Raw genomic sequence first — 144,179 nt, forward strand, 5'->3', positions numbered from 1 at the left:
CTCCGAGTAGCTGGGACTACAGGCGCCCGCCACCTCGCCCGGCTAATTTTTTGTATTTTTAGTAGAGACGGGGTTTCACCATGTTAGCCAGGATGGTTTCGATCTCCTGACCTGGTGATCCACCCGCCTCGGCCTCCCAAAGTGCTGGCATTACAGGCTTGAGCCACCGCGCCCGGGCTTCTCTTTCTTTTCTTAGGAAAAATAGTAGTAAGGGCAATGATTTGTTGCCATCTTAGCCACCATATGCAGGCCTTTGCCTAAGAATGAAGCTGAGATAAGCAGAGCCAAGAGTTTAAGAGAAAGATTTGAACTCCTAATGAAATCACTTGAACCCTTTGATTCACTACCTTGAACTTTCCAATCACATGAGTCTCCTTGGAGAAAGGGCTTATTCCAGGGCTGGAGTTACAAGATGAGCATAGGTGCCAGAGAGTGAGGAAGTATTCAAAAAATAATGGAGGTGTGTCCAAGGGACACAGGAATTAACTTGAAGGATCTCCCATGGTCAAATCTGGAACAAGTTTAGTAAAAAATATATAACGATAATAATGGATTATAGTACACAGAATAAATATGTGAGTCCATAGTGATATAGACAAATAATTTGAACAAATCAGAGAGATAGGACAGCTCTTCCTTACAGTAAAATTCCAGTAAATACATGTAGGATGCATGGTGGAAATAGAAACTCACCATTTGCTAAACACCACAGTAATAATTATCGCAGGCAATAATTATTGATAGATGCTATAATTAGTGGGTGGAAGTATGATGAGAAATAGCATATCTGCATGGTTTCAACATATCACCCCACAAAATACTGTTTACAAAGGAAAAGTAATTCTTCAGCGGAGAAACCTTGTAAACCAAGTGATCAAAGCTAACGTCCCAAGCAATGAGACATATGGACATGTGTCTATTGATATAACACACTGAGGATGCAACATAACTTCTGTGGTATTCTTACTAAAAATGGATAATCTCAATCTCTATCATGAGAAAATATCAGACAAACTCAAATTGAGATACTTCTACACAGTAGCTGGTTAGTATTCTTCAAACGTTTCAAGGTTAAGAAACACAAAGACTGAGGAACTGTTCCAGATTGAAAAAGACTAAAGAGATACTAAGCCTAAATGCAATGTAGAATTCTTGACTAGAAAAAAAGACGTTGTTGGCTGGGCACAGTGGCTCATGCCTATAATCCCAGCACTTTGGGAGGCTGCGGCAGGCAGATCGCTTGAGTCTGGGAGTTCAAGACCAGCCTGGGCAATATGGTAAAAACCCCATCTCTACAAAAAATACAAACATTAGCCAAGCATGGTGGCACATGTCTGTAGTCCCAGCTACTTGGGAGGCTGAGGCGGGAGGATCGTTTGAACCCGGGATGTGGGGCTTGCAGTGAGCTGAGATTGTATCATTGCACTCCAGCCTGGGCAAAAGAGCGAGACCCTGTCTCAAAAAAATAAAAAATAAAGAAAAGAAAAGTAAAAAGACATTACTAGGACAATTGCCAAAATCTGAATTAGGTCTGAAGATTAAGAGTATTTTATCAATGTTAATTCCTTGGTTTTAATCATTTTATGATAGTTACCAAGTTGATTATATTTGGGAAATCTGGATGAAGGGTTTTTAAAATTCTGTATGATATTTTTACAGTTTTTCTGAGATCTAAAATTTTTCCAAATAAAAAATTATTTCCCTGTCTTGTCATTTTTAGTTATTTTAGGTTGGATTTCTCTCATCTGAAACAAAAAAAAAGCCCTAATTTAATAAACACACTTACCTTGTTATTTTACAACAATGCTATAGTGTCAGGCATGAAACTAAGTCTTAGGTAGCTTAAATAAGTTTTCCAAGATCACACAATGAATAATAGAGCAAGGATTTGAACAAATACCTGCATGACTTCAAAATCTTTTTTTTTTTTTTTTTTTTTTGAGACGGAGTCTGGCTCTGTGGCCCAGGCTGGAGTGCAGTGGCCAGATCTCAGCTCACTGCAAGCTCCGCCTCCCGGGTTTACGCCATTCTCCTGCCTCAGCCTCCCAAGTAGCTGGGACTACAGGCGCCGCCACCTTGCCCGGCTAGTTTTTTTGTATTTTTTAGTAGAGACGGGGTTTCACCATGTTCGCCAGGATGGTCTCGATCTCCTGACCTCGTGATCCGCCCGTCTCGGCCTCCCAAAGTGCTGGGATTACAGGCTTGAGCCACCACGCCCGGCCAACTTCAAAATCTTAAGCATATTGTAAAAATAGTCAAACAACCAGATAAGTAATCCTTCTTATTTTAAAATTTACCGTATTTTCAAATCTCTACCTTGTTCTGGAGAAGACTTGAGGCAGAATACTTGAAAGCTGGGTCCAGGCTAGGAGAAATAATGGCACAATATTAGTAAATGTTTCAGTATTTGTGTTTTATAAGCATACAAGTAGAATTCAGTAATTATATGGTACAGCAGGGCATGCCAATCAGCCTCAATATGCACTTCCTGTAAAAATAATTAACATTTGACAGACAGTATGGTCAAATAAACCAGATAACAGAGGCATTCTTCCAATGGGATATATACTTGGTTTAAATCTTTGATGAACTGTTTTTCTATATTGAAGTAGTTTAAATTTAAGGAAAAGCAAACAGTAGGGCATGTTAAAACATCCATTAACTAAACATCATGAAAGGGTATAAAATGCCTCCAGCTGCCAAAAAACAATTAGGCTGCAAATATGCCTTTGGTTACCTAACCGCACATTCCCTAAACATTTAGTTCTAATTAATTTTCTTCATTACACAACAATGCCTCTCCTAATTACACTAGAGAAATTCTATAAACCTACTAGCTATTCGAAGCCTTTATTGCACAAATTATTCTGGCAGGTCCCTATTCTAAGCAAATCCTCACTCTCTAATTTATACGTACCTCATCTAGGAGACATGGTCTGCTTAGTAAACCCTTGACAGCCAGGCAAACTAATCCTGTATGTGACCATATTTCAAATTAGTAATTTTAGTGAGATGTACCATCAGTGATGAATAATTGAAAACATACCAAGGTAAAGGTGAAAAGTACAAGCTCAGAAACCATGTAGCATCTGAATTCATACACATGTCGTCAAGGCTTGTGATCCCCGGACTTGCAATTGAGGCTGATTCAAAGAAACAAAATGGTTCTTTTACTGAACTCACAAAGGGTACGTAGTCTTAAGGCACCAGAAGCAATACAGCAAATATAATAATGGAAAGGACTGAATAGACCCATAGAGATTTAGGGATAGGCACAAACCATCACTCAATAAATAAGGAAATCAAACCCAGTGAACTGATACGATGTGACATGCTCAAGGTTTGACATTCCAGTTGGCAGAGCTGTGAGTACAAGTAGGACTCCCTAGTTCCCGACCAGAGCTGTCTACACAAGACAGTGTCACTTTAGAGACAATTTAGTTCAATTTATCAGAGCCTTTTAGCTGGCTGGTAACAATGTTTCTAAGTTGGGCAAAAGACAGAGTTCGATCGCTGCTAAGCCATTTTTTATTTCCTTTCCCAGCCACATAAAAGTTTGTGGTCTTAGTTATCAGAGTTTTGGAGGATGGCACGTGAGACCATCAGTACAAATGCATCCTCAGTATTCAAAGCTCAAAGCCAACGGCTGGTATTTTAGCAGCTTCACTTTCTATGCCTAGAGCATGCTGAGTAGTCAACTATTTTGGCCCAAGACTGCGGATTGGCTTCATTGTCTTCTTTTTTTGAAAAATATGAATATTTGCTCATAGCATTAGGTAAAAAATAACCTAGAGTTTTGCTACTGAAGGTGTGGTCTGTGAATCAGCAGCATCAATATCACCTGGGAGATATTTGCTCCCAAACCTGTAGGAACAGAATTTGCATTTAAACAAGATCCCCAGGTAATTCATACGTGCACAGAAGTTTGAGCAGCATGGGTCTCAAGCAGTGGTCCTCAAATTTTAGTATGCGTGCTTGGATTCATCTGGCGGGTACCTCATCCCCAGAGTTTCTGGTTCTGTAGGTCTGAGCTGAGGCTGAGAATTTGCATGTCTGATAAGTGTCTCCAGAGGCTTCTGAGACAAACTCTTCAACGCTTCTGGCATTGACTCTGCTTTATCTAACATTTTGGGGGTATTGTAAATTGAATTGCTGGAAGTTTTGGGAGCTAAGGACTCTACCAGAGTTGTTGTTCACAGAGTGTGGACTTGTGCAGTTTCTAAAGATGATTCTGGAAATTCTGCATATTTGAGAATAGCAATAAGTCAGTAGTTCCTCATTTTAGAGAGAGGTTGTTAACAGTACAGATTCCTAGTCTCTGTCACCACTGAAAAAGAGAGAAAGAAAGAAAAGGAAGGAAGGAAGGAAGGAAGGAGGGAAGGAAGGAAGGAAAAAGAAAGAAAGAGAGAGAAAGAAAGGGAGAGAGAAAGAGAGAGAGAAAAGAAAAAGGGATCACACCAACTTGAGGTTAGTGGGTCCTGAATGAGGTCCAGAAATCTGCATTTTTAATAAACATCCAGACGATTCTGAGACAGGTGGTCAATAGACAGTCCACTCTGAGAAACTTGATTCAGGTGATGGACATCATAGGCAAAGAGCAGGATCTGAGCCCTCTCAGCAGCTGAGTGCCAACCTTCTCCCAATGCTGTGGCAAGTGGTTTTCATAATTTAGCAATTGAAGCAGTTCTAAGAAATCAGTCGACTGGGCCTGTTCCTCACTGATGTCCCAATAGAACTTGTTCACTCTCCTTTCTTAATTATGTCTGGCCAGCAGTGGAGCACTCCGGCTGCCTGCTCTTTAATCTGTTTATCCATCTTAGAACTTCAATTAACCAGGTGCAGCCATCCATCTGGTTAATATGAGGACAAGCTGTTAATTTGTGAATGAAAAAGGAGATATGCAGACATCAAGCAAACTAGCAAGGGCCTCTGGAAGGTAACATTGACTCTAATCTTTGCAAAGCAAGGTGGGGGAACTTCGAAAATTGTTTTAATGAAAGAAGGAATTGCTCTTTGTTAGAGGGAGGGGATACAGAATTGAGGCAGGTCTCGGTACTCACATGATTTGCCCTAGGTCATCGCAGAATTTAGTAACTTTAGGTGTAAAATCGAAAGATAACAGTACTTAATCTTCATCTCAGGGAAGTTAGGAGATGCCATGACATCAAATGAGACAAAACACCTTGTAAAAGGCAACATACGGCCAGTTGTGGTGGCTCACGCCTGTAATTCCAGCACTTTGGGAGGCCGAGGCAGGCGGATCATTTGAGGTCAGGAGTTCGAGACCAACCTGGCCAACATGGTGAAACCCTGTCTCTATTAAAAATACAAAAATTAGCTGGGCGTGGTGGTGTGTGCTTATAATCCCAGCTATTTGGGCAGCTGAAGCAGAAGAATCGCTTGAACCCGGGAGGTGGAGCTTGCAGTGAACCGAGATCTCACCACTGCACTCCAGCCTGGGCAACAGAGCGAGACTCCATCTCAAAAAAAAAAAAAAAAAGACAAAAAAAGACAACGTACATATTTTTGTTAGTTTTCGTGCAGCATTTCTATTTTATGCGACTATATAGGGGAACTGTTTATGTTTCATGCACACTTGACATTTTACAATAAGTGTTTTCTAGCAAGCAGGTCGGACACTTTACTACTTGATAGTCTTTAAGTATGTTTTGTTTCCAGTTTCTAAAATCCATAATTGAACAGATTCCCTTGTGCCCTCAACCTATTCTTAAACTTTAGCGTGCACTGGAATCACCTGGAACTTGTTAAAACCCATCTGGCTGGCCTCTTCCTCAGAGTTCCTGATGCAATAGGTCCAAGAGAAGCCTGAGAATTTGCATTTTTGACAAGGTGACTTTCTTAATTATGCTGGTTGTGGACCACATGTTGAGAACTACTGCACTAAAACCACACTTCCCCTGATCATAAAATATAAGCTTCCTTATTTGAAAAGTTCATATCCTCCAGCTGAAATTCTTACCCCTGGTGACCAATGTAGGAAGAGTCATATTCTGGGTTTAGAGCTGAGTGAGGCAGTAGAAAATGTGCACCTGTGACCTTGGATGCACTTGTATTAAAAAAACACTGTGCTAAGCACAATTTCTTTCTTTCCATGTGCTTGAAAACATTTTTAAAGCCTTCCAACTACCCCAGGAGTTTATGATCAAGCTGCTGAGACCAAATAGACCCTATAAAACACTTTGTGAATAATTACTAAGCAAAATAAACTATAAATGCAAAACAGCATTGCCTAAAGTTCCCAGGTGAGAACGCAGTCACATTCCTAAAAGAAGAAATCGGAATTTAAATTCCAAATGCTCAGAAAATCTACTTTATCACTTCATCTTTTTTTTTTTTTTTTTCCCAACCAGCTAGAGGCAAACCTCCTGACTTCGGTCCAACCAGAGATGGGGTGAAGCTTAGACCTCAGTGTCTGCACTGTGTAATTAGATCAAGTTTGAAAATAGTATTCTCAGGGTGTGATCTGTGAACCATCTGCAGCAGAATTGCCTTAGAAACCTATTCAATGAGCGTATTAAAAATGACCTATTGAAATAGAATCTTGGGAGCAAGGCCTTGGAAGCTTCTCATTCAATCAGCTCCGCAGATAAATCTTACGTTTGTTTTTTTTTGTTTTTTTTGTTTTTGTTTTTTTTGAGACGGAGTCTCGCTCTGTCTCGCCTAGGCTGGAGTGCAGTGGCCAGATCTCAGCTCACTGCAAGCTCCGCCTCCCAGGTTCACGCCATTCTCCTGCCTCAGCCTCCCGAGTAGCTGGGACTACAGGCGCCCACCACCTCGCCCGGCTAGGTTTTTGTATTTTTTAGTAGAGACGGGGTTTCACCATGTTCGCCAGGATGGTCTCGATCTCCTGACCTCGTGATCCACCCGTCTCGGCCTCCCAAAGTGCTGGGATTACAGGCTTGAGCCACCGCGCCCAGCCAAATCTTAAGTTTGTTTAGTTTGAGAGGACATGCTCCAGAAGCTTCTCCCCAACCCCACCCAGCACATCAAAGTTTGAGATGACCACACTGTCTTTGAGGCAACCCTGTGTATCACGCATTAATAAGTGGCAGCTGTCCAGAGATGTTTAATTTTCAGTTTGAGCCTCAGTTTCTGGGTAGCTCCAGGGTCCTAACAGAGACTTTATCCTACCTGTGCTTAGGAGCCTTCCTTTTGCACCTGCGAGGAGCACAGAGCTCCATGCTGGACAGATGGAAGCCAGGGAAAAAAGACTCTGCTACATGCAAAAGAGGAGAGGAATCCAAAGGGAGAGAAAACAATCAGGGCCTGAGGCTGAACAGCCAGGCTGCTTTTGGTTGGTTCCTGGGGAGCTTGACAGTGAAAGTCAAAGTTAAGAGGTAAACTTGCTTTTTGTTGTGTGTGTGTGTGGGACAGAGTCTCGCTCTGTCGCCCAGGCTGGAGTGCAGTGGCACTATCTCGGCTCACTGCAACTTCCACCTCCCAGGTTCAAGCGATTCTCCTGCCTCAACCTCCCTAGTAGCTGGGATTACAGGCGCCCGTCACCACAACCAGCTAAATTTTGTATTTTTAGTAGAGCCAGAGTTTCACCATGTAGACTAGGTTGGTCTCAAACTCCTGACCTCAAGTGATCCACCCACCTCGGCCTCCCAAAGTGCTGGGATTATAAGTGTAAGCCACCGTGGGGGGGGGGGGGGGGCGGGATGGAGTCTCGGTCTTTCGCCAGGCTGGAGTGCAGTGGTGCCGTCTCGGCTCACTGCAACCTCTGCTTCCCAGGTTCAAGCAATTCTCCTGCCTCAGCCTCCCAAGTAGCTGGAACTACAGGTGTGTGCTACCACGCCCAGCTAATTTTTGTATTTTTAGTAGAGACAGGGTTTCACCATGTTGGCCAGGATGGTCTTGATCTCTTGACCTCGTGATCCACCTGCCTCTGCCTCCCAAAGTGTTGGGATTACAGGTGTGAGCCACTGTGCCCGGCCAGACGTGTTTTTTTAAAGAATCTGTTTTCTAAAAATAATTACTCTTATATTTACCCTTACTCTCTCTAAAGGGTAGGTTACATAAGTATGGGCAGTAAATGTAGTCCTGTGGCCCAATTGTGAGCTTCAGGGTGGGGCAGTCTTTTCTAGAACTTCATCGAGCTCCTTTCTAGTTATGAAATTAATACATATCTAATGCAGACACCTCTAAAATCACTGCTAAGTGCAAAGACATGTAATCACACCAAATTAATCTGATGATAGTTACTGAGTATCTATCAGTGTGGGATTTCAGATTATTAAATAAACAGAACCAAACTCCGCATATTCTACCTGCCGTGTTCTCCTAATATACAGTCACTGTTTTTCTACCTTAAACTATATTCTGTGATCTGATTTTTAAAAATGACTGAATAGCTTCTTATTGTATTGATGTTACAGTTTATATCTGTGGTCATTGATGATAGAATGTAGTATCCTTTGATGGTTTCCAACAAGATTTCTTTATCTTATACCAGATGGCATTTCCTAGCTCTTGCCTGACAATTAAGGGATAATGTTCTGATTATAGTAGTTGTTACATTTTCCTCCCTCCAGACCAATTAAGTTCTCATTTCATCTTTAGGGGCTCGCTGAAAGCAAATGCAGCAATCCCAACCCCTTGTATTCTATTCATTAATTCTTATCTTTGGCAAATATTGAAGAAATAGAGGTGATTGAGACACAAACCTTGTCTTCCATGGGTTTCATTCTGATGGAGCCCATGGGCAATATACAAATAAAAATAAATATGTAATACAATAGCAAATGGAGATAAGAATTAGTTAAATAGGTCTAGACTTATTACTATTAACTGGAAGGATATTTGTTATATTACAAACATTGTTATAACTGTCAGCAAAGTCTGGGTCACAGGCTGAGGTCACACATGGTAGACAAAGGGGAGGAGCTCAAGGTCCCCTCTTCACCTTCAATATCTACACGCTTCTCGATCAATCACTGATGGTCCTTCTGGTTTCCTCTTTTATCTACCACATAAAAAGACTATCTGATTACAAACTTGATGCCTGATAATTTCTAAGTTAGGTGGAGAACATCAGGCTTCCTTTCCAAAGGAGTCATTTTGTTTACAACGGCCCTGCCTTTGACGTGGTGCTGATTGTTTTTGTGGTTTTTCTTTAGTTGTAACCTTATCCTTTTCCTTTCCTTTTTTTTTTTTTTTTTTTTTTTAAATCGATTTAGGGTTTATATTGAGATGGGCAGTGTTGAGTATTTAGTTTCTTTTTTTGAGGTGAGCACAGTGATATTTATTATGTATTTCTGGGATCAAGCAAATCAATAAAGGAGGCCAGCAAAAACCCGCCCTTCAGGAGGCTCAGGCTCACTGAACGTGTGTGGCAAAAGCTGGACCTTTATCTCTTAAGAAAAAGGGATGGATCCCAATGCTACCTGACTGCTCTGTCAGACAACGGACGAAGAGAAACCCCTCCCAAAAGCTGTTATGGTTTCTTATTGGACTTTCAGATGTCTGGTCATAGATGAGCTTCTGATTAACCAGAAATCTGTCTCCCATGAGGTCAATAAACATCTGACACTTTTTCAGAAGTGCATTTTGGAGGGATTTTCTGGTCATTTTAGAGAGCATTGAAACATAAAAGCATTCCGCTTTCCAATGGAAGTTCTTTTCTATTAGTGTCAAAGATGAAATCTCCATGATCCTTTCTATGTTTCTAAGCAGCACAGCTAAACATCTCAAAGAATTTTCTCATTATTTTTCTGTAACTCAAATCTATGCAAGCTTAAAGGGAACAATAATGATATCTAGGATTGGCTTGTGTAGACTCAGATGGCTTTTGCATATTTTCATTACACATTTATTTAGTAATCAGAAGAAGTTATTTTGATTCTTATATAACCAGTTCCTCAGCCAGAGTAAAGTCAGAATAAAGTGAACTATCAAGCATTATGAATACACCCCTATTAGAGGAAAAGATCCTTTCAGCCCTATCTTTATGGAAAAGGAGTTAGGAAGTGCAAGTTCAAAACTTGATAAGTCTGACCACTGTAGAATTTATTTCCTTAGTGTGGCATGTTTAAATTTTGGGGGGTTAAAAAAAAAGGTTGAATCAGTTCTGAAGGATTTTGTGTGCAGTCTTTCTGGAAGAGGTCTTTGCAAGTGTGAAGATCTTTCTAGGTAATGTCCTTGAAATGGGTGAGGAGGGAAATGATAAACTGAGATGAGATCTTTCAGAAGTGCTAACAGAGCCTCAGACCAGACCGTCCATATTAAAACAGGACCTTGGGCTTCGTTTCAGCAGCTTTTGGATACCTTTCAATCTAGATATGTGAGATGTCTGGAGGCTTTCCACAGAATAGTGTGACTGTTTAGGTTCCCAGAAGCTTCCTTTAGCAGGTTAAGCAAGAAGTATATTCTTTAACAACCAAACCTCCTTTTCCTCAGCCTTAATCCCCAGCCACGTTAAACACATGTTTCCGAACTTTGGATTTAATGCATATCTAAAGACCAGTTTTGTCAAGGATTTACTCTGTCTTCCTTGTGCTCTTTGAGAAACTTAGGCAAGTCCACACCTATTTTTTATAACCTGCTTCACTCTTTACTATTGTCAAGCATTTCAGCCTTTCATAAGGGAACAACTGTGCTCTCTCTGGATATAAATGTTACTGCTGTCAGTGAACTCAAGTCTATTTGTTCAATTACAGAATTTTCTCTGAGGCTACTCACACCTGTAATGCCAACACTTTGGGAAGCTGAGGCAGGAGGATCACTTGAGCCCAGGAGTTCGAGATCAGCCTGGCTAATATAAGGAGACTTCGTCTCTACAAAAATTAGAAGAATTAGTTGGGTATGGTGGCAGGAGGATCCCTTAAGCCAAGGAGGTTGAAGCTGCAGTGAGCTATGATTGTTCCACTGTGCTTTAGCCTGGGTGACAGAAACCTTGTCTCAAAAACAGAAAAAAAAAAAAAAAAAAGGAAAAGAATGAACTCTCTCTAGATGCCTACAATTGAATATTGATGTCCGGTCAGTTATTGTTCCTTTAGCTTCCAGGTGAAACTAGTAGGGGCAGGAGATGAAAATTTATGTTTTTCCTGGTAATAATAATAATAATAGTCTCATGGATACTCATGATAGAAAACAGGATAAAAATTAAGAAGGAAATCACTCACACACATATCTCATACACACACGCTCATGATTTTATCATGCAGAAATAGTCATTATTAACATTTTGGCTTACTTTCCTCTGGTCTTTGTTTTAGTAATAATATTGACAGAGCATCTGCCATGTACTGAGTACTTTGCATCCATTGAGAGAGAGGTATTGTTATTCTAAGTTCCTAGAAACCACTATACCACATACAGACTAGAGGGCAATATACATTACGTTCTTGCACATCTGCACACCATAGTCAACAGACACATAGACAAACATGCATGCATATTGTGTTCCTGTGTATGGGTTTCTCTGTACCTTATTGTACTCAACATGCTTTTATAAACATTTAACCATGAAAATAGATAATCTTCGAACATAATTTTTGTTAAGGCATACCATTTCGTGCTGTGGATATATCACAATATACTTAGTCACTTCCCAGTTGTTTGCTTTTTGGATTGTTGCTGTTGTTTTCAGCACACTTGTTTATTCTACCAAATCAGAACCAAAATATCTATTTTCTGAGGCTTGAATGTTTCCAATGAGCATAAAGGCCATTTTTTTTTTGACTGCCTGCAAACTGTCTCTTATATGAGGTTACAAACAGGTTGTAAATAAACAGACTTTGAATATGAACACTTCTAGAAAGAGGAAAGGGGGATTAGAACAACTCTAAAGGGTTGAAAGCCCATCTTGGAATCCAGAGCCAAGTCACACCACAACCCTTTCCCTCTCTTGACACTCTCCATTAATTCCATACACAAATATTTTCAGGTGGGGGTAACTTCATTTTGACAAAATTATAAGCTTTGAAAATACTTGTAGGATATTGCACTGCATTTAGTTGTCATGTATCTTTATTCTTTAATCTGATCAGCTACTTTTCTGTATCTTTCTTGGTATCAACATGAGGAGCATAGGCCACTTATTTTGTAGAATGTCCTTCAGTTTGGGTTTCTCCAGTGCTTCCTCAAAATTAGATTCAGGTTATTCATTTTTGGCAGGAATACCAGTTGGTGTTTGCCCTTTCTGTGTATCGTTTCTGGAGACTCATGCTATCCGTTGGTTCCATTACTGCTGATGTTAACTTTGATTCCTTAAAGTTGAGGGTATGTCTGCCAAGGTTCTCTACTATAAAGTTATTATTTTGCCCTTTGTAATAGATAATTTGTCAGGCAGTGTTTTGAGACTATGTTACTATCCTATTCCTCCTTGACCTTCTGCCCACTAGTTTTAGCATCTCCTATTGCTTGGACAGCTGCAGAATGGTGATTTTCTGACTTCATAATTCATACCCATTTATTAGCTGGCATTCTACTATAAGAAAAAGCTTTTCATTTTCCTTTATTTAACACAATTCTGGCACCAAAGCCCTCATTCCTGGTACCTTCATTTAATCACTCACACATAAACATTTATTAATATCGGTACAGGCTCATGGATTCTTATTTTATTTGCTGGTTTATAAGCCATTACTATCTTTTTTTTTTTTTTTTTTTTGAGATGGAGTCTCGCTGTGCTCCCAGGCTGGAGTGCAGTGGCGTGATCTCGGCTCACTGCAAGCTCCGCCTCCCGGGTTCGCGCCATTCTCCCACCTCAGCCTCCCAAGTAGCTGGGACTACAGGCGCCCGCCACCACGCCCGGCTAGTTTTTTGTATTTTTAGTAGAGACGGGGTTTCACCATGTTAGCCAGGATAGTCTCGATCTCCTGACCTCGTGATCCACCCGCCTCGGCCTCCCAAAGTGCTGGGATTACAGGCTTGAGCCACCGCGCCCGGCCTTTTTTTTTTTTTTTAAATGCACAAATTGTGTCCAGATTTGGCCAGTAGGAATCCACCAGGCTGGCTTCTGTGTTTTCTTGGCAGGCCCCCAACATGTTGTAAGTACTTCTACATGTTGTAAGTTCTTGTGGAGTTTACATTTTGGTAGAAAGTCAGAGAGGCCTTTGGTGTAGTTCTATTTTTATTCATTGTGCTCAGTATTTCATGAACTCTTCCATCTGGAAACTTAAGTCCTTTTGTTCTGAAAAATATTAAAATAATTTTCAGTTTTCACTTGAATGGGCTTTCTAATTTTCTTATCTTCACTTTATTTTCATTTCTTTGTCTTTTTTCTCTGATTTCTGAGAGATTTCCTCAACTCTTTCAATTCTGCTGTTTAGATTTTTATTTCTGCTGTCATGTTCTTAACAGCCTTATCTATTAATTTAAAATTAAAAACGATGTCCTGCTTGTGCTTCATTCCCATTAGCTTGCTGAAGATATTAATGAAACTGTTTCATTTGAAATTTTCATTTTCTATATAGTCTTTTTTCATGTTGCATATGTGTGTGTGCACATTGTGAGTGTGTTTTGTCTGCTTATTTTCTTCTTTCATGTTAGATTTCCTTAAATATCTGGTGATCCTTGATTTTCTGTTCGTTTTAAAAAAATAGATTATTTTTTAGAGCAGTTTCAGGTTCATAGCAAAATGGAGCAGAAAGTACAAAGATATCCACCCCCTCCATCCACACACAGCCTCCTCTACCACTGACAGGCAGCAGGGTGGCACGTTTGTTACAGTTGATGAACTTACATTGAAACATCATTGTCACACAAAGTTTACATTAGGATTCACTCTTGATGTTGTATAATTTTGTGAAATGCGTAATGACGTATATCCACTAGTTTAGTATCATAAAGAATTGCCAGGTGCGGTGGCTCATGCCTGTAATCCCAGCACTTTGGAGGCTGAGGTGGGCAGATCACTTGAGGTCAGGAGTTCAAGAGCAGTCGAGCCAACATGGTGAAACCCCGGCTCTACTAAAAACACAAAAATTAGCTGGGTGTGGTGGTGGGTACCTGTAATCCCAGCAACTCAGGAGGCTTAGGTAGGAGAACGCTTGAACCTGGAAGGCAGAGTTTGCAGTGAGCCAAGATCGCACCATTGCACTCCAGTCCGGGTGACAGAGTGAGACCCCTGTCTCAAAAACAACAGCAAGAAAAAAGAATGGTTTCCCTGCTCCCAAAAACCTCTGTGCATTATCCATTCCTTCCCCCAGTCCCTGGTGACCACTGATCTTTTTACTGTCTCTATGATTTTTGCCTTTTCCAGAATGTTACATGGTTGGAATCATACAAGTCTGCTCATTTTCAAGGACAGGGCATAAAAGATTAGAAACTGAGAAAGAAAGAGTGGGTATTGTCAGCTGTGAACATCACTCCAGGGTGACTTCATCAGCAATCTTATTAGGGTAGCCCAAATATCAGTATCGTTAGGTTTTTCAACTTTGGCTAGTCAGAGAAGTCTTTTGCCATGTTCTGCCCAGAGGATATAATTTGGAGTGTCAACATTCTGGGTTCAGGCAGGGAAGAAAGGCTGGGTATCTCAAGTTTTGGTATGTAAGCTTCCTCTGAATTCCCCTGTTTTTGGTTGAGGATCACTGCCTTGGACTCTATTTTGCCTTCTCTGGCCCTCCATGCAGAGTGGAGGAGGAGATCTGTGTATTGAACTACTTATGAAATAGATGCTATCACTTTTCTAGTTTTCTTTTCTTTCTTTCTTTCTTTTTTTTTTTTTTTGAGACAGGGTCTCGCACTGTTGCCTAGGCTGGAGTGCAGTGGTGCAATCTTGGCTCACTGTAACCTTCGTCTCCTGGTTTGAAATGATTCTCATGTCTCAGCCTCCCTGGTAGCTGGGACTAAAGGTGTGCACCACCACACCTGGCTAATTTACTTTTCTAGTTTTTTAGTCTCATTATTACTCTATGTTCTATGAGGTATCAAATGCCCACAGGGTCCTGTGTACTTTGGGTTCTGATGTGTCAATGCATTTCTTCTTTAATCGCTCTACTGCCAGTTTAGAAAATTCTGTTTTCTAGGTCTGCTAAATCAGTTACCACTTAATCTGTTTTCCAGATCCCAAAATTTTATTTTCATTTTCTCTTCTGTTCTTTTTCCTGATGAGTTTATACCTTTTTCTTTTTCAATTCCTTTACTATTGACATATGAGATTTTAGAAAAGAGAGGAGATAATGTTTGTGTTCTATGTGCTGAATTTTATTGAAAATTTCCTGACACATTTTTAGTGTTATGTGTTTATTCTTGTGATAATGAAGCACATTCTTGACCAAGAATTCATCTTCCTGCATCATTCATACAATTATAGGGTCAGAAGGGAGACAGATTTCTGTTCAAACAACTGCTTAGCCAGTAGTATCTTTGTGAACCTGGTCAAGTCATTTCATTCTTCAAGCTTTAATTTCCTCTCTTGTAAAATGAAGATTAAACTGGTACTTGTCTCTTACGGATGTTTTAAGAATTATCTGAGACAACAGGCGCTAACGTACCATCATGATGGCTGCCATGAAGCAGGTGCTTGGGAAATGGCTGCCCTTTACCTCCTGTTCATCCTCCTGCCAGTTTAAGATGTGGACACAAAATGGTCAAAGAGTTGTGACATTTTCAGGAATTGAGCCTGTTTCTGAAGTGCTGATTTTTGTAAGAGGGAATCTGTAGGTGTCACCTGGAAGCGGCCTTTTGACATTCAAAGTAGAGTGATCCAATCCACAGGTGAGGGGCATGGCAGTCCTGGTGCATTTATTCACTCATTCATTCACTCATGCAGTAATGAGTGCCCATCATATGGGGCATTTTAAAGTAAATATTATATGTCCTGTCAGCGTATCACTAAATACTTCAGGATCTCGAAAAAGGGACTTTCTTTCATAGTAAGACTTTGTAGAATTAACATGTTCTAGCTGGGCGTGGTGGCTCACGCCTGTAATCCCAGCAGTTTGGGAGGCTGAGGTGGGTGGATCACCTGACGTCAGGAGTTTGAGACCAGCCAAGCCAACATGGTGAAACCCCATCTCTACTAAAAATACAAAAAGTTAGCTGGGTGTGGTGGTGGGTGCCTATAATCCCAGCTACTTGGGAGGCTGAGGCAGGAGAATTGCTTGAACCCAGGAGCAGGAGGTTGCAGTGAGCTGAGGTCGTGCCATTGCAATCCAGTCTGGGCAACAAGAACGAGACTCCATCTCAAAAAAAAAAAAAAAAAAAAAAGAAAAAGAAAAAAAAAGACTTAACGTGTTCTTTGTATTATCTAATATTCAATATATACTCCAATAGTTTTCATCATTATGCTTTTTTCCCCCAAATAATTGCTCTGTTTATTGACTTGGTTTCCAGATGTGATCTATTTATTGTTTTTTGATTCTGAAATCTCAATTTTCTTTCAGCTTTTTCCCCCCTGGATCACTCTCTCTTCCTTTTTTCCTCTGTGTATTTGCTTATTGAAGAAGCAAGGTGATTATCCCATAGAAAAGTCCTGCATTCTAAACTTGGTCAATGCTTCCTCAAGGTGAGGATTGACTTCTTCTTTTAGTTCCAGTAGTCTCTGTAAGTAAGAAGGTAGAACTAAAGGCACATTAGTTTCTGCGTAATTTCATTTTTTTGTTTTCGGAGAAAATATATTATAGGATGCCATGTAGTTTATGTTTCATCACATCTTGTAATACGTAATGTTTCACTGTTAAGCTTTTTGTAACAGTAATATCAATCAGGATTCAGGTGGTGATGTTCTTATCCTTTCAGTGTAAAGTTTCCCATCAACAGTTTATTTAATTTTTTTATCATCTCTTGATGACTGGATGATTGTTATGAGTTGAATTGTGTCCCCTCCAAATAGACAGGTTGAAATTCTAAACCCTGGTAACTGAGAATGTAATTTTATATAGAAATAAGATCATTGCAGATAAATCAAGTTAAGATGAGGTCATTATGGTGGGCCTAAATCTAATATAACTGGCATCCTAATAAGAAGAGGGAAACACCACATGGAGATGGAAACATGTGGGGAGAGGATCACATGATGACAGAGGCAGGGCTGGGATGACACAGATAAAAGCCAAGGAATACCAAGGATAGATGGGACCATTGACAGAGGTGAGACAGAGACAAGACAGGATTGTATCTAGAGTCTCAGAAGGAGCACAACCCTGCTGACACCTTGATTTTGGACTTCCAGCCTCCAGAGCTATGACAGAATGCATCTGTGTTGTTTTGAGCCACTCAGTTTGTGTTGGTTTGTTATAGCAGTCCCAGGAAACAAATACAGTGACCATTACCTGTTTTGGTTATTTTATTGAAAGTTGAGAAATAGTGATTTTTGTATTCTATCAGTTTCTTTTCTCCATTTATTACCTGGAACTCCTCTGAATATAAATGTTTTCTATCCTTCACTAAGGTTATTTTCGTTGCCTTGAAGTTTATTTACCTTAGATAGGCATAGTATATGCTGACTGGTTTTTTTTCTTTTTATTAAAAATTTCAAAGTAATAAGTTGGTACTCTAGCAACCTTCAGGGATGTCCACTGAATTTACTTGTTTATCTTGTCTTTCCTTTCTTTCCCTTTTGAATATATTATGGACTTACAAAGGAAATAAGACATTTCCTTATTTAAAGGAAATGTCATTAATAAATTATTCTGGGCCCCTGGGCACAGTTGTAAATGAAATGTAGTGTTCGTATGTCTCCCTTGAGTAACATATATGCTAAGGAAAATCACCTTGTTAGGATGTCTAAGAAAATGCCTTCTGGTGCCCCAGTGAGTGTCTATCTAAGTTCCAATAAGGTCAAAGTTGAGTTTGGTTGAGGTCATTCTCTGAATGCCAGTATAATATTGGGTATAATTATTTTACTATTTGTTCTTCAATTTGATAAATTTTATATCTCTTTGGAACTGTGACCATTATACCTGGAAGAGAATTAAACTTCGATGTATTGTCAGAAATTCTTCTTATCTCAAAACCGTTATGAACTCTGAATAGAATCCTTCTTTTCATGGGGCCAGTGAGCAGCAGGATAAAGAATTGCATAGTAGCAACTGGATGGAGATTTGTGATTATTGTCACTTTGTCTTCAAAAACAAAAACTTGAGTATGAGAATTAGTGTATCTGAGGGAAAAGGACAGATTACTTAAAATTATAACTATCTTGGAAAAGCCAAGTGTATCCTCTTTGCTGTGTTTCATCTCTCCTCACTAAATTCAAGCTCCTCTAGAACAAGATGGTGTCTAACTTATCATTATATCCCCCAAATGCTCAGTTTAATGTTTTCACAGAGTAGGTGCTCAATAAATAAATGAATTTAATTAGAATTCAATGCAATTAAAGTTCCTCAAAAGACTAATATACTTTAGACAAATTTAGAGCAATGAACAACCTCACGTGAGAAGATAGAATGGATCCAATTACGATAAAAAGGATATATTAACTACATTCAAAATTATGTGGAAGTACAATAATAAAGAAGCTTACAATATAAAGAGGTTATGTTATAACATAGCATCCCATTAGATAAAGAAAAATGGTAGGTAATATTTCAATATGAATTTAAAAAGAAGAATATTTGGTGTGAGGGAGTGTGTGTGTGTGTGTGTGTGTGTGATGGGCTTTATCAGTCAGGATGCAATTAAGCAAAAAGAAAGAATATAAAAATTTCAATGTGAGGAATCTAACATGGAGAACTGCTTACAAGGTTAGATTGCTGAAAAAGCTAGAAGGGAATATTGAGGTATCACAGAGACAGTAACTGTGGGACACAGCTACTTCACCTAAGAACGAGAAACAAAAGATGTGGCCAGGAGTCATCAGTGCCTCAGAGGAGGGCTCAGCCCTCTGAGGAGAGAGCATTGCTTAGTTTTGGCTGGTACCTTTCGAAGGAGCTCCGCAGAAATGGTTCTGGGAGTGCTTAAAAAACCTGGAGGCTGGAAGTGAAACTAACTGCACTCTTCAGTACTATTGCTGGGGTGACACTGACACAAACAGCAAGCAAACTGCAGGTGAAATGTTCCTCTCCCTTCCTGTCCTCCAATCTCCCTCTAGTCAGAAATGGGAGGTGTGATGGACACAAAGAGGGGAGCAATAGACACCGGAGCTTACTTGAGGTTGAAGGGTAACAGGAGCGTGAAGACTGAAAAACTATCATCTATCAGGTACTATGCTTACTACCTGGGTGATGAAATCATTTGCACACCAAAGTCTAGCAACACACAATTTACCCATATAATAAACCTGCACATGAACCCCCTGAACCTAAAATAAAAGTTGGGGAAAAAAACCCAAAAAAGAAATGTGAGGTATGAAGTCCCAGTCAAAGCATCACAAAGAATATGGAAGAGAGCTTTGAAGTTGGGAGACAAGAGCTTAAGCATAGTTGTATCAGGGAAGGAGATACAGACACCTGCTCTCACTCTTTATGTACTTCTGCATTGTTTGAACTGGGTCTATGGTGACTAAGCCTTACTTACTTTGTTGAGATATGATTCGCATACCCTTTTAAAGTATGCAATCCTGTGGTTTTTTAGAATAGTCACAAAGTTGTGCAGTTACAACCACTATCTCATTCCAGAATATTTTCCTCAGCCCAAAGAGAAATTCCACGTCCTTTAGTTATCACCTCCTATCCTCCTGCACTGGCTACCCCCTGGCCTTAGGCAATCACTAACCTACTTTCTATATGTGTAGATTTATCAATTTTGGACATTTTACACAAATTGAATCATATAATATGTGGTCTTCTTTTGCTTAAAATATTGTTTTTAAGGTTCATCCATGTTGAGGCATGTGTAGGTACTTTATTACTTTTTTTTTTTGGACAGAGTCTCGCTCTATTGCCTAGGCTGGAGTGCAATGGTGCATGATCTCAGCTACTGCTACCTCCACCTCCTGGGTTCAGGTAGTTCTCCTGTCTCAGCCTCCTGAGTAGCTGGGATTATGGGCACCCACCACCTCGCCTGGCTATTTTTTGTACTTTTAGTAGAGATGAGGTTTTACCATGTTGGCCAGGCTGGTCTTGACCTCAGGTGATCCACCTGCCTTGGCCTCCCAAAGTGCTGGGATTACAGGCATGAGCCATCATGCCTGGCTGGTACTTTATTACTTTTTATGGCTGAATAATATTCCATTATACGGACATACAGCATTTTCTTTATCCATTTACCTGCTGATGGACAGTTGGGTTGTTTCTCCATGTTGGCTATTATGAATAATGCTTTTATAAACTTTTATATACAAAATTTTGTGTGACCACAGGTTTTCAATTCTATTTGTGATGTACTAAGCAGTGGAATTGCTGGGTCATACGGTAGCTCTATGTTTAACATTTTCAGAAACTACTAAACTGTTTTGCACAGCAGCTGCACCCTTTTCCATTCCTAGCAGCAATGTATGAAGGTTCCAATTCTGTGCATCCTCACCAAGACTTCTTTGTGTCTGTCTTTGTGATCATTGCCATCCTCATGCATGTGAAGTGAGAACTCATTAGGATTTCTTTCTAATAAATAAATAAATAAAATGAAATGATACATTATTTGTAACTCTAGCATCTTTTCATGGGTTTATTGACCATTTGTGTATATTATTTGGAGAAATGTGTCTATTCAAGTCTTTTATTCTTTTTTTTTTCTGCAACAGGCCTTTGCTTTGTGGCCCAGGCTGGAGTGCTGTGGTGTAATCATGGCTCACTGCAATTTTGACCTCTCTGACTCAAATGATCCTCCCCACTCAGCCTCCCAAGGAGTTAGGACTACAGGTATGTGCCACTATGCCTGGCTAATTTTAAAATATTTTGTAGAGATGGGATCTCATCATGTTATTATTGCTCCTTTTTTAATTGAGTTGTTTGTCTTTATGTTCTTGAGTTGTAAGAGTTCTTTATGTATTTTAGATACCAGATCTTCCTCAGATATGTGATTTAAAATATATTCTAACATTCTGTAGCTTGTCTTTTCACTTTCTTGATAATGTTCTTTGATGCACAAAAGTTTTAAATTATAATGAAGCCTAATTTATCTGTTTATTTTCTTTTGTTGTTTGTGTGTTTGGTGTCACAGCTCAGAATCCATAGCCTAATCCAAGCATAAAGGTTTATATCTGCTTTCTTGTGTTTCACAATTTTAACTCTCAAATTTAGGACTTTGATACAGTTTGAGTTATTTTTTGCATGTGGATATACAGTTGTTTCAGTATTACTTGTTGAAAAGACTATTCTTTTCCCATTGAATGACCTTGGCACGCTTGTTGAAAGTAAATGGATTTCTGAGCTCTAAATTCTATTCCATTGATATATATCCCTGTCTTTATGCTAGCACCATACAGTCTTGCTTTAGTGTAACTTTGAAGTAAGTTTTAAGATTGAGAAGTCTGAGTGCTACAACTTTGTTCTTTTTCAAAGTGTTTTGGCTATTTGGAGTGCCTTGCATTTCCATATGAATTCTAGGATCAGCTTGTCAATATCTGCAAAAAAAGGCAGCTGAGATTTTGATAGGAGTTGCACTGAATTCCATGCTTTACTTTTAGGAAAAACACGATTTCCATATTGACCAGAAAGTCTATGTTTTTCAAGATGCTAACTCTCTTGGTAATAGACATTTATTGTAAGCTGTATTAAATAAGCTCAGATTAAAATAAAAATTTTTGTGTCTCTTTTTAGAGCATATAACATTGATAACTTTAAATTTATTTGGGTGCAATAAATATTTGTGTAATTTTGTGAAGACAGGAACTATGTCTAGTGCTGGTCACTGTGTACCCAGGCTAAGTACTAAGCCTAGCAGCCTTTACATAGAGTATGCTCAAAGAATTGTCGAGAAATGGGGACATCTTCTCTAACAGGCCAGGGAACAGGAACAGAAGGATATGTGGTCTGATGCTGTCCAAGGTAGCAGGATACATTAAAAAAAGCTCAGTTTGACCAGACACAAACGTACGCATGGTTTATGATTTCATTTATATGAACTGTTCAAAAATCTGGGGGTGGAATACGGAGTGACTGTGATTGGCATGAGGTTTCTTTTTAGTTGATAGAAATATTCTAAAATTAGATTGTGGTGATGATTATTCTCTCTAATTGTACTATAATTCATTCAATTGTACACTTAAAAACAAATTTTATGGTATGTAAATTATATCACAATAAAGCTGTCTGAAGAAGAACTCCAGCTTGAAACTGAGGCCTTAACCAATTTTTAATTTTTATTGAGGAAAAAAATACAGACAAGGCAGGTCAAAGGGGGTGATATTTCACTGGCAAAAAAAAAAAAAAAAAAAAAAAATGTGGAGGTGGAATGATTGAAAGGGAGAGTGGAGCTGTACAAAGCAGTTGGGACTGAAGCTCACAAAAAAGGCGATGAGGGATCAAGGGCCAAGATTCCTGTAGGGAATAGGTCTATAAAAGGGCTTGGAATACAAAGTAGAGAAAGGACATGAGGTTGAAGAGAGACTTGGGACTGGAAGCTTAACCCCTCTGCCCAGTTCTTGACAGTGAAGAAACGAAGAAGGTCATGGTCTTGCTTTCCAGCGGTACTAGGGGGACCACATTTGAAATGCTCCGGGGCAGTGCTGGTCACCCTGGTGTGAAAAGACTGTAGCAACTGCCAGAAAAACGTGGCAGTGTGAAAACCTTCCAGTTAGGAGTCATCACTTCGCCATTCACCCTTGTCAGCCCAGCTGCTGGGATGGCTCAGAAGGAAAAGAAATGATCGATAGTGGCCCCTGACAGGGTACAAGGGAGAAAGTAAATGTTCGACAAATGGCTGCAGGTCATGTGGGTCAGGCTCTCTGACTCCCAGTCCTGCTCTTGAACTTTATGATGGAGAGTGTGCCTCTCTCATAGTCTCTAAGTCTCAATCATTTGCACAGCCTGGCAACATAGGGAGAACATGTCTTTACAAATAATGAAAAAACTAGCCAGAAGTGGCGGCTCGCATCTGTGGTCCCAGCTACTGGGAGGGCTGAGGTAGGAGGATTGCCTGAATGGGGGAGATGGAGTGAGCTGTGATTGTGCCACTGCACTTCAGCCTGCGCAATGGAGTGAGACCTTGTTTCAACGAATAAATAAATAAAAGCAAAATAAATCACAAGTGAAGATCTTCTGCTTTGATACTTTTGTTCCCTTGAAGCTAAAATGGACTTGGCCTTCAAATGTAGTTTTGTTTATTTACAGCGTCAGCTCTCCCAGCGTTCTTTAACATGAGTGATTGCCAGGAACTATGCTAAGATCTTGCCAAGCGTCCTCTCACCACCTTGAAGAGCGAGGGACTGTTAGCCCCACTTTACAGATGAAAGTCTAATCTCAAACACGGATTAACTTGCTGAGATCACACAAGTAATAAGTGGCAGAGGTGGGGGCTTCAACTTGGGTGTGTCTGAAGCCAAGGGCTGTTCTCCAGGACACTTTCCTGTCCCCTCTTTCCAAATATCTACCTATGATGTAAATCTTTACACAGAAAAGTGGACCAGCAATTTTGCCCTCCGCTAACCAGTTGAGTAGTAGGGATTGCCAGTTGATTTTTTGGCAAAGGCTGGCACAGTGCTGGGAGTTGGGGCTGGGCCTTGTCACAGCAGTCTGCAGCGCTCAGATGCTCTGGGTCCAGCTGGTTAGCACCAGCCAGTCAGACAGCATTTTCTAACACTGATTGCAGCTGTGTAGACTTGGCAGCTATGTCAGGCTCCCAAAATAAAAGCTTAAGGGTCTTTTATTTTGTTACCAACTGGCCTAGTTTTGACACTTACTGGGAACAACTAGGCATTCAAGTGCTGGGTTATATGAGCTCAAGTTACCCACTATGCTTTCAGATTATCGCTTAAACAATCACAAGTGTGAAATTTAAATCTAGCTCTTGCACCTCAATTCAAACCAGAATGTTATATTAAAAACCTACAGGCTTTGTTCAATCTTGGAGAGACTTTAATTCCCAAGGGGAAGAAAGAGTCTCAGTGCACCTCAATTCTCCCTAAGGTGATGGTGAGGATTAAATAGATGGCATCATTGCCATTTTACAGATAAGTTGGATCAGAGGGTTTTACATGTGTACATACTCCACTGAAAATCATTGTTTATTGGTTGAGTCACCGTATAGTCAGGAAATGGGAAAAGGAAATAAAGGTATGATTTATGTAGTTTTAGGTGTTCACCATCTCTGGTTCACCATCCTGGGGACGTTTTCCTTTCTACTCTCTGTCCAAGTGTTGAATTCCGCCTACCCTGTGAGAGGATGACTAATCAGAAATGACCTCTGGGGTTATCTTGAACTTGAATGGTGCAGAGGTACCAGCTGATGGTGTGGAGCCTACAAATGAATGTGAGAAGCAACAGGTCTCCCCCGGCCAGTCTCCCTTACAGCAACCCCACAGGAAGGCAGTGAGATGAAAAGCCAGGTATGGACCCTGTAGCAGGGAAGCGTCCAATGTCATCATTAGGTCAGAGAGTTGCACCTCCTTGCTATACAGCTATTTTAATGACATTTTTCCCACTTGATTTCTTCTTCTTTCTATAAGATAATTCAATGTGGAATGAAACTCAGATCGGAATCTGATTTGAACAGAGGTTTTATTATAAGTGGTATTTGTGTTCTTTATTCTCTTTATTTTTATTTGATTGTTTTTAATTTATGTTTACAGTCAGCACAATAAGCCCAATTTTTGTGTTCTTTAAAGTGTAAGTTTTTTTCATATATTGTTCAATGTCATAAATGATTTATAGTTATGAAAACTACATTTTTTAGTCATAACCTTTCAAGCCTCCTTGGGAAAACAGCTGCACTATTTTTTAGACCACACGAGGGCAATGGTGTCACGTGTAAAAGATGCTCGCCCGCTGCTTTCTGAACAGATGGCACATTTGTTAGACTTCATTGGATGTATTTTTCCTTTATTGAAGCACAGGGGAATTTCGCATTTGCAGGTAGAATGGGGAAAGACAGTTAAAATTTTATACCGTATTTTTATCTCTTTGTTTATGCTGATAACAGTAGCAAAGGCAGTTGATTTATTCTCTTTTTTGCTGTTTTGAGGGACTGGTGTGCTAACAAGCTGAGGTCAGCATTCATTACCACAGTGACCCTGGCAGAAGATGCTCTGTTGATTTTGCATTTCACTGAAAATGTCACAAAGATAATACATAAACCTGTCTTTACCCCCAAACCCTCCAATACTCTTTTGATATGATTCTGATTCTGTTGCTCCTATTGGATTATCTTTGTGATTAATGTTTCTCCACGCCTATTAAGCAGGGAGACTACAGCCAGCTTTCTCTGAGGATACCTTGTGTGACCTTACTTACTCCGTGGTCACGGAAACTCTGAAGTGTTCCTTTCACAGATGGGCTTAGTCCTGCTGGGTTCCTAATGTCCCCAGTCTCTTTGGGTTCTGGAGGTCTTCACTCAGAGCTAACCAGCCCACTCTTCCTAAGGTAGAATAATGCAGGGGTTACACCCAAAGGTAGACGCTACTAGCATCTTTTCTATGGGAATATTTGGTTTGCCGTGTTATACTGGCCTGTCCATTTTTTAAAAATTACTTTTCAACACTTAAGTGCAAAGAATTCTCATTAAAGATCTAGGTTTCTTGCTTTTCTTGAAATATCGGACAGCATGGTATTTCTAGCCTGAACAGCCCCTGGTGACAATCAGCAGAGCCACCTTCTTTGTGGCTTTATGCAGTCACTGCACACACAGATCTTCCCTTTTGTTTTCCTGACACTAAGGGAGGTGCCCTTTGTAATCACGTTTGTACTGTTTTCGTTACAATAAAAAGGAAAATGAGAATTTAATACCCATGCCCGTCTCGAAGGAGAAAAAAATAGAAAGGTATAGTAGGAGAGCCACATGTCTCAAGAAAAAAAAAAGATCCTAAATGTAGACCTGCCTGCTGTAGCACTTAGAGAAATTGCCTGGCCTTGCGGGCATTCGATTTTCAGCACCTGGGAGAGCTTCGTCTTTAAAAGTGGGCTGGCCTGGGGTTGTCCTTGGTTAAACCCCAAGGACACTTCAGAGTCCGGTGATCTTTTATCCTGATGGTTCAATGGGGATAACTTCATTTAATCTTACAACAACCTGCGAGGTAGTCACTGTCCTATATGGGTACACTGCTTAGCGCTATACCGGGCAGCATCCAGAGGTCGACCACGCCCTGACTTTTCCTTACCTTTATTTTGGAAGCAGTGGGTTTTAAGGCTGATGCTCCTCGGAGCCTCCTAACCATCCCTCGTTTGGCAAGTTGCAGATACACTGCTTGACTACGCTGGGAGAAAGAGTTAAAGAAGGAGAGCGGGAGGGGAAAACCCTTTGGATCGTGGGCTCTGACCCAGACGCGTCTCCATGCCCACTGTGCAGCCTCGCGGTGGCAGCTGAGCTGCACGTAGCTGGAGGAGGCTGCAGGAACCGACAGGAAATCCATTCTTGTTCTGCAGATACGTCGGCAAAACGCCCAAAGCAAACAGCAGAGGAAGTTTGCTTTAGTGGAGACAAACTCACAACTTTGCTCTTTCAAAGCCTCTGTTTACAAGTCAAAGCCCAGGCTCAGTCGGGCTTTCTTCCCACACTCACCTCCAGAGGTGCTGCCTGCGGGCCTTTCACTACCAGAGACCCGCAGCGCAGCCCGTCCGGGATAAGCTGGGAGCTGCGGCTCCAATGCGGAACCGGTTCTCCAGCCGCTAAGGAGCCAGGGCTGCTCACCCCAGGCCTCCTGAGGTTCAGATTTGGGAAACGCAGAGATGGGGCGCGGGGGAAGCCCTCGGATCTAGTGAGCCCTAGAGCTGAGCATCACGCGCAGAGTGAGGTGACTCAAAAATGAAATTGGCAGGTGCTGGCCTTGGGTAATTTCCCAGTGCCCAAAAGTGCTAAACCACGCTGCTCAAAGAATAGAAGCCACCAAAATATCTCTGAGTGGTGGTGCTGGCTCTGTCACCTGAACTGTGTCCAATGTTATACCTGAATTGGGTGTATCTGTTAGCTTAAAATAAGATAACCACTGTAATAGCTAGAGTCTGGGATAAAAATATGTTACCTAAAGGTGAAGTTTGGTGAATTTTTCAAAACAATAGCGCAGATCTTATGTAACTTTATATTCCAATAAAATCTTTCCTGTGGGGGAAGTGAGTAAGATGGTGCTTTCAGCTGATTAATGGGAAAACAGGCCCAGTGGTACCAGGCAGAGAACATGGAGATTGGGTGAGTGGCTGGCTCTCTTGCCCTTGAGGAGCTGAAAGCAAAAAGATCTCAGATAAGGTAGAACCATGGTCAAAGCCAACGGTTCTGGGGGCAGCTGCATTAGGTTTTGAATCCTGGCTGTGATGCTTTCTAGCTGGGATGTTGAGAAAATCACATACTCTCTTTAAAACTTAGTTTTCCATTGCTGAAAAGGGGATGGAGAGAGAGGTTAAGCACTTCTTCAAGGTTACACAGGGGGCAAATGACAATGCTGACATTCAAACAGAAATGTTTGATTTTAAAGCCTGCACTTTTCACTGCATACACTTCAATTGATTGAAAACTACAGCCCACCTTCCCAACCCTTGGAGCCCACCCTCCTTTAGATTTAATCTCAATGTGGATCTCGAGCTCTTAGATCTAGGGCATTCCATCTTTGCTGCTTATGTTATGATGGCTCAGTTCAGGACCTCCCCTCTTTCTGTCTATTCAGGTTTTCCAATTCCTTTGTAATCTGACCCCAGTGTTTTTCCAATGGAATCTTCACCTCTTCTCCACCATAATTCCTAGTTAATCTTTGTGCTTTTCATGCCTTTTTTTCAGGCCGTCCGCACTTTCTGTGATACCCTTCTTTTTTTCTGCAAAAGTTGGTGTGGTTCTCTGCCCCTGCATTTCTCTAAACTATTTGTTTCTAGAGTGTCCCTTGTGGGGTTCAGTGGTCAAATAAGCTTGGAGAATGGTTGGGTTTTTTAAATGGAGTTTTATGCTAATGTGTATTATAAGTTCCTCAAAAGATGCAATTGCATGCAGGGTTTCTCAAACAGTTTAAACCTAGGAATTTAAAACTCCCTCTTCCTCCCTCCCTCTTCTATTCTTTCTTCCTCCCTTTCTCCTTCTCTTTCTTCCTCCTCCCATCCTTTTTTCTTTCCTTTTAAAATATTTCGTGGGGCTACAATGCCATACTACGTGTTTTGGAGGATACAGCTCTACTATAGTTATGGTTACTGAATTCCTAAGTGATGAGCCTAAGGCCAGACTTGAGGACTAATTCTATTCCTAGGCAGGGTATGATGATGGCATCAATTAGCTCTGATGATACTTCTGATAATTCATAGTTTGCATCTATAACTATGCTCTTTCCGGCTTGCCTAGTAACCAAAAGTCTGTCCTGTAAGGCATTCCAGTAAGTGCATTCCCACTTCGGGCTCCTGTACATTTTCTAATTCCTTTGGCCTGATTTGTCATTCCAAGGTCTGGCATCCTACCCAGACCCCAAACTGGACTGGGTTTTTATTGCTAGTTTCCTTTCATGACATGGCTTACATTGCTACCTGTGATCTCTCAATTTACCTTTCCTGGTGGCCTGTCTCAGTATCCCAATCCTCATTATTGGCTCTATGCCTTTCTGCTCCATCCTAGCTCTTTGTCAAGTATTTGGTCTGGTTTAGTTGTTGAAGAGTTTAGGCCCTTGGGCCAAACAGTTCCAATTCCAGTTCCACCATCTGATAACTGTAAACTCTGGAGTATGTTACTTCACTTTGGACCTCAGCTTTCTCATCTGTTAATAGGGGTAATTCACTCATACAGTCCTTATAAGGATTAAATGACAAAGTGCATGTGATGTGCTTCTAATAACATGTGGTACAGAACAAGAGGGCAATAACTATCAGTTGTTATATTACCTAAGTCTCAAAGGCTTCTTTGATCAGTTTAGCCCACACTGAGCCCTCTGGTCTCTAAATGTTTTGTACTTGGTATTTCATACTTAGCATGTGTTGCTGCATGTGACTTAGTTATAGTGTCCCAAGCTAGATTTGGACTTATTTTTTTTCAAAATTATAGATAATTTCATATATACCCATTAGTAGAGAGCATAGTAGCATGGATCCTCCTGCAGTTGTCATTGAATTGAGATTTTTGTGATAGTTCTTTTTTACTTTGCTGTATTGTTAAATGTATTATTGGTCCTCACACAGGTGACAGGGAATTGGCCCTGACTGAACAAGAGCTACCCACCGTGTGTGAGGCTTCATATAAAGAAGTGTCTGCTCAGCCTCTCTTGGAATATGGGACCACCACAAAGTCTCTGTTTTTTTCTAAAGTATGGGGAGATGGAAAAATGACACCCTTCCATATGGCTTCTGGAGAATCCACTTCACTTTCCAAAACTTTATTCTCCTGTCTCCTCTTGTCAGCACTTCAAGGCTTGAATTGTGTGCAATTCACTTTTTTTTTTTCCAGACAGAGTCTCACTCTGTCGCCCAGGCTGGAGTGCAGTGGCGCAATCTCGGCTTACTGCAAGCTCCGCCTCCCGGGTTCACGCCATTCTCCTTCCTCAGCCTTCCTACAAGCACCTGCCACCGCGCCCAGCTAATTTTTGGTAATTTTAGTAGAGACGGAGTTTCACTGTGTTAGCCAGGATGTTCTCGATCTCCCGACCTCGTGATCCACCCGCCTCGGCCTCCCAAAGTGCTGGGATTACAGGCGTGAGCCACCGCAACCGGCCGCAATTCATTTTTGTATCCCTAGCCCCTAACAGAACTCGGTGCAAAATAATCTTTGAATGATTGTCTTTCCATTTTTGCTAAAGTTTTATTAGAAGTGTTTTCTAGTGTCAGATATGAATCCCAGTTCTAGACCTAGAGGCTTAAGGCTGCAGACTAAAGAAGACAGATCTCAGAGTTAAATCTCTCTTTTCCACTCTCTCTCTTTTGTACTGGGTGATTGACATGTGAGGACACAGCATATTGACTTCTTTTAAGATGTTGAAACAAATAAAAACTGTGCAGGAGGAAACATGATCCTACATTTATTTATGAGGCATCAGACAATGTCTCAGGAAACAGATGTTTTGTGCTGTAATTCCTCTTGATGGCACTGGAGCCTTAAATATCATTGCAAGTCCAGCCTTTCACATTCTAAATCCTATTATCTAGGTTAGCTCATCTGTATTCAAAAGATCAATGTTGCATTATTACAAAGATCCTTTCAAGTGTAAAAAGGATGGCACTTCATTACAGAAAGTAAAAGAAACTAATCAAACTTTCTTGGTGAAATCATTGACTTTTTTAAGTAAAGGGCAAATTTAAGAATTTGAAAGTCCGAGATGCGAGAGAACCCAGTGGTTTAGGCTCACTCTGGCATGTGTCTGGTTGTAGCGTGTGGGTCTTGGATAACCCAAAGAAGAAAGAAGATTTCTTAAAAAAGAGTATCAATGCTCCCAGCTGTTCTCATTTCTTCTGTCACCGCTTGGTTGTGTATCTTGGAAAAACAATGTAGTTCTGGTGGGAAGACTCGAGGAGACAATCTGTGCTGTGTGGTATACTGGCAATATTTGTACTGACCTGGTTAATAGAAATTGTTAAGAAAACATTGGTAAATAGTATTTATTCATGGTGTTAACTATTCTGAAAGAATAGGCAGTTCTTGTTTCTTTTCATTGCAGTTGGCATTCTCTGGGTTGTGTATTCACATACAGGATGTTTACTGGGAAGTGCTTTTGGGATTGGCACCCGTGGAAGGGAGGGGAAGAAAACAGGATGGTGTAGAGGAAGAAGGGGAGTATGGTGCATGCCCAAGGATATATATACACAAGGACGAGGAACTCTGGAGCCAGAATGGCCTTTCGGAACTCTCTTCCCTAAGGGGCAGACAGTGTGCCTGACAGTCATTGTGTTGTAAGAGAACCACCTTGGAAAAGGAGTTTGACGTTAGCAAGGCATTGCTGTTTAGCTGGGGCAATCCCCAAAGGAAGATGGTAGCTAAGGACTATTTGCTAGCAGCACTCCTAGCAGCCTGGGTAAAATTCCTTTTATTTCTCAAAGAAGAATCTGGGAAGCACATCAGTCTCTAGTGCTCTTAATATCTTAAAAGAAAATGCTCATTGATCACTTTCAATGTCGTAGGACTGTGGTAGGTACTGGGGCTTATTGTGGTGAATGAGAAACAGTCCTTGCCTTCAAGGTATTTATCATCAGCCTCTTCTTGCTAAGATTTGTTGATTATTATGATATTCCAGGCACAGTTCCAAAGAGTCTACTTGTATGAACTGTTTAAACCCACTAAGCCATATGAGATACTTAGAGTTCTTATCATCATTTTATAGATGGAGAAACTGAGGCACATGGTGAAGAAGTCTGGGGAAGGCTCTTTTCAGAGTCCTGATAGCCTGCTTCTATATTGCTTCCCAAATGTTGCCATTTCTGTAAGATCAAAGCCATTCTTTGTATTCTCGTCACTTGTATCTGAGTTAACTATAAAATTTGCTTACTGACATATATTTAGCGTGGCTATTATGGTAAAGCTGCCCTGTCCAATAATAGTAGCCAGTAGCCACATAAATCTATAGAGCATTGAAAATGCAAACAGTCCAATCTGAGATGGGCTCGTAAGGGTAAAACACACACAGGATTTCAAAGACGTACTGTGGAAAAAATATGTAAAACATTTTTTTGTATGTAAAAATATAAAAGCTCATCATTTTTTTTTTACTTGATTGCATGTCGAAACAACAATATTTTGGATATATTGAGTTAAATAAAAGTTTATTTTAAAAATTAATTTTAACCTGTTTTTATGTTTTAATGTTGCCCTTTGGAAATTTAAAATTACGTACATGGCTTACATTTGTGGCTTGCATTTTATTTCTATTGGACAACAGTGCTTTAGAGTACCTGAGATTTTTCCAAATGGGATGTATTTTGCTCTTAAATGCAGAGAAAGTCGTTATTTACTTTGGTATTGGGATCAGGTTCTTCTGATATGCCTCATTTAATTTGTATTTATTAATAAGGATTCTATCCATCGGATAGCCACTACTTGCTGGTTGTTTAGTGATTGTTGAAAACTAGTTAGAGGCAGGCTGAGTGAGATGAATTAAAGTTCTATTGTTGCAGGGGAACAAGGTCATCAACTTGAGATTAATCAACGGATTTCAAATCACCAGGAAGGGATATTTTACCCTCAGCTTTACAGTTTCAGCATGTAAATTGCTGTTTAGAGGAGAGCTTGTAAAATCAATCCAGCCTTTCTCCTTTCAGAAATTAAAAGCAATTTATTTTTCTTTTTGGCAAATCCTGGAAAGCCGTCGCACATCCAGCTCCTTCTCCCTGACACCACCTGTGTTGCCTGTTTTTTAGGCCTTTGAATAAGGAGGTGAGAAATTCGGTGCTTTTTGGGTCCCACAAGATTTGGAGGAAACCCCTGTGGTCCCTGTTGGGGAGCCCATCTGTCCCCACCTGGTACATTTTACTTCAAATGAGTCAGAAGCTCCAAAGCTAAACTTGGCCAAAGTAGCACATGTCATGTGGACTCCACCCAGAGCCATATAAATCATCCCCGGATCACACCAAACTTGGCCTCCAAACTGGGCACAGGTTTTCCAATCTGGTCCTAGAGTTTGCCAGAAGGCAGGAGGACCACAGGGATGTGTGGGATGTATCTGGCTTTTATCCCAACTTCTGTGGTTAGTGAAGCTTGTCTGATCTGGGATGGGGTATAAACACAGCCGTGTACTTGAAAGACACCAAACCACCTTGAAGGGTCGTTTCATCCAAAGTCCTGCAGAGAACACCTCTATACATAGCTGTGTAAGCAACTATTCAAGATCGAGAGATGATCTGTAAATATATATATATCTCTCTCTCAGGCATCCCAGTTGATTGCCGTCTCAGTACTTTTTAATATCAATATTTTGATGATAAACCCAAGCTGAATGAACTTTGACTTCTTTTTGAATATATATATAGAGGCTGCCTTATTAGATAAACTGACTCTTGAATAAAACAACATTGTGTTTTGTTTATCTGATTTTTAGGACAGGCTCTTTTCAAAGTTTTGTTGTTGTTTTTAATGGAGAAGAACAATAATGATCAACTTTCTTTATCACATCTTGTTCTCCTTGGGTCAATGCAATTTATTTTCCAGTTTTCAAGGAGGTGCACTCTGCTATATGGCATTTGTCTGATTTGTGAAATAACCTATCTTTGCGGGGAGAAGACTGGGAAGGGTTGTTGGCATTAATTTTTTCTCAAGCTGTACCTGGACCTCCTCCCCGCTCCCCCTACCAAACAAACTGCCACCTCTGCATGAGAGGAACATCACTCTCAATCTATTCTCCTTTCTGCTCTTCATAACACCACAAATTAGTAATTCATCTGAAAATCAAATAAAAGCATTTGTGGAAACTAAGGAACAGAGCTTCCCAGGAGCTTCTTAGTAAAATGAAAATCACTGCTCTGAGTAAGAAGCATTCTTCAGTCTGCCCAGGCAGCAAGGCAACTGTGTAGGGGTTCAGGATTTATTAGCTGTGCCTTTGGGATGGTTACTTAACTTCTCTGTGCCTTGGTTTCTTCATCTGTGAAAAAGGAATAAGACCATATGTTATAGAGTTTTATGAGGCATAAATGAGAGAATACTGTGGAATGATGAGCATCGTTTCTGGACTGTAGTGAGTTATCAAACGTGAGAAAGTAGGCATCAAGGTGGTAGTGAAGGGTCATCTCTACCAGTTTTTTTTTTCCCTCTGGGTTGAATGAATTTAATGAATCTTAATTTTTAAAAATTGATATATAATAGTTGTACATATTTTAGGGGTACATGTGATATTCTGATACCTGATTATAATGTGTAATGATCAATTCAGGGTCACTGAGATATCCAGCACCTCAAACATTTATCTTTTCTGCCTTTAGTCTTAAAGTTTTTCCACAAAGTTATTTGTTTAAGGCTGGGTATGGTGGCTCACACCTGTAATCCCAGCACTTTGGGAGGCCTAGGCAGGTGGATCACCTGAGGTCAGGAGTTCAAGATCAGCCTGGGCAACATGGTGAAACCCCATCTTTACTAAAAATACAAAAATTAGTCAGGTGTGGTGGCAGGCATCTGTACTCCCAGCTATTCGGGAGACTGAGACAGGAGAATCACTTGAACCCACAGCCTGGGTGACAGAGCAAGACTCCGTCTCAAAAAAAAAAAAAAAAAAAAAAAGAATAGCTACAGCCTGGAATAGCTTGAGACAGGCTGGCTATCTGTCTTTCCATGAGGCCTCTGCATGTGCTAGCTTGGCTTTTTCAGTATTCCAAGATGAAAGAAGTGAAGGTCACCAGTATCTCAAAGTCTGGGCCCAGAAACTGTCACAGAGCCAGCTATATCCTATTGATCAGAGCAGTCATAGAGCCTATCAGATGCAAGGGGAAGGGATATAGGGTTTTTTTTTTTTTTTTTTTTTTTAAAGTTTGAATTTTAAATTAGGGCCTTTGTCACCCAGGCTGGAGTGTAGTGGCGTGATCAGAGCTCACTGCAGCTTCAACTTCTTGAGCTCAAAGTTTTCCTTCTGCCTCACCCTCCCAAGTAGCTGGAATTACAGGCACATGCCACCATGCCTGGTTAATTTTTTCTGTTTTATTTATTTATTTATTTTTTTGTGGACACACAGTCTCACTTTGCTGCCTAGGTTGCTCTTGAACTCCTGGGCTCAAGCCATCCTCCTGCCTTGGCCTCCCAAAGTGCTGGGATTATGCAGGCATGAGCCAACGTGCCCAGGGCTGGTTTGCTTTTTTTTTTTTTTTCTTTGTTTCTCTTTCTTTCTTTCTTTCCTTCTTTCTTTCCTTCCTTTCTTCCTTCCTTCCTTCCTTTCTTCCTTCCTTCCTTTCCTTCTTTCTTCCTCCCTTCCCTTCCCTTTTCCTTCCTTCTTCCCTTCCCTTTTCCTTCCTTCCTTCCTTCCTTCCTTCTTTCCCTTCCTTCCTTCCTTCCTTCCTTCCTTCCTTCCTTCCTTCCTTCCTTCCTTCCTTCCTTCTTTCCCTTCCTTCCTTCCTTCCTTCCTTCCTTCCTTCTTTCCCTTCCTTCCTTCCCTTCCTTCCTTCCTTCCTTCCTTCCTTCCTTCCTTCCTTCTTCCCCTTCCTTCCTTCCCTTCCTTCCTTCCTTCCTTCCTTCCTTCCTTCCTTCCTTCCTTCCTTCCTTCCTTCTTTCCCTTCCTTCCTTCCCTTCCTTCCTTCCTTCTTTCCCTTCCTTCCTTCCCTTCCTTCCTTCCTTCCTTCCTCCCTTCCCCCCTTCCTCCCTTCCTCCCTTCCTCCCTTCCTCCCTTCTCTTCCTTCTTTCCTTCCTTTCTTCCTTCCTTTATTTCCTTCTTTCCTTCTTTCTTTCTTCCTTTCTTTCTCTTTTTCCAATCAGCCTACATCATGCTTTGAGGATACAGGTTTTGATGCATAGATGCATCAGGACAATTTATGGCCATCTGTCCCTCCACTATGGGCTCTGCTGATGCTAATGTCTAAAGTCACCTCTTAAAACATGGCTAAAAGTGTTCAAAACAGGAAACAGGAGGCTACAAGGTTATTAGAGAGGCCAGCAGATTTCCTTTTTCTTCTGGTGGTTGTTATTGCAATTTATAATCTCCTAATAGCTTTCCTAGTAGCTGTCACCCACTGCGGGCCCCTCATAAACTTAGCATCCACTGGACTCTTCACATCTTTATTTCATCAATTGTTATTAGACTGCTGTTTCATATTTGTATAAATTCCTTTTTGAGTCGAAAGGCAGAATTTGATTTTTGTTAATAGAATTTTCATCCTGTTGGTTTAAGCTGGTTATTGTTTTGATAGCAGTTGCCTTTAGGATGTTTGAAGAATGTATTCATAGCTCAGATGGAGTTTGTGGCTTTGTTTGCTCTTGCCAATTCACTGCAGCAAGAGTAAACTTCCAAACACTCAAATATGGCTGTTGACCTCTGCATCAAACCCTTCAGAGGTCCAAGGTGTTGTCCTCAGCAAAAAATCTGACTTTTATGCATAAATTATAGCCTCCTGACTATACTGTCATGTTCACTTTTTATTGTGGAGGGAGCAGCAACACGATTCCTTTTATAATTTTCTAATTGTTGATGTAATGTAACACAATAAAAAATTAATCTTATATCGAGCAACCTTTCTAATTCTTTTTCTTTGTTTTAGCTGTTTTTCCACAAAATAGTCTGGAGTTTTTATGGGCACAATGCCATTGCCCATGAGTAATAAGTTATTTTTTTTTCCTATCTAACAGTTTTGCGTTTTATTTTTCATTGAGTTGTTTGCCCTTGAGTTCGATATTGAATAGAAGCAGTGGTTGAACAACCTTGGCTTGTTTCTAATTTGAAAGGAAACACTTCTGACTTTTCATCATTAAGTATTCTGTTTGTTGTAGGTTTTTGTTTGAAGATACTATTTATCAGATTAAAGCAGTGTCTTCCTTTTCCCTAGTTTGTTACTTTAGTTTTAATGCCTGAGTGGATATTGAATTTTAGAAGGTGGTTTATTTTTCCGAATTAATTGAAGATCATAATTCTTTTCTTTCTTTTAATTGGTAATATGGTAAATTGCAGTAATACATTTCTAGAGTTAAATCCACTCTTTATTCCTTTTTGTTCCTGAGTAGTATTCCATTTATAGATTTGTCACAATTTGCTTATCCACTTATTTGTTTATGGACATTTGAATTGTTTGCAGTTTTTGGCTATTAAAAATAAACTGTAGGAATATTTATGGACACATTTTTCTGTGGACATATGTTTTCATTTTTCTTGAGTGAACGCTGAGGAGTAGAATGTCTGGATCATATGGTAGGTGCGTGTTTAATGTGTTAAAAAAAACTGCCGAACTATTTTCTCAAGTGGTTGTACTATTTTGTATTTCTATCATAATACATGATAATTCCAGTTGCTCCACATCCTTGTCTTTCATTGGTATGGTTATCTTTTAAATTTTAGCCAGTCTTTTGTGTAATGATATCTCATTATGATATTAATTCACATTTTCCTAATGACTAATGCTGTTTTCCATCTTTTCATGTGCTTATCGGCTATTCGTATATCTTCTTTTGTAAAGTGTTTATTCAAAGTTTCTGCTCATTTTAAACATTGGATTGTCTTTTTTTTCCCTTAAAATTTTTTTTCTTTTTAAAGACCATCCATTTGGCTCAGAAGGTTATTTGTCTTCTTATTATCAAGTTGTGGCATTCTTTATATACATTCTGGTACAGGCTGCAAGTTCTTTATGTGTTTGGAATTTTTTTTTCTAGTCTGTGACTTGCTTTTTTGTTCCTAAAAATAGTGTCCTGGCTGGGCATGGTGGCTCATGCCTGTAATCCCAGCACTTTGGGAGGCCGAGGCGGGCAGATCATGAGGTCAAGAGATCGAGACCATCCTGGCCAATATGGTGAAACGCTGTCTCTACTGAAAATACAAAAATTAGCTGTGTGTGGTGGTGGGTGCCTATAGTCCCAGCTACTCAGGAGGCCGAGGCAGGAGAATCACTTGAACCCAGGAGGAGGCAGAGGCTGCAGTGAGCTGAGATCGCGCCACTGTACTCAAGCCTGGCAACAGAGTAAGACTCCATCTCAAAAAAAGAGAAGATGTCCTTTAAACCAAAATTGTTTAATTTTGAAGTTCGATTTGTCATTTTTTTTTTTAATGCCTTATGTCTTTTGTGTCTTGCCTATCTAAAAACTTTGATCTATTCCAAGGTTGCTAAGATTGTCTCCTATTTTCTTCTAGAAGTTTTATAATGTAGATCTATGATCCATTTTGAATATTTGTGTATGGTGTGAGATAGCAGGTTAACACTGTTGGATTTAGTTTTTCAATTCTTTGTAAAAAATTATTTTTATACCGATGCTCTCAGATGAGTTGATCTTTTCTCTTTTTCATGCATTCTTTACTTGCTTCTTGGACAAGGTTGTTGTAGCCTAATAAAATGAACTGGATAGTTTGCTGCCCTTTTCAATTCTCTGAAATAGTTTGCATGAGATTAAGATTATTTATTCCGTAACATTTAGAAAAATTTACCCTTTAAACAGCTTTGGCCTGGTGATTCTGTGTCTATATATAACAAGTGATTTAATCTTTTAAATGCTATAATTCTATTTATGTTTCCTATATCTTCTCGAGTCATTTTCAAGATGTAGTTTCGCAGGAAATTGCTCATTTACATCTGTTTTAATAGGTCAGGAGTTCGAGACCAGCCTGGCCAACATGATGAAACCCTGTCTCTATTAAAAATATAAAAAATTAGCTGGGCATAGTGGTGGGTGCCTGTGATTTCAGCTTACAGGCCTCAGGAGGCTGAGGCATGAGAATCGCTTGAACCAAAAGGCAGAGATTGCAGTGAGCCAAGATCACACCCAGGTGACAGAGTGAGACTCCATCTCAAAAAAAAAAAAAAAAAAAAAAAAAAAAAACCATACGAGCAATCTGCTTTAGATTTCTTTTTATTAATATGATGACTGCTACCAGTTGAGAGCTCATTTAGAATTACGACCAAATCTTATTTTTCACTGTAGTTTCTGGACAAACACCAAAACTGAGGTGTCAGATAAATTGGTGAAACTGGAATTCAGTCCAGCGGCACATCTGATCTGCTCTGCCTGCAAGATCTATCCAGGCACTTCTTACTGTCTCCTCTGCTATCCTATGACTCTAGATAATGCTTCATCATCTCTTGTCTGGACTTGTTTGAAGATACTATTTATCAGTTTAAAGCAGTGTCTTTCTTTTTCCTAGTTTGTTACTTTAGTTTTAATGCCTGTGTGGATATTGAATTTTGGACAGTCTCTGGGTGTCCCTGTTGTCACTCTTGCCCACTCCCACCCACCAATTTTTCATCTATTTTTCACAAAACTCTCAGAAAAATCCTTTAAAAGCTTCCAATAGATCATGTCACTCCCCTGCTCAAAACTTTTAAATGCTTTTCCATCATACTTAGAATACATTACAAATGGAGTGGGAAGGTAGAATTGACCAAAGGCGTCTTCTTAATCCCAAAGCTTTCTGTATAGTATGCAGAAACTAACTCTTACAACTTCCCACGTAGGTACCAAAGGTTCCTCCCCTGTACTGTAACTCCATCCCACACCCAAATCCCTCCAGTATATTGGCTGAGAGCTACAGAAGTTAGGGGAAGGTCTTTCTGCTCCTTGATAGAGATAAACATCTCCTTCAAAGGAACTAGTACCATGTGCCAAGACCTCTCAGGGCCACAATGCTAGAGACCTTCCTATCGTGGCTAATTCATTAGTTAAAAGCGAAACCACAATGCCTTTGCTCACATAACTACAAATATATCCAAGTGACTAGAGGGGATTATATTTTCATCTGATAATCTCTTTTTCTTTTCTAGTTATTCGGAAGATTGAATTGGTTATTTCATAGGAGTATTTTACAGTGCCAGTTCGATATGTATTTATGTCTCTTTGGAATTATTTATTTTGCCTGATTTCACAAAGGATTTGGGGCAATTTACAAGATTGTTTACTATCACATGAAAATATGCAAAAAGATATCAAGGCTATAGAAGGTATAAATTATACTTGGAGATAAACCCAATTAGCTCTAACACAATTACTCAAGTTAAAGGAACTTTTGGTTTCTGAGATTCCTAGGAAGCACATTCAAAGAGGAAGTAATGTCAGTTCAATTATTTACATAAATAAACAAACATAGCCGTTCCTTGGGAGAGGGAAATCTTTTGTTGGTACCTAGCATATCTTTTTTCAATTGCATGATTTCCCCTCCCTGTTAGGAAGAGGGTTGGATGATACCAAAACATCCTAAAGCAAAAGAATGGCTTCCTGTTAGGGGTTTTCCCTGCTGGCGGCATTGCTTAATGACAGCAACTCAGTTAAATGACTTTGGAGGCAACCAGGCAAAATGTTGCTTTCTGATGGTCCAGCTTAGTTCCGGGATATAATTTAGAATGTCCAGGATATAATGTAGAATGTCCAGCATAAACTTTGATTTTCCGAAGAATGACATGATTCTTTACAAATAATGGTGGATTCCTAAACTCTATCATACACCTACTGCCTTGAATAGCTGGGGATGAAGTCCATGAGCTGTGCATTTTTTATTTTTTTATTTTTGAAATGGAGTCTCACTCTGTTGCACAGGCTGCAGTGCAGTGGCACAATCTCGGCTCACTGCAACCTCTGCTTCCTGGATTCAAGTGATTCTCCTGCCTCAGCCTCCCAAGTAGCTGGGATGACAGGTGCACACCACCACACCTGGATAATTTTTGTATTTTTAATAGAGACGGGGTTTCATCATATTGGTCAGGCTGGTCTCGAACTCCTGACCTCAGGTGATCCACCCACCTCAGCCTCCCAAAGTGCTGGGATTATAGGTGTGAGCCACTGTGCCCAGCCATGAGCTGTGATTTTAGAATTTTCTTACTTTTAACAGATTTCTTGAGATATAATTTATATTCCATTCAATAATCCATTGAAAGTGTGCATTTCAATGTTCTTTTTTTTTTTTTTTTTTGTAATTTGTACACTTGTCCCATTTTCACTACAATCTAGGGAAAACTGCATTTTTTAAACTTTCATTTTGGGTTCAGGGGTATATGTGCAGGTTTGTTATATAGGTAAACTGCACATCATGAGGGTTTGGTGTATAGATTATTTTGTCACCCAGGTAATAAGCATAGTAACCTGATAGATAGTTTTTGATCCTCTTCCTCCTCTCACCCTCCACCCTCAAGTAGGCCCTGGTATCTGTTGTTCCCCTTTGTGTCCATGTGTTCTCGTTGTGTAGCTACCACTTATAAGTGAGAGCATGTGGTATTTGGTTTTCTGTTCCTGTATTAGTTTGCTTAGGATAATGCCCTCCAGCTCAATCTATGTTGCTGCAGTGGTCAAGGTGTCATTCTTCTTGATGGTTGCATAGTATTCGACGGTGCATATGTACCACATTTTCTTTATCCAATCTACCAGTGATGGCCATTTAGGTTGATTTCATGTATTTGCTATTGTGAATAGTGCTGCAGTGAACATACGTGTGCACGTGTCTTTATAGTAGAGTGATTTTCTTATTATTTTTTTCTGGCCCTAATATCTGTGGGGAGCAGAAAAGACAATGGCTTAAACTAAATTCCAGCCCCATCAACAGTGTGTAAGCATTCCCTTTACTCTGCAACCTTGCCAGCGTCTGTTACTTTTTGACTTTTTAATAGTAGTAGTGAGATAGTAACTCGTTGTGGTTTTGATTTGCATTTCTCAAATGATTAGTGATGTTGGACATTTTTTCATATGAAAGCTGCATTTGTGTGTGTGTGTGAAAGCTGCATTTTTAACAGTGGGCTTTCGGTAGCGTGAGCTGGGCTGTCAAATTGAGAAACCTGGCTAGAAAGGATCAGGTGGATTACACGAGCCTCATCCATTTCAGTTTGAGACTTTAGTGTTGATAAATAGGTCTTTGGAAGTAGAAAGTTCACTCTTGTTTTGTAAAACCTCAGCAATGATATATTTAACATTGTTGCTTTCCATATCCTCAGGTGATGCATGAAGAGTCAATGATGCATGAACATCTACTTTGACTGAGGTACAGATTTGAACTCTGCTCTCTGGGTCACTGGCTGTAAGACTGAGTCCTTCAGCTAGTTTGTGAGTCTTGGCAATTCTCCAGCATCCATATCTCGAAACAGGTTTCTTGTGTTACTTATAAGCACAATAGCTAGTTGTCTTAGAACTGAGGAATTGTGCTCCCAACAAAGCTCTGATTATCATTACTGAAAATGGAGGACCTTATTTCAGTACTGAAAATAGATGTCTTTTATTTCTAGGCAGAAAATAGAAATTTTGGATGCATTTAAAAAGTGTGCATGTTAGGGAGAGATTGTGTGTGTGTAATAAAATGTTAAGGAATCTGCAATAGCAATACAAGGATTCAGGAAATATGAAGCATTAGAAATGACAAGCGATACTTATAAGGGTCTTCTCCAGCATTTCTCAAAATATATAAATCAGCATGTTCCTACATAAAATGTAAAGAATGGGTTTTGTGGTTAGATAACTCACAGACCCCTGAAAGGGTCATCTACCTTATTTCTGCAGGATGTTTCAGGGCCATTGTATGTTATGAATCTCTACTGGGGTCATGGATTTTCTAATGAAATTTACATTTTTTAATGTAGAATGTATTTGCAGGAGTCTGGATCTATTATTATTTTTCAGTCTCAATATCCAATTTATCTTATTTTAGTTGTGTAATATTGAGTAAGTTAAAACTCAGAAAGATAAGTAGTTGCAAATGGTGACAGTGTTTAGAAACAGATTGTTTTGCTATGTCAAGATACTTACCAAACTCAGTAAAGAGGGGCAGTGGGACATTTTTGTTTAAATTGTCTATTTTTCGATCACTGCTGAATATGACCTATATGCTTTTAATTCAATGTTATTATTTTATTTTATTTTTGAGACAGAATTTTGCTCTGTTGCCCAGGCTGGAGTGCAGTGGCTCAATCTCAGCTCACTGTAACCTCTGCCTCCCAGCCTCAAGCTTCAGCCTCCCGAGTAGCTGGGTCTACAGGTGCGCACCACCACACCAGGCTAATTTTTTGTAGAGATGGGGTTTCACCATGTCGCGCAGGTTGGTTGCAAACTCCTGAGCTCAAGCGATTCTCCTGTCTCAGCCTTCCAAAGTGCTGGGATTATAGGCATGAGCCACTGTGCCGGGCTTGGACCTATATGCTTTTCCACCAGTGCTATCTAAAGTATGATCTGTGGACCAGCACTATTTGTTATGGTCTAGGTTAAGAAAAGAACAGAAATCAAGAATTAGTATTTAGAAACTTTTACAGTAATTTGTCAGTGCTGTGACATCCAAGCAAGTGATCAGTGGACTCTTCTTGTTCATTAACCTCTGGTCAGGTTGGGTGATGTCAGTCCACATGGTGGGTTACATGTAGTTCAGCCACTCACTTACTGTTATCATCTGCAATAGAACAGAAGTTAATAAACAAAAAAAGCAGACTTTTTTTCTCTTTTCTCTCTTTTTTCTTCTGTAACCACAGATCATTTAAGAAACACTGCATTGAAGGACAATTAAGCTGTTGGTTATGTGTAATTTTTTATTTTTATTTTTATTTTTCGAGACGGAGTCTTGCGCGCTCTCTCAGGCTGGAGTGCAGTGGTGCGATCTTGGCTCACTGCAAGCTCCACCTCCCGGGTTCACGCCATTCTCCTGCCTCAGCCTCCTGAGTAGCTGGGACTACAGGCGCCTGCCACCTCGCCCGGCTAGTTTTTTGTATTTTTAGTAGAGACGGGGTTTCACCATGTTAGTCAGGATGGTCTCAATCTCCTGGCCTCGTGATCCACCCGCCTCGGCCTCCCAAAATGCTGGGATTACAGGCATGAGCCACTGCACCCGGCCGGTTATGTGTAATTATATTCTCTCTCTCTCTCTCTCTCTCTCTCTATATATATATATATATGAATGAAAGGGATCAAGTTGTTGCTTTAAAATATATATATATTTTAAAGGAAGGGATCAGGTTGTTGCTATATCTATGACATTGTAAATATTACACCTCTGAAAAATCTTCTATACAACTGTTTGAAACTTGTCAATTTTCTAGAATCTTCCACCAGACAAAACCTAATTTTCTGTTCTAGAGAGGGACAGCTTCTTTTTTGCTGGGGATATTCTTCTCCTAGGATATCAGAGACACCATGGAGATTGGTCTACCTGCATTCAATTAGCTATTCACCCTCTCACCATGATTTAATATGGTCCATTGGCATTTTCTTGATTTATAAATTCTGTGAAAATAGAGCTCAATACCCATGGCTGCATAGAAATTCTGGAGCAGCTATGACGTACAGATTTTAGAATTTAGTGCTTTTCTTTTTCTGTCTCTTTCTGGCTGACACTTTCAGAACTAGCACTGTAATGATTCCTAGTAAGAGCTCAGTACATGTTAAAAATTACTAAAATTATTCTGTGGTTCCTGTATGTGAAGAAAGACAATGCAAGCATTTTTATAAGGAGAATGGTGATACTGACTCCTTATGTGGTTATTTTAGAGGACCATCATAGATGATAATCAATTAGGAACTATTTGGTGGCTCAGATCTGATTATTAAAAATATACCTGAATGCTTTTGTGTTTTGCCTTACGCACTGATGCATTTTTGAATTTTAAGAAAACAAAAGCCTTTTACCTTCTTAATTTTCCTCTTTCTTACTCAGAAGCATCCTTTTTCTAACCATTTGTGTGACTGATATAAAACTTTATGCCTTGTGTTCTAATTTTACTTTATTTCTTAATGCTATAGCTTGATCTTTCCATGTACATACAACATAAGTCCGTCTCATTCTTAGATGGCAATTGAGTTTTCTGTTGAATAGATGTACAGTTATGGGTTCTGTCACCCTTGCATTGGTGGACACTTACGTTTACTGGCTGACCTGATCATATACAGACTAGTCAAGTTGTAGAATATTAATGTAGATAAAATGTTTTACATTCACGCGAATTGCCGTGTGCTAAAGGGACTAAAGTAAACCAGTGTGGCCCTAAAGGAAAAAAAAAAAGGCAGCAATTTCAAAGGTGTTTGAACAACACTAAAATAAAATTAATTAACTTCCCTTTAAACAAATTCTTTTAAGTTTTCATGGCAGTTTGTGCTTGTGAAAAATTCTTGGCATGTCGTCCACAGGGAAGACACTTACTCTCTGTGAACCCTAAAGATAGGAGGAAAAAGAGATAACTCCAAGTAGAAAGGAAAGGCTCTGTTAACACTGGACAGAGCAGAAAAATGTTTCAGTTGCATGATTTTCTGCTAAAAGGCCCCTTGAAGCAATCTGAAACTGCAATGTTAATTTCATAGTAAATTTTTTCTCACAGAATATTAACACATAGTCTGGATATGAGACAGTCTCTAGTTGGTTTCCAGTCACATTGCAGGTGCTCAAATATTTGTGGGATGAATGTGGCTGTGAGGTGAATGGATTGGCTGAGGACTTATGGTGAGTTCACCACTGCTTGGACCATCAGCTCCAAGCAGTGATCAGCAGCACACTGAGTCTTCCTGAAGGTCTGAAAAGTCACCCCAAAATTCAAATAAATCTCAAGATCTGGAGTTGGGAAACAAAAATTTTTTCAACCAGGCTCCAATGTCTTTGACAGGGAACACACTTATTCTCTGTAAACCCTAAAGATAGGAGCGTTTTACTAGCCTGGCAGAAGTTGGGAGAGGTTCCTACTGTGGAAGAGCCTTTCTGTGAAGCACACGTAGACACAATATAAGACTCTTACAAAGTTAAAGGATGATTATTAAAAACAAATGATACTCTTATAAATCATGTCAGTCCCCTATAGAGATAATTTAAAAGGTTGCCATGTTGCTTATTTATTTATTGAGACAAAGTCTTACTGTATCACCCAGGCTAGAGTGCAGTCGTGTGATCATGGCTCACTGGAGCCTCAGTCCCCCCAGGCTCAAGCGTTCCTCCCACCTCAGCCTCCCAAGTAGCTGGAACCACAGGCAGGCACTACCGTACCCAGCTAATTTTTAATTTTTTTGTAGAGGTGGGATCTTACTATGTTGTCCAGGCTGGTGTTGAACTCCCAGGCTCAATTGATCCTCCTGCCTTGGCCTCCCAAAGTACTGAGATTACAGGTGTGAGGCACCATGCCCAGCCACCATATGTTTTTAATTGGAGATAATACTTTTAAAGAAATCTGTGGCCATAGAATAGAGCTTCAAAGTTAGACGTACACAGAGAAGAAAACCACAGACCCATAAACTCCCCCCAAAATTTGACTCTACCTCCTTCAAATTGATGTGGAAAGCTATGATTTGGTGTTGTGTGACAGATGATGATTTCCTGGAAACTGAAATTACAGCCATTGGAATAAACTAGTGTGATGCAATGGACCGAGCATTAGAAGATCTGGGTCTGGTTCTTGTTTCTGTTCTTTAATGACTTTTGTATCAAGAAACTTATCCTGACTAGGCTTCATCATCAGAAAGTTTGGAATAAAAATACCAGTTCTGCTTGTTTTGTAAGGTTCTTGCAAGGATGAAATGAAACAAGTGAATATGAAAACATTTTCTAAACTGCTGTTATACAACTACAAAGTCTCATTACTTGCTGAGGATTACAATGTTCTCAAACTTTACCGTGTGGATAAGAATCATTTGTGGTGCTCGCTAAGAATGCAGTTTGGAGAACTTCTATTTCCAGCAATCCATGAGGCAACACAGCCAGAAAAACTCCCCCACTACACAACTCCTAGAAATGCTGGATAAAGTACAGCCAACATCGTTATAAATACGTAACTGAGTTTGTGATCAAGAAAGGAAAATTCCTGAGGTCAGAAACTGAGTTTACGATCAAGAAAGGAAAATTCCTAGGGTCAGAGACTGGAAGGGGGAGCAGTAACCTGAAGGCATAATTAGGTGCTAAAACCGCACTACCCTGAGGGACAATAACCTAGATTCCTGCATCTCAGGATAGAGGGGGACGGAAGAGAAAGTCTGAGGCTCACTCACAGTGGAGAATGGGAATTGTGACCTCCCATTGCCCACTGGGAGTGCTCTTTTTCCTCGTGAAAAAGGCAAGCTAAAAGAAAAATCTACCATTGGCAAAAGGAAGTGACAAGGAGATAACCCTCTTGGCCTGAGTTCCGAGCAGGGGTGGGAATGCACTCTTCCCTCTGGATTATTCCATAGGCTTGCCCTTCTGAGCCTTCATACCACTTGCGCGATCCACAAAAACCTAAACTCTGAAACTAACTCTGAATTCCTGGGTTGGTGGAACCAAGGCAAGGAGGGCAGAAACCAGAGCATTTTTTCCCTGCAGGGATGCTGCCTCTCTGCCCAGGTGGCTCTGGGTTCCAGGTATCAAGCCCAATTTAATATTAGCTCCAGTTCCCAAACCCGTAAGACCCAGCAGAAATATAGATTCTCAAGGACTTAAGCCATTGGATCCAAGATACAGACTGTCAGCATGTTTAAAATGTTTGGAAAGTACAGATTCCTAGGTCCCACCTTAGTCTTAATAAATCAATAGCAGGGGTAGACCCCGGAATCTGCAATGAAAAGAAGCATCCCAAAGGAGTAAGAGGCAGAGAGCTCTCAGAGGACCCACTGGAGAACATAGTTTGCTAATTTCCCAAAATGTATTCAACCGTCTACTTGGAATACTAAAATTATTTATAATTGGTTCCACCTCTCCATCAGTGGGTTAAACAGACACCTACCGATGACAAATTTCCTTTTCTCTCTCTCGACTATTTAGACTTTAATGGTTTTCTCAATTGAGATGAAAATCGGGAAGCCTGAATTTTTCTTTACTGGACTGAAAAACAAGCATGCAGAACAAAACAAAAACAGTCCCCCCACACCACCACCAGAAAACAATGATAACTGAACCAACGCAGAGAATAAATCGAAATAACATCCTTTCCACGCCTTCTGCCATCTGCTTCCCTGGCCTCCCTTGTGCATTGCTGCTGAATCTGGCTAGACTGGAGATTCCCGCCCGTCTTGTTATGACTTATGGAGGTTAAAATGGTGCATAATGGACCATTGAGGCAGATGGTAGCTTTCTTTACTGTTTATGTTCTTTCCATATTGAAAGCCTGTAGTTGCTCCAGATGCGTTTTGCCCCTCAGAGGACGGGTGGGGAAGGGATCGAGGAAGGGTTAGATGAAGGTCTCAAGAGAGCAGCCACCAGGACATTTTAGTCCTGGTTTTCCATCTTCTCGTTCTTTGTTGCCTTTTTATCGATTGAACTCAACATGAGAGGGGTATGCTTTTGAGAGGCCTATGCAGGGAAGAGTTGTTTTTTGTATCTTTGAGCTGTTCAGCCATCTGTCCCAATTTCTTCCTGGTTTCCTGTTATTTTCATTCTGCCTTTTATAAAGATTAACATGCGGTGCAACCACATATTCTATTAAGCTTGTCTCCTCTCTACTTTATCTCATTAACTGCTTGATCACTGTGAATCAAAATAATCTTCCATTAAGTCACAACTTCAAACGTCTCAGAGACTTTAGATCAAGCAAACTTTCAACGGCTTAAAAAAATTGCTTTAAATCCAAGAGGTTCACTTCAAAGGAAAACCTATGGGTGTTCTCAGCCCAACTGACAGGTAAATAGTCATTTGTAACTAAAGATATGCAAGTGAGAAAACACGGCTTACTCTGGAGTTTGTAGTTGCTGTTAACTTCTTCTCTAGTTGGGGCCAATTAGAGCTGACCCTAGGATGGGGCTGGCTTGATCACACAGTGGCCTATATGTGGAGTTGGGGTAGTATCAGTAGGCAAATCTGCAGTTCTCTGTTCTAGTCACAATTTATTTTTCTATTTACAAAGTTAATTTAAAAAATAAAAGGTGTGTAGAATATCACCCCAACCACAGATAGCCACTGTTAACGTTTTGTTAATAGTCCTTAAGTTCTTAAATTTGTGTGTGTGTATAAAACACACATGCGTACATTTATAAAAGTAGCATACAGTTCATATGCTTTTGTAGTCATCTTCATACTTTCTTTGTCAACGTACACAGGTGGTCAAAGGATAAAATAGCTTTTGTGTGTGTTGATCGTTTTACCTAGGCTGCCCTTCTTTTACTCTTAAGAGACTTTTCTGATCTCCCTGATTTGTCTGTTTCCCACTGGAAGCTCTCGTTGCTTAGTGGGTTTCTCCTTCTGCGCACTAATAACAGTTGTAACTTTTTATTTCTGTGTGATTTCTGATTGTCTCTTTCTAGAGACTACCCTGTGAGCTACATATGGATAGGGACTAAGTATTCCCAAGGCCTAGCACAGTGCCTGACACACAGTAGGTTAAACTTTGGTTTGGATGAATGAATGATGAGTTTTCAGATCTACAAGTTATTCCACTGCATGCATAAAAGATTGCTTGTCCAGCTATAGTTTAACTTTGATGTTGCTTATTGGCTGTTATAAATGGGAAATAAGAAACTTTGTGTAAAACAACTTTGCCTACATCCTTAGTTATTTAGAAATATTTCTAGGAGTTGAATTCATAGACTAGAGGGTAGAGCACAGTTTATTGCGTTAGATATGTATTGCTAAGTTGTCTCCCACAAAGGTACTAATTATTAGCAGTCTCTGGTAGTAGTTCAGGGTGCATGTTTCCCTGCATCCTTGCCAAAATGGTCATATTTTAAAATTTTTTTTCTTTCAGTTCATATGTTTTTCTTTCTGCAGATTGGCTATTCCTAATTGTTATTTATTTATTTTTACCTGGACATCTATCTTTTTGTATTTATAACAAATCTGCAAATTAAGATTTTTGGTCATGTAACACATATATTTCTACTGTTCACAGACTTAAAATCTTTTTATGCATTAATTGATATATGGGTGTGTGTTCGCACAGATGCAAAACCCTCCATCTCTTTCCTTTATTGTTTTTTGTCTTTTATACTTGTACAGCTTTTTCCACAGTAAGATTACAGAAATAATAGCTCAGAAAAAAAATCTAAGGGTGTATATGCGAGTATACAGGTAGAAAAGACTGGATTAATCTCTGAGTGATGCTGGTGAATTGATCAGTTTTACAGAGGGGAAAAAGTTATTGTCATCTAACACCTTACATCACAATATGTTCCAGATGGATTTAAAACAAATTTTAAAAAGTATAAAAGAATGGAAAGAAAATCTTGGTGGATATATGGTTTCACTTATCTTTCTTTACTGAATACTCAAATTTCAGAGTCTAAGAATTACTTATTTATTTTTTTTATTTTAGAGGCAAGGTCTTACTTCGTCACCCAGGCTGGAGGGCAGTAGCACTATCATAGCTTACTGCGTTCTGGAACTCCTAGGCTCAATCGAGCCTCCTGCTTCAGTCTGCTGAGTAGCTAGGACTACAGGCCTGCACCATTGCACCTGGCTAATTGTTTTTTTTTACACTTAATTTTTGCAGACATAGTAGTCTCCTTGATCACTGTGAATCAAAATAATCTTCCATTAAGTCACAACTTCAAACGTTGGCCAGGCTGAGCTTGAACTCCTGGTCTCAAGAGATTCTCCAGCCTCAGCCACTCTAGTGGCTAGGATTATAGGTGAGAGCCACTGTGTCTGGCAAGAACTACTTTAGATTAAAAAAAAATTTCTTATTGTAAGAGTCTGGTAGGCCCTGGTGTGGTGCTTCACGCATGTAATCCCAACACTTTGGGAGGCCGAGATAGAGGGATTGCTTGAGCTCAGGAGTTTGAGACTAGCCTGGGGAACGTGGTGAAACTCTGTCTCTACTAAAAGCAAAAAAATTAGCCAGGCATGGTGGTGGGCACCTGTAATCCCAGCTACCTGGGAGGCTGAGGCAGGAGAATCGTTTGAGCCCAGGAAGCAGAGATTGCAGTGAGCCAAGATCACATCACTGCACTCCTGCCTGGGCAACAGAGCAAGACTCTGTCTCAAAAAAAAAAAAAAAAGTTTTTGTTAGAAATTTTGATCAGAAATTTCCCAAGTAGTTCCGTGTTGAGAGGGAGATTTTAACTCCAGAACTCTGAATTTCAAGTTATCTTTTTCTGAACCCCATAATGATGCTTCCCCTACTTAAATTAAGCTGGGGCAAGTAAGTGGTATGGCGAAAGGGAACAGACACAAGACTTGGGAGCTGGAAGATGTAGTGTCTAGTCCAGGCTTCATTGCATTACTCATTACATATTTTCAGTTAGGTCATCTTGGGAAGACTTTCTCTTAGATATTTTCCTTATCTGTAAAATGGACTAACAAAAATCTCTGCATGGTTTACTTCACAGAATTGTTGGAAGACCAAATCAGATAGTTTAAATAAATTGTATTCATTACTGAAGAGTGGTGTGTTCATAAGAATAGCACAATCTTCTTTATATTGTGCTATTTATGTTCCTGTCTATCTCTCCTACAGAACCATTTTTTAAGAGTAGTTTTTTTCTCCCCTGCACTCTGAAAATACTTAGCATAAAGGCTTTGCTGAGTAGGTTATATTTTGCGACAACTAAGAGCTCTGACTCTGAAGTCCTAATGAGTTTTGCTTGAACCCAGATCCTGTCATTCGTGTTGGTGTGACCTTGGGAAAATTGTTTAAGTTTCAGTTTTCCCATCTTTGAAAGAGGAAATAATAGGATCCATCTTGGTAAGTCAGGAAGCTTGGGTTATGTGAATAATCCATATCAAGGCTGTGGAAATAGAAATGATAGTGTAGTAGTTAATGTATCTATATCTGTCTCTATAATCTGTATAAACATACTCTGCAGGAGTGCTTGGTGAAAATATGATCCAGGGACTCAAATTATGATCTTGTTTTCCCCTTTCGATGTGCTTTTCTCTTAGTCTCTATTTTGCAAACAGGATTTGTCCACTTAGTAGAGAAAATGATGTTTCAGCCCTTGCTTGACATATCAAGTTCTCTAACTCAGGATTTAAATGATTTACCAATGTAAAAAAAATTGTGATGAACTAGTCTACTTGATTCTACTTGGTCATATTCTCACCCTGGATCAATTTCATGGTCTGATGAATGAGGTGCTTTTATTATTTAGACCTGGTCTTCTTGCCCACTCTACTGGTGGTGGCCATAGGGTACTAGAACTGGCAGTCCCACCACTATCATATGATTAGAGAGTGGGACGAGGAGTCTTCCAATGGGATGTGGTGGTACTATAGGCTGTGTTAACAGCTGCAAACAGCCAGTCTGCTAATTTTCTTATAGGACTGTTGTGAGAATTCAGTGATAGAACTTTTTTGTATCCTGGTCTGGAATATAGCAATTTCTTACTAATATGATTATTTATTGGAAGGATGTTTTTGTCTAGGCATCTTGCAGAAAGTAGTCTCTTTGCAAATCGTTTAAGCCTCTGAATGAGTTTATTCCAAACATGTAAGAACGAGTTCTAAGAGGTCATATGGTAAGAGACAAAAGGCAAGGGAGCCATCCTTACTCTTCTAGGAATTAGGCTAGAAAAGGACACTGGGGGTTGGAAAAGGAAGTCTATCTTTTCCAACTTGGGATGCCTCATATTAAGTGTTCACTTTTGGCGGCAGTCATAGAAGTATCCAGCCTTGGGTTTTCTGCTGCCATTCCTGACCTCACTTCAGAGTCAGAAGGTCAGTCTGAAACGGGATCAAAGTGACAGAAGACACTGGCTCCTCCCTGTCTTCTTTCCTTCCTTTTGGTCAGGCTAAGACCCCTAGATTTTTGTCCTTTTGTCTCTCCAGGCTTGGATTTTTCTTAGTTTTGACCTTTTCTTGTAGTCTGACTCAGATCGTGTTAAGCTGGAGCCCAACATTAATACTTAATGGAGAAATGTAATTTAGTTCAGCCTCTTTGTATGTGGTGCATTGCTGAGACTAAAAAAACTAAAAAAAAAAAAAAAAAAAAAAAAAAAAAAAAAAAAAAAAAAAGAAAAGAGAAAGAAACCCAGGTTGAACCTTTTGACTTGGAACCATGGAAACACTGTTCTTGTTTAAGCACCATCAACTTAAAGTTGAGACTTCCAACTGGCATCCATCATCACAGCAAGCAGGCAAAGCTATTGAAATAAACCCAATTACTTTTTTCTTAAAGACAGACATCAGGAGACATAAAAAATCATGTGCAACAGGATATATTTTTGTGGTAATTTTCTTTAATTATAAACAACATTTTGATATACTTGTCTCTAAAGCATCTATGAGAAAGAGTACAAGTGAATAAATAGTTTCTGCATTTTATGATGCGATTTTAATCCCTTTACCTTGGCTGCTTAAGGATGACGGCTTAATCTGATATTCCTGAAAATAAGAAATATCTGTATTTCCGTGATCACTGAAAGTTCACATTGGATTCTAAACTCAGATGGAACTGACCTGAGGCTTATCAGAGCTGAAGCAAAGGAAACGCATGGGAACAGAGAAGGTTTAATCAGAAAGAAAATTCTGCTTAAGAAATGGTCTTTGCCCCACCAAAGTCTTTTGAGTTTAGGAGGAAGGAGGACAGGGGATGAGAAACAGAAATAAGGACCATTTCAAATGTTATTTTAAAAATAGCACCCCCTTCACAACTTCTCTTTCCAGTTAGGTTCAATTAAAAAGTAATCCTGTACGTTCCTCGACATCTCCTGTTTACGTTCTCGAAGCAGGTGGACTAATGGAGACATCCTCCTCCACTGGATAATAATGCCCAGCACATAACATTGCATGTTTTATTTACTATGCTTTTTGCAGCTGACTTGCTTTCCCCTGGCTCTGTAACTTAGCTTCTTTATTTATGGATGTAATTTTTATCTCCTCTTTTCCTAATGGGGATGTTTGGAGAACTGAGGGAACAGTTGGGAAAACAACTCTGTAGGGCAAATAACCAAGCCTGTGGCAGTGCAGTGCTATCCTGAACTCACAACCCCATTTTGGAGTTGATGTGCTCCTGGGGCCGAAGGACATGTCCATCACCCTGTTCTGATACTATTCGGGGCAGACAGATGTGGGCACAGAAGCTGTTGCTATTGGAGGATTTTTCTGCTCAAGCAGAATGATGCACTGTAGCTGAAACTTTAATTTTAGCAAGAAAGATGATGGTTACTGCTCTAATGCCTCTGATTAAGGTCAGCAGCAACACTGCTTGGGAACAATTAAGATTGCTTTAAAAAATCAATTTTTTTCTATCTTGAAAGTTGGGGGATGCCAGAAGGAAATGTGTTATGTCTGTACAGATTGTATCAGGTATCTATTGCTGTGTGGCACACCATCCTGAAACATAGTGGCTGAAAACAACAACCGCTTATTTACTCACACTTTAGCAATTTGGGCAGGGCTCACCTGGGAGGCCCATTTCTGCTCCAGGTGGTATGTGTTTGTGGTCAGCTGGCTGGTTCTGGTGGTCTCAGAAATTGGGGCTGTCAGCCAGGATAGCTTAGTTCTTTCCGTCATGGTTCCCCAGCAGGATAGTCTGGGATTCTTAGATGGCATTTGCAGCTCTCCAACTGTGTAAAACTCAACCCCCTTGCCTTGACCATTTTGTGAACTTCCAGGGGATGTGTCACAAATGTGCTCAGATAAGACTCTTCTGTTGAAACTGTGCTTCTCTGCCTGCGGTTGCAATTCCTGCCTGCCCCTGCCTGTCTCCCAGCATGGCAGAGTTGCCACTGCAGCTGTCTCTTGCTCCTGCTGCAACAGAATTGTTGCACGTGTCCCCAAAGCAGTGTGGCTCTCTGGGGCAAGGTGGGAGCATTGCTCCTCTCTCCTTTGGACCGTGCTGTGTTGGAAGGGGGCCCCAGGACTGCTTGCGTCCTCATTTTTTTTTACCTTTCTCCACCCTTTATTGTTCTTCATCCATTTCAGACATGAGTCCTGCAGAGGCTTGGCTGGAATTGAATGGATTTGACAGAAGGCGCCATACTGAACTTAATCCAATGACATTTTATTCAGTTGAGCCCATCATGCCACGTTGTCTCTATTTTTAGGGTGAATTCTCCCAAGAATCCTGATTTGCTAGACAGGCCTAGATATAACTGATCCTCATTTAGCCCTTCAGCCAGGACCCCTCCTTCCCTCATCATCCCTCTCTTGAACCAGCACTGTTATCAAGCAAAGTTTTTCTCATTTCGAAGGTGAAGAAACTAAGTTAAGGAAATGGGAAATTGAACTTCTTGATCTAGGCAGTGGCTGCAGGTTAGTGAGATTCCAGGGCTCTTATTTAGTCCATCCCTCTGTTGGCTAATCCTCCTTATCCTAAGGAATCAAAGATATCCTGTGGGGGTAGCAACGAGAGACTCCATATGGCGTTCTGCTCTTTCTCACCCTTTTTAATTTGGCTCATTGTTCAATCTTAATTTGCAATTGTCACAGCTGCGGTTACATTTCTGACGTTCCACCAACTCCAAAAATCCTTGAATCCGAACCCTTGGCGGTTTTAATTTTATTTTTGTTGAGAAAGGTTATGTTGTCACAATGGATAAAGCTAGCACTTCAGCAAGGGAAAACATTTTTTTTGGGGGGGGGAAATATAATTCTAGTTTAGTATTAAGCCTTAAAATGGGCTGCAACTGTGGAACCTCAAGTGCAGGGGAGTTGACAACTCAGCCATAATCAAGCTAACTGAATTGGACAGAGCAATGTGAGACATAATTAGCAATTCCGTTCAGCGAGCTGTCTCCTGAAAAACTTAAAATACCTTCCCTGCCTCATGCATATTCAGTGCCTCATTTGCTATTGTTTTTATCCAACAGGTTGAAATTCAAAAGGGAAAAATTCTGAGTTGTCTGTCTCACTTTCATCCTCCACATTCTCCTCTCTTTTCAGCAACCCCCTCCCTCAAACCAGTCCCATTTCAGTACAGCAGGTCACTCCAGTGCCAACTGCACATTGGCAAATACAAAATATTCTGAGCACAGTGTTTTTTCTCTTGTTTGTATCTTTTTCAATGCTTCTACTCATTTAGATAAACAGAGCAGGTATGTTTGCCCTGGGGAATTATAGCCACTTGACTGTGTGATCAGGCTTCTGAAGGCCCATTGTTAGAGTCAGGAATCCTTTCCTTCACATGATTGCTGGGTCTTGAGTAGGTTTGTGATGAACTGGAGACTGATTGATGATCCCAGGCTTTTCCTCCTGATCTCTGTTCACCATGATGGGTTTGCTTTCTCTCTTCTTGATGTTCCAGGCAAGTTGGGCGTTTGTCTGTAGATGTGCAGTGACATCTCAGAGGCAATGAGAGGGGAGGAAAAAAAATCAAATACATTACCATGTTTTCATTGCATCCCCTGGTTAGCTGAGCCTAGAAGTTCTACATAAGAAGCCTGTCTGCTCGGTACCCAAAATGTGGTGGGTGTGACCACTCTGGAAGGACTTTCTAGGAATTACTAGTTGTTTGGAGAGGCAGTGCAGTACAGTGAAAGGCAAGAGTGAGTTGGAACTGGTGTCAAATCCTAGTTTTGTGCTTACTAGCTGTGTGATAACTGTCTTAGACTGTTTGAGCTGCTATCATAAATTACTACAGACTGGGTGGCTTAAACAAAAGAAATTTATTTCTTATGGTTCTAGAGGCTGGCAAGTTCCAGATCAAGGTGCAGGTAGATCTGGTGTCTCATGAGGACCGGCTTCCTGGTTTGCAGATGGTCATTTTTTCATTGTGTCCTCATGCGGTACAGAGCAGAGAGAGGGAGCAAGCTCTAGTGTTTCTTCTTCTAAGGGCAATGATCCCATTCATGAGGGTTCTACCCTCACGACCTAATTATCTTCCAAAGTCTCCACCTCCTAATACTATCACATTGAAGGGTAAGAGTTCAACATAGGAATTTTAAGGAGACGTAAACCTTTAGTCTGTAACATTGACCAAATAAAACTTGACCTCCCTGATCATCAAGTCCTTCATCTGTAAAACGGAAATGATAACAACACCATGTGTGGATATTATTGAGGCTTAAATAAGATAATGTATAGGGAAAACCTAGCTGAGTGGCTGGCACGTCATTGGTGCTCTACAATCATACTCTTCCTTTTTAAAATTCCTCAGCTTCCTCATCTTAGCCTTCCTTTTCCTTTTGTTTCTTTTTAAAATTATATTTTGCAATATTATTTTAGGAAATATAAAATATGCTAAAATTTCACAAAATTACTCAGTACTTTCAGTCTCTTTTCCTACAAACCTCCTTTTCAAAAGACACATTCTAGTAATTGGTAAATGCTGATTTAAGTTGTATCCTCCTTCCCTTTTCCTGTTAATGTCTGCTAGAGGCGACTGGCCAAAGGCATAACGTTGAGTTAAATGAGAAATTAAATATTTTTTCTCATCCTAAATTCCTGGAAGCATCACCATATTTCCTCACTTCAAAATAGCCCCTCTCAGATTTTAGCTTTTCCATTTAGGGAGCATTAGGATAAGAAAAAAATTATGTTAAAAATTTCAGTTTGCTGACTTAACTTGGATGCCAAAGGTTTGATTTTTGCATGTTTTTAAAAAATGGAAAGTAAGATGTTAAGGCATACTCAGACTCGTAAATATTTTAGAGGAAGCATATACTCTAAATGAATTCCTGTATCAAATATGATGATAGTTATGCTAGAGACTTTCAAGAGGAAATAATAGAAGGAGAAGGGTCTCTAATATTATACATTAGAGGAGGAGAGTTAGGAACTTGGTCCTTTTCAACGTTGAATTTGCTATAGTACATTGACAACTGAATGAGTTCACAAGACAAGAAACGAGTGCAAGGACTGAATTAAGTAGAAGAATTCCACCCCTGACTCCCTCCTGAAAGTCAATAGATCTTATTATATGTATTATACCATTTGGCAGGTTATTTAGCACTTCATTGATTACCATCACACACTGTGCTCTAATTGTTTCCCAAGTAAAAGTCTTGCTTCTTTCAAAATATTGTAAAATACTTGAAAGAAAAGGTCATATCACATACTTATTTTATGTGGCTTCCCACAGGTCCTAGCCCATCCTACACATGCATTAAGCAAAAAAGAAATTCTTGCAAATTGGAGACAAAATGAGAAAGAATTATCTATGAAACTTCCTTGTATTTACAATTTCCATTCATGTTTATGAATGAGCTAAGACTGTGACCCACCATGCTCACAAATAGAAAGGGATGTACAGGAGGTTAGAAGAGATGAAGGCCAAAAGAAAAGCCTTTGAAATGAATATGTTGAACTCCATCAATGGAAGGAGATGGAGTATGGGGTGACGATGGAGAGATAGGGAAAGGTGGAAGAGAATCGGTGGTTGCTCAGCTTCCATGGAGAGAGTTAAGACTATAATCAAGTTCCAAAACAGTTTCTATTTCCTACGGGTGGGGAACAGGATAGGGAATGTTCTAGAAATCATGACTCCCTTGATGGAACAACCTTAGTTAGGTCTTCTGGATACCCTCCTGCGCCTCTCTTGCAGGAACTTGACCAGCAATTCCTAGTGGAGAATTGAGGAAGCCAGCACTGTGAAGAATGGGGACAAAATAGCATCTGGATGTTTGAAGCTTAGGGCTTGCACACTATTAGCAGTGAAAAATACCATCCTTTGCCTCCTTGCGCAGAAATCCCTAGAGTTTTGAAAGTAATTAATCTGGTGTTTTTACTTTAACCCCAGCAGAAGTCTAAATCCTGAAAAGTCTCTGCAAAAAGTATATTTTGTTGACAGATTATTGTGTAGGGTATAACCTCCCACAAAAATCTTGTCTAAATCCACCAGAATGGCTACAGTGAATGATACTGTATCAAAGTCGTGGCTGTATTTGCTGCATTGCCTTCGATTTTTTTGCTTCCTTCTCTCTCACACTTTTTTTTAAAGCAGCGAGTCTATTGAGAAATCTTATTAAAAATCACAAACTGAACAGCACGCTTTTTTTTTTTTTTTTTTTGGGAGCCAGAAACAGATTTTAAATGACAAAAAAAACTCCTTTAATCTTTTTGTAACATCTTGACAGTTGTGCCAGAAGATGTCTGCTTCTGCCTTCAAAATATAATTGCTTTTGGTCTGAAATAATTCATTTCCCACTCTTTTTCCTCTTCTAGAAAACCTTGCCCTTTCAGCTGGATATTTTTCCTTAATTTTGTGGCTACTTTTTTTGGAGGGCAATGGGAAGGGTTGGGGAGCCAGGAGGCTGAGGATACCAGAATGAATGTCATAGCACACACATCTTGTGAAAGTATAATGTAGAAGAGAGGATCCGTGAGCCAAGGAATGAAAAACTAACACATTTTGTCATAAAAATGAGGTTAACCATCACAGTTTTTGAATATCAGTGTCATCAAAGGTATTTGACCTTTTAAAATCCATCAGAGCATGTTTCTATTTGTTTTGTTTTCAATAACTCAAGTACTCAAGTATGATAGTTGAAACCTTTTTTAGAAGCCAGTATCTTAAAGATCCCAAATCTTGCGTGTTCTCCAAAGAATTATTTTAAAAACATTGGAATAAAAGCTTCATCAGATTTCCATAAAATCTGCATTTGTGGATTCTTTAGCACAGAACACTTCTGATCTATAGTACACCCTTTATGGGAACTAGAAATAGGTGATCTCAGCAATAGGGAGAACTTTGTGCGATAGGGAGTTTAAGCGTTCGAGAGAATCCACAGCTGCAAAGTAGCACGGTACATCCTTCTAACCTCTAGGCTCAAGTCTTGAATCCTGAAGGATAGAAAAGGAAAGATATGACAGGAAAAAAGAGGATGTGAAAGAGAGACAGGTTGATCACGGTGCAATGCATGATGTACAGATCATATGGACTTCTTGTAGTGCAGTGTACATATTCCCCACCTATTTCTGTAATTTTCCCAAACCAGTTCTGTGAAGGTAAGTGTAGTGAACTCTTTTATGATGCAGTTTTATGAATGATTTTGGTTTGTTTGCATCCATCATCATTAGAGCCATAAGAGGACCATGACAATGCATGTTGGTGATGGTGGTGGTGGTCGGATAGGGGGCTGGAGAGGGATGATGGAATGTGCTGGATGTGAATGGAGATTTGTCTAGTAGAACTTCTTCTTTCCTTTTCTAACTGCTTGAGAAAATAGGAAATGCATGAATAGAAAGAGGAAAAAGGGAATCTCAAGCCTCTGTTGCAGTACTTGTTGGAAACTGGATTAGGCACACTGTTGCTAATCTAGTTTTCAACAAGTACTGTGACAGAGGTTTGAGATTCCTACTTTCCCTGGATGCTACTTAGTTATTGAGGCCCAGAATGGAAATAGGGCATTTCTTTGCAGGCAGGAACCTGAGGTGCATTTGGAGAAGCAAGGTTTCTTCTTTTTAAGGGAAAGAGAGGATAAAAATTAATATGCATTGAGTACTTACTATGAGCCAGGCATAGTGCTTGATGCTCCCCGTAGCATGTGGCTGGGCCTCTGTCCCAGTCCTCAGGAAGGCCAGGTCTGGAGAATCAATTATCTTAAGAGCAAATCCAAAGTTTATATTATATATTTTTATGGTGTCTTAGGAGTTTCCCAATGGATGAGAACAAAAATTCAAATTTTGCTGGCTGGGTCTCAGACCGAGAAGTAAAACAAATTTCTTTTTCTTTTGGGTTTTCTTTCCTTAGGTCACATCCTTGATAGGCATCACAACCATTACTCATTGCCTAGGGGTAGACTTTTTGTTTCTCTCTCCTTAATTCGGGACCTGAGATGTCTTTTTCATGTCTTCTAAGTTGTTATTTAATGTTATCTGTCCTTCTTGGAATATGGGGTCTGTTTAGTCTTCATAGTCCCATTTCCAGGACTCTCATGACACTATGTTATTTCTTTTTCTCTTCCTTCCTTCCTTCCTTCCTTCCTTCCTTCCTTCCTTCCTTCCTTCCTTCCTTCCTTCCTTCCTCTTCTTCTTCTTCTTCCTCTTCCTTTTCCTCTTCCTCTTCTTATTTTTTTAATTGAGACAGCATCTTGCTCTGTCACCCAGGCTGCAGTGCAGTGGTGCAATCTGAGCTCACTGCAGCCTCGACCTCCCGGGTTCAAGGCGTCCTGTCGATGTTATTTCTAATTCCATTCTTCCTTCTTAGGAGCATGCCTCAGATCTATTCCAGTCTTCTAGGATTCAAGCAGTTTTGTGAAAAACTAATGATCTTTTATTATTGTTATTAAGAGGTCTGGTGTTCCTGGGGGATCAGTTTCCTCTTAACACCAGAGACCATCTTATTTTATCCTCATAATAGCTTTGTGGCTAGGCACAGCGGCTTATGCATATAATCCCAGCACTTTGGAAGGCCAAGAGGGGAGGATCGCTTGAGGCCAGGATAACAGTGAGAGCCTGGGTAACATAGTGAGACCCTGTCCTACAAAAACAACCTAGTGAGACCCTGTCTCTACAAAAATAAAAAATCAAAAATAGGCTGGGCATGGTGGGGCATGCCTATAGTCCTAGTTACCCAGGTGGCTGAGGTGGGGGGATCATTTGAGCCCAGGAGTTTGAGACGGAAGTGAGCTTTGATAGCACCACTGCATTCCATCCTGAATAACAGAGCAAGATCCTATCTCAAAAAAAAAACAAAAACAAAACAAAACAAAAAAACCAAAAAAAAAAAAAAACGGTTTGCAAGTAGGTAGTCACATCTTTATTTTACAAATGAGGAAACTGAGATCCAGAAAGCTAGATAACTTGCTTAAATCACATCATTCATAAATGGTAGAGCCAGAAGTTAAACGCTGATATGTTCAAGTCTGATAGATATGTCTATGTTTCTGCTACACAAGATCTCTTAAAGACTAACATTCATTGAATGCCTACTAATGGGTCCAGTACTATGCCAAGGCTTCTGTGCTAAGAAATTCTAAAAGGGAGTTGGCATAAAAGTTGAAGACGATTGGCTTCCTGAAATACTATGATAAGAGTGATTCTGTGGTCCTATCTACACTCAAGAGGGAAGGATGCTGGGATTGATTATTAATGTCTGTTATGGGAACATGATAGGGTGGTTTCGCCAGTTTTTCATAGTAGGGAACTATGACTTACAGAGTTACCCAATAACAGAGGCAGAATGACATGGTATTTAAAAACTAGATTTTGGATGTCTACAGACCTGATTCAAGTCCTGAATCCACGGTATACTTAACTGTGGTGTACTCAAACTGAGTCTCTGTTATTTCTTTCTATAAATGAGGATGATAATAGTATCTACTTCACAGTTATTGTGAAACTTAAATGAGACAATATACTTAAAAGCACATAATTCAATGCTTGGCATATTCGGTCTTCAGGAAACGTTACCTATTAGAAATAAAAGTCACGAGAATGGAAGCTTACCCTGATAGACCATTTACTATTTTTTATTTTTCTTTCTCTAATCTTAGAGTGGTTAACTCTCTAAGAATATCTAGTTGACATATTTTTCACAGTGACATAAAATACTAATTATTTTCTCATTTGTTTCCCTGACAGGTTTCTCTTCACTTCCTTAAGGTTAGAAGTTCTAATTTGGCTAATTGATTTAGTTAATAATGAGCACCAAATTCTGTATAGGAGATCGGAAAGAAGGGTTCTGTAAAACCACTGATAAAGGTGTGATGCATTAAAAACATCAGAGTGAGTATAATAATTTTAAGGGGCTGTGGTGGGATGCAGGAGTAGAGAAAATCCTAATATCTGTGTTTTGAATAAAGATGGTATTTCTTTTGAACAATTTCTCTGTCTATGTTGCAGTCTTGTGAGATAAGAGGAATATGAAGGGGATTCGGGAGGGGCTGAATCTGAGAAGTGTAGCCACAAACCACTGTTTCTTGTCCCAGTTCCATTAGCACCATACAGTCAAGTGCTTTGGTACTGTGAGTGTACTTCGGTAGCTTGTAATTGCCCTGTGCTTCAGTCAAGAGATGGGTAATTGCTCCTATGGGCCATGGATTTCCTGCTAGCAGCATCTGATTGAAACAAGCCATTTATTGTGGTTAAAAACCCCAGACTTGCTGCAGTGTTTACAGATAAACCTTCTGTGCGACAGTCATTTATTCTACCCAGCCATCCATATATCAAAAATATTACACACTACCCCCTCCTTTTTTCTTGAAGACAGATTAACTGTTCTTTTCAGTTTGATTAAATTTTAGTATGTAGTGTTGATGTGCCAACTTTTTAATCTTGTAGCTTATGTTTTAAATAAAGTTGCATTTCTTTGGACTTAAGTTGTATTCTATTTTGGGGGCAGTTGTTAATAGCCACACTCCACACTACTGTAGTTGTAGTCAGGTACTTCTGCAAAGTTGTCTTTTCTTTTTTCTGTTCCTCCAGTAAGACAAATACAGATATTATAATACTCATGTGTCTGTTGATGCCCTCATGACTTGGAACGTAGCAAAGGTAAGCCATTTATTCCTTAGCAATTATGAGCCTTTAGGTTTCTGGTAAGACGAAAGAGAACTGTGTGTTTTCTAATTTTAATGACACCTGCATTTGCAATGTATACAATCTATGATCCTCCATGATAACATAAGGTAGATGACACTCTGCCCATATTCAGTTTTTATCAAGGTTCCTATTCATCCACCTCTACATTTCCATTAAAATTAGGTTTTGACTGGGCGCGGTGGCTCACGCCTGTAATCCCAGCATTTTGGGAGGCCGAGGCAGGCAGATCACGAGGTCATGAGACGGAGGCCATCCTGGCAACATGGTGAAACCATGACTCTACTAAAAATACAAAAATTAGCCGGGCGTGGTAGCATGCACCTGTAGTCCCAGCTACTCAGGAGGCTGAGGCAGGAGAATCGCTTGAACCTGGGAGGCGGAGGTTGCAGTGAGCTGAGATCGTACCACCACACTCTAGCCTGGTGACAGAGCAAGACTCTGTCTCAAAAAAAAAAAAAAAAAAAAAAAAAAAAAAAGAAGAAATTAGGTTTTAGGGGCTGAATGATTAGTTCGATGTCTACGTATGATTCAAACCTGTCCAGTTGATCTCGAGATTTGGTTTAATTTAATTTCTCTGTTTTTGAATAGTAACATTGATAACCATCTTTCACTTACTTCCTTCATTCTTGTGTCAAGAACAAAGAAATGGTTAGAGATAAACCGGTTAGGGATAAACTGGGAATTCCCTGGACTTGGGAAATCAGAAACTTGGTCATTTCCCACCACATCCCTCTTTTAAACTTCCCTGCCAAAGTTTAAAAACTCCAGCTTGGTTGGAGTTCATGAATAATGTATGTTCTTTCTATAAGAATGAGTAGGATTGTCTGGTAATGTAAACATTTCTGTGCAAGTTCTATAGGTTGATTGGTAGGAAATATGGTTAATTCGCTTTTTAAAAAAACTGAATACCTGTGAAGGATTTCTATCATTATACTCAGACCTAGTCAAATAAACAAAAGAGATGAGGTTCATCTTATTTATTTATTATTATTAGTTTTTTGAGACTGAGTCTCACTCTGTCATCCAGGCTGGAGTGTAACGGTGCGATCTCTGCTCACTGCAACCTCCGCCTCCCGGGTTGAAGCAATTCTCCCACCTCAGCCTCCCAAGTAGCTGGGACTACAGGCGTGTGCCATCACGCCCGGACACTTTTTTGTATTTTTAGTAGAGATGGGGTTTCACCACATTGGCCAGACTGCTCTCAAACTCCTGACCTCAAGTGATCCGCCCACCTCGGCCTCTCAAAGTGCTGGGATTATAGGCATGAGCCACCGTGCCTGCCGAGGTTCATCTTTAGTGTTTTCTTTAGCACCCTATGCTGTTTGCAGCCCTATCTTCCTTAAATATGTGGAGCTGGTCAGTTTATTTATAATGCAGTGTCCAAGAATATATCAATTAGGATTCACACAGCTCTATTCAAGCTTGGGTTCCTCAGACAATGATTCCTAATTTACTGTCCAAATTCTGAGGTTGAAATTAATGGTTTGAGTAAAAGCAATATACAATAGTTGAATTAAAGCTAAGAACACTTGTCCATAGTACACAAATCAATAAATGTGGTCTGGTATATGGAAGATGAGCTGTGCATGTCTGAGTGCTTAAGAGCACGGGGACAGGATAAGAAAATAAAAACTCAGGCCCTATGGTGGTACAGGTATATGCAGCATTTTAGCAGATCCAACTTTCACATAAAGATTCATAGAGTAAGAATTAAATTTACAGAAGTAATTCTTCATAAATTAACACTTTCTCATAGGCTCTGGTAGTTGGCTTGTATATTTACCTTGTTTACCTTACGAGGTAGATATATTCTTACCTTACCTAAAGATGAAGATGCAAAGGCTCTCGAAGGTTAAATAACTTGATCTAGGTCATGCAGTTTGGAAGAGGAACAGCTGGAGTTCTAACTCAGATAAGCCTGACTCCCAAATCCACGTGCTTTTCACGATTTCATTCGGTTCTTTAATTTTTCTTATGATTTCTCTGAATAGTAAATTTCCTTAGTGCAGTTAAATATGATTTGATTGATTGGTATTTGGTTTTTGCTTGGCTTTTAAAGAACTCCTTCAATTATTGATTCATTCAGCTAATATTTATTTTCGTATCTCCCGTGTGTCAGGCACTGGTCGCCACTGAGAATACAAAGATGAATGCGATGCGGCTCCCGTTCTTTAGAAGCTTTCAGAGAGGGCACAGATACGCAAAAAATATTTATGATTCAGTATGATAGCCATATGAGAAGTATGTCCAAGTTTCAGGAGTGGGACAAAATGTAAGAAAGCATTTTGAGGGAGGAAGTTGTATTTGGCAAAGGGGTCTTACAAAAAAAGGAGTTTTTACGGTGGTCTTTAAAGATAGTGATGATGATAATAATGATGACTAGATAATAACTACTAGTTTCTGAACACTTAGAATTTTCCAAAAAGCTGATTACTGTCTTATGTTGTTTAAAACTCTCAACATCTTTAGGTGTTCTTTTCACATCTCAGGGACGAGAAGACAGAAGTTCTGGGAAGTTAAACAACTAACTACTAGATGGTGGAACCAGGATGCAAAGCCGAGTAGCTGGTTTCAAAAAGTCAGCCCCATTTTGTGGATCTGTTTTACTGAAGCTGTAGTGAGTGAGGATTTGCCTGGAAGATTGTGGACTTGGGATGAAGGGACAATTGAAGACTGCAGATGGGTTTGACTGGCCAAGTGACCAGCATGTGCAAAGACAGGGAGAAGAGAAACAGTGTGGTATAAACTGTGGCGTTCTACGTTGCAACATCTGGCTGAATTGTACCTTATACATTGAATGTTATTAAGGAAGAAAGCCCTGAGATTGTGTTCAGATCAAGAAGGACCCATTTGGACATGAGAAGGAGTTTGGACTAGGTGTCATTGGAGGACTGTAAGTAGGGGAATGAAATGATTCCATTAATTTTCATCAATGAGGTATGCACAGGTAATTAGAAGACATTCTAGGTTTCAGGGATAGGAGTTAAAGCCCTCAAAAATGTTAATAAGAAGCAATTTAATAACCTTAACTTTTTATCATCATGCTTTCTTTCTAGTCAGAGCACTTCTAATAAAGAGATTGGGTAAGTCCTTGAAACTGAAATCTGCAAATATCATGCTCATTTTTTCTGGGTTGCAGATAGAACTGAAAGAACCTTGATCCCTCTTTTTTGTTGTTGTTTTTTGAGACAGAGTCTTGCTCTGTCGCCCAGGCTGGAGTGTAGTGTTGTGATCTCGGCTCACTTCAACCTCTGCCTCCTGGGTTCAAACGATTCTTGTGCCTTAGCCACCTGAGTAGCTGGGACCACAGGTGTGCAACACCAAGCCCGGCTAAGTTTTGTATTTTTAGTAGAGACGAGGTTTTGCCATGTTGGCCAGGTTGGTCTTGAACTCCTGGCCTCAAGTGATTCACCCGCCTTCACCTCCCAAAGTACTGGGATTACAGGCATGAGCCACCACACCCGGCCTTGATCACTCTTTATGTCACCTGACATAGAGATTCATTCTGGACCAGTGCTTTGGACCAAATTGCTTTCTCCCCAAGGATGGCCTCATATGGAGGATTTGTGAGTCACAGATTTAGGTCTTTCTCCCTGCCCTGCCTCCCCTGCCCCGGCAGAATGCATTCTAACATGTTATAGGCTATAACCCAAACCCCAGGCTTCCAACCCATTAAATGGATATTGACAACCCATTTTGGGGAAGAAGAGCTGTGGTTGAAAGGGCCACTGGGTTACTGATCTTGCTTGCTGTCTTTCTTGGTATGGCAGCTATCAGACGGAATGCAACACTTGAAGATTTAAAGCCAGCAGCAGTCTTAATCTCTCCTGATATTTTCCTCCTTAGATTGGCTTAAGCATTGCCTGACACTGGCAGCTGTTTTCCCTGACTTTCTTTGCTGTTATATGATGACCTTTTCTCTGTTTATTGTTTTGTTTGAACTTTCTGAGAGTTTATATAATTGATGGGCTTGTGTACCACAGTATGTCTGGAAATCTGCTAGTGAAATACTACAATGTCTGAATGCATGTTTTTTCCTTTCCTTCCATCCTCACCCTCACTTCTGATGTCAGATAGTCAACATTCCAACTAGTGAGCTGATATGGTAATAGAGAATCTTCCTTATCTTGTAAGCAAAAGGTTTGGGTCAATCAGAGTCACCCAGGGTCAGCCTACATTAGAAATTTCAACTTTTTATTGACAGTTTCTTGAGCTTTGCTATAATACCCAAGTTGTAGGTTTTGATATATTTCTGAACAGAGATCCATCTCTCTTTACTTTACCTCAGCTTGACAGGGGCGTTGAAAATTATGAATTATGAAATTGTTCATTACTTAAGAAAAATATGCAGTAAATGCTTGTCAATGTAGGCCTGCTAGCTGATCATGTAATGATTTTGTCTGATTTAATAAACCCATGGAAGTTAGAAAAAGACACAAGAAATGAAAAAAAGCAAGTTACAAAACAGAATGTATAGAATCCCATTTTTGAGCTAAACTATATATGATATCAGATTAAAATGATGGAGGAAAAACATCAGAAAGTTAGTAGTGATACCCTTTGGGCCACAAGAATTTTTTACGTCATTTATTCCTGTATTAGTGTGTGATTTCTTATATTTAGAAAAGTTTAAAAACACAGACATTAAGCACTGGCATAACTCAAAAGCCTCTCATGTGTAACAAGGTAGAATGATTAGCAAATACATAAAATATTTTGTATGTTTCAAATAAAGAAGTTAATTGTTCAGTTGACATGGTTAAGCCTAAAGTTTCCTAGTTGTCATTTTAAATTGAACCGTGCTTGGGTTTTGTGAGAATGATTGAGTCTCTGATATTTTGACAGTAAGGAATTAGGCTTGGTAAGTTATGACTTTCGTGTTCTTAGAGCCTATGATCAAGGTAAGCATTAAAAACAGTTCCACTGGTTTTAGCAATTGATATGCAAATAGATGCATTTGCAGATAGCTCTTGCTCATGTTTGGTGCTAGCCATGATCATATATATACATATATGCCTATATGTGTATATATTTTAGTACCTTCTCTGTTAGTCTGTCCTGCCTAATATCCACTGGGAGCAAATGGTATGTCAAACATCAGAATGGGTGTGCAGAATAAGAAACATTTGATACCTGTCCTCAGAGGGCTCATGGTTGCTTTGAAAAGGAATTCATTGTAAATATTGAATTTCATTGTTTAGATGTGTTTTCATTTACAGAGGGAGATGGATTCTAAAATTGTTATGCTTCGCCATCCCTTCTGAGAGGTGTTCTAAAACAAAGCATCACTGCCAGGCAATGTTGTGATTGAATATTTTCTCAAGGGGATATAGTTAATCATTAAACATCTAGTTTGGTGCTGATTTAGCAAAAATTCTTCATGAATGTTCACAGTTGGGATTTTTCCTCGAGTTGCTTAGGGCAGATTTGGAAACCTGCGGGTGAGAGCTGAAGTGTCTGGTTTGGCTTGAGGGCCTGATATGAGGGGGAATTTTGAGAGTCTTTTCAGGATCCTGTAAAGTTAGTCTTGTGTCCCCTGCTCATGGAATAATGCTCTAAAAGAGGTGCTTAGAAGAGAAGAAAACTAACTACTAAGTAATGGGGTTGGCAAGAAAAATTTTAAACCCAGAGGGCATTCATCAAGGTTGATCAGGCACTCAGATTGTCTGGGTTGGGTCTTTGTGATCACGGAAAACCAGCAGGGGGTGGGGTGCAGGAAGACATGACACTCAGGATTGCCTCTTATTTCTGTTAGCAAATATGTCTGTTAGAGGGTATTGTGTCCTGATACACAAGATATCAAAATACAAAAATTTAAAAAACTCCAAAACAAATGCGTTGAGAGAAATTTATGCCAGAAAACTTTCAAATACAGAGAAAACTTCTATCCCTTTAATATCATTATTTGAGAGAAGGTATTCTGATTTTTGAATGAATTTAATATTTTTCATAATATTTGTGTTTATATATGGATTCGATCTATGTATCCATCCAGATTTGACCTACATACATATATGAATTCATTCCAGTCATTTTCTGAGCCTAATTTCCTCTTTTATAAAATGAGGACACTGATGCCTTCCTGGCACGTGACAGACACTGAGATCAGTTTGTGGAGCTAAATTTAAAGTGCTTAGCAGAGTTCTTGGCAAAAAGTAAGGCATTCAACAAATGTTGTACCCCTTCCTCACCTTTATGTTGGGATATGAAGATGAGTGAGACGTAGTGTCTGTCTTTGAGAGCCTTCTGGTTTAGTAGGAAAGAAAACTAGGTTAATAAATAGAACCCATGAGGCCGCCTATGGAAGTCGTTTTGGGCCTGATAAGGCAATGACTAAGGACCCATGTATTCTCACCCCACCAGAATTGTCCAAGTCAGCCATGTTATTTGCATAGGATGCAACTGAATGTCCACCCAAAAGCCTTGAAGTCATTGGCAACCTGTAAGAAATGCTGTAATGGTGAAAGTGCTTAATGGGTACACTGGGTAGAGAGTGACTTTTAGCAGAGGGCCTACCCATTAGTTTCCCGTGCTGCCATAACAAAGTACTGCAAATGGGGTGGCTTAAACAACAGAAGTTTATTTCCTTGCAGTTCTGGAGGCTCAAACTCTGAGGTAGGGACAGGGTTGGTTTCTTCTGAGGGCTGTGAATCTGATCCATGCCATTTTCCTAGCTTCCAGTGGTTTGCTGGAATCTTTTGTGTTCCTTGGCTTCTGCTGTATCACTGCCTTCATCTTCACGTGGTGTTCTCCTGTGTGTATATCTGTGTCTGAATGTCCCCTTCTTATGTGGACAGTAGTCGTTTTAGATTAGGAGCCCACCATACTCCACTGTGACCTCTTTTTAACTAAGTACATCTGCGTTGACTGTTTCCAAATAAAGTCAAGTTCTGTGATACTGAAGCTTAGGACTTCTACATATGAATTTTGAGGAACATAATTCAATCCATGATAGCACCCTTTTTGATATAAGAAGTAAGTGTGTCTGTATATTTTTTAAGGTACAAGGAGGAACAACTAATTAGCATTTCTCCCAAATGCAATAGGCATTAGAAAGGCACACATTTTATCCGGATGAACACAACAGAAGAGAATGGATATTGAGAGAGAAGGAAAGGAGCTAGCCTTCATTGGATGCTTTCTATTGTCTGGACACTATCAGATTCTTTGTCCAAGTTACTTCATTAAAATAATTTAATTCTTATTAAGACATACTTATAGGGACATTTTCACTTTGTAGATGTAGAAACTGAGGCTCACAGGCATGGAATAAATACCCAGAGTTTGAAGCCACCAAGGGGTAGAGATTTGAAAAGTAATTTGGTGGGTGCCAGAAAACATGTTTCTCCCTTCTAGCATGATGTCATCCCAAGAAAAAAGAAAAAGCTGTGATGATATATGAAAGATTTTGGAAGTCAAAGACCCTAGAACATTGTTCTATAAAGAGTGGCTCTGTCAACTGGAGTAACTTTATCAGTCCGGGTCTTAGTCATATTTTAAAACTTCATAATGGAAACAGATACCCCAATATTCTTTCATTCTTGCAAAGATCCTATTACAGGCGAACATAAAAACCATCATTCCAAACCTCAGTTCAAAAAAATTTACAATTTTCTACATTTTCTTACCCCACTCATCAGCTTGTTCACCACTGTAGGAAAAACTGAATCCATAATTCAATCATAAGAAGAGGATCTTTTGGTGGTTCACATGGAAACTTTGGCCACTTAAAATCTGACTTTCTTCTGTTTAGCATTCAACATATTCAATCCTCCCCAGCCTACGCCCCCCAACCCCCACCCCACCACCATTTCCCTTTCTTCTTCTCTATTCTTGTCCTACCACATCCGTGTCATGGAAATGGCTACTGAAATAAATTAGTTTAATTTGTGAAATCACATTTTGGTTCTCTCTGCTCATGCCAGTTTGCCCAGATTAGCCCAAGCAGATGGCTCTGGAGTTTCATCACTGGTGAGAAAAGGGGCCTTTTCCAGAGATGAAATACAAGTGTGGGAGAAATGTTGTGGATGCCAAAAAGCTGTGTGCTTGAGTTTTTGGGCTAGCAAAAGCAGAGCTTCACATCAGGTCGACTCTGCCTTCCGAAGAGAGGGCTCTCGGAGAGCTAGAAGCAGCTGGTTCTGGAGAAAAGATGGCTTGAAAAGAATCAGAGGCATTATGAGTCTTAAATTATTTAAGTTCCTCCTGTGGCAGCGAACTGTAATTGCTTCCTATTTCTGTAAATATTAGCAGCTGTGAGCCTTTCAAGTAAGAAGCTAAAACAGCACTCAGTGTATCATACTTAACGCCGGAATATTGTTAAATATCTGACCTTGGGCTGTCAAAGCGCACTCATTACCCACACTAACCCTTCTGCTGGGGAGTTGTTGACACTCTGAACTGGTGCTTTTTTTTCAGCCTGGGCTGTAATAGCCTCGATGGATGGCGAATCAGCAAAGGGAATCACAAGCCACCAAGTAGCAACATCTTGATCCATTTCCGCAGAGGAGGTTGCTTTTGCGCTTGCTGCCTTTTAGTTGTTTCCACACCTGTGACTCCACCTACAGCTGTCATGACAGAGCCTTCATCAAACAGCAAAAACTTGAAATCAGCTGCTACTCTTCCCCAACTACTTTGTATGCCAGCTCTTACCTCTTTATTCTCCGTTGATCCCTCTGCCTCATGTTCCATGCTATAGTCATACTCATTTTTTCAGCCTTTAGATTCTCATATTCTCCCTTATCTCTTGGAGTTGGTCCATGCTGAGCCCTCTGTTTGGAACACACTCTGCTCATCCCATTGCACCTCTATGCTAGCTTCCACTTATTTTTACTGATGACACCTGCTTTTATTAATAGACGCCTTCCCTGACCATCCAAATCTTGGCTAGTTATGTCTTATTTATTTTCCCATAGTTCCGGGCATTTTCCCCAGAAGAACACAAACCATACTAGATTGTAAAAACTTATTTTGTGGTCTTTCTCTAGGGAGCTCCCTGAGGGTAAATGCCAGTCCTATTTGTGGTTTTAGTTGCAGGGTCTGTGTGGAGACTGGCACATAGCAAGTGCTTCATAAACGTTTGTTGAATTCATACTTCTATGTCTAACATTGTTGAGACCCAATACCAGAGGGCTTATCTTAGTCTTGAGGAATAGAGCTGCCAAGAAATCAGTGTATGTGGCAGAATCTCATAGGTGTTTTCAAATAGCCAGTTCCTCTTCTTTCTTGTTAATACATTTGTTCAGACTGGAATGTGCTCAGCTTAGTAGGTAAATCATTGATGGCCTAAGCCAATTATTAAAATCCCATTTCTTTTCACCATTGATTGGTTCAGCAGTGGGCATGTGGGCCATTTCTGGCCAATGCGACATAAAGGGGCGTATGTGGAAGGTTCCAGGAAAGATACTGCTTTTTGTTAATAGAGAGAGTATTGTGAGAAGGAAGCCATTTTTATCCTTGCCTATTCCTTTCTACTTACGTGCTTTCATAGAAGGTAAAAAAAGGTGCTACAAACAGCAATCATGAGGAAATAAACCCGAAAATGAAAGCAACACATGAGGATGGGCAAGTGGAAAGATGGAAGGTTCTTATTAGGTCCTTGACGATGTTGTTGAGTTGCCAAAATCAACCTTGGGACAATTTACCTCTGGATGTTTTAAAGCAGACAATAAATCATCATCTGGTTTTAGTTACTTTTTTTGTTACCTAAAGCTAAAATTATTCTAACTAATATAGACACCAGGAAAAGAAAGGTGGGCGCATGAATTTTGGGGCTCATTTTAAAAAAACTGAAGAGACACTGTGACGTAATGAGAGAAGACAGCATAGAAAATGTATTAGATTTTCTATGAGGCTGAGACATCTTAGTTCTATCCACAACTGTCCTGAATCTTTTCTGTGTAATCTTGGACAAACCGTTCGTCTGTCCTATTCTCTAGTCAGGCAATAATTTATTCAACAGGCAACAAAAAATGCATTTGATTGTCAACCGTGTGTTATACACTCTATTAAGTACTTGCTTAGGAACACAAGGTTAAACTAGACAATGATCTCTAAGTTCCTTTATTTATAAAACTGATTCATCTTTTATTTTTATGTATTTGAAAAGAGTTTTAGAAACTGAGAGTCCATAAAAATCCTGTACAACTTCCCCAGAAAATCTGCCTTGATTCCAAGCATGTTTACCATTGGCCTTTCTCCTCATCCAAATTTTTTGCAGATCCCGTCTGATAGAATTAAAAAAAAAAAAAAAACCCACAAACCCACCAGCATCTGTCTCTGGCAAGCATGCTCGTGAGTCACATCTCCTCCTCTGCAAAGTCTCATGAAAGTAACTGATTAAAAGGAGAACATAAAGAGGGGGTAGTCTGTTGAATTTATTTTAGGTTTAGCCTTCTAATTTCCATTCCACTGGCACTTATTTATTCAGTCACAAGGTCTTGGCACTTGCAATATATTTAGGTACCCTACTCTGGCTCCTCTCCCTAGTTTCCTGGTGGGGAATAAAGGTTATGGTGTTGTCATCAGTGGCATTATAGCCACAGCTGACCACACTCAGTGGGTGATTTCTCACTGGTTCATCATCATCCCACTTTGATTGGGACAGTGCTTTTGATTCAAACTCCCACAATCTTGCAAGTTGTTTATAGGTAGTAACCTCTGTTCTTGGTGGTGGTGGTGGTGCCACGCTATTAGATCGGGAATCATTCTTGTTAGCTCGGGGCACTGGGCAAAAGCTGGGCTGCAGATAGTCATCATTCCAAATGGGATAGAGGGTGGTGAAGAGCTGACCAGTAGCAGCTGCTGGTTGTAAGTTTTAGGATATTGGCTTGGCTGCCGAGTGCAAGCCGTCTGAAGCTTATATGGTGGTTCATGGTATGTGGACTCAACAAATTCTGTGTTGTTGCTCTTCTATTGTTAGCATGTGACTTCTTTCTGTGGGTCTATGATGGGTGCTTTAGTTCCCATCACTGGGTCTGAATTTCAACAAGTGGAAAGAAAGGAAGAATAATAGGATGCATGTGTTGTTTTTTTGGATGTGACCAGAAAGTTGCACAAGTTACTTCTGCTCATAACCTTCATTGGCTAGCACCTGGTCACATAGCCACATCTAGCTTTAAGGAAGGTTAGCAAATGCAATATTTAACTTGGCAGCCATGCACACAGATACAACTTCTATTATAATAGAAAAGTTGACATGGGGTAGAAGACAAGAAATCTCAGGCACAGTAATCTTCAAGGGATGGTAACAGGAGCAGCAACTTGGTGAGTTTCAGCATCTGTGCAGCTGTGAATTCTTTTTTTTTTTTTTTTTTTTGAGACAGGGTCTTATTCTGTCACCCAGGCTAGAGTGTCGTGGTATGATCTTGGCTCACCGCAAACTCTGCCTCCCAGGCTCAAGCGATTCTCCTGCCTCAGCCTCCTGAGTAGCTGGGATTACAGGTATGTGCCTACCGCCTGGCTAATTTTTGTATTTATAGTAGAGATGGGGTTTTACCATATTGGCCAGGTTGGTCTCGAACTCCTGACTGCAAATGATCCACCTGCCTTGGCCTCCCAAAGTACTGGGATTACAGCACAAGTCACTGCGCCTGGCCACGGCTCTGGATTCTTTATGGAATAACTCTCTCTTGAGCAATACCTCATAGTTTCCCTCTTGTATTCTCTTATTTGTGTTCTTGTTTCTTCTCCCAACTACTTTCCACTTTCTGGGAGTGGAAAAACCTGTTCTGTAACAGGATCCTCCTGTACTGGGATGAGGTCAGTGGCACTTTTTGTAATTTAAATCCCTATTTGCACATTTGCTTCTATTTTTACATGCTGGAGAAACAGATTGATACCTAAACATATACTTCAAAATAGAGTTTTGCCCTATCCTTTCTGCCAATGTGTTAGCAGAGCCCTTTGTCTCTAAAGGGGAGACCAGAACCCCAGTCCCAGCTGCGGTGCATAAAACAGAGACAGTTAGCGAGGCAGCGTTTTTTGCCTGGTGAGGGTAGGTTCTCTAGAGATTCTTGTACCTTTTTAAGGAAAGCCAACCAAGCTGCTTTTGGTCTCTGTTTAAAATGTGTAAAAGACAGCAGCAGGTAGCTTGCTCATTGTACATTCTCCAGACACTTTCACTCTCTCCCAGAGCTAAGGAGAAATGACATATTATATGTTTCTTGACAACTGATCTAGGAATATTCCTCCAAAGAACAATCCTTGATTTGTACTTTATTTCATCCTTTTAAGAGATACACTACTAGGAAATTTAAAAGTTGTAATGTTTCATACGTGAGGGATTTAGGTTCTATCTGTCCATTATTTTGGCTGTGAATTGGTGACGCTTGCTCATCCCCCAGTGAAGCTCCAATATGTCCTTAATACAACTCTGTGAACAGAGAGATCTATGCTTTGGTTTCTACAGTGGATGAAGGGGAATTTTTAGCAGTCGTCCTACAGTGTTCCATATATAACTAATAGTTTAGAAAGTGAACTGTTTACTGTGGTGACTTATGGTTATTTAGAAAAAGGAGGCCATTGGTGGAACTTTATTTTCTTATTGCATGGTGAAATTCACAAGGTCTTTCCTTGTAGAAACATGAGGAGAATTAGGACTAAGATGGTGTTAGGTGGGAAATGAGCAACGGAGAACACCTGGGCCCCTTTCCCTTACAGTGCTGTCCTGCTTTTTAGTCTTGAGCTGCTCGGGAAATGTGACTTTGGTCCCATATGTCAGCGCCCCCTGTTCTAGAGATGCACCAAGCTCTTGATCTCTACATCCTTTGCTGTGTGGATAAAGCTTGAGTCCTATATTTCACATCTTCAGAGGCTAGTTCTCCACTAGGTAAAGGGCTGACCAATCTAATTTCTTTACTTTAAGAAGATTTTGAGTGATGGAAACACCAGGCATTAGGTACATGGGCAGGGGAGATATTTTAGGTCAGATTTAGTTTTCTGTTTGTTTTTTCTTACATTCCGTAGAAGCCTATTCCTTCCTGATTTCAGAACTATGGACTCTCCTAGGAAAAAATAACCCAAAGATTAAATATTTTCTTATGAATGAGGAACTGAAAGAATGTTGAAGGCCAGATTCTTGAGGGTGAGAAAGAAAATTGGAAAATGAGAAGAAAGCAGCAAATTAAGTGGGTTGGAATAATCTGTGCTTTTTTTTTTTCATTTCTCCTTTTTGTTTGGTTTTATAAGAATCTATGTATCTATTTTCTTCCTTCTTTCCCTCCCTTCCTCCCGCCTGTCTTTCTTTCTTTTCTTTTCTTTCTTTCTCTCTCTCCTTCCTTCCTTCCTTCTTCCCTCCCTCCTTGTTCCCTCCCTCCCTCCTTCCTCCCTCCCTCCCTCCTTGTTCCCTCCCTCCCTCCTTCCTCCCTCCCTCTTACTAAGGTGTCTAGAGGGAGGATTTCTCCGAGTGTGGATAGTGTCAAAAACTTGTGCTTTACTATTTAAATGAAGATAAGGGCAGCAGGTGGAGGGGGAAATTTGATTGCTAAAATGGGGTTGATGTCAGTTTCATATTTATTGATCCATTTTGTTCTCGTATGACTAGTGATCTTTGTAGAAATTGAGCATTTTTGCAACAGATATCTGGAGACCACCTTGTTCAACTGCTTTATTTTACATATGATGGAAACTTAGAGGTCCAGACAAAAGTGGCTTGCATAAAGCCTTACAAATACATTGCTGTTATTTATTTTAAAAAGTAAACTGTTTATTGAAAAATTATATACATTCAGAAAAGTGCAAAAATACTTTCTAAAGTGACTAGATCAGTGTAACTAGCTTCTAGACCAAGACATTACCAAGCACCCCAGAAATCTCCCTCATGGCCACCTCTGTCACCACCAAGCTCTACAATCCCAAAGGTAACCTCTATTTCACTTAAAACACAGCATATTTTCTCCTTTTTTTGGTGAATTTTGTATAAATGGAATCACATAGAATCTGTTCTTTTTTACATGGCCTCTTTCATGTAACACAATATTTATAAAATTAATCCTTGTGCATGTCATAATAGTCTGTCCATTTGCATGGCAATACTCTATTCTCATGTGTGAATGTAACACTATTTACTTTCCTGTTGGTTTGTTTTTAATGACTGGAGATTCCTAGTGCTCATTTTTATGTTTATCCTAATTCTCTCGCCTCAGGACAGGAATATTTTCTCTAAATCAAAATACAAGGTCATTGTCTGAGGTTGAATCCTTAAGTACAACAACCAGGAAAAAAGAGTATATATCACCACTGATTATCTGCTGTAGCAATTCCTTTTTTCTTTGGCTCTACTTTCTCTGACTATTGAGAAACTAGTTGAAAAAGAGTCATATAACATTTCCTCTCTTCCTTTTTCTTCTTCATTATGGACTTTTGCTATGAAGAATGGATTTACCATTTGGGTTTTGAATGATTCCTGCTGAAGTGGTTCATCTGGAGCAGTGACTTTCCTTGTTCATTCTTCCCAGATCCTCTGGGAGAATCCAGATGGTTCTTGCATTTTTAGTGAATGAACACTTGCCATCTTGCATAATCTAATTGTCTAAAACTGCCCACATGCTTACCATCTGAAGTGGTGCTGTCTGCCAAAGGTGTCAGGTTATCTTTCAGATGACTTTAAGAAAAAAGGCATTTTAACCTGAAATCATGGCATTAAAATGAGTCTCACCTGGTTAGCTAAAATTGACAGTTTTTAAACCCTTTTATTAAAAATAAAGTTCATCAGTCTGAAAAAGAGAATCTAATTATTTAACTGTCAGCAGTTTTCCCCATGGAAAATAAACCTTAAGTGTTTACATGTAACTTAGCTAGATTTTAACCAATTTACTTATTTAACCAAGTATTAAAAAAATCTATACCATACCTTGTAAGTTCTTCTAAACTCTTTTTGTTTCCATTGATTTTGATTAAACAGGTAATTGGCAGTTGATCAATAGGCACAATTCTGATGAGCTGGTTTGGCTGAACCTTCTGTGTGACAGAGCTCCGGGAAGAGGGAAGCCAGAGGTTTGCTGACACTCCAATCTATCTTCGATGAATGCAAGCTGGCTAATAAATATTTAATGGGCAGTTGTTTGCAGTTTAATAGAATTAGATAATTCTATTAGAATCCTGTTTGGAGACCTACAGGTACCATATATCACAGTTGAAGACATGGTTAATAATTTAAGCTAAGTGACTAGTAATTAGAGAGACAGATTAAGCAGGAACTTTTGGTTTTAAGCCACTTGGGAATTTTGTGTGTGTGTGTGTGTGTGTGTGTGTGTGTGTGTGTGTGTGTGTGTGAGAGAGAAAGAGAGAGAGAGAATACAACAGAATATGTGTCTGTGAGAGCAAAAGAGAGCAAGAGAGTACGAGTGAGAGCGAGAGTGAGTGGTCGAGAAAGAGAAACTAGATAGGATTTTAGCCTATAAACCATTACCCGGATTAGCTAATGCAGCAAGTCTGGGCCAAGCCTTAAACGTGATAACAAAGCATGAGGCCCCTGGGGTTTATTTAATATCTCATCCTCTCAGTTAATGAGATGGAAAATAGTTCACTGTTTATCTACAGTAGATTGAGCAGATGTTGCCAATTCCATTTTCTGGAATGTAATCTTGGTGAGATTGTCTTCTGCCCATTACCTTTTGCTGGCCTTAGTCTCCTGTACTCTTCTTGTGTGGGGGGTTTCAGATACCCTCTTGGCCATGGACTAGATGGAAAAACTTCCAAGGAAGGACTTAATGACCTTTTCAAGTTCTAAACAGTCATTTCTAATAGGGTGAAGCTGGTTGGTTGATAAAGATTTACAAAGAGCTTCAAAAATGTGAAGACTGTTAACTCTAAGGACTCCCCTCAAATTACTGTTTATGAAACTCTTCCAGTTTGGGATTTTATTTCATTGGTTTCATTTGTCTCTTTTATAGTTCAGTATTCTACAAATATGTAATATTTTAATTAGAATAATTAGAGCATTGTGTCTAAGAAACGTAGCATGATTCTCATTTTAGTAAACCATTTCAATTATCCAGAACCATTAGGAAATTTGTATTTTCCAAAATTGTGATATCAGGAGAAAATGGCTAATTTACAAGCAACAAGATAGTAGAGACATAGTTTAAGGAAGGAAATAAGCCAGCTTAGGAAATGGTCTGTAGATTTGATAGGACTTACCTAATGACTTACTTTTGCCTATAGCAGAAAGCTGGGCTTATAATGGGCATAAATATATAAAGACTTGCTTTTTATCATGCAAAAATGTCTAGGGGTATGGGGGTATGTGGTATTTGATATTAGATCAGTGGTGCAAGGATGACAGGGTTGAAGTCTCTGTGATTCTCTTGACTTTTTCTCTTTATGTCTTAAGACGGCTGCTGCTATTCCAACCATCTTGTTTGCATTCCAGGCAGGAACTTGCAGAAAGGGATAATGGTTCCCAGAAATTCTCAAGAGACATCCACTTATTTCTCATTGACCCTTAGTTACAAGGGTCTCAGAAAACTCTATTTTTATCTATCTAGCCTTTATAAGAGAGGAAGGAGAGGGAAAGAGAACTGGAATAAGTGTTGAGTGAGCCAACCTACAATATTTGCCATATTCTTTAAGGAAATTTTCTTATTTGGTGGTAAGTATTGACTTAAGTCTCTCTTACCAGAATGTAAGCCCTTTATGATTTCTTTAGGCTCAGTATTCTAAATGGTAATTAGAAACCCTCACACTATGGCATATAGAAGTACTTGACAAATTATGTTACAGTCTTGAGACAAGGCTATAGAAAAGGGAAGAATTACTCAGAGAGGAGGAAGTCAGAGACAAAATGTTGTATGCAAACACACATAGGCCAGGCACGGTGGCTCACACCTGTAATCCTAGCACTTTGGGACGCCGAGGCGGGTGGATTACCAGAGGTCAGGAGTTCAAGACCAGCCTGGCCAACATGATGAAACCCCGTCTCTACTAAAAATACAAAAATTAGCTGGGTGTGGTTGCACACTCCTGTAATCCCAGCTCCTCGGGAGGCTGAGGCAGGAGAATTGCTTGAGCCTGGGAGGCAGAGGTTGCAGTGAGCCGAGATTGTGCCACTGCAGTCCAGCCTGGCAGACAGAGCGAGACTCTGTCTCAAAACAAGCAAACAAACAAACAAAACCCCAAAAAACACATATCACATATACACATAAACACACACATATTGACAATCAAATCATAAATAAATATTAGCAATGGAATCTCTCCCTCCACCCCCTGCCTTTATCTTCACTTACATAGTAAAGCACAAGTTTTGTGATATATATATATATATATATGTGTATGTGTATGTGTGACTGGTATTATTCTATCTTGTGGCTGGTGTTATTCTCTCTTGTCCTCAACAGATTTGGAGGAAACAGTGAGAGAAATTTCCAGAAATGCTTGTGAACATGATAACAGCCCAGACAATAACAATGAAAGGTTTGCTGTATGGTTTGTTCTTTTTGGTTTTTTTGAATAGTACAAGGAAAGTTCAGATTCACCTAATGTTTATTGAGAGCATCATGCTTAGCACATGTACACACATTAACTCAATTAGTGTTCAAAATAATACTGTGTGAGGGTGGTCATATTCTCTAGAGAGCATCACGCTTAGCGTCTTTTTTTTGTCTCTCACATCTACCATGTACTTATCAAATCATTCTGGCTCTACCTTTGAAATACATCTGAGTCTGATAACTTCCTAGTTCCACCATCAGCACCTTAGCCAGAATCACTGTCATTATTTGCATAGACTACTTCAAGTGCCTACTGAATTATCTTTTTGCTTTCCTTCTGCACCGGCCCCCTACCAAGTTCATAATCATTTTGCTAAAGAGAAGACAGAGTGAAAATGTGTGATGCGGTTAGTATTATCAACGTATTTTATGGCTCCTGGTATCAAATGTATGTAGATAGTGAAGGAGGAAGAAGGTTTGGAAGAAAAGTACCCATTATGACAGCTCTCTGGGAGAACATGGTCATATGGGGGCAGGGGTCCACAGGGTGTTCCTAAAGATCTTAGAGAAACCTAGTAGTCATAGGACAAAGAAAACACCACAGGCCCCCCAGCCCCATAAAGAAAAAAAGCATTGAGGGAGATTGAAAAGGACTGGAGAATTTAGCCAGTAGCAAGCGGCTCCTTTGCAAGTTGTACACACTCCTCAATACAATGTGTTGACTTTGTATGAGGAGGCTGAGGTGCTGCTATCCATTCAGAAGACGCTGGTGTGCAATGAAAGCAGAACAGCAGGAGCTGTACAGTGGAGAGGACTCTTTTGATTTGTAGCTCCTTTTGTTGCATTTCTTTTGAGTTTTCTTGGTTCTGTGGTTTGGGCCTCCACAGACCTAGAAAAGTTCAGAAACTTGAAAGGGAAAAAAGCCTTTCCTCCCCAGGGCTGGCTCCTCCACTTTCATCTGTGTCAGGTGTTCACGCCTCACAAAGATGGTGCTAAATGGAACTCTCTTGCAACCTCTGGGTAGCTGGGAGTCCTTGTGAGATGTTATGTTCTGGGAATAATGGAGTCTTGTTACTACAGGCTGTTAACATACACCCTTCCATTGTTGAGAACGACATCCAGGCAGCCACAAAGCACATGGCTTCCAGTAGAATCCTAGGCTCCAGGATCTCTTGGGGAGTTTGGTTCTGTGAAAGGAACATAGAAACCCCAGGCCATTACTTCTAAGAACTGTTTTTTTCTCTTTTTCCTGAATAAGTTGTTTAATTTTATCTTTATGTTTGGCAACACAAAGAGTTTATAAAGTCGTTGGTTGTAACAAACCACCAAGTACAAGCAATTTCAGGGAATTTGCTTTGTAATATAGTTATGTTACCTTCTTTGAAGGAATGACGAATATCTTTATCTACACAATAGGTTAGCCTTCTGGAATTTTCTACATTATTCTACCTTGACTCTCATGGAGAATAAATATAGGGAATATGTTCTAATATGCCACTGTCACCTGTGTATGTAGGCATTGCTCTTCAATCATGACATTCTTTTCTGCTAAGCCTTGATGTGGCTGCCAAAACATTGTCAAAGAGTCACTCAATTGAGGGAGTCACTCAATTGATTGAGATTTGTGCTTCAATGAAAAAGATTGTCTAGGGGCGAAAAGTTCCCTTCACATGATTCTGAGATCGTTTTAGCAAAGACTTCTCTTAAAGACCAGACACTCATTTGCTTACTTCCAAGATAAGAAAAGCAAATATGAAGTTTCAAAGAAAGTTTTAAATAGGCATGGGATAAGAAGTCTGGTAAACTTGGAAGAGAGAGATGTGTTTAATTTATATTAGGTGTTTTTGTCTGCTAGGCTGATTATGTAAAAAAAGCCACTTTAGCAAATCAATTATAGTTAGAATGACAGGGTACAATGGTAATAGTTGAGACAAGCTTCATTAGGCATTTGTGAGTGTGGCTTTTTTCTTCTCAAAGGTCTGCCTGGGTCACTGGAATAACTGTGAATTTGGGTCAAGGACCTGAGTAAGGAGGGGAAGGCTCATTTATCATCAGAGAAGGGCGAGACAACTGTCATCACTCCATTTGACTCCAGCTGTGAAGTGAACAGCTTATTTTGTTTTGATGATGATTTGAGAGATTCATCAATAAAATCACCAATACTCTTTTCAGTGCTGCAATCTGTCTGTATGTCTGTGTGTGTGTGTGTATGTACAGGTACATACACGTGCTTATTTCAAGGAAAAAGGGAGAAAGCAGGAAATAGCTTTACCTTTACATATATATATATATTTACATATGATTTCCCATTCTCTATTCACTGATGGTAGGGACACATCTCAGAATCTCCAGCTGGTCCATCATTGTCCCTGATGGTTAGCATATTGAGCTTGTTTTGCAGCTTTATTGCTCAAATGTGCTGTGGTTGCCTACTGTGCTACTCATATAACCAAGCCCAGAGGATTCTTTGGAGGAAGGAGTGATTAACTGGAAGAAATGGACTGAGTAGACTGTCATCAATCTCTTTCCTTTATTTTCAAGAGCTCATTTCTTGGAACTCAATCATTTTGAAGACTCTAAGGTCCTTGTAATGATTTCCTGGGTACTTACTAAGCTAATACACACTCACCACTTAATGATGTGTGAGGCACTGTGCTAAGCTTCTCTCTTTCATGGATTCATTTAATCCCCACAACTACACAGTGGGGTAGGTTCTATTATTGTTTCCTGTATTAGTTAATGTAGACTTAGTGTTATAACAAATAGACTCAAAATAAAGAATGGCTCAGAAACCACAGAATTTTCTTCCTTGCTCACGTAACAGCACTGTGTAGGTGAAAAACTTAGAGGGTGAGCCGCATCCCTACAATTATTCAGGAACCTGGACTGATGGAGGCTTTGCTATCTTCAACACATCGTTTGTTAGATGATCTTGAGGGATCATCTCCATTCCAACCATCAAGGTGAAAAGAATATAGATAGAGTACTATCCTGGAGGTTTTTATGCAGCCGATTGGGAAGTTGCAGTCATGAATTTTGTTCACATTTGTCACAAAGCAGCCACAAATGGTAAGGGTAACTGGGAAATGTAGTCCCTGGCTGGCCAACGACTCCCCTGAGACAACTCTACACTATGGGGAAAGTCTAACAGGTTTTTGGTGATCTGCCAGCCATCTTTGCCCCAGTCTGTCCTTCTGGCTACCAAATTGCTAAGAGCACTTTTCTTCTCATATTATTTTCTAAGAAAGGCCATCTGGATTTCCATTAGTTATCATATCCGGGTCAAGGCTGTCTGGGTAATGCACTGCCCTACATCAAGTGTGGATAGATGTGGTTCCTTGTGTCTTGCAACATATGACCTGAAAGCTGAGTTATTTTCCTTCCTCTCACCATATACCCAATAAATAATGACATTATGACAACACACATAGAAGCTCCATCCTGGAGAATGAACGCATGGGAAACTCACAGCTATCACTGATCTGTAACAATGACGAATCATATCTAGCTTAGTATATGGTGAACTTTTCAAAAAAAGCTTTATGGACATTTGAATAGAATGCATCCTCTCTGATGCATACATATACACACACACATATATGTATAAAATATATATTTTGTATATTGAATTCATGTGTATATGTAATATAATTGTACTCTATAAATGTAATATTCACACTTATACATATATGAAGAGAGAATACATAATGAATGTGTAATAGTGGATGAATCTTATTATTCAAATTATATCTTTAATTTTTTAAAAGCTAAAAAAATTAAAAATTTTTTTTGTAGTGATGGGGTCTCACTCTCTTGGCCAGGCTGGTCTCAAACTCCTGGGCTCATGTAGTTCTCCTGCCTTGGCATCCCAAAGTGTTGGGATACAGATGTGAGTCATGACGCTCACCTTTTAATACATTTTAAACCTTTTTCTTACCTGAAATAAAAGATAGAGAAAAGTCTTTAAAATATATATACAACTTAACATAGTAATAAAGTAACCATCAATACAATCATCATGTAGATCAAGAAATAACCTTCTCAGCAAGGCAGAAATCCCCTAGCCCTATTACATCCTTATGACAACTTGTTTTACTACTGCTTAAAGTAACTATTGTCTTGACTTCATGGAATTCAAATCTCAATTTTTCTATGTAGTTTTACAACCTAAGCATGCATTCCATTTTTTTTTTTTTGAGACGGAGTCCCACTTTGTAGCCAGGCTGGAGTGCCGTGTCGTGATCTCAGCTCACTGCAACCTCCGCCTCCTGGGTTCAAGTGACTCTTCTGCCTCAGCCTCCTGAGTAGTTAGGACTACAGGTGCATGCCACCATGCCCAGCTAATTTTTGTATTTTTAGTAGAGATGGGGTTTCACCATGTTGGCCAGGTTAGTCTCGATCTCTTGACCTTGTGATCCGCCTGCCTCAGCCTCCCAAAGTGCTGGGACTACAGGCGTGAGCCACTACGCCCAGCTGCATTCTTAATATACATACTTTAAATCTGTCTGTTTTTGAATTTTACATGAATGGAGTCATACTGTGTGCATTTTTGGTGTCTTTTCTCATTAAACACTGTAGTATTTGTTGAATAGTGCTGTAGTTTACTTATTTTCATTTACGATTTGGAAGTGCTTATCTCTTATTCTAGCTGGTTACATTTTTAAGCCTTACATTTTCAGGATTTATATTTAATCCTATGGTCTGCCACTTTGCCAAAAATTAATCGACAATGATTATTCTGTATTAACTATAAGACATTTTGATTTTTTTCACTTACCTCTGCTTTTTTTAGTTTTAGAGTTATAACTTTAGATGATCTTGAGGGATCATCTCCACTCCAACCAACTGTCAAGGTGAAAAGAATATAGATAGAGTACTATCTGGGAGGTTTTTATGTGGCAGACCTGGAAGTTAGTCATCAATTTTATTCACTTTTGTCACATGGCTGCCATGAATGGTAAGGGTAACTGGGAAATGTAGTCCCTGGCTGGCCAATGACTTCCCTGAGGCAACTCTATACTATGAGGAAAGTCTAACAGGTTTTTGGTGAACTTGCATACAATAAAATACACAAATTTTAAGTGCATAGCTCCGCTAATTCTTACAAATGTATGTTCCTGCATAACCACCATCAGAATCAAGTTATAGAACTTCCTCGCCCTCCAAAAGGCTTTCTCATGCCCTTCCCAGTCAATACCCACCTTCCACAGATATTTACTATTCTGATGTCTATTATTATAAATTAACTTTCCCTGTTATTGAGATATACATAAATGAAATTACACAGAACATTCTTTTTGTGTTTGTCTTTTACTCATCTATATATTTTTGATGTAACAGGATTTTTTTTTTCGCTGTGCAATTTTTCATTGAATGCATATATTACAACTGGTTTACTCATTCTGTATTATAATGAATAAAATTGCTATGAACAGTCTTGAACATGTCTTCTTGTGGCTATATATACTTATCTATCTTGGAAATATGCAAATACATGGAATGCCTGTCTAACAGGGCAGCTGTATATTTAACTTTATCAGAACTGTAAAATAGTTTTGAAAAGTGCTTGTAGCAATTCACACTCCAAGTGGCAATGCCTAAGAATTCCAGTTGCTTCATTCATATCATCGCCAACACATAGTGTTGTCAGTCTTTTAAAAATTTTAATCAGGGCTGACTAACTTTTTTGTAACTGGACAGATAGTAAATATTTTAGGCTTTATGGACCATAAGCCTGGTGTAACAACTCAACTCTGCCATTGTAGTACAAAAAGCAGTCTCTGACAATACACAAACAAGAGTGCACAGTTGTGTTTGCCAGTCACTGGTCTAAAATGTTTATTCCATCACTTCTATATTCTAGCCCATGGATAAAGGAGAGGGAACTTGGACCATATTCTTTTCTTTAAAATCATGGCCCGCAAGTTACAAATACTACTTCAATCCACATCCCATTGGTGAGAATTTTGTCACATGGCCAATTTGCAAGAGAGGATGGGAAATTATTCTTTTGTTATGTCCTCTGGGATCAGCTAAAACTCTCAGAGGTTCTATCACGAGGTCAGGAGATTGAGACCACCTTGGCTAACAGGTGAAACCCCGTCTCTAATAAAGATACAAAAAAAATTAGCTGGGCGTGGTGGTGGGCGCCTGTAGTCCCAGCTACTTGGGAGGCTGAGGCAGGAGAATGGTGTGAACCCGGGAGGTGGAGCTTGCAATAAGCTGAGATTGTAGCACTGCACTCCAGCCTGGGCGACAGAGCAAGACTCAGTCTCAAAAAAAAAAAAAAAAAAAAAGAAAGAGAATGTGTATTTGTGGGCAACTAGCTATCCTTTCCACAGCAGGCCTTGTCTTGTGGCAAATTTCTTCAAGTAAAGGAAAACTTATTTTTATTTCTTTCGTTACATTCCTTCTGTATGCTTTTCATCCATTTCTTCTGGAATTCATGGTAGATAGATACTGGCTCTGAAAGATCTATCTTCCATGACTATTGTCACTTCTTTTATAATTTCCACCTCTTAGTCCATTTGATAGATTTCCAGCTTGTTAATTCGGTTTTAGTTGATGTCTATTTTGGTATATTCAGTTGATTTATTTGTTGCTCTTTTTTTTGGGATGGAGTCTCACTCTATCGCCCAGGCTGGAGAGCAGTGGTGTGATCTTAGCTCACTGTAACCTCTGCCGCCTGGGTTCAAGAGATTCTCCTGCCTCAGCCTCCCGAGTAGCTCTGATTACAGGCGCCTGCCATTGTGCCTGGCTAATTTTTTGTATTTTTAGTAGAGACGGGGTTTCACCATCTTGGACAGGCTGGTCTTGAACTCCTGACCTTGTGATCCACCTGCCTCGGCCTCTCAAAGTTCTGAGATTACAGGCATGAGCCACCATAACTGGCCTTATTTGTTGCTCTTTTAAAAAATCCTAGCAATCATATGTTTAATTTTCAGATTCTGATTACTGCTTTCCATGGTGTCTACTGTTTTGTAGCTATAATGTCTATCAAGTATTTAAATTTCCATTCAATATTGTTCATCAGCTCTGTGTACAGGCATCGAATATTTTCTTTTTAGGGCAAGGTCTCTTTAATATTGTTAGTTTTTCTTATAAGTTTTGTTATTTTGGGGCTTTTGCTTGTATTTGTAAATTTATGTCTAGAATAAGTACTAGTACTTGGAAGGGATTTCTTTAGCATGAGTGAATGTTGATGTTCTTTAGATAGATATTCAGTTATGATTACAAGACCTCTGGCTCTATAGCTATGCAGGGCAGAGGAGTAGAGAAATATTTAGTTGTGTAGCTTTTTCTTTAGGTACGTGAGTGGCTTGACTGTGGGATGCTAGGAGTTTCATGCAACATACTCAGTGTTCCAGTGCTCACTTGAGTTGTCTTCTGGGGGCATATCTTCCAGTTTATTTGGTGGTATATTTGAAGATCATCCTTCAAAACGTATTGAAGTCAATTTGAAAGCAGGGACCAATACAGTTATTCTCCAGCCCTTTAGTGAATTTTCTCACTGATGATCACACAATTTGGGGTCTCTTCCAGGGATTGTCCACTCTTCCTGATTTTCTTATTTGGAGATTATTCTGTAGTTTTGTTGGTCTTCTTTTTCGACGGCATGAAGTTGTATGTTCCTCAGTTCTTTAGAAGTTCACTGTCAATCTTTTCTTTTTTTTTTTTTTTTTTGACAGAATCTTGCTTGTGCTGTTGCCCAAGCTAAAGTGCAGTGGTATGATTTTGGCTCACTGCAACCTCCTTCTCCCAGGCCCAAGGGATTCTCATGCCTCAGCTCCCCAGTAGCTGGGCGTACAGGCATGCACCACCACATCTGACTAATTTTTGTAGTGTTAGTAGAGGCAGAGTTTCATCGTGTTGGCCAGGCTGGTCTTGAACTCCTGGCTTCAAGTGATCCAGCTGCCTCGGCCTCCCAAAGTGCTAGGATTACAGGTGTTAGCCACCACACCCAGCCCACCGTCAATCTTATGTCATGTGTTTTTTTTATCTTCCAGAAGTTTCTTAATGATTGGGTTGGCTAATGCATCCTCAGTGTTAGCTATCATGAAGTAGGATTGCCTCTCTTGGCTGAATTTTGTGTCAAGGCTGTTGGTGAACGAGCCAAGAATCTCAACAGGGTTCTTGGAATAGACCAAAACTTTGAAAGCAATGTCCTTTTTATGTTTCAATAACTTGTTTAAAAACCTTCAAGCAAAGTGTTTCATTTTGCTGGAACCTTTCAGAAGGACAGTTTTCTGGTAAACTTCGGAGGTATATATCTACAGTCTGGTATAGGAGGCATCATGGAACCGCCAGGGGAGCCGGTTCCATGCAAGCTAATGCCTGGAGAAGCAGAATCAAATAACCAAGTGGGAGATGGAGGAGGTTTTTTATTTGAATTTATTACATTGTATTGTGGTTTTGTTTGCTTTTATTTAAAATTAAACTCATCAACTGATTTTTAAATTGACTTTCGGCATTTTAAAAATACGTAGAGGAACAAAGTTGGGAATCTACCTATTGTTTGGATTCATTAAGAATTACTCTATTAAAACTATTATTTCATTTGAAGTTTTTAAAATTAGGTTTATTTTAAAAATAGGTTTGCTTTTCTTATTACAAAAATAATATAGGCCCATGGTAAAAATGTTTGGGAAATGCAGATAAATAAAAATAATTTAATCCACCTTTCCAGAGATAGCTACTGATAACATTAAAATATATATATTTTTAGCCCTTTTTCTCCCATGTGTGAATTAGACTTAATAGAAATTGGGTAACTTACTGTCATGTGGTAAATGGTGAAGCCATGCTATAAAACAAGGCTCACTTATTCCAGAACCTTTGTTTTTAAACACTGCAGTGTATACTTGGCCTTATGGATCAATTCCTGGCCCTAGGAAGTCCTGGAAGATGTAGGATTATAGCGCTTGGTAGCCATCAGCAGGAAGCTGAGTGAGGAGGTTGATTACTGTGAAGCATTCTGTTAGGTCCCAAGGGGAGTGTTGCTCTTTGGGGGGTTTGTTTTTCTTAGTTTCCCCAAAGGCCTGCTCTTGTTGATGACTCATATCTTATTGGCTCTGAAATTCTACTGTCTTACAGGTACCCGACAGAGCAGATTCATTATGTTTAGTTGTTTTATTTTTTTAATAGAAACTCTGCACTGTTGAACTCTATAGCAAAACAAAAAAACTCACATGGATTCTAATCTTGTAATTATCAATTTGGGTGCAGTTTTCTCCTTGAGATTGGGCAAAGGTAGAGGAGGCATGGTGCATGCCACAACCTTCTTTATTATCCTTGAATTTACTCATCTTTTTGGCAGGCTCACAGAAGTTAGCAAGGACCCAGAGAACTGGATTGCCATAATATCTCTCTAAGACCTGCTTCAGGCAGTGCATTTCAGCAAGGAGCAGACCATGGAGGATCGCAGGGATCTGAATTTGCAGGTGATGGTCCAAATTGTTGGCTCCAAGTATAAAATACTGATTTCCCAACTCCTCTACCCAGGGCTTTCTTGCTCTGAGGCCAGGCTGGCACTATTTGCATAAAGCACTGTTCCATTTGAAAACAGCTGTGCCTAGAAGCAGATGAGAGTCGACGAAGTAGGGATCATAAGTCAGCAGAACTGTGCTACAAAGGCATTTTCTGTTGCTGCTTTTGGTGGATGCTGACTAGGAAATCAGACACTCCATAATCAACAGAACTTTACATCGTGCATTTTAGAAGCTAAAAATCTAAGATAAGAGATCCTTAATGGTTTACTCCCCAGGACAAAAGCTGTAGCTCATAGATTCTGTGTTTTCTGGCATTAATGTTATAATCTCGCTGAAACGAACATTATCAGAACTCCTTTTAAAAACTCTTTTTGAAGTTTGCTAACTTATGGTTATAAGACGTGCCTTTTTCCTCCCGATGAATGTCAGTTGGTATCATCTTCCCTACTTGACTGACATAAGCTTTCTTAACCTGCTGTCCTTGAGATAAATCTTGGTGGGGAAGTTAGTTATACTCAGCTACAAAAAAGACACTATCATTTTGATGTGTTACGGAACTGAGGAGTGATAGTTCCTATCACTGGGTTGGTGAACACTCTCCTGCTTCCTTTGCTGTAGTTGTTATAAATGGTGTGTTTTGGGGTTTTCGTTTTAGTTTATTTTTACATTTATGAGTCTGTGGTCTTTTTCTCACAACAAAGTCCAGCCATTCCTGCCTGCCTCATCACTCCTAAGTGTGGTATAACAGAACTTGAATAAGAAATGTAAGGCAAACAAGAGTTTGTGATTTTATTAGACATGCTGGATAAGAAATTCTTTTTTTTGAGACTGAGTCTCTGTTGTCCACACTGGAGTGCAGTGGTGCGATCTTGGCTCACTGCAACCTCCACCTCTCAGGTTAAAGCAATTCTCCTGTCTCAGCCTCCCGAGTAGCTGGGATTACAGGCACCTGCCACCATGCTGGGCTAATTTTCGTGCTTTTAGTAGAGACAGCATTTCACCATGTTAGCCAGGCTGGTCTAGAACTCCTGCCTTCAAGTAGTCCTCCCACCTTGGCCTCCCAAAGTGCTGGGATTACAGATGTGAGCCACTGCACCCAGCCTGTATAAGGCATTCTTAATACATCTCTTTTCCTCATATATCATCTGATGATTATCTTTGACTGTCATCTATACTCCTCTTCCACAGTTAACACAGTCATGAGTTATGGTCCTGAGTTTGGCCTGAGCAAGAATCAATTCTTGATGCTGTTGACAAAGCTGCTTTTGGACTCACATTATGATCCACATTTCTAAGACAGAGTCAGATACTATAAACAGCCTATCATTGCGTTGGGTATAAAGCTTAGAAGCAGAGTCCCCAAAAAGTGAAGACAAATCAATAGTTTCTTATTCTTCAATAGTAAAGCAATTGTATCCTATTTCTGCTCCTAATAGTACACTTGGAGGCATCTTTATTGTCTGGTCAGATCTCCTCCGATATCCCCCTTACTCCCCAAAACAAACTCAGCATGACAACAATATGAAATTACTAACTATGAGAATGCGGGAAGAAGTGCATTAGTCACTAAGTGACCTTGTTGGTGTTTGTGTTTTGAGTTTCAATAGCCCAGATGATGTTTCATCCGGATGCTAACATCCAGATGCCCTGCCAATTGATGTACTTATTTAAGTCAAGCCACACGATCCTATTTATTCCTTTGCCATTTTATTTGCTAGGGAGGATTTAAAATGAAATGTTCTCCTTTGTCTGAACATGCACTTGTCAAAGTTCTTCATCTATCAATAGCAACAGAAAATGCAACGAACAAAACTATTTCTTTTAGATCTATTTTTGTATGTCTCATATTCTCAATGTCATTCTGTACTACCCTCCCACACCTAAGTGGTCATCTGGCCTTCCCTAATACAGTTCTTTGATTTCATTGAGAACAGCCGTTTTTCAGATTTAGGTGGCATATGTGCTAATCATGGTTTAATTGGTCTCTCCTGTTCTGTGATGGTACAGGTGTGATGCAAATAAAACCTATATGTGCAATGGAGGTGATTGGAATTACGGTCAACTGACAGGAGGCATCAACCTCTCAGTGCTTGAATAGCCAGTTTATTGGATCAGACAGGACAATTACCACAAATGGCCTGTCAGAATGCTTAGAGTTCCCTATAGGCTTTGAGGCAGGTGTTTGTGCCTTCAGTTTAATCTCTTCCTTTCTAGTTCCAGGCTACATGCAGTCCTTGGCACCAACAGAAGCATTAATACAGAAATGTGGGTCACCTGCATGCCCAGACCAGTGGATCTGGACTCACTGCCAAATGAAGTATTAGTTCCCTGTGATGCAAGCTGGATTTCTCCAGGGAAAAGTTAGCCTGACTTGCAATCCTTTATGGATCATCTGAGTGTTTGATTTAATAGAATTATGGATATTTAGAATGCTTTTTCCTCAGTTCCGGTGGAGCCTCTAGAGACTACAACATTCATATCTCTCATTTCATGATTGAGGATTTGGAGTTTCAGAGAGGTTAAGCGAGTGCCCACAGCTCAGCTAGTCAGTGGCAGAGTCAGGGCGAGGTTTCGGATCTTTGGACAGTGCTGATTACTGGACCCACAGCTGCCGTCTGAGTGTCCTTTCCTGACACCTGACAGTTTCTGTCTGTGGAAGGTTCTGAAACCTTAACAGCTTCTAGAGATTGGATGAGCAAAACATATACCTCTACAAAGAAAAGCTACAGGCAATTGTTTTCTTCTTTCACTTCTCTCTTTTCTTCTGTGTGATTTTTTTGTATCTCACTACAATCAAAGTAGCAGTTGTTCTATGGGGTTGCTTTTCCTGAGTGTGAAAGCTGTTTGAAATCTGTGACAGTTCTGTTATATAGCTAGGCTCAATTTCATACATTACGGTTGGTCGTCAAAGTTTGATTACACAGAGGACGTGTGTTAGACATATCCCTACTTTAGAGGTGTAGAAACGGGGCTTCGGGAATGTTTAATAACTTTCCAAAGGTCACCTGAACGGTAAGGCTGGGGGTGGGAGTTGAAGTTGAGACTGGTTTCCCTGAAACCTGTGTTGTTGACCTCGTGGCACACAGTTCCTCAGAACCCTGAGCCCTACCATAGTCATTTATCTTACTCCGAAGAATGAATGCAGCCTTGGGAGAATTTGTTTAACAAGGCTGAGGCATTTCTCAAAACTCCTCTTTCTAGATCAAAATTTGGATGATAATTTTCCTCTTCTCAGATTATGCCTAGTCAGAAAATTGTTCCAATGATCAAACTTGTATCAAACTTGGGGTTAAGGAAATGGGCCCATGCAGTTGGGGTGATGGTCTTGCCTTTCTGAGAAACCCCTGTCAAGAAAGCCACTGCTAAGTGTATTAGATGTCAGTTCATTCTCTGAAAGTAACTTAGTTTATTCTTTTTTGGGAATACAATGGTACTGTATTTTTATGTATTTATCACATTCCTTATAGAAATATAGACCTTGCTACTTAGGCCATTTCTATCAAAACTCAATAATTTCTAAACTAGTAAAAAATGTGAGCATTGCTGTTTCATAGACAGTTATAAAGCTGTCAACTTTCTAGATGGTACTTTTTTAACTTGTGGATTTTTCTCAGAAAACCCCATGACTTGGAAAGCCACTCTTTTTTTTTTTTTTTTAATTATTAACAGTTTGTAACACATCTTTTACCTCCTTCATATCCCTTGTGATCATGTACAATTCATCCAGTTTCTCTTATTCTCATTATAAAGGACAAAAAGTAATAAAGGTGGTAGAATGGCTTGTTAAGAAAAGCCAAGTTCTGGGAGAAATTGGCAGGCACCACTCAGTTATTGGTTTAGGAAAAACACTTCTAAATCCTTGCTTGGATGGCAGGACAGAATGTGAAATTTGGGAGGCATTGTGATCCAGATGGTTTTCTTGTTCCCTTGTAAGTCTACATTTTCCTTTTTTTGGAGGATAAAGACAGAAAAAATGAAAGATAGCAAAACTCAGTTTTTAGTTAGCTTCATGTTGAGCAATTAATCTAGTCAACCCATGTTTTGCATGTACTGTTTTTCATAATTACCAGTTAGAATGTTTGAATATACAAATGAGCACTGTCACCTAGATAAAAACATGACCAGTTTCAAAGCCTGGGGGACAGGCACCAAGAATTATTGCCCCACATAGAGGTGTTCAAGGCTGAAGATGACCTTGACCACCTTGTCTTTTCTGCCAGGAAATGATTCAATGCCTATCTGCCTACTTCCCATGTCTTCCCAGGCCATTTATTTTTCTTGATTTCTCTCTCTTTCTTCAGTATTTATCTAATTTTCAGATATTATCATAAGTTGAAAGGGTTTGTAATAGCATCATTAGGAGGATGAACAGAGGGTTCAGACTCTCACCCAACATCTGCCTGTACCCTTTGATACAAGAGCTTTGGATTTTTAGTTTGAATGGGAGTTTGGTTTGAATTTTTAGTTTGAAGTTTTTGGAGTTTAGTTCGAATTTTAGTTTAAATTGGAGTTTAGCTTGAATTTTTAGCTTCAAGTTTTTTGGAGTATTGTTTGATTTTATTTTGAAGTGGAGCTTAGTTTGAATTGAATACAAAACAGGATTCAAGGAGGATGAGAGACAAACGTGATGAAGGTATTGTTTTGTCTTTCTTGCCTTGTACAATGAAATCAGTTTGAGTTTATTGGTTAATGGGTTGATGGCCAGATGTCGTGGGGTTTAAAAATTTTTAAATAAGAGGGTTCAGGTTCTCACTGCCTTAGCAGTGGTGCTTCAGTGTCCAAGTGTCAGTGTATACACAGAATTGAAGAAGGGGTATTATTTAGGCACAGTTTGGCGCCTTTGGAAATGGCATCTGGAAGAATTATCTGGAGACCATGCTCTTGCCTAGACACTGGCATTAACAGGATGGAGGTGACCAGCAGTTGCTGGAGGGAGGCTGACAACATCTGTGGAGGCACTTGGAGCAGGAGAGGGAGAACATGTCAGTTTTATATGAGGACTATAGCTGACACATTAGTTTATGGGCATGTGTGAGGTATCCCCTTGGGAATGACAGTGACTAGGGAATATTTTAAATACCTCTTAGAACCAATGAAATTCAGGAATCAAGCAATTTTTTATTCATATGAGGGAAGAGCTTATTATTTTCAAGTTAATTTGTTAAGTCTGGTGAGTGTGCAAAACTGTGAACGTCTGAAATGTTATCCTAGTTGCAAGCTAACAAGTCAACCTACTACAGTTTCATGGGTGCTGGTGGAAGACATGAGACTCCTGGTAAGAGACAAAGAACTTTATTATGCATAGCTCTGAGGCAGCATGAGCTTCATGTTTGAATTTGTTCTTTCTGTCCCCCATGTTCCATATGATTATGCAGAGGAGGACCTTGCTGAATGCTGCACATACAGTGGATTTGTGTCCCCATGGAAGAACCCACGCCTAGGAAACCCTAAATTTTTAAAAGGGTTGTTAGCAAACCTGACCAGCGTTTGCCTTCAAGGGAGATGCTATCTTTCTTAAACTGGTCGAGAAATAAATCTGCCCTTTGCTAGGAAGACACTACCTCCATCTTCCAAGGCTGTTGGACATTCAAACATCTTTGATGAGATAGTCTAGATAAAACCTCCCAATGCATCTGCTCAGTTTTGCAAAAATGTGAGAGACTCATGAAGAGTTGTCTCCCAACAGTATATCCCAAAGACTCATATTTTTATAATTATTGTAGATGGATAAACCTGGAGTCATTGGAGTGATACCAGTAGAGGTAAAATAGGAAGAGTATTTTGAGGGTGTGAGGGTCTTTTTATGTTCACTGAGTTATACCCACTGAGGCTTTTCCTCCTCTGGTCTATAAATTGGATGAATTTTCCAGGGCATTGTCTCATCTTTCTTATTATTTAGACTCATCTGGCACAAATGCTTAGGCTACGTCTACAGTTCTAATAGGTTTTGCCTTTGGTATGCAAAGGAAAGGCTTCAGACTAAATGTTTCAGTGTCCATTAAAGAATAGTGACAGAAACGAGAAGGTATCTTATCATATCCTGTCATTGTGTAATATGCTGGATTGCTTCAGCAGATTAACTAGAGAATAAGGAAAAATCTACATGAAAGTGAGTGAGTACATGCGGAGTGTGTGTGTATGTGTGCGTGAGAGAGAGAGAGAAAGAGAGAGAGAGAGAGATAGAGAGAGAGAGAGAGAGAGAGAGAGACTAATGGCTTTCTGTATTCAGAAAGAGCCTATATGCTTTTGTACTTTTAACACTGTTGGTCTAGCATAGCTCACTTGAAAGGCATTTTAAAACTCTTAGATGTGCTCTCTCATACTTTTAAGACTTGCAAATAATAACCCAAGATTTTTGATGATGACGATACTTGGTAAACACGAATTTACCTTCAGAAACACTGCTTCTTTTTTATTTATTTATTTATTTATTAAAAATTATTATTATACTTTAAGTTCTAGGGTACATGTGCATAACGTGCAGGTTTGTTACATATGTATACTTGTGCCATGTTGCTGTGCTGCACCCATCAACTCGTCAGCACCCATCAACTCGTCATTTACATCAGGTATAACTCCCAATGCAATCCTTCCCCCCTCCCCCCTCCCCCCTCGCCATGATAGGCCCCGGTGTGTGATGTTCCCCTTCCTGAGTCCAAGTGATCTCATTGTTCAGTTCCCACCTATGAGTGAGAACATGCGGTGAGAAACACCACTTCTTAATTCAGATGTTGCTTAACTCAAAGGCTCAGTATTACAAAGTTGTGAAGATTTTGTAGGTAGGAGGAGAAAACTAAATCAGTATTTTTAAGTATTTAAAAAGAAAGAGAAAAGAGGAAAATCATATGTTTTACAGGTAGAGCATCTTAGGCCTTTTCATAGCTAATCTGTTTGGAATTCTTTGACCAGGGTGGAATAAATGTATTATATGAGAGGCTCTATTGAGCACAGTGTGATGGTCGCTTAGTCTGACTGTGGCTGTGTCTCACATATCACTGTACCCAGTCAATACTCTATTAATGCAACTTAAGTGGTTTGCTACAGTATTCCACGCACTGGGTATTAGAAGCTGTGTTCCCTAATTTCCTAAGCAATAATGGTATAAGCAGTAAGCATTTTTTTATTATAAAAACTAACAATTGCCTCCTCAGAGCTAATGGTTTTTTATATACTACCGGTACCCAGGAGATTTAGTTATAAATCAGAGTAAAATTGAATATGAAATGTACTAAATTTTGGCAGAATTACATTTTCTTTGTAAAGGTTGAAGTCTTCAGTTTTTCTTGAAATCAAACTTTGGTTTTCTTCCTGGTGCCTTTATTTCTATTTTATTGAAATGGGTGTGTTGTTTCCTGATTAAAATTGATTCAGAATAATTATAACAATAATGGTTTATAGCATGGGCCTGGGTAACATTCTTAAGGCTCCTGGAGGCTGTCTCATCCAGCCTTTCCGTCATCTGTTTTTAAATGTGAACCATATTTGAGACGCAGAAGGAGTAATAGTTATGAACTACATGACAAAGACTGTCACGTGAAAGATCATTTCTCTCTTCAAATGACTGCTGTTTTCACAGATCAGGGTCTCTGTGTTCAGGTGAATTGCGTATCTACTGATTTTACCGTAAATAGAAGGTAAGAAAGGGCAATAGTTTCTCTTATGAGTAGATGTAATTAAGGGTTGCTAGTGTCCAGGTAGCAAAAGCCCCAGTCCCAAATAAAGGTAGAGTTAGAGCTGCCCTGGGGTGATAGGAGCTGGAAGTTCAAAGTCAGCACAGTCAAACTTACATTCTTATCTCTTTTAGGAGGTCTCTCAGTTTCTCCTTTTTACTCATCTTTGCACATTCACTTCATTTTTCTCTTTCTTTCTGGGCTTTTTCTGCTTCTTTATACATGGCAGAATATGGCAGCCTCACAGGATCCATCCCAGGTTGCATATTTTCAATCCCAGTTACTGGTCCCAGCCACCAGGCCAGAGTCAGCCCGGAGACCTTCAGGAGTGGGGCCACATTTAAATTAATGGGGAGTGAAGGGGATGAGTGCCGTGGCTTACACTGTAACCCCAGCACTTTGGGAGGCTGAGGCAGGTGGATCACTTGAGGTCAGGAGTTTGAGACCAACCTGGCCAACATGGTGAAACTCCATCTCTACTAAAAATACAAAAATTAGCCTGTAATCCCAGCTACTCGGGAGGCAGGAGAATTGGTTGAACCTAGGAGGCAGAGGTTGCAGTGAGCTGAGGTTGCGCCACTGCACTTCAGCCTGGGTAACAAAGCCAGACTCCATCTCAAAAAAAAAAAAAAGAGGGAGTAAAGGGACAGTGACAATAGGTGGGGTGTGTTTCTTGATTAAAAGTATTGAAATTGACCAATATTTATGATAAAACCAATTGCAGCTACAGTCTGAAGGCCAAATATAGTCTGGAGGTTCCCTGTTTAAGATCCCTCAACAAGTTTTTCTTAGACCACTCTCCAAATATAAGGGACACCTAGCTTCATCCACAGGGTTAGAATTGGGATGATGCAAGGGCAGCTCTTGTCTCAGGTGCAGCATTTAAGAGGATCCATGAAAATATCAATAATCTAGATAAATAATGCTTCTATGTAATATTAAAAAATCAAACCAGTGTAAAAATTCCATGATGAAAAAATAGAAAATTTTAAGGAAGGCAGGATTATTATTGCTGATTTTCCTTTTCCTTCAGGCTCCAATATGGCTTAGCACAGCTTGCTTGGCCAGGTGTTGACCTATAGGCTAGTCAGTCGAGGGCAGGGGAGTGAGTTCCATCAATAATGTAAGGGGTCAGTTCTTAGCAGTAGGGACATGGGCCAGGCAGGCACACCTCAAAAAATATCTGCTAACGGATGTGTGTTGGAGCATTATACTTTCTTCTGAACTATGGCCCCTGGATGAGTCAATTTAGGTTGTCATAACAAAATACTATAGAATGGGTAGCTGAAACAATAGAAATATATTTTCTCACAGTTTTGGGGGCTGGAAGTCTGAGATCAGGGTGCCAGCATGGTTAAATTCTAGTGTAGGCTTTCTTCCTAAACTTCTAGATGGTTGCCTTCTCACTATATGCTCACATGACCTTTCATCCACGCGTGGAGAGAAAGAAATAGAGAAAGAGGGAGGGAGGGAGGGAGGGGGGAGAGAGAGGGAGAGAGACGGGAGGAGAGAGAAAGAGAGTGTGGGCATGAGCAATGAGAGAACCAACTCTCGGGTGTCTCTTCTTCTAAGGACACATGTCCCATCATGAGGGCTCCACTGTCATGACCTCATCTAACCCTAATGACCTCCCAAAGGCCCCATCTCCAAATATGGTCACGGTCACCATGAGGTTAGGGCCTCAATATGTGCATTTGATGGGAGAGTGGGAAACATTCAGTCCGTATTAGCCCCCAAAGATTAGAAATACACTTCAAACATTTTTAACTCTTCTTTAATAGTCTTTCTTGGGTTTCTCATGTGTAAATTTCTACTTTTCTTTGTTTACATTTAGTTATTTTTAGACAGTGTTGTCAAAATATAAGCCCGATAAATTAAGTTTAGATTTTGTCATTGACTTCTTATTTCAAGTAAGTTGCCACAAGAGTAGCTTTTTGTAAAGCTGAATTAATCATCAGCAGACTGACTCAAAGATTTAACTAGACAATGAGGCTCGGGTGCTTAACCATTTCTGAAACCCCCAGGACCTGACCAATTATTACTCTTGCCATCCATAAGAAGACAGAAACATTTAGCATATGGTTTTTCTTTCTCGTCTAGAATCAATCAGAATGTGTCACTTTGTAGCTTGCTATGGTCAATCAAAATGTTGTGCCTAGTTCTTCTAAATGTAAATCTCCTAAAGACATTTTTCAGAAAAGACTGTCAAATTATTAAGTGATAGGAATGTTGGTAGAGAAAATAAATTCCTTTAGACATTTTATAGGTGCTGAAAAATTAGGAAATGCTTTTTTTTTTTTTTTTGAATCTCCTCAAGGGATGTTTTGGTTTTGATTTCAAACACCATATTGGAAAACATTTTAACTGTGAATGTAATTCTGAAAACACTTCGAGCCCTGACAATATCTGTCCTGGGCAGCTTCGTATCAAGCTGGCAAAACAGATCCTGAAAAACCAGGGGAGTATTTTTGTTTTCAGAATGCTTTGTATGCAATTCCCCAGAAACAGCTCAAAAAGATAGATACTCTTTTTCTAAAAGGTTGCTGGTTTAGCACTTCCCAACTTATAAAGGTTGGAATTTCCCACTGGCTCAGCGGAGAGATTTGTATCAGTTATTTTAGATTCACTTAATAGCACATTTGTGTTTGAGATGAAGCGTGAGTCCCACCAGACAAAGTAAGATTGTTCTTAAAAATTGGCCTCCTTCTCCCTCCTCCCCCATGTATGCTCAGATCTACAGTTGCGTCTTCTAAATGTTATTCCACAGCTAGATATGACATCCCGTCTTAAACCAGCAGCAGTAACTGCTGTTTCTCTTTGTAGAGAAGATGGCTGGATGTACAGCATGCGGATTTGTGAAGGCTGGAGTTTTTCAGTTCCTTAAGTGAAGCCCTCACTATAGTTCCCCCCACCTTCATGCTCGTGTGTTAGTGTAGATCAGAGGGAGGGTGAAGAAAGCTGGTGATACTTGGAAAAGTACCGTGAAGGCTTGTACAAAACACAGCCAGCACACTTGCCTCACCACCAGTAATTTCAGGGCATTCAGTGTATTTTATTTTCATTTTTGCAGACACACTCATCGTGCTCTATCTTGTTTAGTTCTTCACTACTAAACTTCTATGCTCCTTAAAGGCCAGGCTTCCTTGCAACCTTGTATCCTTCACCACTCCTGGTATTGCATGTGAAGGTCACTCAGAAGTGTGCTGAATGCTTGAAGATGCTGAGTGTGTTTGAATTGATCAAAAGTTCACTTAGGGGAAGGGAAGACTATTATTTATTGAGTGTTTATGCCAAACATTTGACATAAATGCATTTTTCCTGTGAATCCTCACAATAGTCTTATGAGAAAGACAAACTTATTCCCATTTTGCCAAAAATGGAGAAACTGAGGCTTTAAATAGTAAATTGCTCTGCATCAGTAGAGTCAGCTGGACCCAGGGTTCTAAACAAGTCTATCTGGTCTGAAGCTGATGTCATCAGGCTGGGCTGCATCTGCAATTAGAACCAAGGTCCCAGATTCATATGCCTGTGGGGCGTGGAATACAGAGAAGGAGCCGTAGGAGCATTGGGGTGAAGGAGAACCCTTGCCTACAGACCTTTGTCCAAAGTGAGTGGCCTCTCAGTTTCAGCCAACTTTACAACAGTAAGAGAGAGAGGGAGAGAGAGAGAGAGGAGAGAGAGAGAGAGAGAGAGAGAGAGAGAGAGAGAGAGAGAGAACCAATACATTTGCATTTTTTAGGGATTTTTCAAAGTCTTCCAATTTTTATATTTTAGCAACAAATTTGATAATAATGCTTGTAAAAGTTAAAAACAGTTCAGTGGGCCAGATTGAGACTGCAATCTGAAAGTTTTTAGCTGTTATATTAAAGAATAGTTTTAAAGAATTGCAACTGTTTCCCTCAAGTAGGCACAATCTTCCGTTGGTATCTGAGGGGGGTTGGTCCATGGATGCTTAAGGCCCTTATATAAAATGGCATAATATTTGCGTATAACACATGCACATTCTCTCATATACTCTAGATTGCTTATAATACCTACTACAATGTGACTGCTGTGAGGTAGTGGTTATACTGTATTGTTTTAATTTGTCTTTTTCTTTTCTACATCCCCGAGAAACAGATGTTTTAAAATTTGTATTCTTCTTCTTCTTCTTCTTTTTTTTTTGTTTTTTATTTTTTAAAGGACTTTTCATCCATGGCTGGTTGAATCTGCAGATGCGGAATCTGTGGATACAGAGGGCTGACTGTACTGTAACCCTGACTGATGTAAATGCTACCTGCCCAGGAGAACTTAGCGAACTAACTGTAATTACTGGTTTGCTGTTTTATCAGTATATGAAATATTTATGGATAATACTTTCATAAGAAGCGCTTTCCTATCTACTCGATGTGGAATGAGGACAGTGAATGCACCTGCTTACTTCTTTTGCTTACCCTAGTTGATGTGATGTTCTGACTTGGAACTTCATGAAAACAGCACAGTTATTTATTTATTTATTTATTTATTTATTTATTTATTTATGGCGGAGTCTTGCTCTGTTGCCCAGGCTGGAGTGCAGTGGCATGATCTCTTGGCTCACTGCAACCTCCGCTTCCCGGGTTCAAGCGATTCTCCTCCCTCAGTTTCCTGAGTAGCTGGTACTACAGACGCGTGCCACCATGCCTGGCTTATTTTTTGTATTTTTAGTAGAGATGGGGCTTCACCATGTTAGCCAGGATGGTCTCGATCTCCTAACCTCATGATCTGCCTGCCTCGGACTCCCAGTGCACAGTCATTTATTAAGCAGTGAACTGATGCTGCATCCTGAACTATATACAGTTTTCTAAGTGTTTCGCACATGTATATGCACTCTCGTAGTGATAGTGACAGGAGGCAGCCAAATGCCTAGGCAGATGGGGGCGGGTCCCCAGTGAAACCCCACCTCCAAGCTGAAGACAGTTTAAAACCTGAAAGCCACGCTACAAGTTAAATCCTCAGACTAGATTGAGAACTTGTCTTCCTGTTTTGCATGCTTTCCTCTGATAGGTCCCCACTTTTCGCCTATTTTACATAAAGTTACCCTTTCCTAATTGGTTTTCTACACTGTCATGCCCATCTTTGAGTGGTGTCTTTACTTTAACCTTTTTTGTATACTCACAAACCAGTCAGCATGCACTCCCCGTTCTGAGTCCGTAAAAGGCCCTGGACCCAGCCACATGGGGGAACTTTCCTGTTTTCTGGTAGGGGAACCAACTCTATATCCCCTCCCCTGAAAGCCATTTGTATTGTTCAATAAAATTCTTCTCCGCTCTCCTCACCCTTCAATGTCCAACATATCCTTATTCTTCTTGGTCACTGTATAAGAGCTCAGGAACTGCTAAACGTGGGTACAAGCTATAACACAGGCAAGCTGGGGCATGCCAGTGTGGCTGTGTGAGGCCTGGATGGGGCATCACCAGCCAGGGTTCCCCAGCTTGCAAAGTGACTGAAACGAAAAATCCTACATCAACAGTGACATGCATTTGTAACCACATGTAGTTTTGGCGTTAATTACTAGTTACTCATTACGAGATGTTGATAATGTCCCTTGTCAGAGGCAGACAGAGTGGTTAGTCTCTTGTTCTTGATCTTGGTCCTTTTTATCTATTGTTATCCTGGCTCAGGTCATCAGCTTGTATTGTCATCCTCTTCCCTGCCCAGAGTGTGCCAGTCTCTCCTTTGACATATGTGTTGATATGATAATCACAGCAAAGTGTGTCTCTTAGCTCCATATCCTGACATTTGCATCTGCACAGAGTTCAGTTGAATTACTATTGCTTTACCAATTTCTGTTCCTAACAGCTATTTCAGGAAGCAATATAGTGAGGTGATGCCCTTCACTGTCAATGTTTGAATGCCTGTGAATATCCCCATTCAGTATTCCCTTGGTAAGATGACTTTGAGGAGCTTCCATGATTTCTGTGTAGAAAAAAGAATACCTTCTAAGATGTTGCCAAGGTTCAAATGTCTGTTCTTCAATGACTGTCCCCTGCATTTCATTGTAAATATGTCTACTTCCCTACTGCAAGAATAAATCCTGTCCCTGGATTTTCCAGATTTCCCTGCCTTTTTAAAGTGGTATCTTGCCCTTTCTTCTACTTTTGCCCTGTTTCCTCTCTTTTTTCCTCCCTATTTTGTCCTCCCAGAGAAACCACTTTTAATCATTTTTAACTTGTAATTTGGGAATTTAACATCATGTCTGTAAACAACATGCTTTCATTGCTACCACTCGATTTTTCAATTACAGATATTGTTTCTGAAATTTCAAATATGGAAGGTAAAGATTCAGCTCCATTTCTCTCCTGATTCCTGACTTTATATGACCACCTTTCCATTTCCTATTTTTTTCTGATAGAATTAGTTGAAATTTGTTAGACTGGCATTCTGTATTCAATGTCTGTATGATTATGGCTTCATAAGCACTATAAACAATCAAGCCAAGACATGCACTACAATTAATTCCTTTTACTTGGACTCTCCTTCCCCCAACTTCGGGTTAATAATTGTCATATTTTTTCTTGTTGCTTAGTTTTTTAATGTACTTACTGAAACATTCCAGTAATTTTCTCAGTCTGTTTTTAGTATATTCAGATATGTCAGGTAGTATAAATGTTACCTTTTTGGAGCAATTTCTCTTGGAGTCATCTGACCTGCTATAGTCCTTTTTTTTTTTTTTTTTTTTTTGAGATGGAGTCTCACTCTGTTGCCCAGGCTGGAATGCAGTGGTGTGATGTTGGCTCACTGCAACCTCCGCCTCCTGGGTTCAAGCGATTCTCCTGTCTTAGCCTCCCAAGCAGCTGGGACTACAGGCACGAGCCACCACTCCCAGCTAATTTTTTGTATTTTTAGTAGAGACAGGGTTTCACCATAGTGACCAGGCTGGTCTCGAACTCCTGACCTTACATAATCCACCTGCCTCGGCCTCCCAACATGCTGGGATTACAGGCATGAGCCACTGCACCTGGCCTGACCAGGTATAATCTTGATCATCCATACTTCATGTCTACTGCACAACAGTCTTCCTATGATCTTCCTTTAATATTATCCTGGTGATTCCTTTAGTCTCTCCCCTGTTTCATTCATAACCACACCTTCTTTTTTTCTTGGTTTACAGCCTTCTTTGGAGGGGCACATGTGCTGGTAGTGTCCTGTGAAAGAGTGCCTGGGAGATTAATATTTTGAGATAATACATAATTTTAAACATTTCTAATCTTTCTTCACACTGAATTGATAAGTAGCTGCTGATAATTTACCTTCAGAATTTTAAAATGATTACTTCATTGTCTTTTGGGTTCCAGAGTTGTTGTTGAGAAGTCTCAGTCCATTCTCCTTCCTGGTCTTTTGTATGTCACTTCTACTTTTAACCCCTTTGGAAACTTACAGAATATTAATTTTTTTTATTGTCTTAAAATTTCACATTGACATGCTTTGGTATACATTAACTTTCATCAATTTTGCTGGTTACTCAGTATGCCTTTTAAATTTGATTCCTTTTATCCTTCAGTTCTGGAATTCTTCTTGAATAATGATATTTATTCTTTGAATGTTTCATTAACCTCTATTTCCTCTGTTCTCTATCCTATTCAGAAATTAGACCTCCTAGACTGTTCCTCTAATTTTCTTATCTTTGTTTTCCTGTTTTTAATTTGTGTCTTTATGTTCTGACTTTCTTTTTTTTTTTTTTGAGACGAAGTCTCGCTCTGTCGCCCGGGCTGGAGTGCAGTGGCCAGATCTCAGCTCACTGCAAGCTCCGCCTCCCGGGTTTACGCCATTCTCCTGCCTCAGCCTCCCAAGTAACTGGGATTACAGGCGCCTGCCATCTCGCCCGGCTAGTTTTTTGTATTTTTTAGTAGAGACGGGGTTTCACCGTGTTTGCCAGGATGGTCTCGATCTCCTGACCTCGTGATCCACCCGTCTCGGCCTCCCAAAGTGCTGGGATTACAGGCTTGAGCCACCGCGCCCGGCCTGTTCTGACTTTCTGAAAGTCTCTCTCTTGCCCTTCCTTCTTTTCCATTTTTTTCTTTGTTGAAATTTATCTCTACTACATGTGAAAAGGATTTACCAAGGAAAAACTAGAATGAAGGATGTTGATTTGGGGAAGGCTACAATTTTTTAAAAATGAATTTATTGAGATGTAATTAATATCACAAATTTCATCCTTTTAATGTATACAATGTAGCAGTTTTAAGTATATTCATAATATTATACAACCATCACTAGCATCAAATTTTGGAACATTTCCATCACCCTACACCCCGATAAGAAAACCTGTATTCATCAGCAGTCACACCCATTCCCTCCTTGCCCTCCTTCCTGAAAACCAATAATCAATTTTCTATTTCTATAGATTTTCCTATTTGATATTTCGTATAAATGCAGTCATACAATATGTGGTTTATGTCACTGACTTTTTAACTTAGCATTATGTTTTCCAAGTTTATTCATTTTGTAGCATGTGTCAGTAATTTTTATAGCGGAGTTATAGTCCATTGTATGAATATACTATAACTTGTTTATCCATTCATTTGTTAATGGAAACTTAGGTTATTTACACTTTCTGGCTATTATGAATAATACTAGTAAATGCTATAGACATTCATATACAAGTTTTTGTGTGGCTATACATTTTTCATTTCTCTTGGGTAGGAGTGAAATTGGTAGGGTCATATGTAATTCTATGTTTAACTTTTTTTTTTTTTTTTGAGACAGTGTCTCACTCTGTTGTCCAGGCTGTAGTGCAGTGGTGTGATCATAGCTCATTGCAACCTTGAACTCCTGGGCTCAAGCAGTTTTCCTGCCTAGGCTTCCCAAAATGCTGGGATTGCAGGTGTGAGCCATGATGTCTTGCCACTGTTTATCTTTTTGAGGAACTACCAAACTATTTTCCAAAGCACCTGCACACATTTACAATCCCACAAAAATGTTACAGGTTCCCATGTCTTCAGATCTTTGTCAACATTTGTTATTGTCTATATTTTCATCAAAGTCACCCTATTGGGTATAAAGTGGTATTTCATTGTAGTTTTGATTTTCATTTCCCTGATGACTAACGATGTTGAGCATCTTTTTATGTGCTTATTGGTCATTTGTGTATCTTCTTCGGATAAATATCTAATCAATCTTTACAATTTTAAAATTGGATTGTCATTATTGAGTCGTAAGAGTTCTTTATGTATTCTACATAGAAATCTCTTATTAGAGTTATTATTTGCCAATATTTTCTCATTCCATGTGTTGTCTTTTTACTTTCCTAATGATGTGCTTTGAAGCACAAAATATTTTCTGATGAAATCTAATTCATATATTTTTCTTTTGTTACTGGTCCTTGGTGTCATGTCTAAGTAAACATTGTCATTTGAATTTAATCCTACAGATTCATCTAAGGGTTTTATAGTTTTAGTTCTTACATTTAAATTGTTGATCAATTTTGAATTAATTTTTGTACATGGCATCAAGTAGAGGTCCATGTATATTCTTTTGCATATAGATATCCATTTATTCCAACATCATTTGTTGAGAAATCTGTTCTTTCCTAAAGAATTATCTTGGCGTCTTTGTAGAAAATCAGTTGATCATCTATGTAAGGGCTAATTTCTACATTGTCAATTCTATTTCACTGACCTATATGTTTAACTGTTTTGAGAATCTCCAGATAAGCCTGGGTTTCAGTACCAGAGTAGCTAGCAACCATACCCCAATGGGAAATGAAGGGGAGCTGGACATGGGTATATACAGAATTCCTTTCACTGGATACATCTTTCACCTGGCAGATGGCCTATGTCTAGTTGCACAATTCATGACCATACGGTTTCTCACATGGAAAATTTGTTTATATTGGCAGATGCCCTGTGAATCTTGTTTGACTCATATCCAGTTTATGCCTTCCTTACCATTGCTCTGGCCCTGGTAGCCTGACCTTGTGATCTGCCAAGGGTCTCAGAGAAAAGCTGGCCCAGGGTGGCCTCTATAGTTCTTCAAATAGAAGGTGCAAATTCAATGCACTACCACAACATGAAATCGGTTCAAATATTTTTACTTACAAATCCTGGGCATGGAGGGTGTAATGAGTCAGAAGAGTAGTCCTTCATTCTGGCCCATGCAAGGCAGGAAGGAAGAGGCAGACAGAGAGAGAAAGAGAATGAGCATAGCAAATAGCAGTATACACAGAGGAATAGAAAGTGGGTTACTTTCAGTTGTGGGCAAATGCCTGAATGATCCCTTTAAAGGAAGCTGGGGGAAAGCAGGGAGCCCTGTTAGCTAGGCAGGAGAGATGCCTGTAAGTTCTTGTATCTGGCCACTTACTTGATCCATTTGGGTGTGGTGATTTGGGTGTGGTGTTTTACTTCTAATGCCTAGGTGAAATCAAAATAGAAATTAAAAAAATTTGAAATTAATGATAATAGTGACACAACTTATCAAAACCTCTGGGATACAGCAAAAGCAGTGCTAAGAGGAAGGTTCATAGCATTAAATGCCTATATCCAAATGCACTTTAGAATCAGCTTTTCATGTTTGTGAAAAAGAATGCTTAAATAGTGATAGGGAGTGTATTGAGCCTATAGATAAATTTAGTGAGTTGCCATCTAACAATATTTAGTCTTTGAATTGATGAACATGGGATGTCTTTCAATTTAATTAGGTATTCTTTAATTTATTTCAACGATGTATCATAGTTTTCCACATACAAATCTTACAATTCTTTTTAATTTTTATTTCATTTTTTAAAATTTTTTTTTATTGAGGCAGGGTCTCACTCTGTCACCCAGGCTGGAGTACAGTGGCATGATCATGACTCACTGCAACTCAGCCTCCTGGGCTCAAGTGATCTTCCCACCTCAGCCTCCTGAGTAGCTGGAACTACAGGCACGTGCCACCACTACTGGCTAATTTTTGTATTTTTTTTTGTAGAGATGGGGTTTCGCCATCTTGCCCAGGCTGGTCTTGAATTCCTGAGCTCAAGTGATCATCCCTTCTTGGCCTCCCAAAGTGTTGGGATTACAGGTGTGAGCCACTGTGCCGGGCCTACAATTCTTTTGTCAATTTTATTCTTAGGTATTTTATTCTTTATGATGCTATTATAAATGGAATTGTTTTCTTAATTTTATTTTTAGAATGTTTATTGCTGGAGTATATAAATACAATTGACTTTTGTATATTGATCTGGTATCTTGTAACCTTGCTGAGCTCATTTATTAGATTTAATAGTTTTTAGTGGATTTCTTAGGATTTTCTGTATATACAAGATCATTTCATCTGAGAATGGAGATAGTTTTAATTCTTCCTTTCTAATCTGGATATCTTTTTCTTCTTTTTCTTGCCAAACTCGGGTCAGATCCTCCAGCACAGTGTTGAATAGAAGTGGTAGGAGTGGACATTCATGTCATATTTCTTTCTTTTTTTTTTTTTGAGACAGGGCCTTGCTCTGTCACCCAGGCTGAAGTGGCACGATCTCAGCTCACTGCAACCTCTGCCTCCTGGGTTCAAGCGATTCTTCTGCCTCAGCCTCCCACGTACCTGTGATTGCAGGTGTAAGCCACCATGCCCTACTAATTTTTTGTATTTTTAGGGTTTTTTTTTGTATTTTTAGTAGAGGTGGGTGTTTTGCCATTTTGCCCAGGCTGGTCTCGAACTCTCGGCCTCAAGTGATCTACCTACCTTGGCCTCCCAAAGTGCTAGGATTACAGGTGTGAGCCGCTGCGCCCAGGACTCCTTGTCATGTTTCTGATCTTAGGCAGAAATCATTCAAGTCTTTTACCACTAAGTACAATGTTGTCAGTTTTTCATAGATGACCTTTATCAGGATGAAGAAGTTTCCTTTTACTTCTAGATTGTTAAATGTTTTCATTATGAAGCAATGTTGGTTATTGTCAAATTTTTTTGGCATCTGAGATGGCCATGTTATTTTTATCATTTATTCTACTGATTTGGTATATTACATTGATTTTTCTGTGTTGAACTGACCTTGCTTTCTTGGCATAAATACCACTGATTTGTGGTGTATAATTCTTTTTATATGTTCCTAGATTGAGTTTGCTAGTATTTTTTGCACCTGTATAAAAGAATTATTAGTCTATAGTTTTTTTTTGTTTGTTTTCTTTTCCTGGTGCTGTCTTATGGTTTCATATCAGAGTAATACTGGCCTCATAGAATTTGTTTTTTGGAAGTTTGTGAAGGCTTGATGTTAATTCTATGTTAAGTGGTAGAATTTACCAGTGAAAACATCTGAGCCTGAGATTTTCAATGTGAGAAGTGTTTTGATCATTAATTCAATCTCAATCTCATTACTCTCTTGGGTATTCGTATTTTCTGTTTGTTCTTAAGTCAGCATTGATAGTTTGTGTTTTACTAAGTATTTGTCCACTTCATTTAGGTCATCTAATTTGCTGGCATATACTTATTCTTACTATGCCTTTACAACCCTTTTTATTTCTCTTATGTTAGGGATAGTGTCTCCTATTTTATTCCAAATGTTAGTCATTTGATCATTCTCTTTTTTCTCCCCGCTGGGCAATGTAGCTAAAAGTTTTGCTAATTTTGTTAATCTTTTCAAAGACCCAACTTTGGATTTAATTCCTTTTTCTCTATTATCTTCTATTATTTGTTTCATTTGTTCCCACTCTATTCTTTATTTCCTCTAAGCACTGCTTTAGCTGCCTCCCGTCAATTGTAGTAGGTTTTGTTTTTGTTTGCATTCCCATCAATATGTTTTCTTGCTTTTCCTGTGATTTCTTCTTTGACTCATTGGTTATTTAGGGCTCTGTTGTGTAATTTCCACATGCCTTTGAATTTCCCAAATGTCTCTCTATTATTGATTTATAATTTCATTTCATTGTGACTGGAGAACATATTTAGTATAATATGAATTCTTATATATATAGAAACTTGTTTTTTGTCCTAGGATATGTCGATTCTGGAGAATGTTCCATATGCATTTGATAAGAATGTATGTTTTTCTGTTATTGGTTGGAGCATTCTATAGATTTTAGCTAAGTCTAGTTGGTTTATAGTGTTCAGTGCTTCTATTTCTTTGTTGATCTTTTGTTTAGTAGTTCTATCTCTTATTGAAGGTGGGATTTTTAAATCTCCAATATTTTTTTGAATTGTGTGTTTCTCCCTTTAATTATGTCAGTTTTTACTACATTTATTTTGCAGTTTTGTTGTTAGCGGAGTATATGTTTTTAATTACTATGTATTCCTGATTGACCCTTTTAACACTATAAAATGTCTTTCTCTGTCTCTAGTAACAATTTTGTCTTAAAGTTGATTTTGTCTGATATAAATTTAGCCACTCCAGCTTCTTTTGGTTTTTGTTTGTGTGGTATGTCTTTTAGTGTTATTTTACTTTGTCTTTGAATCAAAAGTGTGTCTCTTACAGACAGGAGATAGTTAAATAATTTTTTGTTTGTTTTTGTTGTTATTGTTGCTTTTTATTTATTTATTTACTATTTTTAAATTAATACATGTTAAATGTACATATTTTGTGGGTACATTTGATAATTTGGTACATTCAGATAATCATATCAGGGTAATTGGGATATCCATCACCTTAAATATTTATCTTTCTTTTTTTTTTTCTACTCTAGGAACATTTAAATTATTCTCTTCTAACTATTTGGAAATGTATAATTGATTAATGTTAACTATAATCACTCTACTGAGCTATCAAATACCAGGTAGTATTTCTTTTACTTAAGTATATATTTGTACCTATCAATCAACTTCTCTTTACTTCCCTTTTCCCCTACTATTCCCAGCCTCTGGTTATTGCCAGTCTTCTCTCTATTTTCAAGAGATCTACTTTTCATCAGTCACTCTGTCTTTTGATTGGAGTATTTAATCCATTTACATTTAATGCAATTGCTGTTAAATAGAATTACATTTAATGCAGTTACTCCTAAGCAGGAATTAAGTCTGCAAGTTTGTTATCTATATGCCTATGTCTTTTGCCCTTTCTGTGTCTCTATTTCTCCATTGCTGTTATATTTGTATTAATTAGATATTTTCTAATATGCCATTTGAAGTCCCTAGGACTGCTGATTTCCACAGCAACTCTGATTTTTATACTGTTGGTTCTTAAGGCTACTGCAGAGCTAGATAGCGACGGGAATAGGCCAAGACAGAACACCACAAACCTCATTGTCCTTATGAGATTCATATGTTTTCCTTGAATAATCACTTCTTGGATTGCTTTGTGCCATTGGTTAATTTCAGATTTTTATTTATTTATTTATTTATTTATTTATTTTTGAGACGGAGTCTCACTCTGTTGCCCAGGCTGGAGTGCAGTGGCACGATCTTGGCTCACTGCAAGCTCTGCCTCCCAGGTTCATGCCATTCTCCTACTTCAGCCTCCCGGTTAGCTGGGACTACAGGCACCCGCCAGCATGCCTGGCTAATTTTTTGTATTTTTTTTTGTAGAGATGAGGTTTCACCATATTAGCCAGGATGGTCTCAATCTCCTGACCTTGTGATCCACCTGCCTTGGCCTCCCAAAGTGCTGGGATTACAGGCGTGAGCCACCGTGCCCGGCCATCAGATTTATGGATAAGTTGATTTTGACAATTTTTGCAGGTGTTCCTATTGCTTTTAAGGAGGCGTGATTTTCAAATGTACATTCTCCACCATTCCAGAAGTGCTCCGGGAATTCCTTGAAATCTACTTTCCATTCTTTCTTTTGACTATATTCTCTGAATATTACTTTTTGGAAAAATAAATTTCTGTTCTTGTTTTCCACACAAAGTAGCCAGGATATTTTATTTCTCTCCAGATATTAAAAGTTAAAATTTTTTTCCCCTGTAGTCTCCATTTCCTCTTATTTGCTTCAGCCTCTTTGTTTTCCCTCCCTATGTTAGAATTTTATTCATACAAAATGACATCTATAGTAGCAACCATTTATTGAAGAGTTACTATGTGCCTCCTCACTTACTCTTCTCAGTGCCTTAAACATATTAACTTATTTCATCTTCACATTAACTCTTAGAGGTCAGTGCTATAATTTCCCCAATTTTTTTAGATACTAGAGCTGAGACATAAGAAGTAACTCATCTAAAGTCATATGGCATTAAATTGCAGAGCTGAAATTCAGGTCCAGTCTGACACCTGTATCCTCTTTATCAGATATCAGTTCATCCTTGGGTTATCTGCTTATATTTACCAGTGGGATTTAAATACTTTGAACATATGGGTGGGCCTTGTTGACAGTTGGGTGTCTGGTGCAATCTGTAGGGTAAGTGTGGTGCTTCTTGACTTTTCTTACTGCTATTTGGAATTAAACTTATTCTTTTCTGCTAGTCAATTTATCACTTGTCTATCAGCTCTTCATCCTCCAAGATTTTATTTGTTTATACTCTCTTTTTCTTGCATTTGTGAATTTATGCCTTGGGAGAGAAAGATTTACTATCATTTTAGTAGGCCTTTGGAAAGAATTAGAATTATATGCATGTTTTCAATACATTGCCTTTTTAATTATTTTAAGCATACTTAAATATAATCTTTGGCTGTTTCGTTATCTGAAGTTGCTGGGGTCTATCCTTCTGTTTATTTTATCTGCTGATTTATCAGAATACTAGATTTTCCTTTTGAGCTCTATAATTTTATCTTGCACGAGCATCCTCAGTGGGGCTTTATCCATGGGATTCCTGTGTGGTTTGGGCTGAGTCTTTCTCCATCTAGATAAGTTGCTCATTTTCTTTTGCCAGGTGCTCCAGGACCACTTTTTATGTTAATTTCTTGCCTCAGGAATATGGGACTGTGCAAGGACAGAATACAATAAAACCCAAAGTCATGAGAAGGTAGGCTTCTGGCTAAAAATTTTCAGGGGAGATTTTTCCTCACTACGTATGACTGGAATGTGGAACCAGACCAGCCTCCTTTTTACGTCCCTGTTCTGGTGGGCATCTGAAAAACCATTTCACTGAGAATGCAGCTTCTCAGGGGCCTGAATTAAGGATGAGCATCTGATTTTCAAATTTCTGTTGCTCATAGATTCAAGGTCTTATCTCCTATGTGTGTAGCTATTAAAAGAGAAGCCCCTGGGCTGACTAAGACCAGACTAACCCCTTTCCCAGGCACCAAACGGGGGCGATGTGGCACCATCTGTCTGAGTTCCTTCCATATTCATTTTTGACCCCTAGGGATCTTCATTATTTTCTTGTGAGCTCAGATATACATTTAAAATAATCCTTGTGATATTTTAAACAGACTATATATGTGTTTTATAGCAAGATAATTATGTTATCTGATTTATTTGCTTGATGTCCTAAAATCAACCTTTTTTGAATTATTTTGTGTATACTCAATGGATCTTGTCCTTACATTGAAAGTATGTATAATTTTTCTTTTATGGCTGCTCAAAGGATGTATTTTTAAGGCAGTCTAATGGGATTTAGGACCAGATCAACAGAGGTCAATAAAGGTCGTAATAGTTTCTTTGTGTTCTGTGCTGGCTAGCCTAACTGGAACATGGCATTTTGCTCTGGATGCTGTGATTTCCAGAATAGTAACAGACATTTGGTATGTTACGACAGGGAGTTAGAATGGTGAGGCATCAGGATATTATATCATTTGAAGAATGGTTTAAGACACTAGAAATTTACCTTGGAGAAGAAAAAACTTGAGAGGATGCAATAAAATCTTTCATGGAAGACCAATTAGATTTATTCTTTGTGTCTTTAGAAGACTTCACAACACTTGGAAGTTACAGAAGAAGATCAATTTGGGATTGATAGCAGGAAAACCTCTCTCTAAATAGAGGCATCTGCACATAAAAAGCTCACCTTACAGGTAGGTGATGACTTTGTCCTTTACCCATCATCTGCAGGACAAACATAGGTATTATCTTATCTATAGTAGTTAAGATCACAGACTTCAGAATCAGATTACTTGGGTTCGAATTCTAGTTTTACAGGGTATTAGTTTTATGACTATGGGCAGTTATTTAACCTTTCTGAGCCTGTTTGTCTATCTGCAAAATGATGTACTCACAGTAACCTACGTCATAGGGTCTTTGTAAAATTTAAATGGGGTAATACATATAAAGCTGTTAGAATATTGTACAGCATATGGTAAGCCCTGAAAAGGTGTTTACCAATATTATTATCATTATCATCTGTCAAGGATGTAAAAGAATGTATAGAATCAAAACCTCACGGAACACTGGAGTTGTGAGTGACTGCAAGAGTTTCCCTATAGCTGCTGTAACAAATGATCACAAACTCGGTGGTTTTAAACAACAGCAATGTCTCTTGACCTCGTGATCCACCCACCTCGACCTCCCAAAGAGCTGGGATTATAGGTGTGAGCCTCCGCACCCAGCCTGGCCAACATGGTGAAACCTGTCTCTACTAAAAATACAAAAATTAGCTGGGTGTGGTGGCGTGCGCCTATAGTCCCAGCTACTTGGGAGGCTGAGGCAGCAGAATCACTTGAATCCGGGAGGCAGAGGTTGCAGTGAGCCAAGATTGCACCACTGCAGTCCAGCCTGGTGACAGAGCGAGACTCTATCTCAAACAACAAGAACAACAACAACAGTGATGTATTCTCTCACAGTTCTCAAGGCCAGAAGTCTGATATGAGTTTTGAAGGGTCAAAATCAACATATCAGCTGGGCTGTGTTTCCTCTGGAGGCTCTGGGAGAGTCTGTTCCTTGCCTTTTCCAGCTTTTGGTGGCTGCCAGTATTCCTTGCCTCGTGGCCACATTAATCTCTACCTCTATATCCCATTGCCTTCTCTTCTGTCTGGACTCAGATCTCCCTCTATCCCCCTCTTGAAAGGGCACTTGTGATTGGATTTAGGACCCACCTGAGTAATTCAGGATAACTGGTCCATCTCAAGATTTTTAACGTTATGATATTCACAATGTCCTTCTTTTTTTTTTTTTTTTTTCTTTTTGCCATATGAGGTAACTTTCACAGGTTGCATGGATTAGAATGTGAATATCTTTTGAGGTTTATTTTTCAGCCTACCCTTATGGACATCAAACTAATATATTCTCTATTTGAAGAACACCCCTGCAACATCTTGAGCAAGTTTTACAGCCTCCTCTTGAGTAATACCAGTGTTGGGAAACTAATAGATTGTGCTATGATAACCTTTACACTCTTTTCCTATTCTCAAGAATCTACAGTTTTGGAATTATTGTTTTTAAAATTTCTTTTGCAGTCTGGTTTTTATTTGCTTACATTCCATTTGTATAATCTATCTCTATATTAAAAAATGTGCTAAACTCAGGTAAATTTATCCCAATCCATGCCTGAATAGTTATTGAGGTTTTTACAGTGACCTGTCACATTTAAAATAAGAGAGGTATATTAATCAACATTTTATATTTGCAAGTGTCAAAAAATAAGTGACTTAAGAATTAATGGAAATTTATTGGTTCACATAACAAAGAAATCTGGGAACAATTACAGCTTCAGCTGGATCCTGGTACTTAAACAGTGGCTTGGTTGCTCCAGACTTGATCTCTCCATCTCTGAGTGCTGGTTCATTTTGATTGATTTTATTCAGCTAGTTAATACTAAGATGGCAAGGTGATCACTGGCAGATCCAGGCAACCATGCTATCTTCTAAGAACCTCAGTGGAAAGAGCTCAATATTTTCAGTGATTTCTAGAATTTGCATTCATTGGGCTGACCAAGTCTTAAAGCCAACCCTGGATAGAGCCAACTCTATCCAAACTGCAGGGACATAGAGTAAGGAGTAACAATTCTCTTTTAAAAAAAGATTAAAAAGCCATTATCAGAAGGAAGGAAAATATTTGCTGGTCAGGCCACAATAACAGATGTGATATGCAAAACACAACATGTAACATACAAAACATCACATATGCTATATATTATCATAGTTTCAACTCTAAGTTTTGCCTGAGGCTTATGGAGTCAATCCCATTGCTCTATAGTCATGTGTCAGGCTCTGTGTACACTTGTGTTTGTTTATATTGTAGATAAAATTTACCAGATGGGAAAAATCCATCAGTGCTGCCTAGCCAGTAAACTGGCCTGGTGGAAGTGATCAGAGGATGTGGGTAAATTTATCTTTGAACAAATGAATTAAATATGCACAGTAAATGGTTTAATGCGCAGCAAGAGAGTGCCGCCTAATCGTTGGGGAAGAAAGCAGAGCCAGCAGAGCAGCAAGCCTCACGCGGTCATTCCTACAGTGGGGTCTGAGAGGTGGCCATAGCCAGGAGGCTAGCAGAGTGCTTTGTAGCACAGCACTTGCCCGAGTGTGCAATATGTTAACTACAGCTGGGTCTGGCATAATCATCCCTGACTAATGGGTGGAGAGAGGAGGGGGTGCAAAGTGCTGAATAAATAAATTACTTAATTACATATTATCGGAGAGAAGAACAGATGGTCAGCTTAGCCCATCTCCCAATGCCTTCGGCTTCTGAATGGAGAGTGGATCCTCAGAGACTGGGGGAGGTTGGGCTCTTGATTCTGTTTATCTTCTGGTCCTACTTGAGGCCCCTGGTCTTCAGGAACAAACAAGCCTCCTTTCCCCAAGGCTGGAAGGCACTGGGTGCTCTAGTGCCTACTGTAAGCTGAATTAGGACAGGCCTAAGCTGGTCAGTATTTTCCACTTTGTTAATTTTGGCACCAGATGGAGGTGAAAATGATTTTGTTTCCTGTAAAATGGTTGAAAAGTGATTTTCAATTGAGGATCTAATCAAACGTGAAAGGGGTAGTTGAGCATTTACTTAATGTGCTCAGGAGCATCTCCTATCATTGTAGACCGTATGCTTGTTTTCCTCTGCTTTGGATGTCCCCATAGAGAGTCCACTTCTTTTTCTGAGTGTAGGTTGCTGTGGTGTTAGAGGGAAGGGTAGCTGGGGTTGTATTCTGGGAGCATCCTGTTTGTTTTCAAATGCTTCAGTTTGGCATGGTAGGGGCTGCAGTGGCTCCCAAACGCTCATCCAGGGATGCTTGCCAGGCTGGCTGCATCGGAATCACCTGGGTTCTTTGTTAAAGTTACATATTCCTTAGCTCCACGCATAGAGATTCTGATTCATTAGGTCTTGGGTAGGATGTGGAAATCTATTTTTCTAAAAGCTCCACAAGTGATTATAAAGCAAGTTTGGACATAACTGTGTTTCAGCTGGGGAACAGGAAACAGATGGTAAACCAAAAAGGGTTATGAAATAGATTTTAACAATGGCCTGTTTACAAAGGTGTGGGCAAGTGTAAGGGAAAATCTTCAGAGATGGTGAGGTTCCCAGGGCCAGCAATCGTGGGAAACAGGTACAATGGGAGGGAGTGGTTATGAGTACCTGGTGAGACTTGTAGGTGTTAAGAGAGGACCCCTGGACAGGAACTGTGGACAGCCACCGTCATCCTGTGGCCCAGCAGGGAGGCAAATGAGAACAAATGCCCCAATCTGTCTCTCTTTTGATTTTTGATCTCTTCTTGGTGCTTTTCAGTGGCCAAATCCAAGGGGCCAGGGAGCCCAGTTGATGTAGTCTATAAAGGTTAGACTCCTGAGACAGAAAGCAGGATGGGGAAGGTTGGAGGGTGGACTTAGAAGGACAAATAGAGAATATCTAGCACGCAGAGTATAGATAACATATTGTAGTTATACATTTGTGTGCCAATTTGTGCATGACAAATATGCCAATATGTTTTGTTCTATAGACATGCTTCTTTTCTCGGTGTAAATTGCCTCCACAGTTTCGTCACAGAGACTGTAAACTCTTAAAGAGCAAGGGTGACATCTGATAGAATTACCTTCCTGTGTTGTGCCTACAGTTCAACCAGTTCATATGCTGCTTCTGGCAAGGGCTGCAAGGAGAATATTTTGGAAAATCATAATTGTCTGTCTGGCTGTCGACTTTAAATTTAGTGACATATTGGTAGGCTATTCTATTCTTTCTTACTAGGTAATTATGGATCTATCATTCTATATCTTTGAATTTACTTATTTATGCTTTCTGGGGAGCTATTTATATTTGTAACCAATATGGTCTTCATGTTGGTTATTCTCAACATATTTCCTTAAGAAACCACATATGTATATATCCTTAAAGGAACCACATTGCTTTTACTTCCTGAAAGATTACATTCAGTTGTGTTGCTTTGTTTTGGTTTTATTTTTTGTATTTTTTCATTGTATTTAAAGCACACTTTTAATGACCAATTATAATTGTAACTCCATGTCAGAAGGTTTGGATTAATTTTGATTTTAGTATGCTGTGCATGACGATTTAAGAAGTTATTGGTGTTTAGAGTCCCTCTTCATGCTAGACACTAACAGGTCAAAGACAGAGTCTCCTATATCAGCTATTCACCAGGCAACCACTTGTGCTTGGTAGGGAGGCTCAAAACCTGGGTTTCATAGGAGGCAGCCTGCAGTAGTGGTTAAGAGCAGGGATCCTGCTGAAGCATCACCGGGGTATTGTGAAATGTGAAATACAAAATGGCTTCACTCTGGTTCAGAGTTCTAAAATTGAGTTGAGAAGCCAGACTCAGAAGCACCATGTGCATGGCCTGGAACATTGACAAAAAAAAAAAAAAAAAAAACAACAAACCCAGGAACTTGGCTTGATCCTTTCAACGGGGCCAAATTGCCCTGACCATAAACTCCTGAAATTTCAGCTGAATTTTGCTAGTGCTGCAGCTCCGGAACAGCAACAGCTGATGAACTATGGACTCATGAACTCATCCAGCCACCTCCGCCAATGATAATTCTTACAAAGCAACTTGTGTCAGCACACTTAGCCTCCTTTCAAAAAAAAAAAAAAAAAAAAAAAAAAATCCCTGCTTTCCTCCCTCTCTGTAGAACACAATTAGCTTCTAGCTAAAACAGGTTCTCCCAAATTGCCATTCCTAAGACCCCAGTAAATGCCTTCTCTTACCAAATTGCAGTCTGGAGTTTTTCACCTCTTCTTGGCTGACAGTCTGAACTGTCACTCCACCACTTACTGATGCTGTGACTTTTGGTACGCTATTGAGCTTCTTCGTGCTTCAGTTTTTACTTATGCAAAAAGGGGCAGAATTATACTTCTATCTCATCAACATGTTGTGAAGAGCAAGAAAGAGTGCAAACAGGGGCTGAGTGTGGTGGCTCACACCTGTAATCCCAGCACTTTGGAAGGCTGAGGAGGGCAGATGCTTGAGCCCAGGAGTTTGAGACCAGCCTGGGCAACATGGCAAAACCCCATCTCTACAAAAAAATATGAAAATTGGCTGGATGTGGTGGCGTGCACCTGTAGTCCCACCTACTTGGGAGGCTGAGGTGGGGTGATTGCTTGAATCTGGGAGGTCAAGGCTGCAGTGAGCTTTGATCCCACCACTGCACTTCACTCCAGCCTCAGTGACAGAGTGAGACCCTGTCTCAAGAAAAAAGTAAAAATAAAAGAGTGCAAACAAAGCACATGGTGTCTGGAGAGTGAGCTACTGTTACTCGCTGCTCTAATTCGTAAGTGGAGAACATAAGAGCTAAGGAAATTGTTATTGGGGTCAGGTCATGACAAATTGGAAAGCAAAAAGTGGTTACACTATAATTTTCCTTCAGGTTTCCCTTTCCATTTTGTATAAGGCCCCAGTTCCTTTATAGAAAGAAACTACATTGTAGTGATCTACAGATCATTGGCAGAGTTCCGTAGAAGCTGATGTTTGTTTCTGAGGCTCTTTTCTTCCTCCTTTCTAGTTTCTATGATGCACTAGAGCAGAGCTGTGACCAGAGCTTGCTCTTCATTCGGTCCACTGGCTTTGAATCGTGACTCCTCCATTTTCTAGCTCTTTAATTTTGGGCAAAGCATTTTTATCTCTTTGTGCTTCAGTTTCCTTATATGTAAAGTGGAGATAAAAGTGGAACCTACTTTATGGGATTGTTGTGAAGATTAAATGTGTGTGTTTATATGTGCATAAAGTTCTTCAAGTAGTTCTGGCAGGAGGCTAAGAGGTCTGTGTATGTTAGCTTAACTTACTTTCTGTTTCAAATTGCTCATGGTTTGTTACTCATCCCTTTATCCTGCACTCCTGTGTCCTTAAGGTGTTTATACAAAAATACCTGGAGAATCTTTTGTTCAAACTTTCTTCCCTTTACAAAATGTCCAAGCTTCTCGGGATTCTGACACTTCCAGTACTACTTTAGGACTAACAGGTCTCATTTGCCCCATTCCCCATTTGCTCCTTCTCAAAGCATCTTCATCTTGGTAAATGACATCATATTTCATCCAGGTACTTTTACTTCTCTCTTTACCACATTGGATTCATCAGCAAGTCAGTTTTATTCAACATCTAAAGTATTTCCCTAAGTTCTTCCACTTCTTTCTTCCTCACTGCCACCATCCTAATCCTAGCCACCTTCTTTCACCTGGGACTAAAATAGTTCTTTCTTGCATCAGGGTCTTTGCATCTGTTCTGTTCTTTGCCTAGAATGCTACTTCCTCATCACTTTCCAAAGATGTATCTTCTTCGCCATTTATATCTCAGCCCAAAACACCCTAAAATATCTCCTCAGAGGTCTTGATTATCCACTCTGTGTGTGATAGCCACCCTTACCCCAAACCCTGTAACGCATTGCCATGTTTATTTCCCGTAAGGTGTTTTCAAACTTTTGAAAGCATTTTATTTCATGTTTTATGTTTTTGTCTTCTCCTATGATTTTCATGAGGCAGGGGTTCTCTCCCATTCTATCTCTGGAAAATAGCAGTAGAAAAGTAGGATAGACACACAAAAGACTGCAGAATCGAACAGATATAATTTTTATTAAACTTATTCAATAGAATGTAGGGAGCTTGGGTAGGTCTGTATGAGCTAGGGAAAGATGAGGAAATGTCTACACATTTGTTCGGTGGGGTAGAGATAGTGTAGGAGAGATGATTGTTAGTTTTGCCTTTATGCAGTTTACAACGAATTACATTTAAATAAAGAAAATTAGAAAAAATTTTGAATGGTGCTTAGAAACTCAGGCTTTGCATAAAAAGAATGAAGTCATGTCTTTTGCAGCAATATCAATGTAACTGTAGGCCATTATCTTAAGTGAAAAAACTCAGAAACCAAAAGTCAAATACAGCGTGTTCTCACTTTTAAGTGGGAGCCAAGCTGTAGGTACACATAGACACACAGAGTGTAATAATAAACATTGGAGACTCCAAAAGGTGGGAGGATAGGAGAGGGTGAGGGGTAAAAACTACCTACTGGGTACAATGCTCACTATTTGGGTGATGGGTACACTAAAAGCCCAGACTTCACCACAATGCAATATCCATGTAACTAAACTGCCTGTGATACCCCTAAATCTATAAAAAAATTTAAAAAGGCAAATATAAGCGTGCTTTCTTTTAAAAAAAGTAAATGTCTTTTTAAGAATTGATTGACTGTGGCCAGGCGCGGTGGCTCACGCCTGTAATCCCAGCACTTTGGGAGGCTGAGGCGGGTGGATCATGAGGTCAGGAGATCGAGACCATCCTGGCTAACGTGGTGAAACCCCGTCTCTACTAAAAAAAAAAAAAAAAAAAAAAAAATTAGCTGGGCGTGGTGGCGGGCACCTGTAGTTCCAGCTACTCGTGAGGCTGAGGCAGGAGAATGGTGTGAACCCGGGAGGCAGAGCTGGCAGTGAGCCGAGATCATGCCACTGCACTCCAGCCTGGGCAACAGAGCAAGACTCCGTTTCAAAAAAAATAATAATAATTGATTGATGGGTGTCAAGCCAGCTCTGCTTGTAATAAACAGATGGCAACTACAAAAAACAAAACAAAAAACACCTTAGTCTTTGGAGCTTGATATGGTTTGACTGTGTCCCCACCCAAATCTCATCTTGAACTGTAGCTCCCATAATCCCCACATGTCGTGGGAGGAACCCAGTGGGAGGTAACTGAAGCATGAGGGCGGTTTTTGATAGTGAGTTCTCATGAAATCTGATGGTTTTGTAAGTGTCTGGCATTTCCTCTGCTGGCACTCGTTTTCACAGTGCCACTGCCGTGCAGTGAAGAGGTGCCTTTAATCATGATTGTAAGTTTCCTGAGGCCTCCCCAGGCATGCGGAACTGTGAGTCAATTAAACCCCTTTTCTTTACAAATTACCCAGTCTTGGGTATTTCTTCATAACAGCGTGAGAACGGACCAATACAGACCCAGAGAGACTTGGATTCAAATTCTCACTCCTCTATTTCCTAGTCGTGTGACCATGGGCTGCATACATTTTTTTCTGTTCTTCAAATACAAGAACCTTTCCCCCTGCCTTTGGGCATTTAAGCTTTGTGCTGCTTCTCCCTGGAATGCTCTTCTTTTAGATATTCTGATGGCTGGCTTTATCTCATCTGTCAGGTCTTGCTCTGTTCAAATGGCCCTTCTCAGATGGGATGTTCTTAATCACCCTGTGTAAAGTTTCTGCACTGCCAACTTGCTCTTGTGACTGTCCGCTATGTCACCTTGCTTATTTCCTTATAGTACTCATGACTTTATAGAATTATCTTATTTATTCGTTTATTTATTTATTGTTCATTTCACTGAAAGGAACGTAAGGTCTAAGAAAACAATTACCTTGTCATTCTTGTTCACCTAACACCTAGTAAAGTATTGCCTGTGATATAGGCACTCAAATGTTTATCAATAAAAAGAAAAAAAAATTTCCACCTATGCCTCAGTGAACTCAACCACAAAATGAAAGATGGTTATTCCATGGGGACATTATAAGGTTCATATATGGTGAAGAAAAGCACTTAACACTCAGCCTGACACAGTAAACATGGAATTCATAATAACTATGGTTCTACACTGTCCTAGATAATGGATTTGCATTTTATTAATACTTGTATCATTTTCCACACTAGGAGAATACAGGTTAAATATCCCTTGTCCAAAATGCTTGGGACCAAAAGTATTTTGGATTTCAATGTTTTTAGAATATTTGCATATTTATAATGAGATATATTGGGGATAGGACCCAGGTGTAAACATTTATTTATGTTTTATATATACCTTATACACCTCACCTTTAGGCTTTAATTTTATTTTTCCCTTGGGGTCGCTGAATAAACTGTGTATTGTGCACCTACATTTTGACTGTGACCTGTCACATGAGGTCAGGTGTGGAATTTTTCACTTGTTGTGTCACATCCATGCTCAAAAAGTTTCAGACTTTGGAGCATGTTGGATTTTGTATTTTTGGATTAGGGATGCTCAGGCGGAAATATGCATACTAGCTGCTAGATCTTGAGCACCTGCTAACTCCTAGGCACTTTAAATTCAACTTAGTTCTTCCAGTTGTTTGGGCAGAAACCTTGAAGTCATATATGACTCTTTTTTTCCACACTCAACATAAACCTATAGGCAACTCCTGTAGCCTCCACCTTTAAAATATATCCAGAATCTGACAACTTCTTTTTATTTTTTAATTAATTTAATTTTAAGTTCTGGGATACTCGTGCAGGATGTGCAAGTTTTGTTACATAGGTAAACGTGTGCTATGGTGATTTGCTGCTCCTATCAATCCATTACCTAGGTATTAAGCCCAGCATGCAATAGCTATTTTTCCTGATGCTCTCCCTCTCCCTACTCACCATGACAGGCCCCAGTATATGTTGTTCCCCTCCCTGTGTTCATGTCTTCTCATTGTTCAGCTCCCATTTATAAGTGAGAACATGTGGTGTTTGGTTTTCTGTTCCTGTGTTAGTTTGCTGAGGATAATGGCTTCCATCTTCATCAATGTGCATGCAAAGGACATAATCTCATTCCTTTTTATGGATTCATAGTATTCCATGGTGTATATGTACCACATTTTCTTGATCCAGTATATCATTGATGGACATTTAGGTTGATTCCATATCTTTGCTATTGTGAACGGTGCAATGAACACATGGGTGCATGTCTCATTATAATGAAATGATTTATAATACTTTGGGTATACACCCAGTAATGGGATTGCTGGGTCAAATGGTGCTTCTGCTTCTAGGTCTTTGAGGAATCGCCACATTGTCTTCCACAATGGTTGAACTAATTTATATTCCCACCAACAGTGTAAAAGCTTTCCTATTTCTCTACAACCTTGCCAGAGTCTATTGTTTCTTGACTTTTTAATAATCGCCATCTGACTGGCGTGAGATGGTTTTGCGATTTTGATTTGCATTTCTCTGATGATCAGTGATGTTGAGCCTTTTTTCATATGTTTGTTGGATGCATGAATGTCTTTTTTTGAGAAGTGTCTGTTCGTGTCCTTTGCCCATTTTAATGGCGTTGTTTTTTTCTTGTAAATTTGTTTAAGTTCCTTGTAGATTCTGGATATGAGACCTTTGTCAGATGGATAGATTGCAAAATTTTTCTCCTATTCTGTAGGTTGTCTGTTCACTCTGATGATAGCTTTTTTTTTTCCTTTTTGCTATGCAGAAGCTCTTTAGATTAGTTAGATCTCATTTGTCAATTTTTGCTTTTGATATTTTTGTCACAAAATCTTTGAGTGTTCCTGTGTCCTGAATGGTATTGCCTAGATTTTCTCCTAAGGTTTTTATCGTTTTGGGTTTTACATTTAAGTCTTTAATCCATCCTGAGTTAATTTTTGTATCCAGTTTCAATTTTCTGCATATGGCTAACCAGTTCTCCAAGGACCATTTATTAAATGAAGAGTCCTTTCCCCATTGCTTGTTTTTGTCTGGTTTGTTGAAGATCAGATGGTTGAAAGTAATGGCAAAAACTGCAACTACTTCTGCACCAACATAATAGATTTGGGGCAGAATCTGACTACTTCTTCCCACCTGTGCTGCAGTACTGTGGTTCCAGTCATCATCATCTCACCCTTGGATTAATGTAGTCACCTCCTAACTGCTCTGCTTGCTTTTCCCTTTCTCCCATCTCTTCTCCACAATGTAGCCAGAGAAAACCCTATAAAAGGTCAAATCATGTTGCTCCTCTGTTCAGAATTCTCCAATGGCTCCCATCTGAGAGTGAAAGTCAAACCATTATCAAAGCTTATCAGGCGAAGCATTATCTTTTCCTCTGCCCTCTCTCTGTCCTTAACTCCTTGTAGTCTCCCCTTTTCTCATTATATTCCAGCTACAGCACATTCCTACCTCCAGGCCTTTGCACACGCTGCCTAGAAGGCTCCTCCCTCAGTTATATGCCTGGCTTACTCTCTCATTTCATTCAGATCTTTGCCAAAACATGACCCTAATAAAGAAAATGTGGTATATACACACAATAGAATACTATTTGATCATAAAAGAAATGAAATCCTGTTATTTGCAGCAACACAGACAAAACTAGAGGTCATTGTGTTAAGTGAAATAAGTCGACACAGAAAAGGCAAACGTTGCATGTTCTCACTCATATGTGGGAGCTAAAAGAATTGATCTCATGAAGGTAGAAAGTGGAATGATAGTTACCAAAGGTTCGGAAGGGTGTGTGTGGAGGTCGGATGCGAGAGATAGGTTAATGGATACAAACATACAATTAGATGGAAGAAATAGGATCTAATGTTCAATTGCAGAGTAGGGTGACTATAGTTAAGAACAATGTATTTTATGTTTCAAAATAGAATTGTGGCAATTGATACCCTAAACACCCTGACTTGATCATTGTATATCCTATGCATATAACAAATTATTACATGTACCCTATAAATATGTACAAATATGTATCAATAAAAACAAAACAAAAGGTAAATCTAAGATATGATTCTATAAGACAGGTTTTATATATATATAATATCTATATATTTAATACTCCTCATCACTCCTTAAGAAGTGTATTGTCTACTGTTTTATAAAAGTAACCTAGAATTTTTCCACTTAAATTAATATTTTAGTGAGTACTTATTTGGTACATTGCTAAGTATTTTTTTCAACCTTATCACCAATGAGGGAGTTTTTTGATTCACAGTATTCACAATATGCTTCTTAAGAACAGGTGATTCACTCATAAATCCATTCATTCATTCAATCAATATTTGATAAGCACTGTTATGTGCCAATTAGCGAGATAGGTGCCAGAGATACAGCAATAAACTCAACATTGAGGGGGGTAAACATATCACACACATAGAGATACATGCATATACACATACATATATATATGTGTATGCACATGTATGTTTGAACACGTGAGTGTGGATAAATGTATGTTTGTATGTGTATACATGTATGTATGAGTGTGTGTGCATAAATTTTGTTGGCTCAAGAAAAACATGGCTTTTTACTGAATGTCTCACTGAAAAATCTCCATCTTCTGCTCTAGGAAATGGTGCCAGAAGCAGGATATGGAAGGAGATAGTAGAGAGCTACACACCGATGAAGCAACCTGACCACGGAGGTCATTTTTCCCATGGAGGTCATTAATAATTTCCCAACCCCCATGAAGGGTTTGGGAAATTATTAAGGGGTTGCACAGTAGTTCTCATGGTCTTTGTGAAACATGGAGTTACTAAATGCCAGTAGAATATGTTACAACAAGCATAATGACCTTTAGTGGGAATTTAGTTCTCCCTCTCTACCTCGGAAAGCAGCAGCTCTAATAAACTAAGGTGGTCAACATTTATGGTATGCCTGTCTCTCTCTTCCAGGACCCTTTGAAATATATACATTTTTCAAATTTAGTTTTGTCTGAAAAATCTGCATCCAATTTGAATGAAATTGAATATGTTTCAGGGCGCAAGCAGCATGTCTTCCATCTGAAGGAAAATGGAGATGAATTTCAATTAGATGTTCCCATTATAATCTGTCTCCACCTGTAGTTTTCATCAAAATTGCTAGGAAGTGTGATATAATGTATGATCAGGATTTGCCCACTGGCAGCAGTGTCCCATTATCTTAGTAAAAAAGCACAAAATAATTAGTCTGATACATATAGATAGCGGCTTCTTACAGTGAGTGACTTTAATTGTGGTGAGTAATATATATGGAGTTTGAAATCTTACATATTTCTCTCCCAAGAAGACACCAGTTACTAATTCAGTTGACAAAGTAACAATGTTTCAGAAGATTTAATGGAAACTGAACATCCTAGTCAATAGCCACTGTAAAATGTCCATTTTATGGCCTTATTTTTGCCTGAGCTTAATTTATGATAATTTGGTGGTTACATATAGCCTGGAAGTATGCTGTTGGCTTGAGAGTTAGTACTTGGGTGTTGCATAAATCATGGCTGAATGTGTTGGCTTCATCTAATGCTCTTCTTTCTCCTACAATTGGAGTCCTTTTCGTCTTGTCATTTCCCCAGCTTCTTTCCTGTTTGCAATTCATGGGGCTCTGAGAGCTTAGTATTTAAGAGAGCTTCATAACATGGCATCTTCCCAATACTAGGTAGAGTGTTCCTGGGTTTCAGAGGGAGGGAATTCAGCAAATCTTTTTGTGGGATAGAGATGGTAACAGTATTTATGTTGTACTAGCCCACATTAAGTGCTTTAAAAGAAAATACAATCCACTTTTCCTATCTTCCTATCTGCCTCTAAATTCCATGTTAATATAAAATATGAAATTTAAAAGTGTATAATCTGATCACTTCTTTTCAGAAGAGGTTTATAATAGTTATGTTTTGATTAAATTTGAAATGTAGGACAAGTAAACCAGCATGTTCCAAGCCCATATGTAATCTACCTGGGGACCTAAATGATATGAATGAATTAACTGTACTATGAGATTCAGTTTAAGTGACTGGTCTTCAAAGAACTATACTGGATGCTTCAGAAATAATGAAATTGTTGCCTACCTTCCACCATTCTTTGATTTTGAATGTTTGTTAGTAATTACTGATTTTCAGAACTGATTAAAATTTCTAAATAAATAAAAGTCACATGTCTAATTGTGGGCGATCTTGTTTTAAATGTTGTGAGAAAACATGTTTTATTTAGATTCTTCTAAATTCCCCAAATCACAATATAAATGTCACCATTTATTTATTGCTAGAAAACTCTTATGTTTTTCTATTTCAGTTATACAACTGTCTTCCTTTGCTTGTCTGTAATTATAATGCTAACATGTTTATAACTTACACAATATTTTTATGTGCACTATCACTTTTAGTCCATGTATCAGCCTCATGTTATAAAATTTATTGTACATTTAAATTAATTTAAATGCAGAAACAAGCAAATTTAAAATTAAAATATTTAAAATTGTATTATAACGTTTTTCTAATTATAAAATAACAAATGTTTATTGTAGAAAACCTGAAAAGTGCCAAAAGTACACAGATATTGCTTAATAAGAACTGACTAAAAATGGAAAAAAAGACAGAGATTACCAATATCAGGAATAAATAAATGGGTATCACTACAGACTTTGCAGACATTAAAAAGATAATAAAGAAATTCGACAAACCACTCTTGGCACATAAATCCAATAACAGATAAAATGTACTAATTCCTTGAAAAATACAAATTACTAAAAATCACTGAAGATAAAATAGGTAACTTAAATAGCCTTATTGTTATTAAAAAATAAATTTACAGTTAAAAACCTTATGTAAAAGAAATCTACAGGTCCAGGTGGTTTCACTGGTGAATTCTTGCAAGCATTTAAACAAAAATAAACACAAATTCTGCACAATTTCATCAAGAAAATAAATGAGGAAGGAATACTTCCCAATTCATTTTATGAAGCCAGAATTATTCTGATATTAAAAACCAGACAGGCCGGGAATGGTGGCTGATGCCTGTAATCCTAGCACTTTGAGAGGCTGAGGTGGGCAGATTGCTTGAGCTTAGGAGTTCGAGACCAGCCTGGGCAACATGGTGAAACCCTGTTTCTACAAAAAATATGAACATTAGCTGGGTGTGATGGCACATACCCATAGTCCTAGCTACTTGGTGGAGGTGAAGTTGGAAGAATTGCTTGAGTCTAGAGGTTGAGGCTGCAGTGAGCCATGATCATGCCACTGCGCTTCAGCCTGGGTGACAGAGTGACACCTTGTCTCAAACAAACAAAACACCAAACACATTACAAGGAAAGAAAACTTCAAAACAATAGAACATTGATGCAAAAATACTTCATAAAATTTTATCAAATTGAATCTATAATGTATAGGAAGAATAATGTAATATGACTATGAGAAATTTATCCTGGGGATAAGACTGGTTTAATATTTAAAAATAAAGCAAGGTAATCCACTGAATTAATACTTTAAAGAAAACCAACATGGTCATACAAATGATGCAACAAAAGTATTTGCTTTTCCTGAATTCAACATACATTCATGATAATAACTCTAAAAAAACTAAGAATAGAAGAGAATTTCCTTAGGCTAATAAAAATTATCTATTTAAAAAATCCTATGTCACAAGTCATATTTATTATCACATAGCCTTGTTCCCCCTAAACATCAGGAACAAGGAAAGGATGTCCTACCTCACCACTCCAGTTCAACATTGTATTAGAAGCCCTAGCCAGTCTCAGAGGCAATAAAAAGAAATAAAACACATGAATTAAAAAGAAGAAACCAAACTACCCCTATTTGCAGACAACGTGATTATTTACATAGAAAATCCCAATTCCAAGGCATTTACAAACAACAACAATTCAAACCAAGCAGAAACTCCTAAAACTTATAAGTGAGTTTTGCAAGGTCAGAGAATACTAGATCAATACACAAAAATCAAAATCAATCACATTGCTTAATACTAGCAACATGCAATTGGAAAACAAATATTTATATAGTGATATCTATATCTACATCTATCTATTTATATTTGCCACTGAAAATATCTTTCAAAGTGAAATACTTAGGGAAAAGCTAATAGGATTTGTTCAGAAACTGCATGCTGAAATCAAAATGTTGCTGAAAAAAGCCCAAGACAACTTAAGTAAATGGACAGACATACAGTATTCATAGATGGGAAGACTCAATATAGTAAAGATTTAAATTCTGCCCAAATTTATCTCCAGATTTGAAGCAATTCCAATAAAAAATTTCAGTAGGAAGAATTTTTATAAATACACACAAGCTGGGCTTAAAATTTATACAGAAAGGCAAAGAAACCAAAATAGCTGAAGTAATTTTGAGAATGAAGAATAAAGTTAGAGAAATCAAACTAATTTTAAAACCTACTATAAAGCTATAGTAATCAAGACAGTGTGGTATTGCCAAAGGGACAAACACATAGATCAATGTAACAGAAATAGAGTCCAGAAATAGGTGAACACAAATATGACCATTTATTTTATTTGCACTTAATTTTATTTATGTTAAAATTTTTTTCCTATTTAAGAACAATTTTAGATTTACAGAAAAACTGAGAAGAAAATAAGATAATTCTCATTATACCTTGCACCCAATTTCTTCTATTATTAACAAATTAATATGATGCTTATATTAAAATTAATCAGTATTAATACATAATTATTAACTAACATCCATACTTTTTTGCAGATTTTTTTAAAGCATTTTCCTAATGTTCTTTTTCTGTTCTAGGATTCCAGGTAGGATACATTACATTTAGTTGTCATATCTCCTTAGGCTTCTCTTTGCTGTGACAATATCTCCGACTTTCCTTGTTTGTGATGACCTTGACAGTTTTAAGAGTACTGGTTATGCATTTTGTAGAATGACCTCCGAATGGGATTTTTGTGATGTTTTTATTATGATTAGATCTACATTTTGGTTTTCTGGAAGGAAGACTAGAGAGGGAAAATGTCATTTTTATCACATCAAGGGCACATACTATCAACATGTCTTATTCCTGTTGGTGACTTTGATTACCTACCTGTACTAGTTTGTCAGGTTTCTCCACTGTAAAGTGAGGCATTTTTTCCCCCTTCTCACACTTGGCTCTTTGGAGAAAAGTCATTATGTACTCCCATTTTTTAAAGGTGGATTGTGCAAAAAATATGATTTGAAATTCTTCCTCATAAAAGATTTTTCTCTTATCCTCATTTATGTATTAACTAATTTATTTCTGTAAGTATGGGCCCATAGATATTTATTTTATAATTTAGGTTATAATCCAATATTATTTTAGTTTTTTGTTGAAATTGTTCTAACTTTGCACACTGGGGGCTCTTTTAATTGGCTCCTCTTTCTCTTTCATACACTCTCCTTATTTATTTCAGCAGTTTCTTGCTTTCTGGCAATAGAAGATACTGTAGGCCTATATTGTATATTTCCTAGTGCAGTCCTAGAATCACCCATTTCTCCAAGGATCTCTGGTTCTTTATCTTGGAGATGGTATTAGAAGCCAAGACCTGAGCATTATCTATCTATCTATCTATCTATCTATCTATCTATCTATCTATCTATCTATCTATCTATCTATCTATCTGTCTATAAATGTTTCCACTTATAAGCATATATACCTATGTTAAGGTAAACATGAGTTGACAATGAGGTCTCCAACTCGATTTTGTTACCATCTCCAATTTCGTTACCATATGGATTACTCTAGCTCCTTCCCTAGCTTATAGATAAACTCCCGCTCCAACAGTGAGCAATGTGGCTTCGATCACACACCATCAATTTCCTTGTTTAATTTCAGTATGTGTAGCTGAATTGTTATCTCATACTCATGTGGAAAATAACTTTATTGACTAGAACATAGGTCTTACACACAATTTTGTTTACTTTTAATTTTACAGCCTCCACTCATTTCCAGAGTTACTTAGGTTAGCACATTTTCCCACACCCCTTCGGAGAAGTTGTTTCATATGTCTACAGTACAGTTAGACTCCTTTGTTACATTCTGCATTCCATTCAGGAATCCTATGACCTACCAAATAAACTTTTAAAACTTGCATATATAACTACACTGTAACGTGCTGTGAAGTTCATGGGTTTTGATAGATGCGTAATGTTCTGTGTCAGCAATTATATGTCATACGGAATGGTTTTACCACCCTAAAAGCTGTGCTGTGCAGAACAAGTCAACCCCTCCTTGCTGAACCCCTGGTAACCACTGATCACTGTAGTTTTGCTTTTTCCAGAATGCCATATGATTAGAATCAGACTGATGTAACATTTTTAGATTGGCTTCTTTTACTTAGAAATATGCATTTAAGATTTATCCATGTTGTTTCATTGCTTGATAGATAATTTCTTTTCATTGCTAAATAATATTCCATTGTATGGGTGCCATTTGGTTTTCACAAAGATGCATAAATAACTCAGTGGAGAAAGTATAGTCATTTCAATAGTGTTGGAACTATCAGATAACCATTTGTAAAAAATGCACCTCTATGAATGATCTATGAATGAATCATAGATCTAATTTCACAATTTTACAATTAAATCTATGATTTATGTATATGAGGATGATATTGAGGTTCATCTATCATTAATTCAGAATTAATCATAGATCCAATTGTAAAATTATAAAACTTTTAGAAGAAAATCTTCATGACCTGGGGTTAAACAAAGAGTTCTTAGATGAAACTCTGAAAACATGGTCCATAAAAGAAGTTGATAAATTAGACTTCATCAAAATTAAAAACCTTTGCCTCACAGTAGACACTATTTAGAGAATGAAAAGATAAACTACAGACTGGTAGTATATATTTGCAAACCAGATGTCCAACAAAGGACTTGTATCCAAAATATATATAGAACTTAAAACTCAACAGTAGAGAAAACAAACTAATTATAAAAGTGGCAAAGACTTGACAGATATTTCTGCAGAGTATATACAAATGGCACAAGAAAAGATGTTCAACAACATAAACCAAGAAGGAAATGAAAATATACAGTCTGGGGCCAGGCATGGTGGCTCACGCCTGTAATCCCAGCACTTTGGGAGGTGGAGGCAGGAGGATCGCTTGAGCCCAGGAGTTTGAGACCAGCCTGGGCAACATAGAGAGGCCCTGTCTCTCTCTCTCTGAAAAGAATAAATAAATAAATAAATGAATAAATAAATAAATATGAACTAGACCCTTAGTACTTTTCTGAATTTCTTTCTTCACTTCACAACAGCCACACACATATCTTTGCAGTTTTTGGAATATAATGGATACAATCTTGACCTCTACCTGAAAAGTACTTCCCCCAAATATTTACATAGCCAGCTGTCTCACATCTTTCAAACTTTACTTAAATGTCAGCTTCCTAACGAGGCCCACTAGCTCCATCTGTTTAGATTACAGTCTCCTATCCCTGTACTCGTAATGCCTCTTTCCATTTTCTTTTTCATAGCATTTATCATTTTCTAACAAATTATATAATGTATTAATTACATTTATTTCTTATTGGTATCTTTACCTATTAATATCTAAATTTTGTGGAAGCAGAAGTCTTAGGTCTTTTTAAATGGTGGATCCCAGTATCTGACATATAGTAGATGATCCATAAATATTTGCTGCCTGTATGAAAGAAATAATGTTGTTGCCCACCATTTAACAGAATTTTAATATTACGATGTCTGAATATCAAATATTTATCATTTTTATGTGCTTTAAGTTCTTATTAATTTAGTAGTTAGTTATAGGGGTAGTTTATATATATAAATGCTATTACATTTTCCTGTATCTATGTTAGAATGACAAAATTTTTGCACAGAATCCCTAGTTCAAAGACTTAATTACTTCTCTTTTTCCATATTGTTTTATATTTCTATCTTTCTGTCTTTCTCCTCTTCCTTCTTGTTACATTTCATGGGAATTTATAATTGAGCTAGATTAGTGACACTCTTCTTTTTCCTCAAGTATAAAATAAATGCTTTTTTTTTTTTTTTTAAAGCTCAGAAGTTTAAGCTAGTCTTATTAAAGTCTCATGAAAATTATTTGTTTTTGGAAGGAAGAGATAATGTAATAGACAAGGTTGTCTTTTTATGCCACTGAAAATATGGAATTGCATTGTGCATGGTGGTTTTTGCCTGTAATCTCAGCTACTCAGGAGGCCTAGGTAGGAGGATTGCTTGAGGCCGGGAGTTCGAGATCAGCTTGGGTAACAAAGCAAGACTCCATCTCTAAAAAAATAACAAATAAAAAATTAGTTGGGCATGGTGGCATGTGCCTGTAGTCCCAAGTTACTTGGGAGGCTGAGGTGGGAGAATTCCTCAAACCCAGGAGTTTGAGGCTGCAGTGAACTATGATCTCACTACTTCACTATAGTCTGGGCAAGACTGCTTCTGGAATTGGGACACAGGAATACAAGTAGGACCTATCAGAAGTAAGCAAGTAAATGTTCACTTTCATTGAACAAATTGCGTAGGAGCAGATAAGCAGAAGGTTGGCCAGTTGCATTTTTACCTTGCTGCTTAAGTTCAAAATTGAGATTTTTGGATATACCTTCAATGAGAAGGAAAAAATAGAAAGTCAGCCTTCAGTTTTGCAAAGTGTTACTCAAAACATGTATTATGGATGCCTCAGATCTTAGTTTAGTTCTTGGCTCAAACTCATGTTTGAAAATATGGATGTTGTTATTTCTGCTATATAAAATGACTTGAGTGGCATAGACTTTAGAAGCAGTCTTTATATTGAGAGCCTTTTAGATTTAAATGGTCATTTATTCTTTGACAAATATGTTCAGAAAGCGGTGGAATGATCATTAGTTTTGGAACCACAAAGCACTGGGATTCAAGTGGTGAGAAAAGCAAACACAATCTTTGGCTTCCTAGGAAATACAACCTAGTGGAGGGGGGTAGGTATTTAAAATATCATGGTGACATGTAATTACAGAGACTTCAAAATTAAAGTTGAAAGAGCAAATATAGTAGACTAGAGAGTGGTGGAATAGTCTGGGGAGCACTGGGACGGTACCCCCAAAAAAGTATTGAGTTGGGATATGAAGGGTGATAGTTTAGTTAGTGAAGTGAGGTGAGATTGAGAAGAATTTCCAGTTGGAGGCAACAGTATTTTATTTTTTTAAAAAACCTAAGCTGGATTGTGGTATGTTGGGGGAAAAGAAAAAAGAGACCAACAGGACTCTTAGTATAGAGAGCAAATGAAAGAGTGTTGCTAGGTATGAGGTAGGCAAAGGCTAGATCATGAGTTGCCTTAAGTGTGCCAGAAGGAATCTTGATCTATCGCTAATAGATAATCTCTAACAGCTTTGAAAAGCAAGAGAAAGGTTTTAGACAAAACTCAGATGCTCAGAATTTGGTTTCAAAAGTGTCACTCCATGTGCCCAAATGTAGAAAATCAATTGGGGGAAGAGGTGCTGGAAAAGAAACAGTCAAGTTAGGAGGCTACTTTATATTAGTAATAATCAGGCAAGTGATGGTTGTGACTAAGATGGTTTAGACTAGATGAGTTAGGAGGCAATTGTGATACTCCTGATAATCCAGGCAAGAGATGAGGCTGGTTTGTTCTAGAGCAGTGCTAGAGGAGACAGAGAAAAATGAATGTGTTGTTCATAGCTGTCTCCTTTCTATGTTTTATGGACCAGAACAGGTCATCTATGTAATCAATGCAATGTATTAGCTACCTAATGCCAGCTGATATGAAGTTATCAAGGCTATGGTCTAATGGATCCCAATTTAGAGATCAAATAATAGTGCAGTTCTTTAAAGGATTGAGATTTCTAACAGGCTCTTCCTGCACTTTTAAGAAAGATGGCATGATGCTTTTGGGAACGGTGGTACAGATAATCACTCAAAGCTCTAAGCAAACACCAGAAGAGGAGGACCCTTGAGTCAGGAGCTGCTGCAATTCCTGGCAGCTAGCCTAGCAGCAGGAGGTAGGGAGGTGACATATAGGCAAGGCAGATGTTCTGTTGAGCTACTCCATCTGGATAGGGGCTTTTAGTTCCACTGCTCTTTCCCAGTCTTACAGGAAGCAAGTGCCAGTGATGCATCTTCGTTTGGATGAACAGGACCTTGTGTAGAGGAAAAGCACTTGCCAATTACCAAATGCTCAGGGTCAATGGGAACCCAGATACTGCACTGACAGCGTTGTGGGAGATTGATGGGGCCTCTTCAACAAGTGTTTCTCCGAAAGAGTACTTGTTGACAGTATTAAGGGAAACCATCGAATCCCAACCTGTTTTGATACAGAGATAAAACGTGTTAATAATAGCCTCCTCATCGAATAGTCTGTGCCAGGCTTTTCGTGATTTGCCTTCACTCCTTTCCTCGTACTCCTCAGATCTCATTTCCCTCTGCCCTCCCACATTAGCCACAACAACTCCTCATGGTATCTTGAAGACCCCAGGAGTATTGCTAGCTCACACACTTTGAATTCTCTGTCTAGAATTTTCTTCTTCCAGATATGTGCATGTTTGCTCTGTTACTTTGATAAGTCTCCATTCAAATTAATGTCCTTGACCGCCTTTCTCCTCAATCGCACTTGTTTCTCTCTGGCCTTTCACCCAGTTTTGTCTCCTTGCAGGATTCTCTGCACCGCTGCACTATAAAATGCACATATATTTGTTTATCTGTTTGTCTCCACAGTAATAATGCAAGCTCCATGATGTGGAGATTTTGTCAGCCTTCCTCACTGTGTCATCCTCAGCATCTAGAAAAGTCTGCACAGAGTAGGCCCTCAAGAACTATAAGAGTGATTGATCAAATGGATCTCATTTAATATTCAAAGCACACCTGAGAAGTATTATTGCCATCCAATTTGACAGAGGAGGAAATGAGATTAAACATTTTATATAAAATCAAACGCATATTGATTTCAGAGTCTAATCTTTTTACTAAGCCTAGTCTGTCCCATTTTGATTTTCTCTGTATCATATAAACTGAAGAGAAAAAATGGAAAATACTACTTACCCTTGTTATCAAAACTGTCCTTTGCCAAGCCCATGGACATAATACCAAGATAGAGCAATGGTGTGGCTATTGTCCAGGTACAAGAAAACCTTTTTGAGATTGAAGGTAGAAACAGATAGGAAAATATTCTCTGAGCGCTTATGATCAAGGTTGCCTCTACTTTGGTTATAAGAGAGAATTTATATGTGTATATGTCTCAAAGCAGCAACCTGGCATGATGCCTCCCCTGAGGAGAAGACAATCACCTTTTTTGGACAGAAGATGAATGAAAGAAACTGAAGACAAATGTCTGAGAGATTCTCAGCCTCTTTCCAAGAAAGAAAACTGTAACCTCCCAGTCCCCTGAAGATGAAGCTCCAAAATCTCCTTTCTTTCTTTAAGCATTTTGTGCAGTCAGAGGCAGAGAGTGGCGGTAGTGATAAGGATTTAATGATGTGAGGTGCTATTTGTGTAAATAACTGTGAGAAATCTCAAAGCTTACAAGTGGTAATGACCATAAACTCCAGCTCTCTAAAGCCAGGTGGGCAGTGTAATCTGTTCATGCATAACCCAGCCTACCATATGTTAAATGCATTTGATGAGTGGCCATTATATTAAATTTACTTTCCTATTTCTCAGTTCTGGGTTTGCTTGTACAGAAAACTAGATGCTTTCCCCACAAAAAGATCTAAGCTGCTGACTCTTTGGGAATTTTTATTGTGAGTATGTCCTTGAGTGGTTATTTTTTTTGTATTACTACTTGCAGAAATGTTTCTTTCTTAGCAAGCACATTGCCAAATTATATGCATTTCAAATGATTTTGCCAGCATAAAAAACTAGAACTGTAGGTGTGGTAAACAATATATCAAACAGGATATCAGGACTTGGTGATAGAACTTGGATAAACTCAAATGCTGGAAGACTAGAGTATTATACGTAATAATTTTTTGTATATTAGCTGAGGGTTAGGCATTTTCTTCCTTTTTTTATTCAACTCTGAAAATCTTTAATAATCTCTAAGTTCACTCTCCTGCCATTGAAAACAATATATTAAACCTAATAAGATCTACTTTTAACTAAAAATCTTAAAGTGCATCAGGCAAATCTTTCTAATTTATCAATTTTCATTGATTATAGTAGATTGAAAATTGGCCTAAATGTTGCTTGATTATAAACCTAGAATTTTAAAAATGTTCCTTTACAAATACTCTAAATTTTAGCCAAATGGGAAAATTCTAGTTAGATGAAAGTGATGTCAATTTGAATTTCAAAGCTCTACTGCATTTTTATATTTTCTCTATAAAATATTGATATTTCTTAGTTCCCTTTTTTCTTTTTAAATATCAATTTAATACCCTCATAGTCTAATATTTCTTTTATTGTACTGCTATCTCTAAACTTCTAATAATGTACTAAAACCTCAATTTTATTTGTTCTTAGATTGGCTCACTTGATTTAAGCAACTTTAAAATAATAATTGCAATTGGGTTTTGCTCTTCTTTTTGAACACGATAAAGAAAAAATAAAAGATTGGTTGAGAACAAAAATGAATGAAATATATAGTTTATCAAACTTGAATTTATGTATTTGTTGGCATACATACACATTTCATCCAAAATATATGTTATCGAAATAAAACAAACAACAACTTACATAATTTATTATCATGATTTTAAACGTGTATTACTGTATTTGTTTTATTTAACAAAACTTTATGTGGAGCTCACCATGTTCCAGGCATCATTCTAAGAGCTTGATAGGTATTAAGTCTCTTCATTAATCATTATAACCACCCCTCTGGGGCAGGTACTATTATCCCCAATTTGCACGTTAGGAAAAGAGACACAGAGAGGCTACATGATTTTTCCAGTGTTTTACTACTAACAGATGAAAGAGCTGTGATTTGAAACCTCCAGAATATGTGTTTTTAACTACTGCGCTATGCTGTCAGTCTTGGTTGCTTAAAAGATGAAAGTGTTGAAAATGTCAACTTTCAGTGCCCGTCATTATTTGGGACTATTAATAACTGGAAAGAGATGAATTTTATGACCTATCTCTTTTACCTCAGGAAAATACAATGAATATTTTATAAGTATATACATTTATGCATGTTATATATAGGCACCTACGACAATAAGAATAGTTATGACTACATTATAGTTCTGGCATTTCCTTACGATTTGTCCTCTCCAAGGATTTCTGGATAATTCTAGAAGAGGCTAATGGAAATGTCTGAGTGCAGATCAATTTGTAGCTCTTATTCCTTTGGCCCCCCCCCTTCACCTTTGGGGGCTGATTATCTCTTTGTATTCCATGCTTTTCCACGTTCCATATGAAACCACAATGTACTCATGATTAACTTACATTGTGGATAATTTTTCACAACGAAGAATTATCAGTTAGCCTGCACTCAAAATTCTCTCCATGAAATAATATCAAAAGAACTAGAATTCTTATTATGACTTAGATGTGAATAAGAATGTAGCTTTCTGATATGGTTTGGCTCTGTGTTCCCACCCAAATCTCATCTTGTAGCTCCCATAATGACCATGAGTTATGGGAGGGACCCAGTGGGAGATGATTGAATCATGGGGGCGGGTCTTTCCCGTACTGTTCTCATGATAGTGAATGGGAAGATTTGATAGTTTTATAAACAGGAGTTTCTCTGCACAAGCTCTCTTTTTGCCTGCTGCCTTCCATGTAAAATGGGACTTGCTCCTTCTTGCCTTCCGCCATGATTGCGTGGCCTCCCCAACTATGTGAAACTGTAAGTCCAATAAACTTCTTTCTTTTGTAAATTGCCCAGTCTTGGGTATGTCTTTATCAGCAGCATGAAAACGGGCTACTATATTTTCTTTGTTTTACAAAACTAATTTCATATTGCTCCCATGTTTTTGTTTTACCTATTTCTTCTAGTGGAAGAAGAAAGAAGTAAAACTTTCTAGTCATGTTTAAACTGTAGTTTAAAATTATCTCTTGTAGATACAAACACAGTCAGTTCAGAGTTGAGACTCACTTTCGAGGATGTTTTGTCCTGGTTGATTCCGACTGTGTGTGAATTGCTGGTTTGGATCCTGGGTATGGCAGCACTTGCTGTAGATCACTGCACACCTTGTCCTTGTCTCTTCTTGTGAGGTCCTTACTCTCTGAAGTCTCCTTGTCCTAAGCGCTTCTCCAGTCCCCTGCTCCTATTAGCATCTATCGCAGAATGTTGCAGTAAAATTTTTCAAAGGTAAAAATATGTAATCGATGTGCCTTAACCAGTATTAAAATGCAGCTGATTTGGGGGAACAAGAACCCTTCAATCAAATCAATGTGGCGGAAAAGGGTCAGAATACTGAGAGGAGAGGATTTGGGGGGAGAATTTCTTTAGACAGTGTGGTGCTAAACCTGTGAACCAGGGTTCTTCAGAGAAACAGGACCAATAGGATCTATGTGTGTATAAAGATATTTATTTTAAGAAACTGGCTCATGTGACTGTGGGTAGTGGAGTGAGTCCAAAATCTGGTGGGGGAGGCCGGCAAGCTGGAGACTCAGGAAGGAGTTATAGTTCAATTCCAAAATCAACTCCTGAAAAATCAGGAAGAGTCAATGTTGCAGATGAGGCCCAGGTCAGTCTTCTGGAGAATTTTCTCTTGTGGGAGGTCAGCTATTTTTTCTATTCAGGCCTTCATCTAACTGGATGGGGCCCACCCACATTATGGAGGGCAATTTGCTTTACTTAGGGTCCACTGATTTAAATGTTATTCTCATTCAAGAAACAGCTTTACAGAAACATCCAGAAGAATGTTTGACCCAATAAGTGGGTACCATGGCAAGTGCCAACATAACCTCTCCCCTTGTTTACTTGGCACCCATATGCATCTTCTTAAATCATACTTAGCCCCCAAAGACCATTACAAGGTCATACTTCCACCTAGCATTGTACAACTATCCTGAGTACAACAAAAATGCACTAACCGTTTCCAAATCAGATGATGCAGAGTCCTTTAATGACGTGTACTCTTCTTGATATTCTATAACTTGAATACTATGATGTAAAGTTAATAAAAATTACATTCTATGATATAAAGTCAATATGTCTGTGTTATGCGATAAGGGGATAAGAGAGGGAATATACACACATGCATACACACATATTCACAACAAATTAAGGAAGAAGTATTCATGGCATTATGATAATTACAGGTCCTTATCTTTGTAACTGGTCATGTGGCTGTAGCAGGTATTTATAACTACCTTCTTCCACAGCTCATTCCGTATTCTCTGCCCTCAGCAAGTATCTTAGCTGGTCATACTTCTTTACCTGGTTGGGTGTTCTAAATCTTAATTCCTGAAGGGTCTGGGCCATTAGGAGTCCTGCCTGGATTGAGTTGTTATGCTTTTCCATTGGTATAATCCAGGATGTGGTAACACTAACAGACGCTCTGAGAGATCTTGTGTATATCTAGAAAGAAGAATTCTAGATATATTCTTTCTTACCTGCATTGTAGTGGGCAGTCCAATTTCTCCCTAGTCCTCCAAGCACTTCGGGTGAGAAATTCTCTACTCCTAGCTTTAGGCCTGGTTCAGAGTTGGGGCCTGCATGGAACTTCTAGGAGAGCTTACAGCTGGTGCTACTGTGAATTGTGGGGCTCCACTTATGTCAGAGAGAGTTAAAGAAACCTGGGTAAAGACGAAGAGTGTTGCTAGAAAACTGCATTTAGGAAACAACTACATGTCCATGATAGCCAAGCAGATAATGCACATTTTCCATGGACCAAATGTGGGCCATATTAAGGTGAGACTTGTCCCTGAACTATTTTAGGTTCTACTGAAGAGAAAGTGAAGAGCTTCCAGTAGTGGGCCAGAGTGGGCCACCAGAGAACCAAGCTGAGGAAGACTTGTCCATGTCATTGGAGCTGTTCCCTGGCAAGCTCAGAGAGAAAGGAAGCTCTGAAATCCTCACAAAGTACCCAGGTGAAATATCTGCCAGGCCCAGAGAGCATGGTGTTGCTCTATCACTTTCATGCCATGTGGGATGTGATGCCACGCTGAACACTTGAGCTTCTCTGAGACACTCCCAGCCTCTTGGATACACTCAGGAAAATGGGGTACCCACTCACAATGGCCTCAGATTCCCATGAAACTATCTGGGTGTTCCTGTGCCTTTTTCTCCCCTGGAGGTGGTGGATTGCCACGATGCTTCTATCCTGCTCTTTTTTTCCTTTTATTCCTTCATTTCTTCCCAGTGCTGGAAAGGTTCTCTACTTTATCCTTCTCTCTGGCAGAAATTTTTGCCTTATGTTATGGCCGATTATTTTTCTACTTCTTCTTAGTGAGATAATCCTAATGCAAGAAAGGATGCAGGGGACTAACGTATTTTTAGCAAAAACAAAAAACACTTTGGGAGTAAACTTTTGACTGTTTCTTCAGAAAAGCTTCTCTCTTTTGTGTTGCTAGGATCAGTGAAATTTTATGGGCTTGCCTATCCCAAGATAGGGATGCTTGGGTAGAATTCCCATTGCATTAAGAACCTAAACTCATGGTTACTTCTTGCATTACACGATTAATTTATCTCCCTTTGTCCAGTTATGGATCTCTTTTCTTCCTTTTCCTTTTCTCTATTTAATAATCATAAGGTTATTTATCCAGCCTGGGTTAGAGAAGAATTATAATAACCTTATTTCAATGCTTTACTCTCCTTCTTATAAGTTGTTTTTAGAAGCCAGGATCAATCATTAGATTCAAAAGAATGGATAAGTTGGACAATAATTATATTAAACTCTTTGAGAAGATACATGCAGGAGATAAAATTCTAGATTTTTCCTAGACAAAAAAGATAATTAAATATTCAATGACAGTGACAGCTAATAACTTTAGCATTTTGTCTCAATAGATAGTGATTTTTTTCTAGTGGGGGGGATAGAGGTGTATTATCAGTAGAGATTTTAATTGTGTAATTTGACTTCTAAAAAAATAGGATGCTAGATGGAATGTCTGTATGTGCATTTTCATTAAACATTCTTTTTAATCAGATATATTTAAAGATTTTTGTTTGGGTTAAGTCAGATTTGTCAGCTCTTCAATCAGTTTGTAGTACATTGTAAAAGAATATACTCAAAACAGAGCTAAGCTGTCAAGCTGTGACAACCTGGAATGAGGAAGATTTTCAAAAATTATGAGTGAGATATTTTAAATGTCTCCTTGACATCCACAGCACTATTCAAAATACTTCATCAGAGGCATGTGCTTTCAAAATGTACTTGAAAATTAATGTAAGAAGTGTAATTTGTCAGTCTTTGTCTTAGCAAACGAGGCCCTGACAGTCAGGGAGCATTCTCAGTAATATAGCACTGACTCACCCCACCTGGCGCTGCCAGGCTGCGGGAGAGATGGAGTGACCTCTTCAAGGGGCAGCGAGAAGGGCCTTAAGCAAAGCAGAAACATAAGAGGCTTGATTCCAAGCCCTGTTGATACCTGTTTGAGCTGATGGCGAATGGCAAACTCCATTTGTCCTTTGCCAAGAGGATTGTGTGATTTAGTGATTCCTCGAAGGAGCCATTTCATCCTTAGCTGTATGTTGGGGACATGAGCTATTTGTCCTGATCTCAGCTAATAATAGGGAAGGCTGTGGCAAAGAGACAAAGCCTTGACTATTTATTTTAAATAAGTCCCTTAAGGGGTGAAGGAATATCTCAGGCCGGGGGCAGTCCTAAGTTAGCTTCCTCTAAAGTCAAGGAAACCTTTCCAACACCTGACCTGGGAGAAACCTCCAGGGATGTCACTTAATTGGAGAAGGGGCTACGAATGAATCATATTGAGCCATGAACTTTCACATTTCTTTTCACTGCTTCTCCCTGCCCAGGAAATGCATGTGTTGTTGTGTTGTGTGCTTGTCTGCGACCAGCGTTTAAGAAATCAAAGTGGGAAAGGTACCCAATGCTGGATATTGACGAGAGAGATGTACAATTGATTTTAAGGTGGTTCGGCCTTTCATGTGCATAGAGTTTCTAATGTTTTAAGGTGCACCAAAGGGAAATTCACAATAGGGACTCATGACAGTGACCCAGAACCCAAAAGTCAGGAAGACTGGAAACCAGGTTCTAAGAGTCAGGCAGCTACTGTGTATTAGACCATGGTAGCTTCTTTTCTGTAAATGTGTCTGCTTTTCTCTCTGTGTAGAGAGGAAGGAGATGTTTCAAGAATTGAGGAATGGCCAACATCTTAGATGCTGCAGCAGCATCATGCTAGAACAATGGGGTCTGTGGAAACAGCCTTTGGGCTGAGTGATGAGAATTAACTCGGGGAGGGATGTTTCAGTGGGGATGGGGAGGCAACAAACTTGTGCAGGAGTGAGTTGA

The sequence above is a fragment of the Theropithecus gelada genome, chromosome 6, assembly GCF_003255815.1.
Source record: "Theropithecus gelada isolate Dixy chromosome 6, Tgel_1.0, whole genome shotgun sequence".
NCBI classification, from domain to species: Eukaryota; Metazoa; Chordata; class Mammalia; order Primates; family Cercopithecidae; genus Theropithecus; species Theropithecus gelada.